The sequence below is a fragment of the Callithrix jacchus genome, chromosome 1, assembly GCF_049354715.1.
Source record: "Callithrix jacchus isolate 240 chromosome 1, calJac240_pri, whole genome shotgun sequence".
Classification (NCBI taxonomy): domain Eukaryota; kingdom Metazoa; phylum Chordata; class Mammalia; order Primates; family Cebidae; genus Callithrix; species Callithrix jacchus.
Genome location: NC_133502.1, coordinates 132116162 through 132260340, shown reverse-complemented (window position 1 = coordinate 132260340; position 144179 = coordinate 132116162). Strand labels below are relative to the sequence as shown.

General features: G+C 35.0%; 1 long non-coding RNA gene across 2 annotated transcripts; it reads left to right on the top strand.

The window, feature by feature from the left end:
- Nucleotides 1-42634: 42634 nt before the first annotated feature.
- On the top strand, nucleotides 42635-141966 carry LOC144579354 (uncharacterized). 2 transcript variants are annotated; one of them, XR_013526777.1, is made up of 3 exons: nucleotides 42635-42752; nucleotides 97486-97550; nucleotides 134667-141966. It is a non-coding gene; the product is annotated as an uncharacterized LOC144579354 (long non-coding RNA). The 2 variants fall into 2 exon arrangements; XR_013526778.1 differs by lacking the exon at nucleotides 134667-141966 and adding an exon at nucleotides 58987-59038 and having other exon boundaries at nucleotides 97486-105910.
- Nucleotides 141967-144179: the final 2213 nt, after the last annotated feature.

The following is a 144179-nucleotide window of genomic DNA, read 5'->3' as shown; positions in this document are numbered from 1 at the left end:
TAAAATCTTGGGTGGGATTCCAATGAGGAAGCCAGTCCTCTGCATCTGTTTCTTTATAACCATCTGTTGTTCTGGCTGGCTCTGTATCTTTGATCTTCTTTTCAGTTCTCTTTGCTTTTCAGAATCAACAGTAATGCACTTGAAACAGCCTTTCATGCCCCATGAACTCTTAAATGGCCAATGGTATGGATTTTCAAAAGTGGGTTTGAAAAAAATATGCATGCAGTAGTTATATTGACTCTATTATTTTCCCACAAATTCCAATGAACACATGGTCTCAACAGGAATCCAGACTCCAGACCATGTACTTGAACATGTAATTGTTTGAAAGTAACACATCTTATTATAAAGAAAAATAATCTATGTTCAAAATTTAGCAAGTATCCCCTGGCAAAAAACATATAAAAGTTGTTCACAAATTTTCCCATTCAAGAATGATGAAAATATTTAAGTATATTTTCTCCTTGACTTTTTTCCATATCTATTAATGCCATATTATTACATATTACATCATGTTATAATAACATATATTATAATCCCCATGCCTTTAAAAATGCCTTAGTTATTGTTCTGTCACTCAAACAGTTATTTTGGATTCTCAATTGCTGTTTTGACTTCTAACGTTGCAAAATCATCTTGAACTAATAACATTTACAATTAAAGGAGCAGAGTTCTGAAAATTGAAAATTAAACCTATTTGGATATGAAAAATCAGAGAATTACAACTTTGTCCTTTCATAGATGTGAACTGACTTTCATTAAAGGGGAAATAAAAGAACAAACATTTTAAGCAAATGTTCTAAACCAAGTTTACAGTATCTTACTAACTAAGGCATGTTGCTCAATTAGATCTTATTGAGATTTACTGATAGGTCATAAAAATCATGACATATTTGAAGAACTTCCTGACCTATAGATAATATGTATAATTTAATACTGAATGATATAAGAAAGATATTCCAAAATGTTACTAGCTTAACACAATAAAGTAAGCTTATTGTATTTAAAAAACAACATGGATTTCCACAATTAGACAAGTTGAAGCAAAAAGGAATAGATTTATTTTACCATCTTAAATAAACAGAAAACATATAAAACAGTGGTTGCTCAGACATGAGCCATTAGGTAGTACAGACTAATGACCTCTGAGTGGGGGAAACCAACAAACCTGACAATCCTCAAACTTGCCTTTCTATATGAAGATTCCAGGTGGCGGTGAAGTGAGATAAAGCTCAGACTCAGTGAGTTATCTATGTTAAGAAGATGGGGCCGGGCGCGGTGGCTCAAGCCTGTGATCCCAGCACGTTGGGAGGCCGAGGCGGGTGGATCACGAGGTCAAGAGATCGAGACCATCCTGGTCAACATGGTGAAACCCCGTCTCTACTTAAAATTACAAAAAATTAGCTGGGCACAATGGCGTGTACCTGTAATCCCAGCTACTCAGGAGGCTGAGGCAGGAGAATTGCCTAAACCCAGGGGGCGGAGGTTGCGGTGAGCCGAGATCGCGCCATTGCACTCCAGCCTGGGTAACAAGAGCGAAACTCCGTCTCAAAAAAAAAAAAAAAAAAAGAAGACGGAGCTGAGAATTTAGGAAGACAAAAGGGCTAGAATTCACAGAGCAGAGTATTGGAAAATAGCTTAGAGTGATAGCCCCAGAAATCTTTAGAGTATTTTCCTTGAGTCATCAGCTAAATACAGTTATGTGTGCATGTGAAACAATTATGTGAAGCTAGAAAAGAAATGACAGAAATGGATCAGGATGAACAATATATGCAGCTTACACAGGACTGAATATAGTTCACTTTTCTAACTACTAGAGTAAAGAAATATAATAATAAGCTATTCAAGCATAATCAGGATCTTACTTTCCCAATTTTGGGACCAAAAAGGCCCACAATTAAAGGTTGCCTTGATACCATGCAAAAATAATTTAAAACAAATTCTCAAGAAATAAAATTCCTTATAATTAAGTTAACTTAGACACAGGAGAAAGCTCGGCAACACTTATAGTAAAAAGAATAGTACAATGATATCTAGAGAGAAGCAAAGCAAATTCACAGTGTTAAGCATCCAATCAAAGAATATCAGAAATATATAGAAGAAAAAAATTACAATGAATGAGGAGGAAAAAGAATCAGTCAAAACTAATGAATAACTGACATAGGTGATAAAATTTGTAGATGAGGGTTTAAAAACAACTAGAATGAAGGCCTTCCATATTTTATTATGTTAGAGAAATCATAAGTCTGTTAGGAAAAGACATGACAAATGTTTTTTTATAGAAGGAAATTCAAGAGATAAAAATTGTAATGTCAGAGATAAAAAAAAATACAATGGATATGGTAAACAGCAAAAGAAATGCTCTAGAAAAAATAACTAAATTGAGAACATTGCACTATATATGATCAAAAATGAAAGAGAGAAAACCAAAAAAATCATAGCCTCACAAAACTATACAAATCTTAAATAACAATATATTTACATGTAATTTAAATTTGCAGAGAAGAATATGGACCAAAAAATTGAAATAAAAAGTAACCACAATTTTCCAAGTTTGTTGAAAATGATAAACATGTAGATTTGAGACACGCAACCAACCCAAGTCAAAGAAACATGAAGAAAACTATACCAAAGAACATTATAAATAGATTAAAAGCAGACATAAGAAGAAAAATGTTGATGCATTCAGAGGAAAAAGAAACATTTTATACAGAAAAACACAGATAAAAATGACAGCTCACTTTTTGTTGGAAACAATGAAAGCCAAAAAGGCAAAACAGAAACATCATTAAAGTACTTGAATTTTATATATAGATATAAAGTCTGTCAACTTAGAATTCTATTTCCAGTGAAAATGACTTTCAAAGACAAAGGCATGCTGAAAATATGGGCAAGTCCATATCAAAAATCACAATAACACACTACTACACACCTACTAGAAATAAAAAATTTGAAAGACCAACAAAGAGTAGTTGACAAGAATGTGGAACAACTGAACTCTCATTCACTGCCTGTTACAATCTAAAATGATAAAACCACTTTTGAACAGTTTGAACAATTCTTAAAATGTTGACTACGTATCTCTCATTGGGTCCATTTATTCCACTTCTAGATATTTACCCAAAAGAAATGAAAGCAAATAAAGCCTAAGAGTTGTAGATACATGTTTATATGCGCTTTATTTATAAAAGTCAAAACAGAAAATGGCTCACATCAACGTGGAAATGGATAAAGAAATTATGACATATACATACAATGAAATTGACTCATCAGTGTAAACAAATACCCAACAGTGTAAGAAAAGTGTCATTTTCATTATATCAAGGATGTATACTATAAATATGTACTAGTGTTTATGTCAACCTTAGTCACCTGGCAGATAGAGTTCTTCATTATAATATTACCCTTTCCCTCCCTTTCCTCTTTTTCTATACTAATTGGAAGAAAGTCAGGATGAAATAGCTCATATTTAAGGAATAGGGAGTTATGCTTCACTTCCTTAAAGGCAAAGTGTCTATTTAAGTTATGGAATTCTTCTGTGTGGAAGATTAATACACTCTCCTGAATTATGTTTTATTCAGCAATTCATATCAGTGTGTGGACTCATGCATATATATTTTATATCCAATACATTTTATTTATTTTTTTGCTAAAATTTTTCCAGTTTTGGCCTTTGGGGGCTTTCACTGCCTTTTGTATCTCTTTGGTATACCACCATCATTCTGGGTATACTGATTATTCATTTATTGGCTGAAATTTTTTGAGTACTTCTTTATTGTTTGGTTAATATTTTCAAAATATAAGTCATTATATGTGGGTTATTTGAGGAAAATAAATCACATATAATGATTGATATTTTGAAAAAATAATTTTCTAGACTCTAAATTATATGGGTAATGCAATTATAAAAGATTTCCTTCCATAGTTGGTATTGCATTGTATTACCATAATTTTATACTTTTAAAAATAATTTTGACTTTTATTTTCAATTCAGGGGGTACATTTGCAGGTTTGTTATATAGTATATTGTGTGATGCTGAGATTTAGAGTATAAGTATTCCCATCACAGATATCTGTAGATAGATAGAAACCCATAATTGGTGTTGCATTGTATTACCATAATTTTATGCTTTTAAAAATAAAGATATCTGTCTACCTACCTATCTATCATCTATCTCTCTCTCTCTCTCTCTCTCTCTCTCTCTCTCTATCTATCTATCTATCTATATCTATCTATCTATCATTTATCTATCAATCTATCTATCATTTATCTATCAATCTATCTACCTACATAAAGAGAGAGAGAGAGAGAGTGGATCCAAAGAGAAATTTCAAGTAAATATTCATGTTACTGCTTTTATTTATTTATTTATTGTTCAAGCTAGATCAAAAGTTTGAAACTTGTTATTTTGCACGAAACTGTTGTGCATCTAAAATTACAGCTCTTCTGAATTAGAGTTTTACTTTCCATTCCTTATTACAATGATTTTTCCCACAATGCAAACTGATTTAATTATCTCTTTTGTTTAAAAATTATCTATGCTTACTTAATACTGACAGGGGGAACATCCTTAGTACAGCAAAAAAAAAAAAAAAAGCTCTTTAGATCTTGGCTGAAGTCTATCTCTGAGGAATAAATTCCAGTCATTTTCAGTCGCAATCAAATATGCACTAGACCATGAATTCTTTACTTCTTTGAATATGTGGTACACTCTCAAAATCAAGGGCTCTTGGTAGCACATTTAAAGAAATAAAACATTTTTAAAACAACACTAATAACAGCAATAATTATAGTTCAATCTTTAATGGAGTGCAAAGATGTCTCAAACACTCTATGAAAGCTTTTGCTGTGATGACACAAGTTATTTTTTCACTTTTAGCAACAAGTTGACCCACTGTGCTAGTAAAACTTCCAGGGGTAGAGCTTGTCCTACTTAGTTATGCTACATTTTTAAAATCAGTGCTCAATAGCATACAGATTCACAACTCTTATTTCCAGAAAGCTTTATCTTACCCTATAGTAAAATAAAATCTGGAGGTATGCCACCCTGCCAGAACACACTTAGTGGGAACAACTATTCCAGACAGATAGAACTGCTTACTTTGGCTTAAACATATATTATGTTCTTTCTCTGCTGTGAGCTATTGCTTGAACTAATGTCCAGTCCTTTATATCCTCATCCAATTAACAGACACCTGTGGTTTGAATGAGTAAATGAATGACCAATGTTAGTATTTTGAGTCAAACTCATTGAAGCAGTGAGGTAAGAAAAAAAATTGGAAGACAAAAAGTTGACCAAGCAATATTGTCCTGAAAGCTAAGAAGTAATTTAACATAGTGGTTGAATAGTTAAATGACTTAGAAAATACTTACGGTTTTTCTAAAAAAATGATCACTGATTATGCTTAAAGAATAGTGTTAAATAGTGAGAGAGAATTTAGATTTCAACAGATCCTGAAGGAGTATCCTCAGCATAAAGAGTAAGAATAATTCTCCATAGCTAAGGTTCACATAAGAGAATTCTACTGGGAATGTTTAGAATTATTTTAATTAATTCTGCTACAGAGTCAGATACTCTTGCTGGTATCTTTCCTCAATTTGGGAATTCATAGACTTTTGATTTTGTATAAAATTTCCTTCTCAAATACAACACATTCTTTCCACAAACAATTCCCCCATGAAGCACTAAAGATTTTACATACCATCATTATTGAATGATAGTATTCTATAAAATTTTGGGGAATGATACGTTTTCTCTAGATTGCCTTTTCTCAACCTGTGCTTTGATCTTTTTATTATTATTATTATTACACTTTCAGATTCATTTTAGGCATTTCCTCAAGGCTCTCTGCTACTTTCTGTGGAAGCTTTGTTCCTTTTCAAATTACTTCCAAGACAAGAAGCAAGGAAGACCAAGCCAATGACCTACATTCTAGCATGCATTTTTAGGATAAAAAATAAGTTGGTAAAATAAAATCCTACTTGGGGTAATAGTCTAAGTCAACCAAAAAATGGGGGAAATAAACCTATTATCAAAATTACTTTTGAAAAATCCCTTATGTAGCACAAGAAATATATGAGACTTAGTTTTGTATAGACAGTCTTATAAAATAATATGTTAGTATGTTTTAAACATATCGAACACTCATTAAAAGTGTGTGACATTAAGGATATAGCTAAACACCACATTCCTCAATTTTTCCATTTGTAAAATAGGATTAATAATAATATATATCTCCTAAGACAATTGTGGAGATAAATTAATTAATGGGTATGAAAACACATGCAGCAATGCTTAGCACATAGTGCATCCTCAACCTATTATTTAAAAATATATATAATAAGCAGTATGTAATGTAAAATACAAAAATTACACAATATTTTTATCACATGTAAATGAGATAGTTAAGCCCATATGTTGGAATTTTTGTAGGCTAATACAAACCTAATGTGTTTCTAGTTTGTAGGTTAATAGAAACCTAATATGTTGCAATATAGTGTCTTCTTAAAAAATTATTTTTTACTGAGATGGATTTTCAAGGGAAAAAACAGAAATTTATCAGCTTAAAACTCTCTGCCTCTAGGCCTGTGACTTTCTCATTGTTAGGTTTATGCATACGGAACATGAAAGTCCAAATTACTTCTCAGATTAGTGAAGGAACTAGGAAGTCTATGATTTGATGCTCTTTCAAACTATATTGTAGTTGCATTTTTTTCTATCTGGTAGGTCCTCTTCTTTTGACTTTCATAACTTTGCATATGTCCAAGTTCCTATGTATAATAACATATAATTTCTTGGTGTTTTCAGTGCACAAAGGGCAGAAGAAACTTCTTGATGAAGTGCAAGGGGTTAATTGTCTCTGCTATGAATTATTTTCTTGATTGGAAGAAAAAGAACTCAATGATTTATTTAGCATTTAGGAATAATGAAAAACAAAGAGTTCTCCATGCCTCTTTCAGAACTCCCTCTAGAAGCAGATGAATGGCGAAGGGGAAAAAGAAGATTTTTGTCCTAGTACATGTATGTCAACTCTTGAGAAAATTTTTACCTTAGTGTACAAACTTCGAAAATTCTAAGAAAATCTTTGGTGTAATGCTCTTCTGTTTTACTCTTTGCTTATCTTTTGCAGAATTATATTTCATTATGCATACTGGAGATTAGCTGTTCTTACCATTTGTAGCATTAGGGTACTAGTTATAAATAGACATCATGCACAAATTAGGATAAGCTGAAGAAAATATTACGTTTAATAAAAGAAATTTTGCAAATTTTTAAAAGAGCAAAAATAGCAAAATAGAAGAAATGTGTGAGCAGAAATAGTAAAAGCATAGTAATAGTTCAGTTCCCAAAGACTACTAACAATGGGACTCTGTTGTCATCATTAGCCTGAAGGAGAAGAAGAATCATTACCACAACCTACTGACAGGGAAGTACACCCGGAGGAGGACACTGAACAGCAGTATCCTCTCTGGTAAAGGACCCAGTCAGCATAAGGCAGATCTGTAAGGAGGGAGCTAGGAGCTGTACTAACCACACAATTTGTAGGTGCAAAATGAAAATGAGGGGCTCCTTGCTAAAAACTATAAAGAATTTTAACATGGTAACAGCAAAGAATTAAACCAAGCAAGGAGCCCTTCTGACTTCTGAGTGTGAGGGGGCCCTGAGTGACTGCACAATTCTTTTTTTTTTTTTCCACTGCACAATTCTAACAAACCCATGAAGCCAGGCTTGGGCACGAGAAGAAAACACACAAACAAACCAAAAATAACCCAAAGCTTCACTTTCTTCTCTCACTCAGAATCCTTTCTCTTCTTCCCACTTGCTGAGTGGAGTGAAGAGCTAGAAGGTAAAGGAACCCATTTATATAGGCAGGCCAACATGCTGAGATAGACAGAATGAGAAGCAGCAATCCAGAGGGACAGAGTTGACATGCAATATACCCAGTCTTTTAAATCAGCTAAAGCTTTTTATCAAATACTAGTTTAAAAAATTCACATTCCCATTGCAAGTAGTGAAGAAATGACTTCTGTAAATCTGCTTGAAATAAATAGAAAAGAAATAACATGGCTGAAGCAAAATGCAAACTGAATGTTGACAAGAGAGATAGAAGTTCATCCTGCTAAGAATAAGCTGTACATGTCCACAAATTCATAGTGGCATCATAACTTCATGTTGTACAATCTCTTGTTTGCATACAATGGAATCTTTACTAAATTTGTTGCTTTTATTTTATTGTATGGGACACGAAATAGTCTTTTAATACAGACACATTTATTTTGTGATCCCTTCTAACAGAGTAAGGATTAGAGAATTAAATGGCGAGCTATATTTTCAGAACCATAAAATGAGGGGAAAATCAAATTTGCATAGGATAAAAAAAATCCATATGAATATTCATGACTATTGTACTGATTTGTCTTTGTACATTTCAACCTTAGCCTTACCCATTGACATAAACTCTATAGGAAATAATCCTTTTAATTTTATAGATTACATTTTTTTTCTAGAATCATGTGTTCCTGCACATGTACCTAAAAATCTATATACATGTGCCAATTCAGAAATACCTGTTGAAAATTTAGCTTAGTATGTAATGTTTATAGCCCTTCTATCATCCTGTTGTACATACAAACTCATTATAAAATAAATGTATTTTATATAGGGTTGAGAGATTATCAAATATACACTTGGGGATAAGGTAGGAATGGTATATATAAAATGTTGGGCAATGTCCATGATCCAGAAGCTGCCATTCATTCATTGATGCAGTTATTCAACAATTATCTATTGGATGCTTACTATGGGCAAGGCACTGTGAAAATAAATGAAGGAAAGAAGGAATCAAATTATCCCTACCCTGTATGAACAGTATTATTCTTCAGTGATTTTTAATAGAAATGTGAAAGCAAAACAAGACAAAACACTACAAAAATTGTAAAAAGTTAATAGAAATATATGTTGATTTGTTATTCGTTGACTACATCCACTATTAGAATATAAGTTTCAGAAGGGTTAAACTTTTTCATTTTATTCAGTGCTGAATCTCCTGTGGATCAAATGGTATCTGGTGCATACAAGTCCCTCAATAAATTGTTGAGTTTTAAAAAAAGTGAATGGATAAATGAAAGAAAGAGACTGTGAGATCACAGAAAGTAAGGGTTAACTACCAATGAAACAGAGTGTAAATAATAAAATCCTAAGAATGATAAAAACAATGGCAAGTGAAATTTATTGTTTACTATATGCCAGAGTATGTACAGTATTTTACATGCAGTTATTGATTAATCTATATTATATTTCCTAATAGAGTACTGTTTGCTTTTTTACTTTATCAGTTAAAAAAAATGGAACAAGAGAGAGAATAAGACACCTGCCAAAGGTCACAGATAAGGGACAGAGTCTTGTCCCAAGTAGACTATAAATTTATTGGTCTAACCCACAAAATCACTTTGTTACTGACAGAATTCTCAGAGCATCTGATAATTAATTATTAAAGGATGAGTGGTAGTAGACCTGGCAGACAGGGGCAAATTGTTGACTCTTTTAGAGAACCACAAATTTATTAGGATACTGGAGATAGCATGCTTAAAAGAAGATATAAGGGTAAGGGTGATAGTATAGGTTAGATAGATTACAAAACATGAGGATTATCCTAAAGAACCTGTATGTTATCCCAAATGGAGTCATCAAAATGTGTATTAAGGAAATAACATAAGGAATGTTGCATATTTACTGATTATTCATTCTTTCTAAGTTCCTCTAAATATTATACTTTGAATAATATGTCAAAAATCTGGAAAAACAGACCTTAACTTACTTAGATACAAATTTATTTAAGTTCAAATTTATTTGTTACTCTAAATACAAATTTACTGATCTCTCTTAATTTACTTCAACACTAATTTATTTAGTACTATATGTTATATCATCAGATATATTGCCACAAAATTTGCACATATTTCTAAGGGACAAAGATAACAGAAGTTAAATAATTACTCATATTAGAATGAGAAGAACAAAGTTTAGAGAAACATGGCTGAAAGTATGTTTACATTATATATTTCAGCTGGGAAATTCTTTGGTGACATTTGATAGCACGTTAAATTAAAACCTATCAAATTTCTAAAATTTACATTCAGAGAAACACACTACTTAGCCTCAGAGAAGCAGCAGATATTTTGTAATAATATTTCTTAAATCTATCAAGAAAGCTTTTGTGCTATTTGCTACATAGGAACTATCATCTGGTGAATAGAAAAAAATTGTACCAATATTAAATAACCCATGATTCTGTCTAACAACCAGGCCTTTTACATTCTGTAACATCCTGCTCGCTCTATAACAGAGTTTATATATATAATAATGAAATACAGCAGGAATTATCTATCAATCAATCTATCATCTATCCATCTATCATCAAAACTTCAATAGAGAAATACACCTTTCAATGAACTTTTTTATTTTGTAATGCTATTGTTGTTTTTGTTGAAAAGTGAGAAATGTTTAGAACTAATTTTAACTAAAAGTTACTTAGACATGATATTTTATTATCAGTTTTGCTAAGCTATAAAGATGTTTTCCAAAACCCCCTTCCCTGAATTTTTGCAGCTTAGCGTTGGAGACACAAGGAACATTTGTGAGATTTGGGGGGCAGGAATAAAGCAACAGTCCTTGATCTCTGGAGGAAACTGTGACTAGTTGTGATGACACACAGTACCAGAGGTGCAGGCAGATTTTGGTTCATGCTTATTTTCCTCTTTTTTGTCTCTAATTTTTTCTTAAGGAATACTGATCTTGCTGACCAATAACAGGCCCAGGCTCATTACAGGATGCTTTCCTGCATATCAACAGACTTCTGCCTTAAACTTCTCCACCACTTCCCCCTTCACATTCTCAAGTGGCCTCTCTGACTTACTGGCTGGTGGCTACTTTGATATTCCTACCATACCCAGTATACTTCGACTCCCCTAGCTTTTTTGTACATTTGTGAAAAACTCAATTTCTATAACAAGAAATTATATATGCTTCTCTGAATGGAAATAGACTGACACTACAAATTTTTCCAACTAAGAAGTTAGAAAAAAATGGGGCAGTAAACATAAGAATAACTGAAAGTAAATATATAAAGACAAAACATAGCTATTAATTATATAATTAATATATTAATTAAATAAATAAACATATAATTTAATAAATAATTATGAAAAAATATAAATTTATACTAAATATATAAAGATGAAATATGGCTTAAACATCAAATCAGTCCTGTTTAAGCCTCTTACACCTCAGCATGCACTTTGGAATTTTTATCAAATTGAATAGAATTGATTGGCAATTTTATTGTTTTCCTTCAATGTTGAATTTACAGTGTGTCTACGTCATCATTAGGAAATTGTTATGAAAATTCAACTAAGATTTTATTTGCACAGTTTTTATCTCATTAGCCTTTTTGACATCCTATTTGATCCACCTTTGTCTATTCACCTTTATTCTCAAATATTTGTATTCTTTTAATGCATTTCCTTTACAAATATCCAGTTGATTCGAAAAGTGGAAAGAATCAAATAATTAATTTTCCATATATAGCAATACAAATGCTGATTTCTATAAACCACAAATCCAATTCTGAAAAAAATTTTATCTTTTTGTAAATGGGTTAATTATTCAATTTCCATACCTTAACTATAAGTTTTAAAGCAGTAAAACCTGTATCATTTTTTGACATTGGCAATGACATTCTTTTAAACATCTCTTACAGGCTTATGGTTAAGTAGATGCTCTTTGAATAACTCTACATATGGTACCACAGATAGAACAGGCATGCTGGAATGCTGCTGTCTCTGAAGTGGTTGGGAAGATCTGCAAAGACAATTATCTTCCCTTTCCCCCTAACAAACTTTTCTGGTGGTGGAGGTTTGGTTGTCAGTAAGGGTAGGATTTCCTCAGAGGAAAATGCTAATAGATGAAGTGCATTCATATATAAATTATTGGATTAGCTACAAAATAGAAAATCTAACTCTGGAACCCAACACTGATTTCTACATTTTGAAGAAGCCTGAGAGCTTTCAGGTGAGTAAAGGCCCCTGTCTATTTGTAGAAGTAAAATCAAATGCTCTCTGAAATGCGGTTTTCTTCCTTTAATCCCACAGTATTGACAAAGACTGAGGTCAAGCAATGAGTTCATAATCAAAGCCAATGAGCACACCAGAAAGCAAGAACCTTGTGTGAGAGACAGTATAAAAACCCATAAAAACCCTGTAAGAAAATGTAGGCAATATCATTCAGGACATAGGCATGGGAAAAATTTATGATGGAATCACCAAAAGCAATTGCAACAAAAGCTAAAATTGACAAATGGATTCTAATTAAACTAAAGAGCTTCTGCACAGCAAGAGAAGCTATCATCAAAGCGAATATGTGAATGGATGAAAGTTTTTGCAGTCTGCCCATCTGACAAAGGTCTAATACCCAGAATTTGCAAGGAAGACATTTATACAGCTAAAAAAACTTGAAAAATAACCCAACATCACTGATCATTAGAGAAATGCAAATCAAAACCACAGTGAGATACCATCTCACACCAGTCAGAATAGTGATTACTAAAAAGTCGAAAAACAGTAGATGCTGAGAAGGCTGTGGAGAAATAAGAGAAATAGGAATGCTTTTTCACTGTTGGTAGGAATGTAAATTAGTTCAACCATTGTGGAAAATAGTGTGGCGATTCCTCAAGGATCTGAAACCAGAAATACCATTTGACCCAGCAATCCCATTAATGGATATATAACCAAAAGAGTATACATCATTCTGGTATAAAGATATACACATGTATGTTTATTGCAACGTTATTCACAATAGCAAAGATATGGAACCAACCCAAATGCCCATCAGTGATAGACTGGATAAATAAAATGTACATTTTCAGAGAAATAGCAACAGAAGCTCAACAGAATTATGTAAGAATATTTGAAAAATAAATTGTATGCTAACAAATATTTTCTAGATGAAAAGTAAAATCATTAGAAAAATCTCAATAGCTGTTTTAACTTGAAGATAAAAAACAACTGAAGAAACAATTAGAAAATTAGACAATTGCCTCTGAGGAAATAACCCAGATTTGAGCCTCTTTCTGATAAAGAGATGAAAATTAGGAAAGAATTTTGAGAGATATTGATGACAGAATGAAAAGGAATACTATTAATCTAGTAGCATGAACAAATAAAAAAATGAATTGAGGAAAAATAGCTGCAAATTTTCCAGTAGGGACAGCAATGGTAATACTAATAGAAATGTTTAAATTTGCCTTATAAGTAGGAAAAATGAAAAGTAATTCAGACCCAAATGCATTATATTAAAGCTTCAAAACACATAGTAAAGGAAGCTTATAAATGTACATAGAAAAATTCCAGATCAATCATAAGAGAACAAAGTAGAAAACATATTTTTTTTAGCATCAGCAGTTGATAATGAAAGAAACCAGAGAAACATTCCCACAATGTTGGAAAAATAAATGCCAAGTTGGAACTGTTTACTTGCTAAAAGTGTTTTACAAAAACATAGGTGAAATGAACAAGATACCATTTTAAATCTATTAAGCCGGCCACAATTAGGGAGTCTAACAATGCCAATATTGGGTAGAATGTACATGAATAAGAATTTACTAATTTGGGTGAATCATACAATTTCCTTGGAAGACCTTACTTAGTATTGCTGCATGATATTACATATTCACATATCCATTTGCCTAGAAAGTGTTCATGGACAAACAAAGATAGGTACAAAATATTTATAGTAGCATGGTTAATTTTTTTAAAATTTGAAAAGACTCTAAGAACAATTCATAAGAGAATAAATAAATAAATTGTGATGTGTCACAATACGCTAGCATACAAGAGTAGAAGCAACTGAACTACAGCTACAGGCAACAAGACAAATCTGTAAAATGTAATAGTGAGGGAAAAATGCAAGTACCAACAACTGCATAAAATTGATAGCATGTTTATAAAGCACTCAAACAGAAACATTTCTACCATAGATTGTTTACACTTACATGTATGAGTGCTAAAACTAAAGCAAAAGCAAGAACAGAAATGCAGAAAGCAAAATATAAAATAAGATATATTTGTTCCCTCTAAAGGGCAAACGTGGGGGCAGCATAGGAAAAGAGAACATGAGTAGGCCCGAGTTAGAGGTAGTTTTCTCATTCTTGAACTGAGTTAATATGTGTTTTTTCAATCATGGTTATATCTATATTCTGACTCAAGGGAGCTAAACTAAGACACATGTGTTTCTTAGGGATCTAGTTCAAACCTCCTCCCTTAATGTACAACTGGAGCTTTTTAGAATGATTGTTATATCTACTAAATAGATTAGTATACACAAGTACTATTATTGCATAATAAGCTAGGATGTGGCAAGAGAGCAACTAAAAGTTTGTCTGAATGATCATAGTTGGCAATATAAGTTGAAATCATTTTCTGTTCTTGCCTTAAAACTGAGACTGGATCTTGGCCTGAGATGCTATCTACTTGTTTCTGTCTTGAACTTCCGTTGGGTCTGAGAAACCTTCTAGAAAACAACACATTTACTGTGTTGAATATATAGACATTTCCTCCTAATATTCTGAGGATAAAGGGAATAGGAATGAATTAGCAACAAGATTTATAATTTATTCATTGATATAATTAAAGTCGAATACTCATGGTTCTGTAAAAAGACTCAAAGTTTTATTTGTTTTGTGGTAACTCTTTCTGTGTGTTCTTTTCATTATTTTCTGTGTTACAAGGTGAATAAAGGTACCTGCAGAACACAATGTATCTCTGTAATTGAGCATGGGTCAATTCAATAATAGCTTAAGTGACACTTGAAGCTTGGTAGAGAAGGGGTAAAACTTCCATAAGTCCTTACATGTATATGTGTGGGCATAAAGCTAGTCTAGTAACAGCAAACCTGGAGTGTGAGTAATGTCAAGAGTGGGTCAAATAAGGGGTGTAAAGAACACAGGGAGAGTGCAGCATACCAATTCACTTTGCAGTTTTAAATTGTCTATTCTGGTTGTTGTATTGTAGATACAGGTATCATCTGAGTCTACAGAGAATAACAGGAAAACTATAGCTAACCCATCTTCTCAGTGGGAAACAGCATTGCTGCCTTAGTCCTGTTACCAAATATACATTTATTAAAATCCATATAATTGATAACAGTTCTCAGCCCTAACTTTACCTTAATTAGACATCATTGGAGCATCAAGACGTTATTTTTTTTTCATCTACAAAATGGTAATAAAATATCTTCCCCGTCAATGTAATTGGAACGTGATGAGTTTTAAGTTAGCTACTCAAGAAAATATAAAGCATGGTATGGCATAATTTATGATTAGTAGTAAGTCTTTATCAGTTTGGGCTGGAAGATTTCCCTTCTTTGACAACCAGGTAGCACATATATTTAGAGATAATGGCCTTCTTCATATCTGAACTCAGAACATGCTCAACATGCTAGGTTAAGTTCCTTTATATCCAAAATTCAGGAAAAATATGAGGGATCATTATTTGAGAACTGGGATAGGAATCTAACAAAGTCAAAATTGTAAGAATACTTCAGGAATCTTAGTTAACTTATAAATAATCTGTCTTCCAGATATCTTTGATTTCTTTAAGCAAAAAAGAAACTTTGTGGCTGCAGTCTCATCCAGGTATATATCAGTGATTCTTTTAGATGAAAAATGACTTTAGTAGTGAGAAAGAAAGATTTAGCTAATGACTGTTGGACTGACTTATGCTCAACTATAGAATAATCTATCTAGATAGATTAGATAGGTAGATGATACATAGATAGGTAGATAGATAGACAGAAAGGTTAATAAACTATAGAAAAAGGCCAGGGCAGGGTTTCTCCTCAAATGTTAGATATTCCCATGAAACTCAGGAGAGCAATAGTTGTACAGTAGAAAGGCTTCAGAAGAAGGAATGATCTAAGTTCAGATTTGAGGTTCATCTCTTACAATTTTGAGAATTTGGGCCAGGTGTTAAAACTCTGTTTTTTATGGTCTTCTGTCAAACCATGCCACCTTTTAGGGTTGCCGGGAGAATAAATAAGAAAGTATAAGTAATATTGTTAACTCAGTGCTCAGAATGCTGGAGTTTGATGAGAACAAACACAGAGTTTGAAGCCAGATGGTCTTTGTTGGAATTCTGGCATTGGCACTTACCAGATGTGTGGCCCCTGGCAGTTTGCTTAACATCTCTTTGGTCCAATTACTTAAACTGTAAAAATGGCAAGGGTAATAACTGTACCTACTTCATGAGGATTAAACTAGTTAATATTTTAAACTGCTTAAAACAGTAGCTAGTACTATAGCACATAGTAAGTACTTGAATAAGTTATTTTTAAATAAAATATAAATTTATCACTATTAACAAAACTAGGAAAATAAATTTTGTATATTTTCTCTGATTCTTGGGACCAGTAGTTGAGAATGATTTGCTGATGGAATAGCTGCTACCCAGAAAATCAAATTGTTCAGTTAATATTCTCTGAGAAATTAAGGGAAGAATTTTTCACAAAGCTGAAACCAAAGGCTGTGGTCTAGCTGTGAATAATCACAGCTGGCTCGCCTTAGAAGGTTAGAGGATTAGAATGTTAATAATTTTGTGTTTCTTAAGCAAATATGTTCAAACATGCAATGAGCAGCTGTTCCCATGGAAAAATGAGCCAATGACAAGTTTTATCTTCTAAAAGCAAAGCTATTTTTGGTCAAATGAGAGTGCAAAAAAAAGTATTTTTAAAATGCTTTTTAATGACAGAAACATAAATATCTTTTGCAGCTCTTTAATTCAGAAAACAGCTTGCATAATTTTTTTGAACTTGAGAAGAATAGATAGAAAGCCGTTCTCAAATCCCGATGATCAATTCTTAGGGACTTTTTTGGTAAAGAACAAAAGCATAGTTTGTAGCATGATGGAGGCTGAGGTGAATACATGTAGGAGTAATCTTGGTTTGTTTACAGCAGAGTTTCTCAATCATTTTTTCTCTTCTTTATTACCATCCCCTCAAAGAAACCTACTTCAGGCTTTCTAGCCATAAGTATAAAAAGTCCATGTTTAACTGAGCTTGGAGAAATGTTTTTAATGTGTTTAAGGAAGTATTTCATTATACTTTAGATAATTTTTTGTTCAGGTGCCATACATAAAAGAGGCATAAGGTATGAGTAAGTTATATGACCTCTTTATGCCTATCCTCTCATCTATAAAACGGGGATAATAATAAATAACACTTACTTCATAGCAGTTGCAAAGTTTAAATGAGTTAATACATATGAAGCTCTTAGAAAAATACATGCTAACTAGTAAGCAGTACATCTTTTATTTATTTTTATTGAAACTAGCTGTGAGGCTTACAATATCTTATAAAGCTACATGTTTATCTCATGATAACAATTAGGAGTAGAATCAAGACACACAGGAGTGGAGATGAAAAAGTTATTAGATAATAAGGCAGGTCCTCTTTTGGGTGCTCACGTAGTCTCACATCTGATTCATATTTTTATAGACAGGTTATTTTCATTTCTTTATTCACACAACTGGCTTCTTAACATTAAAATGTGCAAGGTTTTATATCTACTGTTTCCAATTTAATTTCAGATTTCTTTCAGAGTATCTGACTGACCAAGCTAGTTAGACTATCCTTTCTTCATCAAAACTTTTGTGGTCAATGGAGTTGAAAAGAGTAGAGAAAACTTGTCAGAGAGATCCAGATTTTCACGACAAGTGACAATGAAATAGAGTTTCCTGGAGTGAAGAAATACCCAAAAGTTGGCTGCTACAATTGGGTAAGAGATAACAGTCATCAAATTAACATTGATGAGGTGTTAATTTCAAAATATTTTCTCAGTGAGTATTCTCAAGTATAGGGTAAATTAATAATAACAAAGGAAATTGAGATGTACTAACAAGCAGCTGGAATATTTATTAGGAAGCATTTCACACAGGTCAACACTGATAGTTTAACTACACAAGGATCCTGATATCACAAAAGAATAATGCCTCTTTTATACAAGGCAGCTGAACAATAAAAATATCAAATCCACAATAAACTGATACTTTAAACACATTGGAAAATGCTTTCCATGCTTAATTAAACAAAATAAAGTGAGCCCCCAGAAATATCATGGCTCTCTTTAAATACCAGGATCTTATTTTATTTTAGTGGCTGGCAAGTTGTGAGTTAGCTGTATGTATATCTCTGTCTTCTTTAATTTTTAAAATATCCTACATAGAATATCTACTATGGAAATAATTTTAGGAAAAATGTGACTGAATGCTACTTGATATTTTGCATCAATTAAACATGTTTACTCTTGTTGTGATGAAAAGATTTTACACTTGTGTTAGAATAACAACATACTGTGAAAGTTCAAAATGGTAATATCTCAGAAACATATTGCCAGATAATGTTTTAAAATAAGTCTTAAGAAATGGAAGATCTTGAAAATAAAATCTCAGTTGGGAATACAGCACTTCTCTTATTCACATAACTGGGCATTAAGCATCATGATATAGAGAATGTAGTTAACATTTCAACAAAATCAAGGGTTGTGTTCCTATTTTGTGAACTTGAGTGCTCAAACCCTGTTGGGATCCAGGTAGATTGTATAACTTCATGGGAAAAGTACTTGGCTTTTAATCACAATACTTAAATGAAACACAGATAGGTTTTTATCATTCTGTACACCCAATCAAGTTTATTTGTTTCCAATTGGGATTATGTCTAGTGTAGAATTCCATGAAAGACAGAAGGGCTTTCTGTTTATAAATAAGTTTGCCATTCTAGTGTATAGCAAGGTTATTCAATTGCCAATAAAATAATTATGAAGTATTTCACTGGTATTCTTAGATAAATGGATTTCAATAAATACAATCTAAATTCCATCAAATGTCAAAACATATGCCTAAAATATGATAAAAATATTCATCATGAAAATCAGATCAATACAGTCTACATGATTACAGAGATAGTTCATATAACAGAACTAATCACCGTGACAATAATTTTATTCATGTAGAAAATAGTCTTTTGTCAAAGTGGTGATATTGGTAGGTGCTTTTTTGCAATTAACATGTTAAAGTTTGTTTAGTCTGGCATTTCATGTTCTTAAATGTTTTGTTTAAAAAAAATAAATGGTAGTTTGCTGACAACTTATATCCTGATGTTCATTGATCCAAAACTAGCCGTTAAATGTTTAATGCATTGTTGATACAAATTCTAACAAAATAATTGAACAATTGAAAAACTGTGATCATTTAAAAAAGATTTATTAAAATGGATGATAAAACTACAATATTCATATTCTACATACTTTCAAGAAACATAGTGTTTTAGAAGTAAATGATATTTTTAGTCATTATCTTATAAAATTCATTTTTGTGGAATAAGAGGCAATTTAGAGATGTTAAGGGTTCTTTCTCAAGAACACTACCACTGACTGCTAATTACTTAGAACAATGTTGTCCACCACACATTTCATCTTTCTTTCATTCCATACCAAGTTTCAAACTACATGAAAATGATCTTTTTTAACTTTCTCAATGCAAATAAAAATATTTCCACATTATCTCCTCATCTCTCATTTAATATCAGGTCTTCCTTCAACTTTTATTTTTCAAAATGTGAAAAATTGCCAAGAAAGTAAGGCCAATTTTGCCTCTACTACTGCTGTGAAAACTTTTTTATATTTTCTAGGCTTTGAAGTAAGATATTTCTCAATTTTATCTGAGAAAGTTAATCTTAATGAGCATGTCCGTGCCTAAGTAAAAGAAATCCCTTAAGCATAAGTGTTCAGCAGCTAAAATATTGATTCATGACTAAAATGCAAATTGTATCTTACTTTTTGAAGTTGTTCCTCATACTGTGTGAAACTCTAGATGGACATTTTAGCAGCTTTACTGAGGTATAATTGACATATGGTAAACTACATTTATTTATTAATTTAGAGATGGGGTTTTGCTCTTGTCTCTCACTGCAACCTCCACCTCCTGGGTTCAAGCGATTCTCTTGCCTCAGCCTCCCAAGTAGCTGGGATTACAGGCTCCCACCACCACACCTGGCTAATTTTTTTGAATTTTTAGTAAAGATGGATTTTCGCCATGTTGATCAAGCAGGTCTTGAACTCTTGATCTCATGAGATCTGCCCACCTTGGCCTTTGAAAGGGTTGGGATTACAGGCGTGAGCTACCACACCCAGACAACAGCACATATTTAAAGTGTACTAATTAAGTTTTGATGTATGTCTGTATCTATGGAGCCATCACAACAACTGAGATAATAAATACATCAACTCCAAAGTTTCTCTGTAGCCCTTGTAATCCTTCCTCCTTTCCACATCCCCAACCCTCCCCTCTGATCCTCATGCAACCAGTGATATGTTTTCTGTCAATATAAATTAGTTTGAATTTTCTAGAATTTTATACCAATGGAGACATACAGTATGCTCTCTTTGTTTACTGGCTTTTTAAATTCAGCATAATTATTCTGAAATATATCCATATTATTACCTGTATCAATAATTCATTTCCTTTTATGACTAGTAGTATTACATTGTATGGATACACCATGAGCTGCTTATACATTCACATACCGATGCAAACCTGGGTTGTTTGCAATTCTAGTCTATGAAGAAGAAAGCTACTATGTACAAGTCTACATGGTTCATATGTTAACAAATATAAAGCTGTACACTTTTGTATGATCATAGGTTTATGTTCTCTTCCGTAAATACCTAGCAGTGAAATGCTGCATTCATATGGTATGCACATGTTTAAATTTTTTTAAAAATGCCAAACTATTTTCTAAAATAGTTGTAGCTTTTTATATTCTCACTGGAAATGCATGAAGTTTTCAATCTCTCCATTTTCTTTAGTGCTATCTGTCTTTTGAGTATAGCCATTCTAGCAAATATTTAGTAATCTTATTGGGGTTTTAATTTGTATTTTCCTAATGACTAATCATATTGAGTATCATTGTACGTGCTTATTACTCATTTTTATACCTTCTTTAGTGCAATAATGGTTCACATTATTTCCCCATTTTTCAATTGGGTTGTTTCCTTATTATTATATTGTAAAACTATATATTCTGCCTACAAATTCTTTATCAAATGTATGGTTATCAGTTATTTAGTCCCAAATTATAATTTTTAATTTTTCTTTATGGCTTTTTGAAGCACAAAAGTATGTGTGTGTTTGTGTATGCATTTGTTTATTATATATGTTAATATGCAATTGTCTTAGAAAGATCTGTTAAAAAGATTATTTTTTCCATTAAATTGTTTTGGCACTTTTATGAAATTCAATTGATCAAAAATGTAAATATGCTTCTATACTCTCAATTTTTTTCCATTGATCTATATGCCTATTTTTCACCGATACCACACTGTATTGATTATCGTGGCTTCACAGTAAATTTTGAAATCATATAGCATAAATTCCCCAACTTTATTTTTCTTTCTTAAATTTGTTTTAATGGTCTATTGTATTTCCATATGCACTTGGTCTGTTGCATTTCCAAATATATTTCAAAATCAGCTTGTCAGATTCTACAAAAGTCCTACTGGGGTGTGGCAGAGATTGTAATCAATTTGTAAGCCAATTTGTAATGAATTGCCTTCCTAACAATGTTGTTTCTTCTGATTCATGAACATGAAAAGTTTCTTCATTCATTTAGATATTCTTTAATTTCTCTTGGGAATGATTTGCATTTTTAATGTACAAATCTTACTGGTACTTTTTTGTTAAATTTAGTCTTACGTACTTTATTGTTTTCAGTGTTCCTGTGAATAGAATTGTTTTACTAATTTGTTTTTTAGATTCTTTATTGCTAGTACACAGAAATTCAAAGGATTTTTTGTGTCTTGATGTTGCAGCCTGTGAACTTGCTAAAGGTGTATGTGAGTTCTAGTGGTTTTGTTTTGTGTGGGGTTTTTAGAATTTTCTATATATAAGAGTATGTCATCCTCCAATGAAATAAATTTTATTTTTGCTTTACTAATCTGGTTATCTTTAATTTTCTCTAAATTTTTTTATTAAAGTATCTTGAATTTTCAGTACAATTCTGAATAAAACCAGTGGAAGTAGACATCCTTGCCTTGCTCTTGATATTAGAGAGAAGGAATTCAGTCCCTTACTCTAAAGTATTAGTTCAGATGTGGATATTTCCTAGAATATTTTTATGAGATATATGAAATTTCCTTTTACCTTTTTGAGAGGTTTTATTATAATGGATGTTGGGTTTCATTAAATGAATTTGCTGCATCCATTGACATTACCATATGGTTTTTATTCTTTATTCTATGGTATGTATTTTATTCTTTATTCCATGACATGTATTACATTTGGTTACAAGGTTAATTTACCTCAATTTCTAGCATAAATCTCACTTGGATATGTCATATGACCCTTTTTATATATTGCTAGATTTGGGTTGTAATATTTGGTTGAGAATTTTTGCATTTATTTTCACATATGGGACTGTAATGTTTTCTCTTATGATGTCTTTGGCTTTTATATCAGTCTCATACTGCTCTCCATAAACTGAGCTTGCTAAGGATTAGTTTTAGTATTATTTCTTTTTCATCATTAGTATCACTTCTTGTAAACATTTGACAGAATTCATCAGTAAATTCTCTGTGCTGAACTCTTATGTATGGGAACACATTTAATTAGTAATTGAATGTTGTTACTTATTTAAGGTCTACTCATTTTTATTATTTGGAACAAGTTTTGGTAATTGGTATCATTCTATGAATTTTCCTGTTTTATCAAATTGTCCAATATGATGTCTAAACTTATTCATAATAATTCCACATATCTTTTTCATTTGTAGGGTTTGTAGTAATGTAGACTTTTCATTCTTGATTTTGATAATCCACAACTTTCTGTTTCAATGTTGATTAGTTTAGCTTAATATTTGTCAATTTTGTTGATATTTTCAGATAATCATCTTTTGGTTTGATTTTCTCTGGCATTTTATTTTATGTCTCACTGATGTCTGCCATAATTTTTATTTTTTTTTCCACTTCCTTTGGGTTTAATTGAATCTTATTTTTCCAGTTTTTAAAGTGCAAGTATAGGTTATATATTAGAAATCTTTCCTTTCTCTTTTCTGGTACAAACATTCACTGTTACACATTTTTTTTCTAATCACTGCTTTAGCTGCATCTCATGGGTTTTTATATGTTGATTTTTTCTTATTTCAAACAGTTAAATTTTAAAAAATATTTCTTATTTGACCCATAGATTACTTAGAAGTATGTTTAATTTCTAAATATTTAAAGATTTTCAAAAAGTTTTCTATTATTTCTTTCTAATTGAATTCCATTATAGGCTGATGACATATTTGCCTGATTTATGTCTTTTAAATTTATTTAAACTTGTTTTATGGCCTAGTCTGTGTTTCATGCAAGCTTGAAAATATTTTTGTTTTATGATTGAGTGGAGTGTGCTACATATCATTCACATGGAATTGCTTAATACTGTCTTTCAAGTTTTCTATTATCTTGCAATTTTCTTCCAACTATAATCGTTGGATTGTCTTTTTCTCCTTTCATTTTTTCCAGTTCTTTTCTTGGTCATGTATTTTGGGGCTCTGATTTTAGGTACATATGAATTTATAATTTATTTAATTTTCTGTTAAGTTGCCCCTTTTATCATTACAAATGCTTATTTTTGTCTCTAATAAAATTATCACCTTAATTTTTAGAATATGAATTAAATTAATTTGTTGATTTGATTTTTAGTACATTTTTGAGTTATTTATATTGATGTGTATCTTATCACAAATTAATGTTGACTAACAATTGTTACAGTTGGTAAAATGTGGAAAATTTGTTTAAGTGTAGCTCAATTTCTTTTCACACACTTTGTGCTATCATCATCATATGTATTAAATTTATATATGTTAGAATTCTGAAACACGGTATTCAAATTATTGTTTGGTATAATCTTGTGTTCATTAAATAAGTAAAGATAATGAATTTTTCAAATTTATATAGCTATTGAGTCCTCTATATTAAATCAAAAAATTATTTTATACACACAATTTAATTAAAGACTTATGATGCTCTTTATTTTTTGATCCTTCTGGGTCTTAGTTTCAATGCTTGTTATAATATGCTTCTGAGTAATATACCTGATTCATATGAATCAAGTGAGTTTCCAGACTGGTGAGAATATATAGGCATTATTTCTAGCCCAATGCAAGTGCCAGGCACTATTACTTTATCATTTCAGATTCTGGGTTATGTTTTGTTTTTTCCAGGTCTCAGGTAGTTTCCTCATATAGCTTTGCTGATGATCACCACTCTGCTGAATACTTGAGGCTATCCTCTGCAGGTATATAGAGGTATTTCTGTGTACTCTCTGTCCTTTCCAGGACTACTTCCTGTTATCTCTACCCTCTTTGTTTTCTCAGCCTCTCAGGTTTGTCTCCTTAACTTAGAAAGTTGGCTGAACTCCATCTAAGCTTCTCCTCCTTGTACCTTGGCCTGGAAACTCTAGGCAGTAATGCTGGCAGCCAGGTGGCAGGGCGGGGGGTGGGGGGGTGGCAACTTTAGATTTCATATCACTTACTTTTCATTAGGGAACTGTCTTTTGTTGCCTAATGCCCAGTTGTGGAAAAGTTTTGCTCATGTATTTGTATAGTGTTTTGTGTATTTCAGACAAAAAGATAAATTTGGTTCCTCTTACCCCATCATGAATGAAAGAATGAAAATCCCTAACAAGTTTTCTTTTTTTTTTTTTGTAAAGGAAAAACAAAATCTCTTATTAGTTTGAACAAGTTTACATTGAAGAAGAAAACAACCCCCACCATTGTGGCCAGGGTGTGAAATTAGAATGTAAAGTGTGATCCCCATTAAATTTGATACCAATGAGCAAAAATGAAATCAGCAGAGTAGCAGATGGTATTGTTTGCAGCTCTGGGAGAGACTTGAGGCTCATACTCACCATCTGCCTGCACAGCATTTTCTCAAACTTAGTATTTAGCAAAGTTTATTGCTGCTAAGCTTATAAGCATTATGAGACAGATTACCAAAGTCCTTCATTCTACCATGTTTTAATTAAAAGAAATATATATCTTGTGTTAGATGGTTATAGAAACTATGTGAAATATAACTACCACTGCCTATTACTCTTCTTAATAGTCTCTGCTTTTTTTCAGCTCAATACTTTTTTTCTTTCTCAAAAAGAGACATAAGTTATACAATATTCTTTTAAGAGGTCTCTGGGATCCATTGTCTGGCTTCATGCAAATTCTTACATAAATCCTATACCTGAACACCTTTGTTAAACCTGACACTTCATGGTTAGGGAAGTTCTCATGAATGCAGTTTGTGTTTTCTTTTATAGATCATAAAATGCTGGTGGTTATATATTTTATATTCCCAGAAACACATGTTAATTTCGGAGCATTCATAACTACAAATATAGAAGTTGAATCAATTGTTAGAGAAATTTTGTGAAATATACTAAGGGATAATTAATCTCAGCTTTAGATACAGTTGCAAATAGCACATCTAAATCTATGGATCTCTTGCATAATTTGCATAATTCCTGTTCAGTGTATCAGGTTGAAACATAAGAAGGTGCCATTTTGTGGGTTAAAAATGGTCAAATAGCAGCCTTATACAGTTCAAATTAAGACTCAAGATGACTGTGATTACCATCTTTGCCAACACTGGGATGATGCTCTGCTAATGATCTCCAGAAAAAGAAAACATAGGTATATATCATTATTGCTTTTAAAATAAAAATGCACAGTGACTACCTTAGTAACTAATACTTTGTTTCCATAATATTTCTGATTATAAAATCTTAATGTGAACTGAATAAAATATGTCATGAATTCCAACTAAATTTGTAGGCTCAAAAATGTATTTCAAGGATTTGTAAATTTATACATAGGAATAAAAATGTTAGAATAACTAAGATACTTTGGAAATTATTAAGGGTAGGGACTTTGCCCTAATTCAAAGCTACAATTAAAATTGTTCCTGTAACACAATGAGGAGAAGATTGCCTATGTTTTTTAATAGCTTTGCTATTTCATAGATGTGTTGTGCTAGGCATAAATAATTCTTCATATTACTGTGTTTTGGACATTTTAAAAATCAGTAAATTGAAATTAGTGTTTATTTATAAGAGATGTTGTAATGGTTAAATGAGTCAATGCATGTAAAATATTTCAAAGTCCGTTAGACTTACTGAAAGCTAAATAAATGTTGGTGGTGGTTGTCACTATTGTTATTTTAGTGGAATATTTAGTGTTTAGGAGTCCAACTGTATGAACTTATATGCTGGCTTTGGTAATCTTTTCTCTGTGACTCATTAGAAAAATGTAGATAGATATATTACTTATTTCACAGAGCTCCTGTATCAGTCTGTTTGCATTGCTATAAAGGAATTCCCAAGGCTAGGTAATTTATAAAAAGGTTAGATTGACTCACAGTTCTGCAGGCTGTGTAAGGATGGCTGTAGCATCTGCTCTAGTGATGGTCTCAGGAAGCTTCTAATCATCCAGAGGTGAAGGGGAAGCAAGCATGTCTCATGGCAATACAGGAGCAAGACAGAGAGAAGGGGGAGGTCCCAGAATCTTAAACAACAAGATCGCATGAACTAACTGAGCAAGAAGTCACTTATCACCAAGGGCATGGTGCTAAACCATGAGGGATCCGACTCCATAATCCAATCACCTCCCACCAGATCCAACTTCCAACACTGGGAATCACATTTCAATGTGAGATTTGATGGGGATAAGCATCCAAAAAAAGTTGCTATGGGGATTAAATGAATTATGAATGTAAATTACTGATAGGAGTGACTTAGTAAAAACTGACTAATTGTTAGGCCTAATTGTTACCATTTTCATTATTATTGTTATCCATTAACATGGTGTAGGTAAATATTAATGAAACAGAATAGAAAGAGATGAAGCAAACACATTTATTCATAATATTATTATAGGATGACATTATAATTTGAAATCAATGGAAAAAAGATAACGACCAGAAGAGTGAACAACAATGACAGGAAAATAATTAACATCATTACTAATCAAAGAAATGTTTAAAAGCTAGCACTATATGTTTTACAATAAAGCTGGCAAAAAAGAAAAAATATATTATACCCAGTGTATTAGTTTGCTAGAATTTCCATAACAATATGCCACAGACTGTATGAGCTAAACAACAGAAACAGTTTCTCACAATTCTGGAGGCTAAAAGTTTGAGATCAAGGCATTGGAAGGGCTGGTTCCTTCTGTGGGCCATGAGGGAAGGCTGTGTTCAAGATGTTTCCCCTTGGCATATAGATTGCTATCTTCTTCCTGTGTCTTCATATTATTTTCCCTCTATACATGTGTGGATCCAAATTTTCTAATCTTATAAAGACACTTGTCATATTGAATTAGGGTCCATCCTAATGGCCTCATTTTAACTTAAATACCTCTTTAAGATTCCATCTCTAAATACGGTCACATTATGAATACTGGGGGTTAGTGCTTTAACATTAATTTTGTGGGTGGACATGATCCAACTCATAACTTTTGACAAGGTGAGAAATGAATATTTTCATACTCTGAAAGTCTAAATTACTACAACCTTTAAAAATAATAATTTGAAAATTTGCATTAAAAATACTAAAATGCACTAACTTTGGCCATACAATTTTATTGCTAATAATTTGTACTAGAATAATTTAGTCACAAGATGTTCATTGATGTATGATTCATATTGGCAAAAATGGAAATAAGATCAGTGTTTAAAATGTAGATTTTTTCAAAATTATGACCTGTGCACACAATAGGACAATTTATGAGCATGAAATTGAAAATGAGTGTTCAGTGATATAGACTTATGTCAGTAGTATCTAGGTAAATGGGAAAATACATTAATACTGCTATTAACTTTAGATAATATAAATATAATTCAACTAACGTGTACATAAATGCAAACTCATGAAATGTCATAGAATGATTTATAGAAAATATAACATGAGAAGATATACTTTTAAGGAATTAATTGTCTTGCTTATATAGAAAAAGTGGAAGTTTTGAATGCCTTTGAATCTGAAGACTGCAACAAGAATTTCTGACAATTGGGTGGGGAACATCATACCTAGTCTGCAAATAAGACTGGCCACATAGGTATCTCTGAGAATCTGGAAATAAGGACTGTGTGTGGCCTTTGAGACTTCTTCACAATGGTGGATATAAAATGATATCCTATTGTGGCTTTATTTGTGACTTTTCTGATAACCAGTGAGAGAAGTACTTCTTCATATAACTACTGGCATTTTGTTGCCGAGCTGTGTTAATTGCTTCTTTATATCCATAGCCAAATTCTTTTTGATTCCCTATTGTTTCTCACAAACTAAATACTAATCTCTTGTATTTATTAATTCTTTCTTAATCTCTCAACAGTCAGTTATTACTATTTTTCATCTGGGATCTTTGAGCAGAGTTTCCTAATTCTTAATGAATCGAGTATTCATTTGATAGATTTCTAAATATGCACTTATGTGCAATATAGAAAAGCATTTCTTGAGAAGAGCACGTTTTATTGTTTATTGTTTATTTCAAAATTGTATTTGAAATATAATTTTTATCATTGCATATAACAGCCCAAGCCAGATAGAAGGCATGGTAGCCAGGCCATTCTATTCTACATAAAATGGGCACTTATAAAATGAATAAAATGACTTTTGTACATGCTGTGAGAGTGTGGAAAAACCTAGAGTTGGGCAACTCAGCTTGTTATAGCTAAAGTCATAGAAGATTTGTAATCCTCATATCCTGATTTGTTCTTTCTTATTTTCATCTTTTGAATTCTTTGCTCTTTTGGGCATGTTATAGAACTCCTCAGGGAAGGATATAACAAGATTATGAAATTTGTATTAGTTGATAACTAGAGAGATAATAATGTATATAATTCATGCTCTTTCATATTACTGTCGGTGTTCCTTACTCTACACAGAGAGACTTACTATCTTCAGATTACCCACTCCTTTGTCAGAGCCATTTGTCCTAGAACCTCACCAAAGCCTATTAATAGATAAATGCAAAATTATACTTTTTATCTCTATCTCCTAATCAAATCCCTTGAATTACCAGAAATCTCTAATGAAAAAGTAACATCATAAAATAATTGTATGGTGTTATTTTAGACTAACAGAAGGCTAATATTTTAGTACTCTTAAGGCAATTTATCTGTTAGTTGAACTTACAACTGACAGATTAGTATGAGTAAAATACATATCTTTTAAAGAAAACTAAAGCATTTTGTGAAATCACGAAATCTAAGTTGTTTTTATTTAAATGCCTCTTAAATATGCACAAACCTGACCAGGACATAAACTTTTCTTGCTGAGCTTCAAATTTTATTTATACATTAAATATAAGCCAAACTACAAACCAATGGAAATTTATATTTAAAATATTATTAAATTACTTAATAAATAATGTAATTGTCTAGGAATTAAGTCAATGTCCACAATATGGGCAACTGTGCTTCTGTATCTTAAGCTCTTGGGTTTTGTTATTACAATAGTGTTCAATAGTATTATGTGTGATTGTGGATTCACATCTCCTATTACTTTTCTGAATGTGAACTTCTACAATATCTGCTTGTACTATTTGCTATATGTTCATTAATTCATTCTCTCTTCTTTTGATTAGCCAATGGAAACATAATTATATAACTTGGTATCAATGTAATTACAGATAAAGACAGAGTTACTAAAATTTCTTACCAGTACTTGATGGTTATTGAGATAATCTAGGTGGCATCTGTATTACTTTTTAAATTGTCAATAAAAAAAATAAAAAATTCTCTTAAAGAGCTGGAAAACCTCTAGAAATAAGTTTGCTTGTTGCTAGAATCAGTGACTAAGTCAATCATAAGGCCTATTTTTCTTATATACTCTGGAGGTATAGATTAATGGTGGGTCAGATTTTAGACAAAACTCTCCCCTCCCTGAAATTGCTTGGGATTCATACAAGATGAATAAACATATTGAGATACTGATATAAAATGTCAATTTCTTATTCAGCTGAGAAACAGACAATCATTCAAACTGGCTTCTATTGCCAAATACAATTTATGAGCAAGAGACATTTCTACATTAGAAGATTAAAATTTTTAAAATTTGCATAATCCTTCTAGAGAAGACACTTGGCATTTTTTTCTCTCTCTGTGTCTTACTTTCTCTGTTTTCATATTTCCATGTGGATTTATATATTTTTCAATGTTTGTATTTTCTTAAATCACCAAAGCACAGTGAAAAGTTTGTCACAGATTAGCATCAGTCTTTGAGACCTATTAACAGACATATTCTTCTTCTACCTGTATTTAACTTACATGTGCTTTAAGGAAATTATTTTAATTCAAGACCATGGAAGATTATATAACTTAATCAACCCATCACGAGTCATAAGAAGATTTGGACACAAATATTCCCCATAATCGGTATATTCTTCATTTCTCAAATCTCTAGGACAAATGTAAACCCAAACTACCGTATTTATTCATTGAACATAGGAGTTGTTTTGGAGGTTGTGGGGCTAAATGTGTAGGAAACACACAGTAGCAAAAAAAGATTGCTTAAAGAAAAAATATTTAAGTATTTTTTATTTCCATGTTGTATCTGACTACTTTCAGAGACCACCCAGGTGAATTGACTACTGAGTCTGGACCCACTTTGGGTGCAGAAGCAAATCCTTGACCATCTCATTCTTTCTTAATGTTCTCTGCAAAACCTTCCTGATTCCACTAGAAATATTCTGTAGGCTGTACCCTGTTTTTATATCATGGTAACATTCCCCAAGTAAAGAATAAGGCTACAATTGTAGTAAAGGAGAGAGATAATAAATGGCAGTGAGGCCAGAAAGGGGCAGCATCACCATTTTTTGGGTAATCAAAAGTGAAATTCACCTCAATCTTTAGTACAAGCCATTATTTTTGTGAAAACAAATGATGATCATTTTTAATATTTTATTGGTCACATTTTCTACATTGAAGGTAGTTAGATTAACTGATGTTTTATTTTCAGTGAATAAACATTATACACATTTACCTATAAGTATATGAGCTAAGACAGCCTGCTTAAGAAAAAAATTGCTTGTTTTAGAGTAAGCAATTTTATTATCTAATTTTAGAGAATACATTAACAGCAGCATCTATTTTCTAGATGAAGCAATCAGGGTCCTAGCCACTATACTAAATAAATAATACAATAGCTTATTTTAAAATAAAATTAAGAAATTTTATTTTCTTCCTGTGCAAAATCAGCATGATTCTTGCCTTAAAGATGTACTTAAAATATTTTAGAGAAAAAGCTATAAATCTCAGAACAAATACTTTAAAGGAAACATAAGGCTATTTCAGTTGAATCAAGCTAAAAATATTCATTCTTTGTAAAGTAATATTTATGATTTATTTTGTTTCCTCTTCCATGTAATAACCTTTAGGAAGCCATGATAATCCATTTCTCCGGTAATTTTAATTCCTATAGTAGATCTGCTCCCATTATTTTAGACATAATGTAAGTATTTGCATATTGCTATTACTCTTCTCACATACACAAAGAAATTAATGTAAAATAATAATATACATTTCCGATTTCTATGCCACTAAAGTTCTATATGTTTGGATAAATACTTTTTAGGCCATCTACAGATATGCAAAGATTTTCTAGCATATTTTTGTGTGAATTCTGATGTATGGATTTCTGAGTTCATAATGAGAGTGAGAAGTTTTCCCAGTATTTTTGGTGTCCTAGGTATTGCTCTTTTGACATTTTTTTAGTATTCAAAGAGAAAATAGAAGAGTGGTGGTAATTCCAAAAACTGCAAGTAAGAAAATAAATAACACTTTAATCTAATATTTCTACTCTAGGAATTTATCTTACCAAGGCAGTCAGAGATATGAACAAAGAAGTCTTTGGCAGATATTCCAGTTTTACTTACACTTGCAAATAATTAGAACAATATATAATACATGTGCATAGCCATGGGGAATTTAAAAAATAAATTATAACATACTTCCATGTTAGAATATTAAAGATAATGGTGTGTAAGTGTATAGCTAGGCATTTATAACTGAAAAAAAAAAAAGCAGAGACAAAGTGGTTTGGGTAATGGATGCTAAGAGAGATGGAGAGGAACACAGAAACATAGAGAATATTAAACTTATTCAGAAAGACATGTTAACAGTAGTTATTCCTCTATGTGGTGAAATTATGTATGACCTTTCTTTTTCCCTTTTGTACTCCATATTATGTTAAGGAATGTATATAATCTTTTGAAAATTCTCTTATTGAAAAAGCTGGGTAACTACCTGAATTATCCACATAGATTAACTGCAATAAACTTGATGTATTGCTATCATCAAACATTTGCTGAGAGATCTTAATATGTAAGACATTAACTAGATGGTCATAATTGCTCAGTCTTTGTGTTTCCTTACTTGAATAGCTAATGAAAGAGAAATCAGACATAACATGGAATGGCATATTACTTCTACTTCTGTCTCTTCCTCTCTCTCTCTCACACACACACACACACACACACACACGCACACGCACACAGGGCTAAATGATAATTCCAATAAATAACAATATCTTATAATAAACTACCATTTTAATCCTAAACCCATGACAATAGTGATAAAACTCCACCAAGAAGCTGCTGTCAGTGTCCAGTCAATTGATCTCTGACAAAGAGATATGGCTAAGGTAACTTATAGAGGAGATTCGGAAATTGAACCCAGTTTGAGCACACTGACTGAAATCATTAGCTTACCACTCTACAGTTTTAGTTGCCTGAATGTTGAAATCCTTTAAATTGAATCAAGCAAGTTTATTCTGAATAATCCACACATAAATCATCTATTTTTACAAATGCTAAAAGTAGTTGATCTCAGAAGTTTTGTTAAAAGACACTGAATTAATCTTGAGTGTCCTGCATTTATATTCTAAATCATACCTCATTGCAAATTGTCTTCTTCTATTGAATAAAGCCATTCTTCATTGTAGTATGGCTTTGTTTTCCCAAATTATGTAAATTTCTGAATTGCAATGGCTCAGCAAGTATTTTCTGTAAAAGGATAGGTAGTAAATGTTTTAGGCTTTGTAGGCCAGATGGTCTCTATTGCAATTATTCCACTTGCCACAGCAGCACAGAAGCAGCCACAAATAATATATGAGTATCTGTCTATGCAGTCATTCTCAGTACTACATACAGACTATATGTCTACAGTCATACTCGGTTCGTATGAGTGTGGACTGTATTCCAATAAAATTTTGTTTACAAAATGGACAGCAAGCTAGACTTGGCTTGTGGGCTAAAGATCGCAAACCCAATCTAGATACTTGATTTAATTGTCTACCTTGTGACATTTGCTTGTATTTAGTTCTGTACTAAAGAGCAAAAGATTTTTGACACTCCATTAATTAATATAATGTGTCATGTATTCAAACTTGCTATTATTTGTCCAACTGTATAAAATCATAAATTACATGTACTGAAGTCAGAGAGCTCACAGGTTTAATCTGAGAACTGACTCTCCTGTACAACCCCAATAAAAAGCATTTATTTATAGTGTAGATCCATCGTTTTCTCTTCTGTTTTATGAATTACTTAACTATATATGGGAATTTATTAACTTTCATGATCACAAGGTCCCACAATAGGCTGTCTGAAAGCTAAGGAGCAAGACGAGCCAGTGCAAGTCCCCAAACTGAAGACGTTGGCATCCGACATTTGAAGGCAGCAAACATCCAGCAAGGAAGAAAGATGTAGACTGAGAGTCTGGGCCTGTCTCTTTTTATCATATTTTTCTGCCTGCTTTATATTCGCTGGAAGCTGATTAGATGGTGCCCACCAAATTATGGTTGGATCTGCCTTTGCCAGCTCACTGGCTCAAATGATAATCTCTTTTGGCAACACCCACACAAACACACCCAGGATAATACTTTGTATCCCTCAATCCAATCAAGTTGACACTCAGCATTAACCATCCAAACCCTGTGCATTATTAAATAATAAAAACTGGAACTTGTGTGGCCAACTCATTCATTAGCTGAATGTCTGCAGGTAACTTTGTGAACAATTTGCATTGCAACTTTATTCTTCTTTTTAAAGCATTCATATATTTCATATATATGTAAGAATGTTGTTTGAGCTAAGAATAACAGGTTTTTCCTCAACTCTTCTTAGATAAACTATTAAGTTGAATTTCATAAAATGAATTAGTAGTATCTATGTTGTGTTTCTAAACTGTTTGTATTGGGGTTGTTTGCCATTCTAAAGCCTTTATGCAGCTCTCTTCCCAAGCAAACTAGCTAGAAAATGCAAGTGGCATGAAACCTAAATGTTAGAATGAGTATGAGCTCATTCTGCTTCATTAACAGCATAGCAGAACTGTTTTTCAGTGAAATTTTGTTTTAATTAAGTTTTAGTAAACAACTCCTGGAAAAGCTAAATGCCATTTAAAACATTTCTGTTTTTAGGAAATGCAGTATACTTAGCTCTTATATCAGCCTTGACTCTTATTTATTTATTCAATGTGATTACCAAGTCCCTTATCTCAGCTAGGCACTATGTATTAATCTATTTTCACATAATAACATGGTAAGTTCAATAACAGAAATTTTGAAAGGATGAAACAGAAGGCAGAAAGAAGACTTTAATTTAGACTGGGGTTTCAGGGACAGATTTCTAGATGAAGTGCTGCCAGAGTGCTCTGAATCAATGAGTATATTGGCTGGGTGAAATAAGAAGTGATAAATTCGGAAAGGCAATGGCAAAGGGAGCAGAATGAGCCAGAGTTTGGCAAGAATTTCCACTTACTCCCTGAGAGAAAAAATGTGGGCCCTGATGAAGGGTCTCTAGGAAATGGTACATTTATAGGGCTAGAGGTGTTGGGGTGATAATTCTGTAAGAGCCACAAAGAGAGACTGAGGTTCTGGTGGCAAAAATGGACAGGGTGTTAAAAAAAACTTCTTTTCTTTTGTCAGGAGTGTAGGAAATTCTAGAAAAATATGAACTGCATGGTTGAGGCTATTTCTTCGTATGTAGATTACCAAAGCCCGATCTCAACTTGCTTCCATTGAAGAGTGAAGTAATTATGTCCTGAAAGCAGGAAAAGCTGCATAATGTAGCCTTCTCAATTTTTCTTTATTATAAATACTTAAAATTTACCTATTTTATTTAAAGGTACACTTTATCACTAAGGCCATCTTCATAAAGAATTTCTGTTCAGTATTGAGATATAATACAAATTTACTGACACTAAATCTTCCTATATGACTAAATTGACAGGGGAGGTGAAGCAGCAAAAGATATTTAAGTTACTAATATAATTGCATCTCACAACATTTGGGTATGAATTTTGTATGTGAAATACTACTAGAACATAATACATTAATTAATGTAATCCATACAGGAACCATATGAGGCACAAAAAATTATACCTACTTTACCTATAAGGAAACTGAGACTTAGATTAAGTGAATTCTCTAGCCTTATACAGCGAATAGATGATTAAGCAATGTTTAAACTCTTTTATCTCTGTTGTACTATAATTTGTTAGTAGAGATAAATTTGAGAGCAATAATGAGTCACACAAGATAAAAGGTACCTCTCTTACAGCCACAATATAATTTATCTACATTAATATTTGAAGGTAGAATCCTTACAAACACTGTTTCAAGAGTCCCTGAACTGTTCCATATATATTAATGAGAAAAATCCCACCATGCAACAGATTGGATAATTCAGAAAATAAAAAAATAATAATCAGTGTTCCCATTGATGATTTTAGAGTAAGTTTAAAATCCCAAAGAAAGTAGCAGGAAAAAAGACACACTGATGCAAACAAAGCAAAACTGAAAAGAGGGGTATGGTTTTATTTCAGTAAAGTAGTCATTATGCAAATTGTTTATAAGATGACTTGGTTATTGTGAATTTAGTTTGTTTCTGCTAAACTGGAATCCACCAGTACTCAGGATAGGACTTCAGTGGATGAGCAGCTAGAGAAGGAAAAGAAGATAGGAAAAAGAAGAAAGGGAATGTAGAGGACCAACAAGCATTAGCGACCTCCTCCCGACACTATCTGGTTTGTGTTCAATGGGGCAGTGTTAATTTTCAGTGGCTGCTGTAGCAAGTAACCACCAATGTGGTGGCTGAAACAACAGAAATTTATTCTCTCACAGTTCTGGAGACTAGAACCTCAAAATCAGTATCATTGGGCTTAAATCAAAGCGTCAGCGGGGGCCTCATTCCTTCCAGAGACTCTAGGGGGTTATTTGTTCTTGTATCTTCCTGTTTCCTCTCCTGCTGATATTCCTCAGTTTGTGGCCACATCACTTCAACATCTGCGTCTGTGGCCTTCTCCTCTTCTATGTGGTTAAATCACTTCACACCTTCCTCTTTAAAATTATTATTGTGCTTTAAGTTATAGGGTACATGCACACTTCCCTCTTAAAAGGATAAATTTGATTTTGTTCAGGATCCATCCAAATAACAGAGGATATATTTTGTCAGATGGGCAACAGATTCCAGGTATTAGGTTGCAGATATCTTTTGGGGGCTGTTATTCAGCATATCACAAGGACATCGTGTAGGATACTACTTATATCCATATTTTAGTTGTCTAGATCTGAATATCAAACACTAATTTCTTAATTAGGAAAAAGAGTAGGCAGTGAAAGAATACTAATGTGGCTTATTGATTGGAAAAAAAAGAAGAATTAACCAATTTTTGGAAATAACCCAGGATTCTTGGGTAATTCAGGACTACTAAGCTTCTCAGCTCTCAATGCTACTGCTACTTCCCTTTGAGTGATGGGTTTATTCCCCAAAACATTTTCTAGATGTCTTAGACTGGGTTCCCCCGGAAGCTGACATACTTACATAGTAGTTTATTTGTATTGCAGATGGATTCTTTGGAATATTTTTCCAGGAGGCTCTTATAGGAGACTGAAGGGGAAATAACAAAATAAAACAAACAAAAACAATCAAAATAACAGGGAAGAAAGTAAATTTTAAAAATGGTATGTAAGTAAGTTCCACAAGAGATCTAGGAGGTGATACAGAATCTATAGCTTTATGTTATCTCAAACAAACAGTGAGGAAGTTAGGACTAGCTCCTGTTGGTTCTTAGTGAGGGCTGCTCTCATAGATAGTTAACTATTTATCATTTTTAACCTGCCATGGATGGGCACAGGGAGGGCTCTAGTGGACAAAAAATCTACAGGCAAAGAAGCCCAGTACTATCAAATGGAAGATGAGCCAGTGTGCAGGGAAATAGTTATGGCTAAGCAGAGGTCATTGCAGCATTGACATTATCCACAATACTATATCCACAGCTATTGCCAGGTTTGGGTGTCACATTATTCATACTTTCATCTTCTAAGTGAAAGTGGCTCTTACTCCAATTCAAATTTTAAAAATTGAAGAAAAGAGTCTATTAGGGTTGACATTTGTCAATACTTGAATAATTTCCCATGAGTTAGGGAAATGGGTTCTTGAGAAGAAGAGACAACTCCATCAGGCTACATGTTCTGAACTTGGGAGAAGCAGTTTATAACTAAAGATATATGATGTTATCAGAAGAGAACCATTTAGTTTTTGTCTGTTTTGTTTACAGGCAATAAAAAGAAGGTCAATATAGTGAATGGGGCACAAAATTCAGGTAAGTTAGTCTTCATGGGTAAGCCTCACAACTCACTGTGATTTCTGCTTAATACTAGCTTGCAGGTAGCATTTGAGCACACATAAAATGGGCTGTAAGAGAAGAGGAAGATGAGGACTACTATAGTGTGAGGATTCTAGGAAAATAACTGGCATCAACTGAGTTCCAGTGAAACTGAAGTACAAGTGTAATTTTAGCCACAGGTCTAGTTATAATGAGTAAGCAAACATGGCACTCCTCTATACCCTTCTACAATTGGGAAAATGTGATAATGAGAAATATGCTTACCACATACACACCATATAGTGGAGTAAGAACAGAATTGATAATTTCAAGTACTACCACTCATGATGAGAGAGCTTATGTTGTCCTTCTCAGGGGAAAGTTAAAGTACTTGCCCATAATTTAGAAACCTCAGTTTCTCCAGCTATAAACACTTATAAGAAACAAGAATTAATACTCTCTATAATAATGAGGCTAAAGTATCATCTTTCTACTATATTTGTAATAGAGAATTATTTCTAATAAGTTCAAGTTAAAAACTATTGTGATCTTAACATTCATTTTAAATAGCCTAATATGCATTCCAGAATCTGAGAAGATAGTTGTAGAGACTGCAACAACTCTAATCTAGTTTTAATTATTTTTGACAGAAGGAAGAAAATGAGGACTGAATGAGCTTTCATTCCTCCTTTTGTAACTGCACATATGCAGTCTGCGTAAGGGCAATTTTATAGGGTTTTGCTTTTCTGTAAAAATATTAAGATCTGCTACTTTTATGTTTTATTTTCATGCTTCCAGGGTTTGCTATAGAACTTTAATGTTCACGCTTTAGTTTCACAGGATTAAATATTAAACAATATCACTAAGTAGATATGGAACATTTACTTTCCAAGTAATTGGATTGTGGATGAACCTGCTGCTCCTGTTCATTAGTCTGTAACTTCATAAGACTCTAACTCTATTCTCCTTTTACAACACTGCAATTTGGAAAGTTTCCATAGAGCTGAGAGCAGCTGAAAATAGTTGGATATGGCCTTACATTGCCTTTGGGATGCAGGTATCATGTTCATCAACAAAGGTGTCCTACCATCAGTGTGAAAATGTTACATATAGATGCAAAACCATTCAAAATTTCCCATTGAAACAATCATGTTACCATTAGTAATACTAGTTTTATTTTAAAAAGTAGTTTCTACCTTATTGTTAAAGAGTTATATGCTTATTGTAGTAGATGTGGAAAATTAAAGAAAATAAAATTATCTTTACTTAGACATAATCATTGCTAATACTGTCTTGTAATTGTATAAACATATAATACATTCCTTATTCCTTTTAACAATATATTATGAGCATTTTCTGAATCTTTAAAATTCTTCATAAGTGTATTTTATAATAGTGCCTACTCTATTTTCATAGATGCACCATGATATAATCATTCATTGCAGGATGTTTGGATTGCTTCCAGTTGTTTGCTGCCATAAATAATGGCATGATAAAATCTCTGTACATTAATCTTTGTCCTCATTTCTGATAATTTCTTTAGGAGAGATTCCCAGAAATGGAATTTCTGGATCAAAGAGAATGAGTATGTTTAAGGTCTTTGATATATTTCCACATTTGCTTCCAGAAGCCTTTGCGAATTTATATACCCACCATGAGTTTGTAACCAGGACTGTCTGATTCACTGCATTCTATCAAATTTGTGTGTTAAAAAGTGTTTTAACTGTCCCATACTATTGTAATATTTGATTAAGCTATGATAACATCACTAGATGAAATAATATGCATTACATTATGATTAAAATTATGCATATTATGTTGCAACATTAAACTTATTGATGATACACTATTAAATAAATCACATGAGATGAAATGAAATGTATTCCATCATTGCAAATATTCAAATAGGTATGCATATGGAAATTACTGGACAATGATGACCAATAAAAATAAAATTTAATAATAATAGATCACCTTAATAACTGACAGCTTACTGTATAGTTAATGTACTACAGTGTAATGCTAAGTGCTTAAAATTCATTATTATATTCTATTTAATATTAGCCACATGAAGGGAGTCCTGATGCTTGAAGATTCTATACAGAGGTCTCATAATCATACAGGATTTCAGTATGGTTCTGGAATACATACCCAGGTTGCTGGCTTCCAGACCTCAATTAGGGTAGTAAGCTTTCATTTAAATCTTTTAAACATTTTTCTGTTTTCTAAACCTTGTAAAATGCTGATGAATTTTCTTTACAGTGGAGTAATGTAAAATGGTACATTTAAGAGAAACCACAGTGAATAAGCTTCTTATAGTATCTTAGAAAAGAAATAAGTCAGAACCAAATAAAGGTTCTACACCTACATTGAACTAAATAGAAAATAAAATATTTGGAAAAACATGAAATAATCATATTTGACTTAACCATTACTCAGTGAAATGCAAGCAAAGCAATAAAATAACATTCATTAAAGCTAATTTGACGATGAAGAATCACTAAACTTTGCCCAGGATTCCCTCTTTATGTTTTATTATTAAGACTCTAGTATAAATAATTATTTTAACGTAACAAATTCTCTATCTTTATTGCTTTAAGTAAAGATGCATTATAGTAAATAACTAGGCCAACTCTTAATATAATTTAGGAATTTGTTTTCTTAAACATTCAGTAAATTTAACATTTCTATTGAAACAATAAACATTATTTTTGAATTCATTCGAAAGGTCTTTATCAGTTGTTTATCAGGTGGTAGGCATTATTGCAGAAGCTATGGATCTATGACCATATTCAATGAACGAAATTACCTGCCCTCAGCTATCTTATATTCTAATATGAAATACAGACAATAAGCACAATAAATTATGCAAATTATATATATATATATATGTATATATAGCACACAAAGTTTCAGATGAGGGAAATAGAGGGCTTAGCTTCTCTTCTCTTCTTTACTCTGAAACTCAAAGAGAGGATCTTCCTGCAACTCACCAATTGGCTTCCTGCAAATCACCGAAGCCAATCTTGCCACCCAGGTCTGCAAAAAGCCAATCCAGCACTATCCAGCTCCTCTATGTTTTCCGGTCTCTTGTATTCTATTTTGCTAAATGCTAACAACCAGGCATAGAACAGCAGTATAATAAATTGGAGAGGAAATATTGAACTTTGAGATAAAATGGTTAAAGAAAGCATAATTGAGAAAGTGATCTGAAAGCATATATCTCAAGGAAGTAAGTTAAGAGTGTTCTATAAGAAAATATGTGGGTAGAGCATTTTGGACAGGGACAAGTAATCCCTGAAAAGACCCTATGGTGGAGGATTATTGGATTGCTCAAAGAACAGCAGAAAGGCTGCTGTAAGTGCAACAGCATAATTTAGGGGAGGGGAATAGGAAAGCAGAGAAGTAGTGAGGTCCACAAGTGATTTTGTAATAAAGGTGACCATATACCCCAGGTTTATGCCTATTGTTTTGGTGTGATTATCAATAACAATGTTTTCACTCTCAAGTGTTCCAGTTTGGATGATACTTCTCCATGACTGTATTAACAAAGTTTGACTTTTACCTTAATAGGGTTTGCTGTTGGATTGTTTGACCAGATGGATAACATGATCTGTCATATGCTTTACCTGAATAATTCTGATGTCTTTGTTGAAAGCAGACTGAAACAGGGCAAGAGCTGAAATAGAAAGACTGTTTAGGAGACTACTGAAATAGCCCAAGGAAGATGGCTTGAACCAAAAGGAAACAGGTGGGGGTGGTGGCAAGTTGTTAAATTCTAGATTTACTCAGAAAGAGGAGTAGAACAAATATGCTAACAAGTTAGTTATGAAAGGAGAATCCAGGATTATATTAAGGTATGTTTTAGTAAACATTTTTGAAATAATTTTAGATTTACAGAAACCTTTACAGATTTATAGAAAGCTTTCAAAAATAGAAAAAAGAATTCTAATATACTCTTAATCTGGATTCACCAAATATTAAACTTCTTTCATATTTGCTTTATCAGTCTCTCTTCCTCTATGTTGATAAATATATAGATGGGTATGTGTATGTGATTAATATCACTGTTTGTATTGATAACTATCTGAGAGGAAGGTGTCGACAGTTATTCCTATACATGTTGAATTTAAATAGTATGTATTTTCTGAACAAAAGGAAATTATCTTACCAAACTAAAATATAATTATATAATCAACACAGGACATTAAACTTGGCATAATGCTATTATCTTACCTACAGCGATTATTATTTAAATATATCCAAAGGTAACACTATTGTTTTGAAGCGATTTTTTTAAAAGAGTCTGCCCAGATTATATCACATTTAGTTGTCATGCATTTTTCATCACTTAAACTTTGGAATAATTCCTTTCTAGTCCTTTGTCCTTCATGAACTTGTTGTTTTATGAGTATAGGGAAGTTATTTTGTGGAATGTAACCCAAGTTGGATTTGTATAATATTTTCTCATTTAAATTCTAAGTGATATTGATAGCAGCAACAAATCTATATGGGCCTTTTGCAACCTCAATTCTTGTCTTCTCAGAAGAAAGAATTTGACTTAGGGGCCCAAGGCGAAGGAGAAACCAAGGCAACATTTAGAGCAGGAGTGAAAGTATATTAAGAAAGTTTTAGAGCAGGATCCTGAAGTACACTTTGAAGAGGGCCAAGTGGGTGACTTGACAGGTTGAATTGCAAGTTTTGACCTTTGACATAGGGTTTTATATTTTGGCGTACTTCCGGGGTCTTGCGTTCCTTCTCCTGATTCTGCCCTTGGGGTGGGCTGTCCACACGCCCAGTGGCCTGCTACCCTTTGGGAGGTGGCACATGCGCAGTGTGTTTCCTGGCGTTGTACGCATGCTCACTTGAGGCATTTTTTTCGCTTACAAAGCCAGTGTTCCTAGAGGAAGGTCATCCGCCCTTCTTCCTCTTCTGCCTCTTAGTGCACGTTTCTGAGCCCACTTGCTCAACTCCTGAGATCTTACCGGGAAGCTGCTGATCACCCATTTCAGGTGCTTTTATCTATTGAGAGACTTCCTTTCCCTGGTGCTGGCTGTGGCCAATTATTATTATTATAAACAGACAGTGTAGCAACTGCCTAACCATCACCTGATGGTTGCCTGACATTCCTGGTGGGGGCGGGGGGCTCTCCTGCACTGCTTATGTCTGCCCAGCTACCTTCAACAATATTGTGTTATTTTCAGTACTTCCTGTCAGGATGTCATGATGTCAAGTTGTCCCACTGCTGATGATCTTAACCTTGGTCACTGGATTAAGATGGTATCTGCCAAGTTTTCAACTGTAAAGTCAAAGCTTTATTTGTTTTCCTTAAGTATCTTATTTCCCAATAATTTTATTATACATTTATTAGCTTTGTCTTAATTGATTATTATTATTATGGCTTTCAAATTATTTTATAATTCTGTCAATCTTTTACATCTCTTTTTAAGGAAAAGCTTTTTAGTCTTTTCCATGTTTTTAGTCATTCGTAGCACTATGAATACATAGTTTTACATTCTAAGAAAAAAGGTATACAGCTCTATATTCTTTTTGTTGTTGTTGTTCAAATGATTTCTGATTTGGACAGTGAAAATGCTTTCAAATGTGTCCTATTGGCTGGTCCCCATCATTCTTTAACCCTTCTTTATACTTTGAGAATACAAGATGTTACAAATTTCATAATGTAATTTCCCAGGCAGTGACCATGGGTAGACACACACACACACACACACACACACACACACACACACAGTCACACTGTCAACAAATATTGGAAGCCATTGGATTTTAGAATCAAAATAGAGAGGAGTATGGTTACCTTGGGGATTGAAACAAGATGCACATGAATAGGCGGCTTTATATACATAGAGACTGAAATGGCATCCCCCAGTACATGTGAAAAGAGAAAAATGCAGTCATTCATTTGAATGTTTGGGGTCTCATTCTGCCAAACGTCTGGCTCTTTGGAGGCACACTTTGAGACTTGTGCCAAACAAAAAGTGCTGCTTGCTTCATTCATCTCTGATTCTATGCCAAGAAAGACAGATTTGAGTCTCAAAATCATAATCAGGAGCTGTGTTTTATGTTTTTTTTTCTTTCTTTGGCATGAAGATTTTCTCATCACTCTCTGCTCTTCTTTAAGTCCTTTCTCTGCTCCACCAAACGCTTCCCTTTAAGATTCTCAAAACTCTTGAGGCCCAACTCTGATACGTGGCTTCCTGTTTTACATAAGTAACTTTTGAACAGATGCTATTTCTAAGTGGGGAAGGAAACATACAGGCATATTATTTTTGAGAAAAGAGTTATAGATAATTAATATTGCTAACTATATTTAGCAAAAACTATTACTTTTCTCTATAGGTTTGCTAAATAGTTTTCACTATCCTAGGACCAGTAAATATGAACACATTGTCCTACTTTCTACGAACAACAGGAAAAAAACCAAACACAGTTTTGACTTGTAAATCATTGCAAAGAAACAGACCATATGTTTCACATTGTGCCAAAGCTTCATGATGAAACATTTTAAGACAGAATGAAAATGAAGATGAAAAAGAAAGAGATGAAGAAGTGGAAGGAGAGAGGGAGGGAGGTGAGAAGAAAGGAGGGAAGGAAGAGTTCATTCATTTTTTCTTCCTAAATAATAACTAATAACAAATAGGCTTTTCAGGTCATATCTCTATCTTTACTTTTTTTCCTTTTAATGTGATGTATTTCTCCCCTGCTCTCCTTACTTCTTGAAGTAAATCCATGAATATAAAGCCATGTTGATCTGTCTTAACTCCCAATATGACATTATAATGAGACAGAAATTGGGATGACAATAGTGAAATGATATCAATGCAGATGACGCAAACTAAAGGTTTTTTTTTCTCGCTATCCCACATTTGATAAATGAATAAAAAGCTCTTCATGTTTATCTCCAAATTATCCTTAATCTTAAAATACATAATTCTTACCTGTGTTTAAGCAATAAACTCTGATTTATTTACACTACTTTATGTTAAAAAGATTTTTGCTCTCCTCAAAATTAAGAATTATTTTGTCTCAACAGGTCACTTTAAGATTTTGTCAGAAGGTTGCAATTCAAGTCATAACTTAAAATCTGTAATTTTCAGGCATTCAGTAAGGTTCAAACCATTTAGAAAGTTGTTATATTTCTTTCCCTACATCACACATGTGATTGCCACATTTGCCATAAAGGGCAATTACCAGTGTTTTAAACAGGTTGAAATAACAATGTGCTTAGATTAAAAAATTAAGATAAAAATAAATTGAAGCATAAAATAATTTATACTTTTTAACCAAATGTTTCTTTCTTAGCAATAGTAAAAATTGCTTTTTCCCATGTTAGTTTCCTCAGAATTTTAGACTGAGTGATTTTTCTGCCCATCAAATCTAAATTTCAGTGACTCATCACATTGTTTTTAGATTTGTGGAAGCTTACTTAATTTGTGAATTCCCATGTCATAAGAAGTTACCTTATAGGTCCCATTACTTCTGTTCGTCTGAAAAATAAATATTTGTATTCAGACAGAAAACAGTTCATACTGAAACCAAGAAAAAGGCATTTAGAAGCACAGACTAAAAAAAAAAGGAATTAAGTAAAGCTCCTAGTAGCTTTAATGAAAAATTAATTTAAATGGAAGCCATATTCAATTAAGAAATATCAAGAGTGATTCTTTCACTGTTCATACACCAAATCCATCCCCAGAGCAATAAACTGTACATTAAAAATGGTAACGCAAGTTTTTGTTACTTAAAAGAGGATTTTTGTATTATGATGAAACCCTGGCTAGATACAAAGTATATATATCTAAATATATACAGATGTGTGTGCATATATAGATGTAGATGTATATATATAGATTATATGGGTACTTTTGTATGCTTGTATATTATGTTCATATGCATTTTAATATATGTACTTATTTGATTATGAATATCTATATGCATAGATATGTGTGTTTATATGTGTATATATATTTATATATACATGGAAGCATATGAATATATACCTGCATATACACATAGATATAAATTTATATGAAAATTATAAAATCATATAAAAATAACCTAACAGTCTGTTTTTAAAACAGAAAATCATCTCTGCTTTACAACTTAAAATCATGTCAGCATCCTAAAATCACACTGTGTGATTTTAGTGATTACAATGAATGACTGTATTAATTTTTCAATCTACAAAAAATTGTGTTTTGTCACAACTAGGAAATTAAGAAAGAATGTGCAGGACAGGTCAAATAAAAATGATCAATTTTCTCCACTGTTTGCTGATCTGTTAATCAGTTTGTCATGAAACTGCCTGTGATATTTATGTCTGCCGGGAGGCAATAAAAGTTCACTTTTTGTTTTTCCAAAAAGTTATTTTGCTATGTTGACATTTTCACCCTGGAGGAAAGCCACATTGCACTGAACATATGCTGCAAACTGCTTCATCCATGTTGAATCTGCTTAAATATGCTACCTGCAGTGTTCAAAAATGGAATCACAATATATTTTGAGCATATATATAACCACCCAAAAGAGTTCAAATCCAAATATAATTTAAAGAATAAAATAAATTTCATTTAATTTATTGGTATAATTAAAAACAGTTATCTAAATTTCATTCTTGACATTTTAATTTAGAAATATTTTTAAGAAAAAACTGAGCTAAGTTGTCTCTTTAGCCTTGTATATTTGTGAACCTGTGAGTCTGGACCATGTTGGGCTTTCAACAAATATTTGTTGTACTGAACAGTTGAAAATTTTAAAGCCTCAAATATAAAACCGTTTTAAATACTATTTAAGGTGTGTACTCTTTTAAGCAACATATAGATAATGTTTTTCTCTATAATTGAGTCTTCTTGTTGTTGCTTTAATTGGGGTAATTACTAATAAATCTCTATTTAAATTTGCCATTTACAATAAGTTTTCTCTTTATACAACCTGTTCTATATTTCTTTCACTGTTCTTTTCTTCTTTTTGTTGCTTTTAAATTAATTGGTTTAATTATTTACTTACCCTTCTAGTAGCTATTAAGTACTCATTCTTTTTCCATTTATTTAAGGTTAGCCCTATATATTACAATTTGGAATTTTAACCTATTTCAACTTAATATAAATAAGTATTTTTATCACTCAGTAGTTAACAGGAAGATCTTACAAATGCTGAACACATTTAATCCCCTCTCAGCTGTAATAATATTGGCTTATTTTTAGTTGTGTTTGTCTTTAGTGCAATATAATAAAATACAATGTAAAGATCTAAAACTACAAATGAATCATAGCTTCTGTTTTAGACAGATAATTATATCTATATTTCATCACATAATTGCTATTTTCACAACTCTTTATTTCTCCTTCACTTTTGACCTGGAATCTATAGTCAGTTTATTTATTTTATTTATTTATTTTATTATACTTTAGGTTCTGGGGTACCTGTGCAGATCATGCAGGATCGTTGCATAGGTACATACATGGCAATGTGGTTTGCTGCCTCCATTCCCCTGTCACCTACATCTGGCATTTCTCCCCATGTTATCCCTCCTCAACCTCCCTACCCCCTACTCTAATGATTGTTTCCTTTGCTGTACAGAAGCTCTGGAGTTTAATTAGACCCCATTTGTCTATTTTGGCTTTTGCTGCCATTGCTTTTGGTGTTTTAGTCATGAAGCCCTTGCCTATGCCTATGTCCTGAAAGGTTTTGCCTAGGTTTTCTTCTATGGTTTTTATGGTGTTACATCTTATGTTTAGATTTCGAATCCATCTAGAGTTAATTTTAGTGTAAGGTGTCAGGAAGGGGTCCAGTCTCTACTTTCTGCATATTGCTAGGCAGTTTTCCCAACACCATTTATTAAACAGGGAATCCTTTCCCCATTGCTTGTTTATGTCAGATTTGTCAAAGATCAGATGAATGTAGATGTGTGGTGTTGATTCTGAGGACTCTGTTCTGTTTCATTGGTCTATGTCTCTGTTTTGGTACAAGTACCATGCTGTTTTGATTACTGTAGCCTTGTAGTATAGTTTGAGGTCAGGCAACATGATGCCTCCAGCTTTGTTCTTTTTGCTTAGGATTGTTTTGGCTATATGGGCTCTCTTTTGGTTCCATATGAAGTTCAAAGTGTGTTTTTCCAGTTCTGTGAAAAAGGTCATTGGTAGTTTGATGGGGGTAGCATTGAATCTATAAATTATGTTGGGCAGTATGGCCATTTTCACGATGTTGATTCTTCCTAACCATGAGCATGGAATATTTTTTCATCTGTTTATATCCTCTCTTATTTCCTTGAGCAGTGGTTTGTAGTTCTCTTTGAAGAGGTCCTTTACATCCTTTGTTAGTTGTATTCCTAGGTATTTTAATCACTTTGTAGCAATTGTGAATGGAAGTTCACTTTTGATTTGGCTCTCTGTTTGTCTTATATTGGTGTATAGAAATGCTTGTGATTTCTGCACATTGATTTTGTATCCTGAGACTTTGCTGAAGTTGATTATCAGTTTCAGGAGATTTTGGGCTGAGACGATGGGGTCTTCTAAATAAACACTCATGTGTCATCTGCAAATCGAGACAATTTGACTTCCTCCTTTCCTAATTGAATACCCTTTGTTTCTTTTTCTTGCCTGATTGTTCTGGCTAGATTTTCCAATACTATGTTAAATAGGAGAGGTGAGAGAGGGCATGCATCCTTGTCTAGTGTCATATTTCAAGGGGAATGCTTCCAGTCTTTGCCCATTCAGTATGATATTGGCTGTGGGTTTGTGGTAAATAGCTTTTATTATTTTGTGATATGTTCCAGCAATACCTAGTTTATTGAGGGTTTTTAGCAGAAGGGCTGCTGAATTTTGTAGAAGGTCCTCTCTGCATCAATTGAGATAATCATGTGGTTTTTGTCTTTGGTTCTGCTTATGTGATGGATTATGTTTACAGACTTGCATATGTTGAACCAGCTTTGCATCCCTGGGATGAAGCCCACTTGATCATGATGAATAAGCTTTTTGATGGGCTGTTCCATTTGGTTTGCCAGTATTTTATTGAAGATTTTTGTGTCAATGTTTATCATGGATATTGGCCTGAAGTTTTCTTTTTTATTTGCATCTCTGCCTGGCTTTGGTATCAGGATGATGTTGGTCTCAAAATGAGTTAGAGAGGATTCCCTTTTTTTGTATTGTTTGAAATCATTTCAGAAGGAATTGTACCCGCTCCTCTCTGTACATCTGGTAGAATTCAGCTGTAAACCCATCGGGACCTGGACTTTTTTTAGTTGGTAGGCTATTAATTGCTGCCTCAACTTTAGCCCTTGTTATTGGTCTATTCAGGGTTTCAGCTTCTTCCTGGTTTAGTCTTTGGAGAGTGCAAGTGTCCAGGATTTTATTCATTTCTTCCAGATTTACTTTTTTGTGTTCATAGAGTTGTTTGGAGTAATCTCTTATGGTCGTATGTATTTCTGTGGAATTGGTGGTGACGTCCCCTTTATTGTTTTTTATTGTGTCTATTTGATTCTTCTGTCTTTTCTTTTTTATTAGTCTGTCTAGCAGTCTGTCTATTTTGTTGATCTTTTCAAAACACCAGCTCCTGGATTTGTTGATTTTTGAAGGGTTTTTTTTTTTTGTCTCTATTTCCTTCAGTTCTGCTCTAATCTTAGTTATTTCTTGTCTTCTAATAGTTCTTGAATTTTTTTGATCTTGCTCCTTTAACTCTTTCAATGTTGATGATAGGGTGCTGATTTTAGATATTTCCTTGCTCCTCATGTGGACATTGGTTGCTATTAATTTCCTTCTAGACACGGCCTTAATTGTGTCCCAGACATTCTAGTATGTTTTGTCTTTGTTATGGTTGGTTTTGAATAACTTCTTTATTTATGTCTTCATTTCATTGTTTCCAGTCAACATTCAGAAGCTAGTTGTTCATTTTCCATCAAGTTGTGCACTTTTGAAGTAGTTTCTTAATCCTGAGTTCCAATTTGATTGCACTGTAAGTCTGAGAGATTGTTATGATCTCCATTCTTTTGCATCTGCTGAGGAGTGATTTACTTCCAATTATGTGATCAGTTTTAGAGTAAGTGTGATGTGGTGCTGAGAAGAATGTATATTCTGTGGATTTAGGGTTGAGAGTTCTGTAAATATCTATTAAGTTCACTTTGTCCAGATCTGCATTCAAATCCTGGATTTCCTTGTTGATTTTCTGTCTGGTTGATCTGTCTAATATTGACAGTGGAGTGCTAGAGTCTCCCACTATTATTGTGCATGAGTCTAAGCCTCTTTGTGGTTGTTAAGGACTTGCTTCATGGATCTGGGTGCTCCTGTATTGGGTGCATGTATATTTAGAATAGTCATCTCTTCTTATTGCATTGATCCTTTACCAATATGTAATGCCCTTCTTTGACTCTTTTGATTTTTGTTGGTTTAAAGTTTGTTTTATCAGAGACTAGGATTGCCACCCCTTCTTTTTTTGTTCTCCACTTACTTGGTAATTCTTCTTCCATCCCTTTATTTTGAGTCTATATGTGTCTTTGCACATGAGATGGATCTCCTGAATACACCACACAGATGGTTCTTGGTTTTTTAATCCAATATCCAGTCTGTGTCTTTTGCTTTGGGCATTTAGTCCATTTACATTTAATGTTAATATTGTTATGTGTGAATCTGATCCTGCCATTTTGTTACTGATTGGTGGTTTTGGCCCTTTGGTTGGCATAATTTTTTCATTGCATCATTGGTCTTTACTACTGGGTTCTTTTTTGCAGTGGCTGGTACTGGTTTTTCCTTTCTGTGTTTAGTGCTTCTTTCAGGAGCTCTTGTAAATGTAAATGGATTAAATTTTCCAATCTGTTTTATAAGACAAAAAGAGTTCTGGAGATGGTTAATGGTGATGGTCACACAACACTATGAATGCATTAATACTGCTGAAGTTTATACTTCAAAATAGTTACTAAGGTAAACTTTATGTTATGTGCATTTTACCAGGACAAAAAATATGTTATTCAAAAATGGAGGCAAATGAAAACATTTTCAAAGAGCCACAATCTGAGAAAAAAATTTCTTTAGCATATTTATACTTGCAGAATTATTATTATTATTTTTTTTTTTAATTTTTTATTGGATTATAGGTTTTGGGGTACATGAGCAGAGCATGCAAGACAGTTGCGTAGGTACACACATGGCAGTGTGCTTTGCTTTTCTTCTCCCCTTCACCCACATTTGGCATTTCTCCCCAGGCTATCCCTCCCCGCCTCCCCCTCCCACTGGCCCTCCCCTTTTCCCCCCAATAGACCCCAGTGTTTAGTACTCCCCTCCCTGTGTCCATGTGTTCTCATTTTTCATCACCCACCTATGAGTGAGAATATGCGGTGTTTCATTTTCTGTTCTTGTGTCAGTTTACTGAGGATGATGTTTTCCAGATTCATCCATGTCCCTACAAACGACACGAACTCATCATTTCTGATTGCTGCATAATATTCCATGGTGTATATGTGCCACATTTTTCCAATCCAGTCTATTATCAATGGGCATTTGGGTTGATTCCAGGTCTTTGCTATTGTAAACAGTGCTGCAATGAACATTCGTGTACATGTGTCCTTATAGTAGAACGATGTATAGTCTTTTGGATATATACCCAGTAATGGGATTGCTGGGTCAAATGGAATTTCTATTTCTAAGGCCTTGAGGAATCGCCACACTGTCTTCCACAATGGTTGAACTAATTTACACTCCCACCAACAGTGTAAAAGTGTTCCTTTTTCTCCACATCCTCTCCAGCATCTGTTGTCTCCAGATTTTTTAATGATCGCCATTCTAACTGGCGTGAGATGGTATCTCAATGTGGTTTTGATTTGCATCTGTCTGATCACCAGTGACGATGAGCATTTTTTCATATGATTGTTGGCCTCATATATGTCTTCTTTCGTAAAGTATCTGTTCATATCCTTTGCCCACTTTTGAATGGGCTTGTTTGTTTTTTTTCCTGTAAATCTGCTTGAGTTGTTTGTAAATTCTGGATATCAGCCCTTTGTCAGATGGGTAGACTGCGAAAATTTTTTCCCATTCTGTTGGTTGCCGATCCACTCTAGTGACTGTTTCTTTTGCCGTGCAGAAGCTGTGGAGTTTCATTAGGTCCCATTTGTCTATTTTGGCTTTTTTTGCCAATGCTCTTGGTGTTTTGTTCATGAAGTCCTTGCCTACTCCTATGTCCTGGATAGTTTTGCCTAGATTTCCTTCTAGGGTTTTTATGGTGCCAGGTCTTATGTTTAAGTCTTTAATCCATCTGGAGTTAATTTTAGTGTAAGGTGTCAGGAAGGGGTCCAGTTTCTGCTTTCTGCACATGGCTAGCCAGTTTTCCGAACACCATTTGTTAAACATGGAATCCTTGCCCCATTGCTTGTTTTTGTCAGGTTTATCAAAGATTGTATAGTTGTATGTATGTTGTGTTGCCTCCGGTGCCTCTGTTTTGTTCCATTGGTCTATATCTCTGTTTTGGTACCAGTACCATGCTGTTTTGATTACTGTAGCCTTGTAGTATAGTTTGAAATCCGGTAGTGTGATGCCCCCCGCTGTGTTCTTTTTGCTTAGAATTGACTTGGCTATGCGGGCTCTCTTTTGGTTCCATATGAAGTTCATGGTGGTTTTTTCCAGTTCTGTGAAGAAAGTCAATGGTAGCTTGATGGGGATAGCGTTGATTCTGTAAATTACTTTGGGCAGTATAGCCATTTTCACGATATTAATTCTTCCTAACCATGAACATGGAATGTTTCTCCATCTGTTTGTGTCCTCTCTGATTTCATTGAGCAGTGGTTTGTAGTTCTCCTTGAAGAGGTCCCTTACGTTCCTTGTGAGTTGTATTCCAAGGTATTTTATTCTTTTTGTAGCAATTGCGAATGGCAGTTCGCTCTTGATTTGGCTTTCTTTAAGTCTGTTATTGGTGTAGATGAATGCTTGTGATTTTTGCACATTGATTTTATATCCTGAGACTTTGCTGAAGTTGTTTATCAGTTTCAGGAGTTTTTGGGCTGAGGCGATGGGGTCTTCTAGGTATACTATCATGTCGTCTGCAAATAGAGACAATTTGGCTTCCACCTTTCCTATTTGAATACCCTTTATTTCTTTTTCTTGCCTGATTGCTCTGGCTAGAACTTCCAGTACTATATTGAATAGGAGTGGTGAGAGAGGGCATCCTTGTCTAGTACCAGATTTCAAAGGGAATGCTTCCAGTTTTTGCCCATTCAGTATGATATTGGCTGTTGGTTTGTCATAAATAGCTTTTATTACTTTGAGATACGTTCCATCGATACCGAGTTTATTGAGGGTTTTTAGCATAAAGGGCTGTTGAATTTTGTCAAACGCCTTCTCTGCATCAATTGAGATAATCATGTGGTTTTTGTTTTTGGTTCTGTTTATGTGGTGAATTACGTTGATAGACTTGCGTATGTTGAACCAGCCTTGCATCCCTGGGATGAATCCTACTTGATCATGATGAATAAGTTTTTTGATTTGCTGTTGCAATCGGCTTGCCAATATTTTATTGAAGATTTTTGCATCTATGTTCATCATGGATATTGGCCTGAAGTTTTCTTTTCTCGTTGGGTCTCTGCCGGGTTTTGGTATCAGGATGATGTTGGTCTCATAAAATGATTTGGGAAGGATTCCCTCTTTTTGGATTGTTTGAAATAGTTTTAGAAGGAATGGTACCAGCTCCTCCTTGTGTGTCTGGTAGAATTCGGCTGTGAACCCATCTGGACCTGGGCTTTTTTTGTGAGGTAGGCTCTTAATTGCTGCCTCAACTTCAGACCTTGTTATTGGTCTATTCATAGTTTCAGCTTCCTCCTGGTTTAGGCTTGGGAGGACACAGGAGTCCAGGAATTTATCCATTTCTTCCAGGTTTACTAGTTTATGTGCATAGAGTTGTTTGTAATATTCTCTGATGATGGTTTGAATTTCTGTGGAATCTGTGGTGATTTCCCCTTTATCATTTTTTATTGCATCTATTTGGTTGTTCTCTCTTTTATTTTTAATCAATCTGGCTAGTGGTCTGTCTATTTTGTTGATCTTTTCAAAAAACCAGCTCTTGGATTTATTGATTTTTTGAAGGGTTTTTCGTGTCTCAATCTCCTTCAGCTCAGCTCTGATCTTAGTAATTTCTTGTCTTCTGCTGGGTTTTGAGTTTTTTTGATCTTGCTCCTCTAACTCTTTCAATTTTGACGATAGGGTGTCAATTTTGGATCTCTCCATTCTCCTCATATGGGCACTTATTGCTATATACTTTCCTCTAGAGACTGCTTTAAATGTGTCCCAGAGGTTCTGGCATGTTGTGTCTTCATTCTCATTGGTTTCGAAGAACTTCTTTATTTCTGCCTTCATTTCGTTGTTTACCCAGTCAACATTCAAGAGCCAGTTGTTCAGTTTCCATGAAGCTGTGCGGTTCTGGGTCGGTTTCTGAATTCTGAGTTCTAACTTGATTGCACTATGGTCTGAGAGGCTGTTTGTTATGATTTCAGTTGTTTTGCATTTGTTGAGCAGTGCTTTACTTCCAATTATATGGTCAATTTTAGAGTAGGTGTGATGTGGTGCTGAGAAGAATGTGTATTCTGTGGATTTGGGGTGGAGAGTTCTGTAAATGTCCATCAGGTTTGCTTGCTCCAGGTCTGAGTTCAAGCCCTGGGTATCCTTGTTGATTTTCTGTCTGGTTGATCTGTCTAGTATTGACAGTGGAGTGTTAAAGTCTCCCACTATTATTGTGTGGGAGTCTAAGTCCTTCTGTAAGTCATTAAGAACTTGCCTTATGTATCTGGGTGCTCCTGTGTTGGGTCCATATATGTTTAGGATCGTTAGCTCTTCTTGTTGTATCGATCCTTTTACCATTATGTAATGGCCTTCTTTGTCTCTTTTGATCTTTGTTGCTTTAAAGTCTATTTTATCAGAGATGAGTATTGCAACTCCTGCTTTTTTTTGCTTTCCATTAGCTTGGTAAATCTTCCTCCATCCCTTTATTTTGAGCCTTTGTGTATCCTTGCATGTGAGATGGGATTCCTGGATACAGCACACTGATGGGTTTTGGATTTTTATCCAATTTGCCAGTCTGTGTCTTTTGATTGGTGCATTTAGTCCATTTACATTTAGGGTTAATATTGTTATGTGTGAATTTGATACTGCCATTTTGATTCTAAGTGGCTGTTTTGCCTGTTAGTTGTTGTAGATTCTTCATTATGTTGAAGCTCTTTAGCATTCAGTATGATTTTGGAATGGCTGGTACTGATTGATCCTTTCTATGTGTAGTGCCTCTTTTAGGAGCTCTTGTAAAGCAGGCCTGGTGGTGACAAAATCTCTGAGTACTTGCTTGTTCGCAAAGGATTTTATTCTTCCTTCACTTCTGAATCTCAGTTTGGCTGGATATGAAATTCTGGGTTGAAAGTTCTTTTCTTTAAGAATGTTGAATATTGGCCCCCACTCTCTTCTGGCTTGTAGTGTTTCTGCCGAGAGATCTGCTGTGAGTCTGATGGGCTTCCCTTTGTGGGTGACCCGACCTTTCTCTCTGGCTGCCCTTAGTATTCTCTCCTTTATTTCAACCCTGTTGAATCTGACGATTATGTGCCTTGGGGTTGCTCTTCTTGCAGAATATCTTTGTGGTGTTCTCTGTATTTCCTGCAATTGAGTGTTGGCTTGTCTTGCTAGGTGGGGGAAATTTTCCTGGATGATGTCCTGAAGAGTATTTTCCAGCTGGGATTCATTCTCTTCGTCACATTCTGGTACACCTATCAAACGTAGGTTAGGTCTTTTCACATAGTCCCACATTTCTTGGAGACTTTGTTCATTCCTTTTTGCGCTTTTTTCTCTGATCTTGGTTTCTCGTTTTATTTCATTGAGTTGGTCTTCGACTTCAGATATTCTTTCTTCTGCTTGGTCAATTCGGCTATTGAAACTTGCGTTTGCTTCGCCAAGTTCTCGTATTATGTTTTTCAGCTCCTTTAATTCATTCATATTCCTCTCTAAGGTATCCATTCTTGTTATCATTTCCTCGAATCTTTTTTCAAATCTTTTTTCAAGGTTCTTAGTTTCTTTGCATTGATTTAATACATGATCTTTTAGCTCACAAAAGTTTCTCATTATCCATCTTCTGAAGTCTAATTCCGTCATTTCGTCACAGTCATTCTCCGTCCAGCTTTGTTCCCTTGCTGGTGAGGAGTTTTGGTCCTTTCTAGGAGGCGATGTGTTCTGGTTTCGGGTGTTTTCCTCCTTTTTGCGCTGGTTTCTTCCCATCTTTGTGGATTTGTCCGCTGGTCGTCTGCGTAGTTGCTGACTTTTCGTTTGGGTCTCTGAGTGGACACCCAGAATGTTGATGATGAAGTATTTCTGTTGCTTGGTTTTCCTTCTACCAGTCTAGCCCCTTCGCTGTACGACTGTTGAGGTCCGCTCCAGACCCTGCTTGTCTGGGGTGGACCTCTAGTAGCCGTGGCACAGCAAGGGATGCTACCAGTTTCTTTTTCTGCTCTCTTTGTCCCAGGATGATGCCTGCCTAATGACAGTCTTTTGGATATAGAGGGGTCAGGGAGCTGCTTGAGGAGACAGTTTGTACTTTATAGGGGTTTAATTGCTGAGCTGTGCACTCTGTTGTTCATTCAGGGCTGTTAGGCTGCTATGTTTGATTCTGCTGCAACACAGCTCATTAAACAACCCTTTTTTTTTTCTCAAATGCTCTGTGTTGAGGGGTTTGGGCTTTATTTTTGGATGTCCGATCAGGTGTCCTGCCCAGCTCAAAGGCAGACTAGCCACTGTTTGGCTGCCGAGGCTCCGCCCTGCTGTTGTGTGATTCGCGCTGTTCCTGCCGGCTCTGCTGTGGTCTCTGCCACGCCCTGCGGCGGAGTCTCTTCGTTGTAGCGTGTTGCCTCAGCAACGGCAGGCTGCGTCAGCAGTGGGCGTGTATCTCAGTAGGGACGGGTTGCCTCGGCAACGGCTGGCTGCATCAGCAGTGGGCGTGTATCTCAGTTGGGGCGGGTTGCCTCCGTAGTGGTGGACGCCCCTCCCCCACAGAGCGTCTCGGACCGTCTGCCCGGGATAGTTTGAAATCGCGGTTTTGTTCGTCCCACTGGGTATCCCAAACGATCTGTCCCTGCAATCCCCTGGGCTGGGCTACTGTGCAAGTCTCGTTCAGTCTCAAGTCCAGCCCTCTCAAGTCTCAGGTTGCCGGTTCAACAAGGCACCCGGACAAGCGCGCCCTGTGGGGATTGCTGGGTAGGGCCGGCCGCCGCCGCCCCGGCTGCCGGCTTCGCCAGGCAGACCTACTGCCTGGCGTCCCGTGTCTTTTTATACTTGGGAGTTTCCCCGTTCTGTGGGCAACAAAGATCAGTCTGGAAATGCAGCACTGACTCACCGTTTGCGAATTCAACGCGGGCTCCAATCCTGGGTTGTTCTCACAGCGCCATCTTGAGTCCCCTCCCTTGCAGAATTATTAAAAGGAGTACTTCAGGCAGGAGAAAGCTGACTCTTTCAATACGGGCAAAGGACATGAACAGACACTTTACAAAAAGAAGACATCTATGAGGCCAACAAACATATGAAAAAATGCTCATCATCAGTGATTATTAGAGAAATGCAAATCAAAAACCACAATGAGATACCATCTCATGCCAGTTAGAATGGCAGTCATTAAAAAATCTGGAGACAACAGATGCTGGAGAGGATGTGGAGAAATAGGAACACTTTTACACTGTTGGTGGGAGTGCAAATTAGTGCAACCATTGTGGAAGACAGTGTGGTGATTTCTCAAGGACCTAGAAATAGAAATACCATTTGATCCAGCAATCCCATTACTGGGTATATACCCAAAGAGTTATAAATTATTCTATTATAAAGACACATGCACACATATGTCCATTGTGGCACTGTTTACAATAGCAAAGGCCTGGAACCAACCCAAATGTCTATCGATGATAGACTGGATAAAGAAAATGTGGCACATATACACCATGGAATACTAGGCAGCCATTAAAAAATGATAAGTTCCCATCCTTCATAGGGACATGGAGGAATCTGGAAACCATCCTTCTCAGCTAACTGACAGAAGAACAGAAAACCTGCATGTTCTCTCTCATAGGCGGGTTTGAACAATTAGAACATGTGGACACAGGGATGGGAGCATCACACACTGCAGTCAGTTGGTGGGGCTAGAGGAGGGACAGCAGGGGTTGGGGAGGGTGGAGAGCAATAATGTGGGGAGAAATACCAGATACAGGTGATGAACCATTTTGCCATGTATGTACTTATGCAACAATCCTGCATGATCTGCACATGTACCCCAGAACCTAAGATACAATTAAAGAAAAAAAAGAAAAACAGTTTTCCCAGAGGTAAGATTATTGGTGGATATTTTAATTTATTTTTTTCTTTCAGCATTCTGAATATATTATCCCATTGACTTCTGGCCTGCAAAGTTTCTGATGAGATATCTGCTGACAATCTTATTGATGATCCCTTGTTATGTGATGAGCCACTGTTGACAGGCTGCTTCAAATATTTTTTGTTTGTTTTTGACAGTTTTACTATAATGTCTTGGTATTGGTGTCTATGAAGTCATCATCTTGGAGTTCACTGAGTCTCTTGGATGACTATATTCATCTTTCATCAACTTTGGGAAGTTTTTGGCTATTATTTCTTCAAGTCATTCTTCTGTCCTTTTTTTCTGTTAGTTTTTCCTTTTGGGAATCCTAGTATATGTATATTGGTCACCTTGATGGTGTCCTACAGGCATCTTAGATTCTGTTCACTTTTATTCAATTATTTTTGTTCTTTATGCTCCTTTATTTCAATTGTCTTATATTCAAGTTCACTAATTCTTCTGTCTGCCTAAATATGCCTTTGAATTTCTCTATGGACTATTTCATTTTCATTATTGCACTTTTCAGCTCTAGAAATTTTTGGGTGCTTTTTAAGTTATTGATTTATTTATTTATATTTACATTTTGTTCATACAATGTTTCCTTGATTTTCTCCACAAAGTCCTTCAGTTCTTCAAGCAATTTGAAGACAGTAGTTTTATATAATGGCATTTATCTGAAAGTTCACCACATGGTCTTTCTTCAGAGAAGTTTCTGATTTATTTTTTTTTCCTTTAAATGAGCCACACTTCCTGTTTCTTCATGCACCTTGTAATTTTTTGTTGTTGTTGAAACTGAAAAGTTGAATCTAATAATGGATTAATTGTGGAAATCATATTCTCCTTCTTGCCCAGGGTTTGCTGATTTTTCTTTTTTTTTCATTGTTATAGACTATGCCTGTGCTGGTGAACTGTTTGAGGTATAAATATAAGGTCTTCTCAGGTACTTTTTAAAGTTATTATTATACTTTTTTTATTATTATACTCTGGGCTTTGGTGTATTACAGTAAAAGAACAGAAAGCAAAATAGATCATGAGAAAAGAAACACAGGTTAAAGTTTAGATAAAAATAGGAAAAATATTATGAAATATCCTCCCACCATGGTCATGTAGGACATGCTTAAATTGTCTAGCAACTAGGTATAACAAAGCATGTTGAATTTTGCATATAAGGGAAGGTCATTAGAGGATCTTCTCAGGAGTGTCATTGGAGTGTGGTTACATAGGCCCCCTCTACTTGACACATATCAAAATTCTATATTCTCAGAAGAAAAGTAAATATTTAGCACAAAACATATTATTATTACTAAGTGTTTATGAATACTGAGCATTTTTTATGAGAGAATGTTTGGGGCTATCCTGAAATCTAAGTTCCCAGAAACCAGCCAATGATCAATCTTGTAAACAGGCTTTGAAAGAATATTAGTCTGGGGCCTGCTGTAAGTCTTTTCTACATGGTATGTATGTTTCCATATTTCTGCACTTTCTTAGGTTTTATTACTTAAGTGGGTTTTTTTTTTTCTATATCAGATTTAAGCAAACTTTTAAAAATTAAAGAGACCAAGAGGAAAGTTCACATATAGATTCTAAAATATCTTCTATAGCTTTCAAACACTTAAAATTGAGCTTCTGGACTATAAAAACCAGACCACGGTGTATGGTTTTATAAACCCTGTTCTAGATAGTGTATGGTTATGTGCTTTTTCATTCAATCTGGCAATCTCTTCCACTGAATTCACATATTTAGACCACTTACATTTAATGAGAGTATTAATATAATTGGGTTTAAATTTACTACATTGCTAGTTTGTCATAACTTCTTGTATTTTCCTTGTTTTCTCTTTTCATGCTTTTCTTTTTGGTATTTTGCATAATTTATTTTTTCTACTTTTTACCTATAATTATACTTCCTGTTTGGTTTGGTTTGTATTCCAGGGTATAAAACATTACGTTTGTCAATTTCCAAGTACTATTATATCACTTTACCTTCCCATAGAAATCTTTCAGTATTATAGTTTCATTTCCTGTCTCCCAGCCTTTTTGCCATCTGTATATACTATCAAAACCATGATGAATTATTACTTTTAAACAATTAACTAACTTAATAAAAGTTAAAAATATGAAAAAATGTGTCTATAGTTTTACCATTTTCTGAATTCTTTATTCTTTTATTGATTCACATTTTTGTTTGTTGTATTTCTTTTGCATGATGATTTCTCTTTAACATTGCTTTTACATGGACCTATTAGTAATGAATTTACCCAACTTTTATAGTCAGAAAAAGTTTTCTTTTTGCATCCATTTAAAAAATTAATTTTCATTGGACATAAATTGAAGTTTTAAGGTTGTCCTATAATCTTTTTTACATTATTTCATTATTTTTAATATGAAATCAATTGTAATTTATATTATTATTTCTCTGAGTATAATTTATTGGTTTTTCTCCTACTTAAGATTTTTTGTTAGTTACAAATAACTTTAACAAAATATGTTTTGATGTGGTTTTTTTTTTCTCTCTATTTCTTCTGTTGGAGTTTTATTGAATTTCTTGGACATCTGGCTTATATAATTTCACGGAACTTGAAAAAGTTTGACAATTACCTTTTCAAGTATATTTCTTTTGTCCCATTTCTGTAGACTCTGATAATCATATTTTAGACCACTTGACATTATCTATGTGCCAGTGACATTATCTATGTGCCAGTTTATTTTCAGTCATTTTATCTGTTTTATTTTATTTAAATTCTAATGCTATGGCTTTGAGTTCAGTAATTTTTTTCTCCACAATATCAGATTTGGTGGCCACATAATCCAGTGTGTTTAATTTTTTATCTGAAATTATAAACTTTCAGTTTCAGAGGTACATTTTGGAACTTTTTTACATTTTGTTTTTCTCTCTTTCTAATGTTCATTTTGTTCTGCTACCTTCTTGAACACGTATGTTATATTTATAAGAGCTGTTTTTAAAATCTATATCTCTCAAGTATATGATGTGTACCATTTCAAGGTATGTCTCTGATGATTGATATTTCTTCTTATTACAGGTCACATCTTCCTCTGTTGCATGTCTCATATATATTTTTAAGTTATTGTGTAGCAGACATTATTTTACACTACTTGTGGTAGATTATTTTAATTTCTTTAACTATTTTTGGCCTTTGTTCTGAGATATAGTTAAATTACTAGTAAACAGTTCTGTCTTTTTGTGGTTTGTTTTTAACCTTTTTAGGCAAGTTCAAAACAACCTTTATTCAAGAGCTAATTTGGCCCTACTACAGAAGAATCCCCTTCTGAACACTCAACTGTTTGTCCCATACATTAGTACGTATTTCCTATATATCTGTCAGGAACATAAGCAATTTATGTTTCTGTGTAAACTTTGGGTGTTGTTTTATCTCCTTTTTAATGATTTTTTTTTTAGTCTGAGAAGAAAGTTTTGTTTTTGGCATTTTCCTCACATGTACATATTCTGTAACTTTCCAGAGTTCCCTCTATATGTAGTTGTCTTCTATTTGACATTTTCAAAACCGAAACTCTTACACCTCAACCTAGGAAGACTGTTGGCCTCTGTTAGGGTTCCTTCTCTACACTGTGTTCTAAAAGTTCTATACAGGACAGCTTAGTACTCACAGGGCTCACATTGTTCTGCTTCTCTCAGAAATCACTGTTTTGCATAACTTATAGTCCAATGCCTGAAAATAATTGTTTTAAACTATTTTCAGTTGTTTTAAATTTTTCTTCTGTTTTTAAAGTTCATATAACATGTGGGAATAATCAAGTTCCTATTACTTGGTAATAGCAAGAAGTATCATATTAGTTTTTTTCTGTCACTATATTTATTCAATTTTAGAAAATATGTTATTATTTTAAATATTTGATATGCTCCATTTATTTCTCTTATTATACACTTTCTCCAATTTATTTCTCTAATTATACACTTTCAGATTTTTTTAAATTGTCATTTTTGAAGTTGTATCCACTACAGAGTCCCAGTATTTATATCAACACATTCATTACAGTGAAAATAAAACAGAAAGGATTCAAATATGAGAACAGAGATTCATACATAAGCATTATCAGGAATTAATTTATAGTAGAATTTGACAAAGATATTTCATATAATGCTTAATGAAGAGGAAAAAAGAGTATTTTTAACCAAGAACACAATTCATCTGTGTTTAAAAGATTTTGGTTTCGTATGCTATAGATGTAAATAAGTCTTTTTTCCTTATACTTTATCATCTAGCAGAAGTAGTGTCATTTATTAAAATGTTCATTTATGCTAAATTCATAAGTAAAATAAGTAAGAATGGCTGACCATTTCTCTTGCAAATTGAAAGAAATAGCTATTTTAGTTGTTTTTTCTATATATTTGTGTATTCACACCTTTTTTAAACATCCTTAAATGAAGAGTGTAAGTTTCTTCACTGTTTAAAAAAAATTTCTTCTTCCAACTTTTATGGACTAGATTAGAGAATCCAAAAATAAATAGGCATACCTACAACCATGTGATCTTTGATAAAGTTGGCAATAACAAGCAATGGAGAAAAGACTCCCTATTTGCTAAATGGTGCTGGGATAACTGGCTAGCCATAGGTGGAAGATTGAAACCGAGCTCCTTCCTTTCATCATATAAAAAAATCAACTGAAGGTAACTTAAAGATAAAATGTAAAATTGAAAGTTATAGAAACCCTAGAAAGAAACCTAGGAATTGCCATTCTGGATATAGGACCTTGCAGATTTCATGATGAAGACTTCAAAGGTCATTGCACCAAAACCAAAAATTTACAAGGGGAATGTAATTAAACTAAAGAGTTTGCACAGCAAAAGAAACTGGAAACAGAATGGACAACCTACAGAATGGTAGAAAATATTTGCAAACTATGCATCTGACAAAGTTCTGATATCCAAAATCTGTAGGTACTTAAACAAATCGACAAACAAACAAACAAAAAATTAAAAAACAGGCAAAGATATTAAAAAATACTTCTTAAAAGAAGATATATAAGCAGCTGAAAGGCACATAAAAGTGTTCAACATCAGTAGTCATTAGAGACTACTAATGAGGTTTCACATCAGTCAAAATGGCTATTATCAAAACATCAAAAAAGAATGATGTTGGTGAGGTCGTGAAAACAAGGGAACACTTATACACCCCTGTGGGAATGTAAATTTTTTCAACCACTGTGAGAAACTGTTTGGAGATTTCTCAAAGATCTTAGAACTTCCATTAGACCCAGCAATCTCATTACCTGATCTATACCCAAAGGAATACAAATGGTTCTACCATAAAGAAACATGAACCCATATGTTCATCAAAGCACTACTCACAATAGCAAAGACATACAATCAACCTACTTGCCCATCATTGGTGGACTGGATAAAGAAAATGTACATACACACTGTGGAATACTATGCAATCATAAAAAAACAAAATCGTATTCTTTGCAACAACATGGATGTAGCTGGAGGCCGTTATCTTAAATGAGTTAACACAGAAATAGAAAATCAAATACAGCATGTTTTCACTTCTAAGTGGGTGCTAATCATTGGGTATTTGTGGACACAAAATTGGCAACCATAGAAACTGGGGACTTCTAGAGCAGGGAGAGAGAGAAGGGCAAGGGTTGAAAAACTAACTATTGGGTACTATGTTCACTACTGGGTAATGAAATCATTTGTACACCAAACTCCAGTGACACACAATTTATCCAGGTAACAAACCTGGATACATTTAGACGTTTAAACTATATTCTATATATGTCAAATTCATTTCTTGTTTTTTCCTTTTTTACTCTGATTATTTCCATTTGGATGCTTTTTCTGATCTGTATTTCATTTAACTAACTTTCTCTTTAGGTTTATAAAATCTGCCATGAAACTAACCCATTAATTCTCAATTTTGGGTCTTACGTTTTATTTTGTATAATACACATTTGTTATCTTTCTACAGTTTCCAGTTCTCAGAGAAAATTATTTGTCTTGACATGTAATTATTTATTTTTTTTTAAATCGCATTTTAGGTTTTGGGGTACATGTGAAGAACATACAAGATTGTTGCATGGATACACACATGACAGTGTGATTTGCTGCCTTCCTCCCCATTACCTATATCTGGTGTTTCTCCCCATGCTATCTCTCCCCAACTCCCCACCCCCTGCTGCCCCTCCCCTATTTTCCCCAGACAGACCCCAATGTGTGATACTCCCCTCCCCGTGTCCATGTATTCTCATTGTTCAACACCTGCCTGTGAGTGAGAACATGTGGTGTTTTATTTTCTGTTCTTGTGTCAGTTTGCTGAGAATGATGATTTCCAGGTTCATCTATGTCCCTGGAAAGGAGACGAACTCATCTTTTTTATGGCTGCATAGTATTCCATGGTGTATATGTGCCACATTTTCCCTGTCCAGTCTATCATCGATGGGCATTTGGGTTGGTTCCAAGTCTTTACTATTGTAAACAGTGCTGCAATGAACATTCGTGTGCATGTGTCCATATAGTAGAGAGATTTATAGTCCTTTGGATATATACCCAGTAATGGGATTGCTGGGTCAAATGGAATTTCTATTTCTAGATCCTTGAGGAATCACCACACTGTCTTCCACAATGGTTGAACTAATTTATACTCCCACCAACAGTGTAAAAGTGTTCCTATCCTCTCCAGATATGTTGTCTCCAGATTTTTTAATGATCGCCATTCTAACTGGCATGAGATGGTATCTCAATGTGGTTTTGATTTGCATCTCTCTAATGACCAGTGATGATGAGCATTTTCCATGTTTGTTGGCCTCATATATGTCTTCTTTTGTAAAGTGTCTGTTCATATCCTTCACCCACTTTTGCATGGGCTTGTATTTTTCTTGTAAATCTGTTTTAGTTCTTTGTAGATTCTTGATATTACCCCTTTATCAGATGGGCAGATTGCAAAAATTGTTTCCCATTCTGCTGGCTGCCAATTCACTCTAATGAGATTCTTTTGCTGTACAGAAGCTGTGGAGTTTGATTAGGTCCCATTTGTCCTTTTTGGCTTTTGTTGCCAATGCTTTTAGTATTTTGGTCATGAAGTCCTTGCCTATGCCTATATCGTGAATGGTTTTGCCTAGATTTTCTTCTAGGGTTTTTATAGTGTTAGGTCTTATGTTGAAGACTTTAATCCATCTGGAGTTAATTTTAGTGTAAGGTGTCAGGAAGGGGTCCAGTTTCTGCTTTCTGCACATGGCTAGCCAGTTTTCCCAACACCATTTATTAAACAGGGAATTCTTTCACCATTGCTTGTTAACAAATCAATCATAATTATTTAAATTTTTTCTTTTGATAATGCCATTATCTGAATTGCTTGTGAGTTTGCTCTCCTATTGTGTTTTTTTTTTCTCTTGGTAAGGTTTTCTTTTCTTTTATGCCTGGATATTTATGGATTTATTGAGTGCTAGGTAATAGGCATTATATGTAAAACCTACATATAATGCCGTCTAGTGTCTAAATTTTGTTTTAGTGCTCAAAAAGCATTTGCTTTTGATTCTAACAAGAAGTTAGTCTTCTAGAGTACCCTTAAAAATGTGGAGTTGAGCTGATTGATAGAAGCATTTCAAACTTTGAGAAACCTTTTCTCCTTTTATCCTAGTGTATAGGGTTCAGAGGTTCCAATAAGAGTTTAGGGTGCTTTTAAAGAGCCCTTCTGTCTAATCACCTTCACTGCATTCATTCTTTTTCTTTCTTTTTTTTTTTTTTTTTGAGGCAGAGTCTTGCTCTGTCGCCAGGTGCCTGACTGGAGTGCAGTGGTGCGATCTCAACTCACTGCAACCTCCGCCTCCTGGGTTCAAGCAATTCTCCTGCCTCAGCCTCCCGAGTAGCTGGGACTACAGGCAGGTACCACCATGCCCAGCTAATTTTTGTGTTTTTTAGTAGAAATGTGGTTTCACCATTTTGGCCAGAATGGTCTCGATCTCTTAACCTCATGATCTGCCCACCTCGGCCTCCCAAAGTGCTGGGGTTACAGGTTCATTCTTTTTCTTTCTAGACCTGGGACACTGGTGAAAGCTGTACTTAATCTCTTAACCTTCACTTAATAACTATGGAGAAATGTGGCATTGAATGTGAAGCTCTTAGCGTGGATCATCCAAGAATCAGACAAAAAGACAAGATTAGGCATTGAACAAATATACTGGCTAGAATGTTTGTGAAGCAAGGGGATGAGTACTGAAGAAGGTGGAGGGGATCCTTTGGATCTAAGTCCTGTGAAGGAGAAAGGGAAGGATGGAGGGCTGTGCAGGAAGGAACTCAGGCTATACCACCGTTATAAGAATATTTCATATAGGCAAATGGAAAGTCCTCAAGACTAACAGTAATTGGCCTGAATTAGTATCCCTGCCATGCTCAGTAATTGGCTGAAAGTGGCCTATTGTAAGAGAGTGTCTTCAGCATTAATGCCATGATAAATTGATAAAAGCAGAAGCTAGAACCATTAGTTATTCTCCCTTTAGCAAAACATCTCAGAGGGACATTCGCATAATCACTAACAGGCTCCTACGCTAGCTGTTTCTTTTCTCTATACATGGCCATCTTGTCCTTTAAATCCTCTTTGCTTTTACATAGATTTGTGTGTGTGTGAATGTGTGTATGCACACACATCTGTATATACACACACAGAGAGACAGAGAGATATATTCTGAAGTTTTACTTTTTCTTAGAATAAAATTGATTTAATAAAACTAGTTCATAACAGCTGAAAGGAAGGGTATAATACCATTTTGAATTTGTTGTTATAATTTCATCTTCAGTTTATACAAATGATGCATGTAATTTAAAATGTGATATTCTGTGTATATGGCAAGTCAATATGTTATCTGAGCTGAATTCACAAATAAGCCACTGGAAAACTATAGAAAATAATCAAAGATATTCAGTTTGGAAAGGACAAACACATTTTAAAATATTTCAAGGATGTCATGTGAGGGCAATTAGATTTTTTTAGCTCAAAATAAAACAAGGATGAAAAGTAACATGAAAATACCTTTTTAGTCGAAATAAGGCCTAACTTGCTAAAATGTCAGTAACTAAAATGTTCCAATCTTGTCATATATAGCTGAATGAGTAATTAGTTTAAACAGAAACTAAATGATAATCTAAAGATTATGGCAAGGATTCCTGCTTTGCTGAGAAGCTGAATGTGAAATTGGAGGTCATTTAGGAAGCAAGGAACCCTCCAATTGTGTTTCTTAAATCTAATCACCTCTAATAATTTATTATAAGACATTCTGTGGCTGGGCCTGGTGGTTCATGCCTGTAGCACCAGTGCTTTGAGAGCATGAGACAGGAAGATTGGTAACAGTCAAGAGTTCTGGACAGCCTGGGAAACTTTTTTAAAGACCTTGTCTCTGCAAAAAACTAAAAATAAAAAAATTAGCCAGGTGTGGTGGCACATCTGTAACCCTAGCTACTTGGGGACCACAGCAGGAAAGTCTCTTAAATCCAGGAATTCAAGACTGCAGTGAGTGATGATCATGCTACTGTACACCAGCCTGGATGACAGAGCAAGACCCTATCTCAAAACAAAACAAAACAAAAGCCAAATAAACAAAAGATATTTAGTGGTTCTCCTTTAATAAACAACTATATGGCCCCTGACATTGTGATGGTTACTCTACAGTTTACTAAAAATATGTAGTTATAGTTGACTTAAAATCTCTGCAAACGTTCCTCGCTACAGATATTTTAAAATTCCCAATCTTGGTTAACTTTCTTCTATGTTTTCTTTGCCTTCTTTTCTGTACTCCTTCATTTCTTCGATTTTTTACCTGTCATATATAATATAAACATAACTACAGTATGGTTTGTAGGTTCTGTTTGTGGAAATAGCATTTCATATTCTGTCTGTACCATTAAGAGGTTCTTGAGAAAATGGATATATGAAAAAAAAAGGGCAAACCTTCTGAATTGTTCTGACACTACAGAATGATCTATCAGATTCATCAAAGTATGTGTATTCTAAGCCCCTTTCTGATATATGGTTTTCAAATGAATATAGTCAATGTTTTGTTAATGACAGCAGTGTAGAGAGATTTCAATCTGCTTGCTATCCTCCACATTTCAGTAATTGACATATTGTGATTTGAGCTTCGATTCTTAACTTTTTTGTTTTATATTCTTTCTTAATCTTAATAAAATTTAGCTGGAAGTTTCTATAGTTTTTATTGAGTGCTTGAAGTAATTTTCAGACTTTTATTTTTTAAACAAGTGGCTGTTTATAATCTTGTGTTGAAACACACTAATTTAGCTCTTAGTATAGCTTTTAATTTTATAATAAAACACTTCTTGGTACATTGTTTCATCTCTTTTTTAATAATTCTCAATTTTAATTTTAATAATATTTCTCTTGGCAGTAATGAATTATTTATTGGTTTTATTTTTAATAATTAACTGCAGACTAATAATTCAGTTAGTAAAAATCTATGATTTCTATTTGTCAATTATCTTCTTAGAGTAAAATATTTCTAATCTTAATAATTTTAGATGTGATGAATATTTAATGTATTTCAGTATTTTAAACAAATGATTATCATAGAAGTAACTCTTCTCACTCCTAGCATGTAGTTGACACATGGTAGTCACTTGATATTACTAAAGAACAGTTACCTGGTCTGTTGAATGCTGGAATATTCCTCCAATATTACTATTAACTTACGATTAAGAACTCTGACCATTTACTTTCAAACAATGACTTGTGGGATGGACATGGTGGCTCACACCAATAATCCCAGCATTTTGGGAACCCAAGGCAGGAGGATCTCTTGAAGTAGGTGTTCAAGAACAGCCTAGGCAACATAGCAAGAACTGGTCTTTATTACTACTACTGCTGCTGCTAAGTTGGAAATGGTGGTACATGCCTGTGGTCCTTGCTATTCAGGAGGCTTACTGTAGTTGGAAGGTCAACATTGCAGTGAGCTGTGTTGGTGCCACTGCACTCCTGCATGAGCAACAGAGAGAGACCCTATCTCAAAAAAAGAAAGAAGGAAAGAAATAAATAGAGAAAGAGAGAGAGAGAGAGAGAGAGAGAGAGAGAGAGAGAGAGAGAGAGAGAGAGAGAGAGAAACAAAGAAATGGCCTGTAAAACTTTATTTGAGACATCCTACATCTTTTTGTTTTAATTTTAACTTTTTAGGAGTTCCTCAAGAGTACTAAAAATATCCTTATGTGTTTTTCTTTCTTTCTTTTTTTTTTTTTGAGACAGAGTCTCACTCTGTCACCAGGCGCCAGGCTGGAGTGCAGTGGTACAATCTCGGCTCACTGCAACCTCCACCTCCTGGGTTAAGCAGTTCTCCTGCCTCAGCCTCCCGAGTAGCTGGGACTACAGGTGCACGACACCACGCCCAGCTAATTTTTGTATTTTTAGTAGAGACGGGGTTTTACCATGTTGGAGAGGATGGTCTCGATCTCTTGACCTGGTGATCCGCCCACCTCAGCCTCCCAAAGTGCTGGGATTGCAGGCTTGAGCCACCGCGCCTGGCATCCTTATATGTTTTTAACTAACAACCTTAACTTCTGTGGAAATATTTCTACTGAAAAGGAAGAAGACCTTACTAATCTACATGTTGGTGAAATGGAAATCATATATCTCTTCCCGCTCCTCTAATTATATGCTAGGTGAGGCACCTTCAAAGCTTTCAGAGAGGATTTCCTATTAAATTTATCAAGATTGAGGAATTATATTTATCCAAGATTAATTAGGTGAGAGGTAATTTTGAGGTTAAACCTTCTTTCTTTACCCTTACTACATCTCTCAACTTTTGTGTGAGACAAGTATCGTTATTTTTGATGTCTGTATTTGTTAAATTGGTGCAAAGGTAATTGCCGTTTTTGTCATGGAAAGTAATGGCAATACTTCCTATTCTCCAACTAGTCAAGGTGCCATCTACAGTAGGAACTGTTCTTGTGTATTTGTAGGCTGGGCTTTAGAGGAATAAGATTTATTCTCTGTAGTGATCCGAGGGCTTTCTGATGATTTATTGTTCTTTTTTGAGGCTTTTCTCACATAGTGTTGTACCAGCCTTCGTAATACAGCCTGCATTTGGAGTCACTGAAGCTATGTGCAACTTTCCTAGCAATACCATCACAAGGATATCAGGATTCTCCTTCTGTTTCCCTGTTTTTAATCATATAAGAGTTCTCTGGATCACAAAAATGTCCTTTCACAGTTTGCTTGGGAGAGCTAATAATAACAAATCCAACTCTAGAGTTATAAATAATTGTTTCTCCATGTATATTTGCATCTTTTTCCCTTTGTCACTTTTACTGTGGAAGAATAGATTCTTAAAAGGCAAAAACCAAAACTTTCAACCATGTGCCTGATTTTCAATATCCATTTGGTACTAGACTGTAACTTACAGAAACACTTTGGACTAGTCTGCTTTTTCTTAGTATTACGTTTGTGATGTTTTGTTATCAACAGTAGAGATGTGGTGTCAACACAAAGACTGATTATATGGCCTTTCGCACGCAGTCACTTTAAATCTTCATTGAGAATAGAATACAAAACAGACAACCTTTGTGAATGTGGAAGAAAGGCCACTCACAATGTGACAGGTAGGTAGCTCATGGAAACAGACTGACAGAGTCCAGTGCACTCACCAAGTGTAAACTGCCAACAAGCTGTCAACTGCCAAAATGAATCAGGCTCTCATACTAAGGAGACTACAATCTTAACTGTTTAAACATTCAGAAACTTCACTAAGTCATCTAGTTGTGCTATGTTTCCATGAATGTCCTTGCCAAAAATTTAGTGCTGTCTAAAAGTAAGAAAAATAAAGACATATTCTTTATGTTACATGAATATTTTGTCAATACGCCTCTGATATCAAGAGCAATTCCTTGGAAGATGGTCATGTGCTAAACATCTACAGATAATTTTCTATATTTTCCAACATTTTAATTTTTTCAGTTGTATGCATCTTTTGTTTTCAATACTGTTAGCATAACACATACACTGCATACACCGAAATGCAATTATCTCTTTGGGTTATTTATGAACCTGATAATTAAAGACATGGAATTGACTCTTAGAATATTTTACCTTTCCTCCCTCTGGTCCTTAAAAATAATAATAATGCCTTAGATTCTCCAAATGCTTGATATTTTCTTATTATATCTTTCTATTCTTCTTCTTTTATTTTTTTCTCTCTTATTTCTGTACATGTTTGAGGGCATCTGTGTGTCAGTTGTTAAATGAGAAAGTTTAGGGAACACTGATTTCTGGCCTGACCAAATGGTCTATCTCTGCTTCCTTCATCGAAAATCACCTAATTACACTAATTGGTAAAATAGCCTCATAGTTTTTTTCTTTTTTCTTTCTTTTTTTTTTTACTAGTAAGAAACATCAGTTGTGGTCTCTTGCCAAACATCTGGTGAAAAAAAGATATTTGTAAGCCTTAAATGGTTGTTTTGTGAGGGCTGAAATTAATATAAATGATATATACTCTTGTACTTGTGACTTATATTTTATGGCACTCAGTGATTCCCATTTCCACTGGTGTTACAGGGATATTCTATTACCTAAAGTACTAGAAAAGTTTAGGTCTTTTGCTCTGCCACACATTTGGGTTATTCATGGAGCAATTTTATTTCTCCTTAGTGCTTTCTTTTGTCATAAAGAATATGTTGTACTATTGTTTAGTACTTGAACTTGCTATAATATTTTGAATTCCACCAGCCTTATAACTACTCAAAGGAATTATATTATAAAGAAGTTATGAAACAAAATGTGAAATTTCTAAGGACAGAATTAGTTTAACCAAGGACATCCCCAGATATTAACGTATTGTGGTGTTTCTTTTTTCTTTTTGAGACGGAGTATCGCTCGTTACCCAGGCTGGAGTGCAATGGCGTGATCTCGGCTCACCGTAACCTCCGCCTCCTGGGTTCAGGCAATTCTCCTGCCTCAGCCTCCTGAGTAGCTGGGATTACAGGCACGTGCCACCATGCCCAGCTAATTTTTTGGATTTTAGTAGAGACGGGGTTTCACCATGTTGACCAGGATGGTCTGGATCTCTTGACCTAGTGATCCACCCGCCTCGGCCTCCCAAAGTGCTGGGATTACAGGCTTGAGCCACCGTGCCCAGCCTGTGGTGTTTCTTTTCATTATTTCTGCTGGTAGACTTCTTAATTTATAGCTAATTTTCATAATTGAATCCTTCCCTTTGGTTGTTACTAGAGGTCTGTGAAGCTTGTCCTTCTTCCCTTTAATCAACATGACTATAGTGACCTTTTTCCATCTAGAACAATTTCTTTCAATATTATTCAAAACAACTAGATGCTCATACTTTCTCCAGAGTTATATAACTTATACCCTTATTTGTAAGCTTATGTTTCACTGTCCCTCCTAGACTATAGGCTTTTCTGAAGATAGAAACAATGTCTATTTATTCTTCAGTATATGTAAATTCTATGAGTGCTACTTAGAGGTGCTCAATAAATATTTGATTATTGCATGAATGGATGGTTGAATGAATATTTTTTTAGCTTATATTTGGCTTAACTGCATTGTCTATTGACATCTATAGAACTTTAGGCTATTGAGAAAGGCTCAATCAATCCTGCATCTTCAATCAACACTAACAACGTATTATAAAGTTCTCTTCATAAGCAAATGGTAAAATGAGGTCAGGTGCTGTGGCTTACACCTGTAATCTCAGCACTTTGGGAAGCTGAGACAGGTGGGTCACTTGAACTCAGGAGTTCAAGACCAGTCAGGCAAACATGGTGAAACCCCATTTATACTAAAAATACAAAAATTAGCTGGGCATCGTGGCACATACCTGTAATTCCAGCTACTCCCAAAGCTGATTCCAGAGAATTGCCTGAACCCGGGAGGTGGAGGTTGCAGTGAGCCGAGATTGTGCCACTGCACGCCAGCCTGAGGGGCAGAGCAAGACTCCATCTTTCTCTCTCTCTCTCTCTCTGAGAAAAAAAATGTAAAAAGTGATTGGTGTTATTCATGGCTCAAAATAAGTGCTCTATAAATATTTTCCTTTTAAAAACAAAGCTGAGCCACTTACAAGGCAATCCTTCTACAAATTTTGGAAGTCTTCAGTTTTTCTCTCACATTTCCGCTTTCCTACTTCTCTCTTTTTATTTACACCTTCATTGGACCCTGAAGATCCCTGAGTCCCCAGTCACAGCCATGTTGATTTCTTCATCTATTCCATTCCCATTGTAACAAGGCTCTTGTTAGAAATGTGCCAGAGAAAAGAAAAATATTTAGAGAAAAGAAGCATAATTTCCAAAGAAGTGCTCTGTAACGTAAAGAAAAAAATCAGAAAAAAGTAAGAGGTATCTAGTGATATAAGAAAAGGAGTAAAAATGCCACTATCCTTTAAGAAAAATAGTAAACATTTTGTACCACTTAAGATTTGTATTAAATAGTTTTGTTGTTTTTAGAAAAGAAAATATCATCTTCCTCTGGAGAGAACCATCCATCTCTGAGAGGTCTGTAGATTTCAGGACAGAGGGAAATGGCAATGAACACACAGTCTCACATAATTAAATTAGATGATTACTATCAGTGATCCTATACAATATCAGGTTTACCAATTAATTTCCATGATATACAGAGGTTCAATTGACAAGTACCTAAGTATATTGAGTTAGGCCATCTACCTTCTTTTCTTACCCCAGTGGTGGTACGTTCATCTTCTTGATTTCTTTTTTGCTTGTTTTCTGGTGCAACCAGCTGTCTAAATAAGTCCCTTCAGTACTTGTCAAAGAAGATAGGAGAGAGGTAGAAATACACATTCAACCCAGTTTTTCAGAGATAACTATCAGAGTTAGATAGACAATAAACAACAAAAGATATCTCTGTAATATGTGTTCACTTCCACCCTCAACATTTGATTTCCCACTAAGAAACTATCAGATGCTAAGGGGAGACATGGGCAAACGATATGTCCTATTTTATGGCAAAGTGTCCCAACAGACAGCATACTCACATCAAGACTTTTGGTTGCTCCAGCTTATTGATTCACACTCCTTGCTGTCCAAGCAAAGACATATTGAACAGACGCTAAACAGTCAAAAGCCAGCCTTTCAACTAATTCTAATAGAAACATCCATAGCTAGACAGAGAACAGAGCAAGAGTGAATACACACAGAATTCTAAAGTAAAGAGAAAAAAAATTGACTTCTGAAAAAATGAGAATGAGAGCTCTATACACAAACTGCTGATGATTACTACGCTTTGGTATTTTTCAAAAACTTGAGAAAATACTTTAGATATGAACCTCTCTGCATATGCCAAATAAGAGATCATCACTATAGAAGTAAGAAATGAAAGAATAGGTGTCTCAATATGTAGCAGTGAAAAGAACAGGAGGTGTCACTTCAAAGACTGTAAAACAATATCAATTTTGGGAAATCTATTAATGGAATACATCAACCTGATAGGCCAAAGAGAATAACACATGATTGTAGGTTTGATGTTGACATGACATTTGATAAATTCAAACATCTATGCCTTATTACTTATGTAATAGCATACAATTAAATATATTTTACTACATAACAAAGGAATAAATAGAAGGTAGAATATAATAGCAAGTAGACTAATGGACTGTATGTATATTTGGAAACTTTAAGAATGGTAGTGAGAAAACCATAAGAAAATGTAAAAAATAGTATGGGGGCTAGTTGAAAATTATATAAAAATCAATACCGACCATTGAGCCAAAGACAACTAGAAGCCAGAAAACCTGTTTGCCAATTCCGGATAGAACTCATGACCGAGAGTGAGAACTTACTTGATGCCTTACAGCCGACAGCTGATCAAATGGTGCTTTTTCCAGGCCTGCCCATGCACCAGTCAGCACACAGTTCTCCCATCCATAGACCCATATAAACATAATTTTTCTATTCTTAGCCCATAAAAGCCCCAACTCAGCCACATGTTGGGACTACCTGCCTGTAGGTAGGAGCTACCAACTTTGGGTCTCATCTCTGCTGAGACATGTTCTGCCACTCAATAAAACTCTTCTTTTCCAGTTGTCCACATAAGCTCATTCTTCCTGGATGTGGGACAAACACTTGGGTGAACAGTGAGTGTGAAAAGGGCTATAACACATTACTGGCTGGCTGCAGAAGTGAGGAGCTGCTATTTTTCTGGTGGCTGAGATGTTAGATTCTCCCAGCAAGGGTGGTAACACTATAGCCCTCCTGCCCACTGCCAGTTTAGGAATGCCACTGTATGTGACAGAAAGCAGTGACAGGGCCAGGCCACCCCAGTACCTGCAGGCTGGAGCCAGGTGATAGGACTGATCAAGCTGAAACACATCCTCTGCTCCATTTTCTAAGCTGCAGGCAGCAACAAGAGAGCTGTAGCATGCTCGCTCCACACTTTGGGGCTCCACAGTTGCTGGCATCTCTGAGTTTTTGGACGCCGCTGCATTTCCCTCATCCAGATGCTGGAGGCTGCAGTGGAAGCCACTTGTGGTACACCTGGTCCAGCCACAGCCTTGCATGAAGCAGTTGCCTATCCAAGCACCAGAAGCTGCCCACCCTACCACAGCAGCCAGTGTGGCTGTGTGCAGTGGCCAGACCCTGTGCTTGCTTGCTTACGCACCCCTCGCCACTCCGCACCTGGCTAACTCTCAGTGGGCCTGAAACGTAGGCCAGTAGCATGCGCCGAGCACAGCCTGTGGGCCTCGTTCTTGTGAGGAGCCCAGAGGGCACAAGTGAAACTCAAGCAGAGGTGCCACCAGCCAGAGGTTTCCAGCTGGTGAAGCAACACCTGAAGGGTCCTATAACATAATGAAATCCTAAAACCTGTTATTTTAATAACTTAAAAGTTTGTATTTCTTGTCGGATAAATGAAGGTTCACTTTCAATACAGAAGCATTACTCCTCCCAGCCTCTTACCTAGTACTCTAAATACAATTTCAGCTTCCCTTGAAGATATGAAAAATAAATCAAAATTAGAAAGTATCACATAAAGGTAACTTTAAACAAGATACAGAATGGATTTTTAAGAGTAAATCTTATTTCTAATAAGGTGGCCATTATTTGTAATAAAATCATTATCATTCACCTCAGGAATGATAGTGTTGCATCAATGTGTTTTGGATCTTGCAGTTTACAACCATGGCTTATTTCATTTCATCATCTCACCTTCATAAGCCTTAATCACATCTATGTTTTTCCCTTTCAATATGCAATAAAGTCAACAGTGTCACAGGAAATGATTTATGGCCATATAACAGTATGTGCCTATTGAACCTTGTTGTCACTAGCTTTCCTTATCTAACTCTATCACTTTTAAATTTTAGGAAACAAGGTGATGAAAGTGAAAGATTGTAGACTGAATAGAAATCAGGTAAATAACAATGGTTTTTCAGTTTAAATCAACTAATTTCCAATCACTTTTGGAAATTAAAATTGAAACTGTGTGTCTTGCACCATTTTTGGCATCCAGTGCTCATGGTCAATCCAACACAGTCAGTTGTATGCCACTTACATGGTATTACTTATTTCAGAGCTTTGATAATCACGTTTTCATATTTTATGGACACATATTTCTAACTGTGGATCAGACATAAACATGCAGCTGCTATGCACAGCTAGTTGGCTGCATTGCCTCAGCAAATCATAAGCCTTCAAATTAGGCATTCTGGAACATAAGCAGAAATAACAGAGGAAATTTGTTTTTCAAATAGAGATTTTCAAACAGCCTCTTATTTTTTATTTTAATTTTTGCAGAGTCCTATTCTGTCATCCAGGCTGGAGTGCAGTGTCAGGATATCTGCTCGCTGCAAACTCTGCCTCTTAGAGTCAAGCGATTCTCCTGCCTCAGCCTCTGGAGCAGCTGGGATTACATGCATGTACCACCATGTCTGGCAAATTTTTGTATTTTTATAGGGATGGGGTTCAGGCTGGTCTCAAACTCCTGGCCTCAAGTGATCCGCCTGCCTCAGCTTCTCAAAGCACTGTAATTACAGGCCTGGGCCACTGTGCCTAGCCCCCAACAGCCTCGTTATATGGCCATATTTTGTTCCTTGATTCCAGGAAGCTAAAAAGAAAGTTGCTCACTCTTAGGATAACAAAGGAACTTTTAAAATTGACGTTTTTGAAGTTATGGGAATAAACCAGTTCTTGGGAGAAGAAAATAATCAAATGTCTCCACCTCATTCTTGTTAAGGGTTTACCTTAATTCATCCCCATATTCACAAGTCCACCTCCTATATTCTTTCCCTGTAATACCCATTGTCACCATCAGGCATTATAGAGAACTCTCATGCTGTCCACATTCAGACAGACTCTCTGCATGTCAGTTCATTTGTTTACCAAGTGAACATTTATTGGAGACTTTCTTTTATGTCAGTTACTACTAAATGCTGGTGTGAAAAGATCCAGTAGAATATTTCCTTGCCTTCAAGAAACTCGCCGTCTAATAACCAAATGTGAGAAAGGCAAGAAATTATGGTGCTACTTTTTCTAAGTTCAGAAGAAAAACACCAAGAAAATAAAATTTTTAAAATGTATTTTCTTGCTTTCAAGAAACTCGCCGTCTAATAACCAAATGTGAGAAAGGAAAGAAATTATGGTGCTACTTTATCTAAGTTCAGAAGAAAAACACCAAGAAAATATAATTTTTAAAATATAAAATTTTAAATTATATATTTAAAATATATAATTTTATAAAGATACGGGGTTTGCTAGGGTTTGCAAGTAACATAGGCATGGAGAAGCTGCATTAAATATTAATAATGAATCTAATGACAATAAAAGTGTAGTTGAGCCTCACATGGACCTACAAGAAAAAGTAAGTTATACAGGAAGTTACTTTTTTGTAGTTCTTAAGGTAACATGGTCTTTTATCTTTGTTTCTCTCTGTGTTATTCTTATGTTTGCTTACTACTGGTTATTCTGTTGCACTATATACTTGGTAGAAAATATTTGTCTTAGATCAGGAAATATATTATTTTCCATTTTCAGCCAAAACAAACAAACATTTATATTCTTAAATCCCATTCAGAAATTCCCAACATAGATAAAACGACTGGTTTAGGGGCCATGCTTTCCCAAATCTTGACAATGGTAGAAATGGGGTAGGGTTTGAAGGCAGAGTCATGGAGTGCAGACTTGCCTACAGGTGTGTGTGTGTGCTGGTGAAAACCACTCAGCACCATTAGAATAGATCTTAGTAGAAAGATTCTAGTATGAATCACAGGAAACACTGGCTTTGTATCTATGCTAATCCATTCTAAGAACACGGCACAGAACTCTAACAATATTATATGTCTGTAATACTTCCTTCCTTTCCTGAGAGAAATTCTTAGGCTAAGAAGTAGTGACAGAGACAGGAACATATCAATACACTGCAGTGGAATAAATGCTATAAGAGAAGTAGATATGAAGGACAACCATCAGATTAAGAAACCACATCACACAGCAAAGGTGCACACACTTCTAACACCTTATTCTTTTATTCTTTCTTTTGACCTTCCTGGCATCAATTTATTTTTGCTTCATTAATATCTTATTGTGAGTGATTTAACATAGAAAAATCTCCTTTTTCCCAGTGTGTTAGAACCTTTACTGGATTACAGAAAAATTCTCAAAGAATATCTGTACAGCTTGATGAGGTTTAGTAGTAAGTATAAACGAAGCAAAACCAGCACCTTGAAAACCTTTCTTATATCTCCTTCTAGTCATTACTAGAAGTCCCTGCCTAAAGGGAACCACTATTCTGTTTTTTATCTTCAGCGATTAGTGATGCCTGTTTTTAAACCTCATATAAATCAATTAATGCAGAACACTATTTTTTATGTCTGACTTTGTTTTGCATAAAATTATAATGGTGAGTATCACCCATGTTATTTTGTGTAGCAGTAGTTTGTGAATTTTTATTACTATATAGAATTTTATTGAATGAATGTGCCTCAATATATGTTTATCCATTATACTGTTGAGGGACATTTGGATTGTTTCTAATTTGAAGCTAGTATGCTAAGTGCAGCTATCAGTATTCTTGCACATGTTTCTTTTAATAAATGCATGCAGGCTTTTTAGCTAATTTTCGTCATTCTGATGGGCATTCAGTTGTATATGGTGGTTGTCTTAATTTGTGTTTCCTGATGATGGATGATATTGAGTACATGTTGACAGGTTTATGGATTATTTGGTTATCATTTTTGATGAGGTAAAACCTTTTTTTTCCAATAGAATTGTTTTTTCTCCTTCTACCATTAAATGGACTTCATTAAATTAAAAAAAATTCTGTTTACCAAACAACACAATTTAGACATCATAAAGAAAAACATTTTACTTCTAAAAATACAGAATTTCTTTTACCAAAATTTGATTCTTACTTAAATCTCTAGAAATGTGCCGGTTAGATGAATTAAGAATGCCTATGCTAATAAACGTGCGGCTTCACAGTATGCTAATAACATTCTATGAAGGAAGATTTGACTCAAAGGCTTTTGACTTCCTTTTAATTTGCATAAAAGACCCATATTAGAAAAAGCAACAACACATTAGTAGTTATATATTTTACATGGAATCTCGGTGGCCAGAATCTATAAAGAAATTATTCTGTGTCTTCTCCTTATCACTTATCTTTTTGATAACTCACAGGAGAAGATTTTCTCTATCTCAGAATCAGAAAAATCTAGGCTGGGCAACTGACTTTGTTTTCTCTTAGGCCCACTGTGGCTTTGTGCCAGACTGTTGCCTTACCCTCATCTTTCTCTCCCATCAAATGGTTATTCCATATTCATAAATTAGAAAGGTCTTTGTGTACATTTCTCCACTCTAATCTTATCTGTGCTTTTGTTTTGCCATTTTCCTGAAATACTTCTTTTTATATAAAATATGTAATCAATCTACAAGTACAAAATAAATATGACAGCATACTTGTATCTAAATATATTATATATGATATATATCCTCTAATTTTTAATTTATATGTATTAAATACATAGACATTAAATACATATAATAAACCTAATATATAAATAGAAGTGTGTTTGTGTCTATATTATATATATGATACACATGCACACACACACACACAAATACATATACAGGACAAATATGTTTATTTTTCTGCTCTGTCTTAAATGCTTTTATATTGTGAGGATAAAATAAAAATCTTATAATTAATGGCCTTATTAAATGTTTTTACTCCTATGTCTCATGGCATAATATTATTTTTGCTCCTGTTTTTGGTCACATGCTTCTTTAACTTTAGTTTCATGCTACACAGTACAGATTAGCACTGGGATTGAAGCTGCCTAAAGTATTCTGTACAGCATCTTATTTGTTTGCAAAGTCCTTGAACTGTGAATGAGGATAAAATTTCAAAGCCAAAGTATGGAAGAAAAAAAGACTGGGGAAAAGCATTTTTATGCTAATGGCCATAGCAATGATTATAAAGCAGAGTGCACACAGAATGCACCATGGAGATGCTAAATAATATTTATGGAGCATATGGGCCTTGAAAAGCAGAAGTGAAAATGTTCTTTTCTTCAAATTCTATTTGCCAAATTACTTTGGACATTAAGGAAAGTATTGAAGTTTCATTTGAATTGTGGACCAAAAACCCTGACCAAAAACAGTGCTGGGATTTGTGTGTTGTCATTTTATTCACCATAATGTTAAATAGAACCGTGACATGCTAGACTGATTCTGGATAAATTGTCTTCTACTGGCTTGATATAAGGATGCTCTGAAGGAAAAAAAGTGAGACAAGAAGTAACTTTCAGAAAATCTGAATAGAGAAGTTTCTATAATTCTTAATAGAGTCACTATAATTCCAAGGGCTAAACAAATGCTAGTTTTTATGTGAACTTATTGCTTCAAATTTTGTTGTAATAATCTGATACATCAGTGGATATTTTGGGGATCTGGCAATATTTTTAAATTTGAAAAATGTATACCTATATCCTTGGTCATCCTTTGTGCTTCAAAACAGTAAAGCCTCATGGGTTCTCTGGTAAGTCTCCAGTGGTCTGCATTTCATTTACTCTGATAAACAGAACAAAGGACTTGCTAAGCGTCAAGTGCTATCCAAAGCTTTTTCCCTCTAGTATTGCAAGACACGTTTTATTTTCTTGGTTTTATGGTGAGAAATTGGAGATTCAGGAAGTCTAGGGAGCTTGTCCAAAGTCACAGTTAGTAGCAAACTGGGCTTCATTTGTGTGTGACCAAAAGTATTCTGTCCTTTTTAACATACTACTGTCTTATTAAAACAACAACAACAACCAAAACAACTATGAAAAAACAAACCAAAAAAAACAGAATGATCTCACCAAAAACCTCCAAATGCTATAGCAGAGACATAAAGAACTACCTTTGAAATAGCATCAGGGAGAAATAAAATCTCCAATTCAAGGACCTGTAACTGGTAATTTAGACACATTTTAAAATTTAATCCTAATCTGTTGAAGTTGATATAATTTTCCCCACTTTGGAGAGGAGTAAACTGAGGTTCTAAGAATAAGCTACTAAACCTCACTATGTTATTCAGGAACATACCTTATTTTTCCCATCGTAAAAGGAAAGGCATTTTAATTTCTTATAATTTATATTTGGGAGAGATCATTTCTGGGAATTGCCATTAGTATATACAATTCCCAGACTATCTGCTTTACAAAAACATATAAAGAGATACATCTTCAGCATGTTTAACCACTGTGCCAAACTAATTCAGTGGGGGGAGGGTCAGAAGAATATAAATATTGTTTAATTGCAACTTCCGTAATAAATTTTTGGGAATGCTCAACGAGTCTTTCAGTCATTCAATAGGTAGAGATCAAGGACATGTTTTTAACACCTTAAGCCAACAAGACAAATGTTTATCCTTTGCTGCTATGATTATGTGGTCTCAAACCTCAGTTTTTTTTTAACAAACCAGTAACATGGCTATTTATGATCATTATGAAATAAAGTATTATATACCACACATAATTGTATGTGCTGTATTTTTATGTGTCTGGCTCCGTAGTAGGTTTGTTTACATTAGTCTCACAACAAACGTGAGTAAAATATTGTGCTAAGATGTTTACAATGGCTACAACATCACTAGGAGTCCATGTGCGTTTTTTTTAAAGTAATTTGTTTAATTTTTTCTTCTCAATTAGTTTTATTCCTGTGTCTGAAAGTAGGCAGATTAGTCCTATATGTGTCTATAAAAGTAACAGCAATATCCAATTGTATGATAAATGCTAACATTCTGTGTGGAAGATCAGAATAAAATGACCTGGAATTCAGGCTGTAACATCAGCTTTCTTGAGTTTGAATCCCTGTTTCAATAATTTCTGATTAGGTTTACTAACCTTCCTCTGTCCATGTGTTCTCCTCTTTAAACTTGGGTTACTAATTACCCCAACATCATCAAGTGTCAGAAGTAATGAAACTTATCAGGAGTCGTACTATGATATAAATTAAACGAGAATGTTTATTGACTTACAATAAACATTCAACAAATATTGACTATGATTACTTTTAGTAGTATCATTACTTGATCACTTTTTGTTCTTTTTTTTTTGAGACGGAGACCCACTCTGTGGCCCAGGCTGGAGTGCAGTGCCATGATCTCGGCTCACTGCAACTTCCACCTCCTGGGTTCAAGCAATTCACCTGTCTCAGCCTCCCAAGTACCGTGGACTACAGGTGCAAGCCCCGAGGCCCAGCTAATTTTGTATTTTTAGTAAAGGTGGGTTTCACAGTCTCAAACTCCTGACCTCAGGTGATCCATACACCTGGGCCTCCCAAAGTGCTTGGATTACAGGAATGAGCCACCACCCCCAGCCCACATTTTTGAATAAAATGTGTTGACATTCTGAGACACACAGCAGCCCAGAAACCCATGTAGCTGTATTCTTTTTTTTTTTTTTTAATTGTATTTGGGCTCTGGGGTACGTGTGCATATCCTGCATCCTGCAGGATTGTTGCATAGGTACATACATGCCATGGTGGTTTGCTGTCTCCATCCCCACCCCCCCCATCGCCTTTCTCCCGGTGTTATCACTCCCCCTCATCCCTGCCCCCTCCCCTTCACCCCCCTACCTAGCCCTGTAAGTGTTGTTCCCATCCCTGTGCCCAAGTGTTCTCATTGTTCATCACCTGCCTATGAGTGAAAACACTTGGTGTTTGGTTTTCTGTTCTTATGTCAGTTTGCTGAGAATTATGATTTCTAGGTTCATCTATGTCTCTACAGAGGACACAAACTCATTGGTTTTTATGGCTGCATAGTATTCCATGGCGTTTATGTGCCATCTTTTCCCTATCCAGTCTATCATCGATGGGCCTTTGGGTTGGCTCCAGGTCTTTGCTATTGTAAACAGCGCCACAGTGAACATACATGTGCATGTGTCTTCATGATAGAATGATTTATAATCTTTTGGGTAATGGGATTGCTGGATCAAATGGAATTTCTATTTCTAGGTTTTTGAGGAATCGCCACACTGTCTTCCACAATGGTTGAACTAATTTACACTCCCACCAACAGTGTGAAAGTGTTCCTTTTTCTCCACCTCCTCTTCAGCATCTGTTGTCTTGAGATTTTTTAATGATCATCATTCTAACTGGTGTGAGATGGTATCTCAATGTGGTTTTGTTTGCATTTCTCTAATGACCAGTGATGATGAGCATTTTTTCATATGTTTGTTGGCTGCATATTTGTCTTCTTCTGAAAAGTGTCTGTTTGTTTATATCCTTTGTCCACTTTTGAATGGGTTTTTTTTTTTTTTTTTTTTTTTTTTCCTGTAAATCTGCTTTAGTTCTTTGTAGATTCTGGATATTAGCCCTTTGTCTGATGGTTAGATTGCAAAAATTTTTTCCCATTCTGTTGGTTGCCGGTTTACTCTAATGATTGTTTCTTTTGCTTTGCAGAAGTTCTTAAGTTTAATTAGGTGCCATTTGTCTATTTTGGCTTTTGCTGCCATTGCTTTTGGTGTTTTGGTCACGTAGCTGTATTCTAACTAACATCCTAATTCAGCATTTGGATCTTACCAACTCACCCTTGAGCTTTCCTTAAGCACTTCCACTAACATGAGCCTTAGCATCTACAAGACTGGTCCAGCATATTTTCAATGTTTAAGGTTTTTATTTATTTATTTATTTATTTTTTAGGTAAATTGGTCATTAACAGCAGGACTATTAAGTAAATAAGCTTGAGACAAAAGTCAATTTGTCTAAAGCTTATTTACTTAATTGTTTTTTTTTTCCTTCCTTTTTTTAATTGCATTTTAGGTTTTGGGGTACATGTGCAGAGCATGCAATACAGTTGCATAGGTACACACATGGCAGTGTGTTTTGTTTGCTTTCTCCCCTTTACCCACATTTGGCATTTCTCCCCAGGCAATCCCTCCCCGCCTCCCCCTCCCACTGACCCTCCCCTTTCCCCCCTATAGACCCCAGTGTTTAGTACTCCCCTCTCTGTGTCCATGTGTTCTCATTTTTCATCACCCGCCTATGAGTGAGAATATGCGGTGTTTCATTTTCTGTTCTTGTGTCAGTTTGCTGAGAATGATGTTCTCCAGATTCATCTATTTATTTATTTATTTGAGAGAGTCTTGCTTTGTCACCCAGGCTAGAGTGAATTGGCACCGTATCAGCTCACTACACAACTTTTACCTCCTGGGGTGAAGCGATTTTCCTACTTCAGCCTCCAAATAGCTAGGATTACAGGCATGTGCCACCACTCTTGGCTAATATTTGTGTTTTTAGTAGAGTCAGGATTTTGCCATTTTGGGCAGGTGGTCTTGAACTCCTGACCTCAGATGATCCACTTAGCCACCCTATGTGCTGGGATTGCACGTGTGAGCTGGTGAATGATTAAGTTCTAAGAGGCTTGTCACTCATCTTCAGCCCAAACTATTCTCTTATAATTTGGCTGAGTTCTGCCCCCAAGAATACATAGAAGGAGTCTACTTCCACTTATGAAACAAAATAATTCAGCTACTTAAAAGCAGAGAGCAAGTTATTCTGTAGATTCCATTACTTTAGTCTGAATATCTTTTGTTCTTTTGTTTTCCTACCAATTGACAAGTTTATTTTGACTCCGTCAATTGCTCTTCTTCTTCATTATACTGGAAGATTTTGTATCATTATATTAGAAGAGTGAGCAAAGTATAGAGTGGCTCTCAACCCTATCTGCACATTAGAATATTTGAAGAGCTTTAACAATACCAATGCAAGAGTTCCATATCCAGAGATTCTGATATAATTAATTGGTTTGGGATGCAGCCCAGTTGAAAAAAAAAAAAATTGATGTAGAAGAAAAAGCATGGAGTTTATAGTTAGAAACATTTCTTGCTTATGTGATTTTGAACAATTACCTACTTTCCTTAAGTCTCATATTCATTTGTTCATTTAATCAGCAAATATTATTAAATGCTTACCAGGGGTCAGAAGTTTTGCTTAGCAGAGGCAATACACAGAAATAAGACTTATTTGCTGCTTTAATGTCAAGATAGTAATGATCAAATAATGACAAGAATGGAAGTGTATTATACATTTAGATGAGGCTAGCAAAAGGATCACGGTTCTTTGAAATTCAACAAAAACAAAGCTAGCATAATTTGTATTATAGAGGGGAAAGCATTTAAGCCCAGAAACAAAATGGAATTTTGACAAAAAACAAACAAACAGATTGGATCACAGATTTTTACAAGAGGTAAAAGACCCTTTCTTATCTCTTCATAGAAAATAACTAAGTTTTATTACTTTAAAGATTTGAAATGTGTGGCAGTGGAAGGTCTTAGGGACAAAGATTTGACATAAAAGCACTTGAGGTAAAGAGTGACGGAGTTGGCAGTTTTGTTCCTCTCCCCAAGGAAACTTCCAAATGCAGACTCAAGAGCAGGAAACTTGCGAGGCATGGAGGTAGAACAACAGCTGGGACATTACCTCGTTTGATGGCCTCTGACTTTCAGGGACGATGAGATGGAGATAATAAATACCTCTTGTGGGAAAAAAAGTTATCCAGGCTAAGGATGTTTTTCATGAAATCCAATAATATGGTACATTAATTAATAGCTATTTTGGCCTAACTTTGGGAGAATAAGATTTTAAAGTCACAGAGGGTCCAAACAAATGTCTCACAAACTTCAAAGTGTATACATATCTGTATCCATCTTGTTAAGAAGATTGTAATTTAGTAGTCCAAGGGTGGGGCTGGAGATTGTATACGTCTAACACATTATCAGGTGATGCCAATATTTGCTCATCAGTGGACCACAGTTGGAAGAGCAAGGATCTAGTCACTGAATACTCAACCTCATTTTGGCCATCACAAGTATGTGCTTGATACAATTATCCTTAAGTGTCGACTTCAAGAATAAGCTAGTTTCTGCCTGGATTTAATTTGAATGTCTTTCCTGCAAATCATTGAAGTATTAACATATGAATCTGTCTTTTCTCAGCTAGAAATGCCTGCACATTCCTCCTATGTGCTCTTTTCACCTCAATTATTTATTTTGTTTACTGGTTCAAAGGTAGTACAATATCCTAGGGATACCAAACTGCTTTCAGATTTTTTGACACTCTTTCTGTCCACCATCTCACTGCATGTCTTGACCATTGACTGAATATACTTACCATACCAGTGATCACCAGTTATGCGCTCTGAAAACTGCATTGATTAATGTGTCTAAACAATCTAATTACTTAGCCAAAAATCAATATGACATTTTTAATATTCTACAGAAAGACTGCTTCCTCCTCACCTCTGAAAGGAAAGGCAACTAAAGGAATTATATTTCTGTCTCTTAAATTTGTGCCATATGCAGAGCAATGCATACATTCGAATAATATTTTAAATCTGACAGCTCATATAGTTGCTATTCTTACTTTGAAATATAGTAGCCTACTCTAATTGCAAAAGTAGTCCGTCTGGGCTAGGAATGTTCTTTACTCTAATTGGCATGAATGCAATCACATAATATTAGGACCAGAACTACTATAGAAAGTATCTAGCTGGATCCACGGTTTCTAATTCAGATATGAAGGCAATAGAAAATGAAAGAATTTCCATGACCACACCAGTGTATTAATAATAGAACAGGTGTAACCATCAATTCCTAGATGTATTCTTCTGGTGACTAGAAATCCTGGAACCGGGGTTCTGGTTATAAGTTTGCACAAAGCCATTGGATTTTGGGGGTCTTGTTTTTCCTTACCTGCAATTTAAACTACAAATTCTCTAGCACACAACTTAGGTTAATATGCCCTGAATCCAAGAAAAATTAATATTAAAATATGCATATGGCATTTTGTGCTAATTCAGTTTTACTTTTGAACACATACCATACAACCCAAATAAATAATATTCATGAGTAACAAAATGCTAACATGAGTTACTAGGATGAATAAATTGTTATTTGCATGTTACTGAATTTGTTTTCAATTTCATAATTAGTGGTTCAATTGAAAATGATACTCAATTTTAATATTAACATAAATAATATCGGCTCTTACCAGAAGCAATGAGTAGTAAATTTCACATAAGCTAAAAATAGAATGAAAAATTTCAATTCAGATTAATAAAGTGCAGAAGCTGTGTTTCTACATACTTTAAATAACTAAAATATGTTCTATAAAAATCATGAGCTGTGTGATAGCTGTAATAATCATTATGTTACAATGACTCTAGATTTCTCTTGCCTTTATAGTGCACTGTTGTTAGGTCTACATTTATACAGAATTGTGCGTGTGTGTGTGTGTGTGTGTGTGAAGCATAGTTTAGGAAGGCACCTACATTTGTTGGTTGCAAATTCTGTTTTGTATTAAATAAAAACAATGAAAAATTTCCCCAGATAGCAGTAATATATTTTGTCCTAAATAAAACATTTAAGCAACACAGACACAGGGAACATATTTTCCCCTGGATTCTCTGGGCAGGTAACGCATGTTCAAAGTGTTTTTTGTGAGGTGTAGAAGCCTAAGTTAAGCCCCTAGGCCAGTAAACTGCACAAATGAGAAAAATAGGTATTTCTTTTTCTCCCTTGGATTGCTTCTTCAGCCTTCACTAGGGAAGAATTGGTCTTCTTGGAGCCATAAAAACTGTAAGGTGCCTGGTTATCATCCCAGAAGGGAGTCAGGGACTGTTAACCAAGGAGCATGTCTAAACAATTTTTAACATCCCCATGTTTGTAATTCCTTATATATCTGTCTGTTTCCCTAGAAAAGCAATGTCCTGAGTGTTTGATTCCATGGGCATCAAGGGAGGGACTAGCAACACTGTCACTATATACAGCTAAACATGAAGAATAACTCACCAGGGATATGAGAGTGGTGAGAACAGTGAAGTGAGTAGGAAAGGCAGCTGGAATTTTAGGGCTCGCAGGAAAAGAGCTGACTGTGTGGCTCCATAAAAATTACAAACCATATTTTACCCAAAACTGAGTAACTGGGATTGATTCATGCTTGTTTCATGAAGAATAGGCTTTGAGTCTGGGGTTACTGCTTACTTGTCCAGATTCACTAGAGAATTTCCATACACAACTTAACCTGGCAGTAACAGAGTATGCTTAAAAAGTAGCTACGTCCTATCTAATCCCTCTGGCATAAACAGTTCAAACTTGATCAGTTGTAGATGATGATACAAGTATTTTACTAGGAAAGGGGTGAAGGAAAGCCTACCACTGTCTGATAGCATCATGTGTTAGATAAAAGCCCTAGTTTGTAAAGAAACCTAGTAGTCTGCCTTTGCACATTTACAAAGTGGAGACAATTTATAAAACCTTACAACTTGCCAAGATGAAAGGTATGTCACTGCTCAGAACAATTTGTTGTTATCATTGCTTTATTGTTGTTTCTATGTTGTTGTGACACTAAGAATTATGATCATCAAGGGAGCTGACCTAATCAGGGGTAGAGACCTCAGCTTGCTAGAGTGAAGTAGATACCAGCTGTCAAAGCCTGAGTGGTGGAGAAACACACATCATTTGTATGGAAGCTGCCTGCTGTTTGATAATTGTACCCTTCTTTCCAGTTTAGTCACCATTCTGCTCTCATTCCCGTTAGTCCCCCTTTTCAAAACACATTCAATCAAAGGACGTTATTTATCAAAACACTTGAAGATTCTGGATGAAGCCTGTGTTGTGTGTTTTGCATATTGATTCAAAAGAGTTTGCCATTTTAATCAACAAAGAATCTTCAGTAAGTGTGATCCCCATGGGATTCCAAGTGAAAAAGAATTCATGTCATACTCCATAGATTATATTTTCTTCCCTGAATTTCCTGCTTTGACAATTAGATTGCTGTCCATAGTCTTTGTGGGTGTAGGTCTGTTTGTGTCTGTAAATTGACCCAGTTTCTTACTTTCTTATTATTACTTATACCACACTTGGCAAAGTGGTTATATTAGAATTATTATGAAAGCAAGTAACAAAGGATGAAACATTGCCTAAAACAACATTGTGCAGTAGAAACCCCTGCTAATCTTTATGACTTTGTACTTTTTGTTTAGATTTTTACTATAATTTTTTATGCCTATTTTGAAGTAACAACATGACATATGCATAATTTTGATTTTGTATTATTTTAGTTCAGCATGAGATAAACATTTATTAGACAAAATAACAGGAATCTAAATTATAAAGAAACTAATAATTATGATTATATTAACATGTAAAAGCTGTGTGCATCATGTCAATAAAAATGAACACAAACTGTTGTCTAAGATATTTAAAACATGTGTAAGCAACAAATGATTATCATATAGAATATTCTACAAAATCATGATTAAGACAACACAATGGAAAGACAAGCAAGTGACATTCAGACAAGGGTAAATATGAATAGTCAGTAAACATAATTAAAAATGCTAAAAGTAGACTAGAATAAAAATATTTAAAAGCATACATAATGAAAAATCATTTCATACAATAATATTCAAAAAATATTGAACTCTGAGAATGCCAGGTACTGGGTTCTGGTGAAGATGTGGTGCAGTATGAAGTCTTAAATATAGCTGTCAGAAATACAAATTATACTGCTACGTTAAAGAATAATTTGTTAATACATAGGAAAGTAAAATAAGTAGATATTCTAAGACTCAGCATTTTCATTCCTATTATCTATACGCTATAGAAAATTTGAGGCATGAGAAGAGAGAAAATATCACATGCACCCCATAAATATATAACTATTATGTATCAATGAATACAAATTTTAAAAATGATAGAGAATATTTGTAACAGCAGTGTCTTGCTAGCAACAAATTAACATACATGTTTCTTAACGAGAAAAACAATAATAAAATGATAACATTGAGACAAAAAGTGAGTTACCAAAGAATAAATACAGTATGATGATATTTAAAGATTTAAAATATACCCAGCAATATATGAACTTCTGGAATCTATCTTTCTATTTAACTATATCTATACATCTACATTTATAGATACATATCTACAATGTGTAGATACATATCTACCTTATAGATATATATGTAATCTACACATTGTAGATATGTATCTATAGATATGCCATTAATATATGTATTTATATATAGACATACATATATATATCATGTATCATTCTTATGAATATATATGTTAATATCTACATATAGTATATAAAGTATATAGTATAATTATATATGTAGTATATATAGATATTTGGATATATAAATCTATATATAGGAGATATAGATATATGGATATATAAACCCATATATAGGAGATATAGATATATAAATGTAGAATTTTTTTTTTTAATTTTACTTTAGGTTCTCGGGTACATATGTAGATCTTGCAGGATTGTTACATAGGTATACTCATGCCATGGTGGTTTGCTGCCTCCATCCCCCCATCACCTACATTAGATATTTCTCCTAATGCTATCCCTCCCCAACCTCCCCGTCACCTGCTATCCCTCTCCCTTCCACTCCCCAACAGACTCCTGTGTGTGATGTTCTCCTCCCTGTGGCTATGTATTCTCATTGTTCAACACCCACTTATGAGAACATGCGGTGTTTGGTTTTCTGTTCCTGTGTCAGTTTGCTAAGAATGATGGTTTCCAGCTTCATCCATGTCCCTGCAAAGGACATGAACTCATCCTTTTTTATGGCTTCATAGTATTCTATGGTGTATGTGTGCTACATTTTCATTATCTAGTCTATCTTTGATGGGCATCTGGATTAGTTCCACATCTTTGCTATTGTGAATAGTGCTGTAATGAACATACGAGTGCATGTGTCTTTATAATAGATCAATTTATAATCCTTTGGTATATGTCCAGTAATGGGATGGCTGGGTCAAATGGATTTCTGTTTCTAGATCCTTGAGGAATCACCACACTGTCTTCCACAATGGTTGGACTAATTTACCCTCCCACCAACAGTGTTAAAGCGTTCCTATTTCTCCATATTCTTTCCAGAATCTGTTGTCTCCTGATTTTTTAATGATTGCCATTCTAACTGGCATGAGATGGTATCTCAATGTGGTTTTGATTTGCATCTCTCTAATGACCAGTGATGATGAGCATTTTTTCATACTTTTGTTGGCCACATATATGACTTCTTTGGAATAGTGTCTCTTCATATCTTTTGACCAGTTTTTGATGGGGTTGTTTGCTTTTTCTTATATATTTGTTTTAGTTCTTTGCAGATTCTGTATATTAGCCCTTTGTCAGTTGGGTAGCTTGCAAAAATTTTTTCCCATTCTGTTGGCTGCCGATTCACTCTAATGATTGTTTCTTTTGCTGTGCAGAAGCTCTTAAGTTTAATTAGATCCCATTTGTCTATTTTGGCTTTTGTTGCCATTGCTTTTGATGTTTTAGCCATGAGGTCCTTGCCTATGCTTATGTCCTGAATGGTATTGCCTAGGGTTTCTTCTAGGGTTTTTATGATGTGTTAGGTCTTATGTTTAAATCTTTAATCCATCTGGAGTTAATTTGTGCATAAGATATAAGGAAGGGGTCCAATTTCAGCTTTCTGCACATGGCTAACCAGTTTTCCCAACATCATTTATTAAACAGGGAATCCTTTAAATGCAGAATTCTGTTGAAGGCCTGGAGTCTCTGCACACCAGCCCTTCCCATTTATTGTTCACTGAAGTTTGTAGGTATCTGCAGAGCGTTCTATGAGGAGGTATCAGAAGCAGAAGCATCAAAAGAGATGACCATTTTATTCTCTTCCTTTGGGCATATATTGAAAAAGAGATGATGAGGAAAACATTCCCTTCTCTTTTGTGAATGTTATGGGACCGTGAGAAAAATAAATTCAGTGTCACAGGTAACAAGACCATTTTTCCTTGTCTTTTGTTTCAACTTCATATACTAAAAATCCTCTAGTTATACCACCACTGTGGTGGCACACAATTTACTTAAATGTTTACTAAGTTGCTTACTATAATCTCTTTATTTGGCTTTCATGTGAATACTGCTAGTCAGAGGTCTTTACTTTCATATAAACGTGATTCTGTATGAATCTTTGGCTGCAATGTATAATGTCAATTAAGTGTTAAGGAAAATTAAATCATTTTGCATAAGAAGAGAACGCATGGGCTTGCATACAAATGCTCTTTTTTTCTTTTAGAAAACATTTTCTAAATAGCAAAAATGTATTTTGCTGATTTATTCCATAAATTGGAATTAGTTCTTTACAACTACTGGCATGATCTTTCATTTAAACCATTATTAAACATTTTTAATGCTGGAAATGATTTCATTTTTTCCAATTAAAGAATGGAGTTAAATAAAAAAGCTACATATCATATTTAATGTTTATGGCTATTCAAGCAAATGAATTATTAGCAATGTTTTAATTGCATGCATAATATATACAAAAAAAATTCTAGACATCACATTAATGCTTTCCATCTTTTTGTGGTTCTGCCAAAATGACCATTGTCTGATTGAAGATCTTATTGTTGAATATGGAACTATAGTATTTACGTGAACATATTTGCTAGATTTAGGGACAGGCTTGAATTGTATCATCAGAATCTGATATTACCAAAAGTCATTGAAAGAAGCTAGTCATTTTCAAGGAGATCCTTTCCTAAGGTATTGTTTGGCTGCTTTCCTAATAAGACCAAAGTGATTTCCAGAACTCATGACATAAGGCAGGACTAAAACTCTTTTACACTTGCAACCATTCTCTTAGGTTGCTATTGGCCATCTGATATGCTTCAATGAAGGATTTCGCATGCCTGGGCCACAATCCTGTGATGGATATGAAACACTTGTCATGACACTGCAATAAGAATGGAGACATTGGTGATACATATTTATTATGTCTCAATAAAGCAGCCACCGACTCAAAGAGTCAGTTTTTTAACTGATGATCCGTTTCACAACATGAAGGCACAGGCTTACCCACTAGAATCTAGTCATAGGATAAAAGTCAGAATCTGTCCGTGCCTAGAGGAATTAGCAGCTCACTCAAATATTCATTCTGCTTATCAGTTGTAACCCTAAGTAGTGAATGAGGATAATGAGCACTACCATAATTGTGACACTTGAGTTAGGGTTTTTCTTTGCTCTTTTTAAAGGAATCTATCAAGTAAAGTATAATTTCCATTTGGCATATGAATGTCCTTAAATGCCAATTCAACTATTCTGCTTTGCAGGAGTAGGTATACATCCTGATTAATGATTGACATTGATTTAGGAATTTGTGATTTTGGTTAGTAAGTAACAGCCTACCAAAGTGGACCACCTCAGAAGTTTCAGTAGATACTGGGCATAAATCTTTTTCTGTAATACTTTCATTAAGGCCATATATTAAATGTTAGTATTCTGTTTCCTCCTTTTACCTTCTCCTAAGTACAACATATTAATTCATTTTTCAAGGGAACAGATTACTTCGTCAAGGTAGTCAATGTAATCACACACAAAATAAACTGGGCTGAATACTGCATATTGATCAAATTCAGTTAGTGAGCCATAAGTGTTTATACAAATTTAAATCGATTAGAAAACTTTTGAGGTGTTATGATACCAAATAAACAAAATTAATGGATTGTGATAAATTATTTCACAATTTGATGTAACAGTGGACTCCTGAATGTGCTACCCATCTTTAGCTCATTATATATTTTTCATGAGTGTTTGTTCATGCATGCATGTGTTTATCTGAACTTTTGTTCATTTGGTATGGAATCTTGATATTGACAAGTATCAATATTTACCCTTGGATATTTATAATAATTCTGTTAAGGACTCCTCTCCTAGTCTAACCTTCTGGAGGCATGTGAGAAGGAAAATTCTGTGACTAGAAGTTGCTATGCTTTAATTTGTACCAACACATGGTATCAAATATCATGAAAGCAATGTTTTCATTCAATTAAAGTTGCTAGAAGCTAATGAAAACTACTTGGAGAATTTCTGTCAGTAAATTAAAGATACACAACAAAGATTGTCACCTGACCTGTTTTCGGTTGGCTTTCTATGGCACTAATAGTTTTGGTTAGCAATAGCTGTGAGGAGTTTGTATCTGTGAAGGTCAAACCACAGAGGAAATAGAGATTAGCCAGAATTTGGCTAAGCTGCTATCAAAGTTTTAATGTTTATTTCAATAATCTTCAAACTCATTAGGTCTGCAAAATTGAGTTGCAAATCTCTGGAGCACATGTTTTATTAAGAGATGGCTGGAACTTCCCTTTTCCAGTTGGGTAGAATCTCTGAGAGGACTCCATTTTCTTCCCCAGGAGGATGTTAGCACATCTGCCAATAGCCTAAGCCAGAACCAAGAAGTACATCTGAGTGTGAAAGAATGTATTGTTAAAAATATTATTTTTGGTCTGATGGCCTTGGACATTTTAATCTGCCTATCTACTAACTTCAACCATCTCTCATTTAGAAGAACTACTTAGGAAAAATATAGAATCCACCTGGCTGAGGCTCCCTTTGTACACAAATGCCAAAGGTTTTCTAGTATCTAAAATTTTCCATTTATCACATTGTTACCCATCAATGAACACATCTTTCAGCACTGGTACGTTTATTGGGACAAATAGCCACTAGAAAGGTGTGTACTTTTTGTCCTTCACATATTTTGGACTTCAGAGGGTTAAGACTAACAAAGAGGTTCAAAGAAATACTAGCTTCTTATATCTTGGCTTCAGAGGGTTAACAGACAGAGAGGTGCAGCAAATACTAGATTGGGAGAACAGAGTCCCTGAAACAGCCAGGCTTAGAGCCATGGAGCCCAAGCCCAAGACAGGTCAGATGCCAGGATTTCAAAGGTCATGTAAAGATCAGCCAAAAACAAATTCCAATAGAAGCCAGTTCAGGTGTCAGCAGGTTTTTCACAGAGAGAACTGGGAATGCTTTGTTCAGTACTTGTCTGTGTCAGACTTATTCACATGAAAGGCCAAAAAACACACTATAGCTCACGTCCACGAAGAATATAAATGGATTTTTTAAAGCCTTATTTTATAAGAGTGGGGAAAAAGATAAGGCTCTATATGATTTCCTCAAAAGAAAAAAATATAACATTTACCTTGAAGATAAAAATACTTTATGATAAAGTAGTTATACCCTGTACCATCTACATAGTATTTTATCTATGAGCATATGGTCTGGCTGATGATATTAATCAATATAATTTTGGACTTTTCCTTATTTGGGAATTTGGATTATTTAAATTAATATTAATTTTAAAGAAGTTCTACTTCAATGCAGAAAAGTTTATAGCCTATAAATTTTTTGTAACTGTTTTAATCTACATTTTCCAAACCTCCATATCCTGGAGACATGGATACCTTAACCTATAATAGCTACCAGTGGGACTAAACAATGGCATACACAAACTGTAGGGAGCAAATACACTAAAATAAGAAAGAAAAAAATACAAATAATAAAACAAAACAGTGAAATAAACTGAGATGAGAATAGCATAGAGAGAACCCAATTAGTATGTGACCTTGTGCAAAGATGGCAGAAACTTTCTGTTTCTCCAGTTATTTCGAGGAAAATCCCCATAGTTTTAAATTGTTTAGATTTATTTGTCAACATTGCTGTTTTCATAGGTAGGAACTGGGAAAAAAGTCTGCTTGTTTGCCACTATTTTATTTTCCTAGAATTTCCTATATCAAAAATCGGCCACTGGCATAATGTCAATACAATGAATACTATAGGGCTAATATTGTCTGTGTTTCAATGGATATTAACTCAAATGGAAATTTTTTAGACCTGATTATGCTTGCCCTTTAGTGAAACAGGTTACATATCTTATACCTTGGAATCTTTACATTTTCTTTATATTCAGTGATCTCAGACCTTATTTAGTACATCCCTGTCACAACACTTTGATAATATTTTTTATAGTGAAGACCAATAGCAACTTAATTATGTAATTAAAAATCTGACAAGTACAAATAAAAAATAATGGCAAAAAATAAACTCATTTGCCAAAGGCATAAACAGACAGAGACATGTGCCTTAGGACAAGAAAACAAAAGCCATTTATGAATATTCCATACAAAACAAATTATGATTTGCAGAAGGTATGCAGAGAACTCTTATTCTTTATCTCCTGACAGCAGAGTGGAGCAGAAAGAGTTCTGCTAGGCTGAAGTGCTGCCACTGCCTGGCTTAACCCTGGTCTTGTTGCATCAGTTCCCAATAAACAGTTTTTTTTATCACAATCATGGGAATTGTGAATCTAATTCATATTTTTGGGCTGTCCTCCTTGGAAAGAGGTAAATGTTAGGAGGCTCTGATCAAACTTTGAAAATATTTTTAAAAACAAACTTAGTCTCTGCAAGAGGTTCATGATTAACTTGATATTTTACTTAAAATCTTGTGTTTAACATATATGATCCTTTTTTAATATATAGAAGGCAGATTGCTTTCAAATTAGTTCATACCCTCAAAATACAAAGAGCCATCACCATACAGAAAATAAAAAAGAGGAGTGTTGGAGGGAAGTGGAATTTGCATTCAGAATAATTCTGTGGTGGACATTTTATGTGTATCATTTCTATGAACCATGACAATCATTATATAAAGCAGGTATTTATTATCACACTACAAGTGATAAAATCAAAGCTCCTGAGACATTTTAATAAATAGCAAAATGTCCCATGCCTAGGAAGCTGCAGATAGTTTCAGTCCAAGTCAAAGCCAAATTACATTGTTTTTCTAGGAGCATTATATACTGAGAAGCCAAAAACAATTCCCAGACATGTGTACATGAATGAAAACATGGAACATCCTTTTTGGCAACCTTAGTTAAAGATCTTTAAACAAACGTTGAATTACCAACAGCAGGTTTTTAGGATCTGGCCTTTATTATTCAAACACAATTAACTCTTAAGTCCTAATTACCAGAACAAAGCCAGCTGCAGGAGAGAAAAGATTTAACTTATTCAAATTCAATAAATATGTAAGAGTAAGAAATTCACTCCTGGTTGATATTTTACTCTCTCTCTCTCTCAATTTTTTCAAAGTTACATAAATGAATATGTAAGAAGTTCACCATAGAAGCATTTTTGTAAACAGCGGCAATAGTAAGGTAAGTGGTCATATTTCCAATTCTGAAAGCAGTTAAAACAAACAAACTAGATAAAAACACAACACGAATAGATTTTAAAAGCGTAATGTGCAGTAAATTATGTAAAACAAAATTGTGTATATAAATTAAGCTATACATACCTAAAGCCTCACTATATATATTTACAAGAATGCATCCTAACTCAAGGACTCATATCCACATACCCTAGCCATTGAAGGAGCAAAAGATGTAGATAAAGAAAAATAAATAAATAAAACATGAAAGGGACCTCACACAGACCAATATTGTTGGTATGCTATGTGTTAAAAATGTTCAGCCAAATTAAACTGAAAGGAGTTAAATTGAACAACAAATAATTTGCAAAACAGGCAGTCCCCAGAATCACAGCAGATTCACAGAGACTCCAGCATAGCCACATGGTAGAAGAAAATTTGTGGACAGTAAGAGAAAAATGATGTACAGAAAATGGAAGTGAGGTACAAAACAAATGGATTAGTTACTACTCAGCATTTGCCTTATTTGAAAAGGGTTCAAACAGTTGGCTACATTTGATTGGGCAAAACTCGGTGATTGGCACTGGCATGGGCTACGGTTGGTTTAGACCTCCACTTGTTATAGTTCACAATGTACAGAAAAATCCTTTAGGCCAACCTTAAATATGTCAGGAGGCAGCTTTAGGCTAAACTGGATTTAACAATTCCCCACTTTTAGTCATTTTCTCAATTTTGAGAGGTTGTCTAAAACTTTAGTTATTGACGTCATTTTCACTATTGGTCTTGAAACCCACCGACAAACAGTAGAATAGTGGGTTTTGCAAAGGTAAGAAGAAGGACTTAGTAGAGGGTACCTCCTTATACTGGAATATCCTATTTGCAGGACAAAAACAAAACCTGGTTTGTTCTAGGATTTATGTGTTTCCTTAAACTCTTACTTTCATTATGTCACATTTAGCACAAGTGATTCCATTTTTGTGTGGTTTGGTCTGTTGGGGCCCAGTGCATGAGCAGAGTCTAAAACAATAGCCTACCATAATTTTGTTTAAACATTTCTCCTTTTTAAACTTAGGTGAAAGTGTGAAGGAAATTTGGGGCCTTAGCTCCAAGTTACCATCATTTCAGGTTTCCTATCTTAGCATGTAATTCATAGGTTATGATGTCTCATATTTTTCAGCTCTTGTCATTCCAGTTGAAGAATGACCATTTGACATTCTAGAGAAGCCTGTATTCAAACATTTAAAACATTTGAGAGAAGACAGCACACCTGGGAGATGATTATTATGGCTATTGGGAGCATAATAACACGAGTTTGGAGTATGTTCCTTACCCAGATATGGTTTGGCTCTGTCCTCAACAAATCTCATCTTTAATTGTAGCTCCCATAATTCCCAGGTGTTGTGGAAGGAAACTGGTGAGAGATAACTGAATCACAGGGGTAGTTTCCCCATACCATTCTCACAGCAATAAGTAAGTCTCACTGGATCTGATGGTTTTATAAGGGGTTTCTCTTTTCTCTTGGCTCTCATTCTGTTTTGCTTGCCACCATGTAAGATGTGCATTTTGCCTTCTAATATGATTGTGAGGCTTCCTCAGCCATGCAGAACTGTGAGTCATTAAACCTCTTTTCTTTATAAATTGCACTGTTTGGTTATGTCATTATCAGCAGCATGAAAACAGACTAATACAGTAAATTGGTACCAAAAGTTGGGTGCTGTTGAAAAGATACCAAGAATGTAGAAGTGATTTTGGAACTGGGGAACAGACAGAGGTTGAACCAGTTGGGGGGACTCAGAATAAGACAGAAAAATGTAGGAAAATTTGGAACTTTCTAGAAACTTGTTGAATGATTTTGACCAAAATGCTGATAATGATATGGGCAGTGAAATCCAGGTTGAGATGGTCTCAGATGGACATGAAGAACTTGTTGGGAATTGGAATAAAGGTGACTCTTGCTATGTTTCAACAAAGAGACCAAGAGCATTTTGCCCCTACCCTAGGGATTTGTGAAACTTTTAATCTGAGGGAGATAATTTAGGGTATCTGGTGGAAGAAATTTCTAAGGAGCAAAGCATTCAAGCAGTGACTCAGGTGCTGTTAAAGGCATTCAGTTTTAAAAAAGAAACAGACCATAAAAGTTTAGAAAATTTGCAGCCTGACAATGCAATAGAAAAGAAAAACTCATTTCCTGACAAAAATTTCAAGCTGGCTGCAGACATTTGCATTAATAATGAGGAGTCAAATGTTAATCACCAAGACAATGGGGAAAATGTCTTCAGGACATATCAGAGACCTCTGCAGCAGCCCCTCCAATCACAGGCCTGGAGACCTAAGAGGAAAATACAGTTTTGTGTGCCAGGCCCAGGCTCCATCTGCTGTATACAGCCTGGGGATGTGGTGTCCCGTGTCCCAGCTGCTCTAGTGATAGCTAAGAGAGGCCAAGGTACAACTCAGGCCACGGCTTTGGAGAATAGAAGCCCCAAGCCTTGACAGCTTCCATGTGCTACTGAGCGTGCAGGTACACAGAAGTCAAGAACTGAGGTTTGGGGACCTTTGCCTAGATTTCAGAAGATGTATGGAAATGCCTAGATGTCCAGGCAGAAGTTTCTTCCAGGAGTGGAGCACTCATAGAGAACCTCTGCTAGTGCAGTACAGAAGCGTAATGTGAGGTTGAAGCTCCCACACAGAGTCCTCACTTGGGCACTGCCTAGCAAAGCTGTGAGAAGAGGGCTACCACCCTCTAAACCCCAGAATGGTAGATCCACTGACAGCTTGTACCATGTGCCTGGAAAAGCCACAGACACTTAATACCAGCACATGAAAGCAGTGAGGAGAGAGGCTGTATTCTGCAGAGCAACAGGGGCAGAGCTTCCCAAGATCATGAGAACCCACCTTGTGCATTAGTGTGACCTGGATATGACACATCGAGTCAAAGGAGAGCAATTTGTAGCTTTATAATCCTGCTGGATTATAAACTTGCCTGGGGCCTTTAGCCCCTTAGTTTGGTCAATTTCTCCCATTTGAAATGAGTGTATTTATCCAATGCCTGTATCCATTGTATCTAGGACATAACTAACTTGCTTTTGGATTTTACAGACTTATAGGCAGAAGAGACTTGTCTTGTCTTAGATGAGACTTTGGACTGTGGAGTTTTAAGTTAATGCTGAAAAGAGTTAAGACTTTGGTGGACTGGAAGGCATGATTGGTTTTTAAATGTGAGTACATGAGATTTTGAAGTGGTCAGGGGTGGTACAATATGGTTTGGCTGTTTCCCCACCCTAATCTTATTTTTTAAATTGTGGCTCTTGTAATTCCCACATGTTGTGGGAGGAACCCAGTGTGAGATAGTTGAATCATGGGGGCAGTTTTTTCCATATAGTAATCATGGCAGTAAATAAGTCATATGAGATCTGATGGTTTAATAAGGGGTTTTTCCTTTTGCTTGGTGCTCATTCTCTCTTGCCTGCCACCATATAAGATGTGTCTTTCACTTTATGCCATAATTGTGAGGCCTTAGCAACCATGTGAAACTGTGAGTCCATTATACCTCTTTTTCTTTATAAATTACCCTGTCTGGGGTATGTCTTTATCGGTAACATGAAAATGGACTAATACAGTCTCTGTAAAACAAACCAGCTAATATTAAATAAATTAATAAATTAGCTCAATAGAGTCTACTCACTTAACTAAGCAGTTTCTTCATTAATCCACTACAACTGAATATCTATAATCTACATATAACATATTTATCCATAGGCACAAGTGCCAGCAGCTGCACAGGTACTTTTCTGTTTAGTCAATTCCATTATTTAGCATAACTTTCACAACATAATTTAAAGCCTATTGTGTAAATATAGCCATTACAGTAGAATCTGCTATATAGCACCTATCAAGAGGAATACATTTCAGATCATTGCCTCTTGTACTCTAAACCATGGAAAAAAGATCTTAAAAATGATGGCTTTCTAAAAGAGTGAAAGCCTTCTGGAAATGTTTTTTTTAACCCATCATGTAGGTTAAGAGGAATGAACCAGTGTTCTGTTTCTTACTGATTATGAGGCAGCATATGTACCATTAATGTTTCTCATCTAATACGTTTGTATCTTCATATTTTATCTAGCAAAGTATAAGTTTATCCATCTATAAGGCTGGCTGCAAAATCTTGCACAAATAAAATTATACACCATAAGTGCATATAATAAACCCTTTCTTTACTTCTCTTGCTCATAGAGGCATAAGAAAGGAAAAATATTTAAAGATAAGAGTCTCATGATAGCAGAGCAGTCTTGACCTGTGAACTTGAGAAGCTGTTCACATCAAAGATGCCATCTTTTTCTAAGAAGAGACTTCTCTGGTTAGCTTTATCTTAAGGATTCCAATGGGTGTACAGTTCCAAGAGTGTGGAAAGACCCTACTCAGTTGTGAGGTTGTGAACTCAAAGTTTAAGATCTTGAAGTTTTGTTGCAGTGTGGATGGCAAGGACAGTTTTTTTATGATGTTTTCAGAAGATCCAATATTCAGGTTCTAGATTGGGAAGGGACTGATTGTCCTTAGTGATCCATATAAAGCTTTCATTAGCTGGTGACAATATACTGTAGCATAATAAGCTAATGTTATAACATCAGCCCTCTTGCATGAGAGAGCTTATATACAACCAGGAAACATGCATAGAAAATGACAACTGAATAAAATCTCTCTAGAAATATTTAAATGGGCCACGAGGAAGCCAAATGTACCTGAAATTTTGATTGCCTTCCCAGGAATAGGGGTTTGACAAATTAAACATTAGTTATACACCATTTTAGCAAATTAGAAATCACTACATCAAGTTATATTTAATGTGGACCATCTTATCTTTTTCATGATGACCCATGAAATTCTGAACTATTAATAAAAACAGTTTTAAGTACTTGGGAAGGATAAGGCAACTTTCCTGATTCACTAGACTCCATGCTTAATATTAGGCTTATGTTCTCTTGAATATCAGTTGTTTTTCCAATAGGTGCATAACATTGATAATGGATTGGTTGTCATAAGTAATTTGACTTAGATATTGGAGTTTATTTAACTTGTATATCTAAACAATTTCAGTATTGGTTTATTTAGCATGAAAATATGGCTAAGTATTTCCTTGGTATTCAATTAATTTTTATTTGACTTGGGTTAGTTGTTTTATAAACCAGTTAGTCTTTTCATTCAAGTTTCAGGAATTCTTACCAAAACCAATTCTTGGGGAGTTGGGAGAATTGATGGAGAATTCTTACCTATGATATTATTTTAAACTTATTAGAAACCTGAATTCAAGAGTGTTTTTCAGGGTCCTTACCATCCTTTCAAGGACCTCCTAAAATATAACCGTATTCTAGGATTTTGCATGCTTGTGAAGTTTTCAGAAACCTGCATCAGCATTAAGCAAGTAATTGTAGAAATGACTTTAAATAGTTATAGTTAAAAAGACATTTGACTAGGAAATTCTGTCATTTCTGTGGTCTACAATAACTTAATAATCACAAATGTGATTGATAAGATACACTCAGACATATTAGAATTTTAGTAATCCCATAAAATTTTAGAACATATATTAATATCATTCACTAAAATATAACCTGAAGAAGATTAAACATTTTTTCTATTTTGACAATGCTTCCCATGTAACATGACTTAACATGTCAAAGAATCTGGTTTACCTCTCATTTGAATGCTTCAGGGTCCCTCTGTAGCATCCCAAATTTAGAAGTCAGAAAAGACAATTTTGAAGCTGAAATTTGATTTTGGGAGACCTATCAACTATGTTAAAGATTTAAAACACTTGATGTGACGAAATGGAATTCCAGTCACCATAGGTCACTCATTTAGCTAAAATGATGAGTCAAAATTTTTAAAAAGGCAAAAACCTTTGTTCATTGACAGAGGAAAAACTTAGCTTCCACAAAAATCTGTCTTCTTTTTCTCTTTTTTTATCTGTAGTTTGTTCAAAGGGCAAACAAAGATTTTTTATTATTCTTTAGTATTACATGAAAATCATGAAATCTTGTTCAAGAGAGCCAAATTTCATTCCTACATTTGTGTACTATTAATGTCAACCCAAATTTTTAATAAAAGCTTATAGACAAATCTATTCAATTTTTAATCATTTGACTATAAGATGAGATTCTCATAAACTTTTGTATCTGTTTACAAATTGTTGTTAAAGAATAGATCAGTGCTTTAAGAAAATTGTGTTTGATATAGTTTCAGAAGGAATGGAACCAGCTCCTCTTTGTACATCTGGTAGAATTTGGCTGTGAACCTGTCTGGACCTGGACGTTTTTTGGTTGGTAGGCTATTGATGGCTGCCTCCACTTCAGCCCTTGTTATTGGTCTATTCAGGGTTTCATCTTCCTCCTGGTTTAGTACAAATGTCTAGGAATTTATCCATTTCTACCTGGTTTACTGGTTTATGTGAGTAGAACTGTTTGTAGTAATATCTGATGGTAGTTTGTACTTCCAAGGGGTCAGTGATGATATCCCCTTTATCATTTTTTATTGCATTTATTTGATTCTTCTCCATTTTTTTTATTAATCTGGCTAGTGGTCTGTCTATTTTATTGATCTTTTTGAAAAATAAGCTCCAAGATTTATTGATTTTTTTGAAGGGTTTTTTTTGTGTCTCTGTCTCCTTCAGTTCTGCTCTGATTTTAGTTATCTCTTGTCTTCTGCTAGCTTTTGAGTTTTGTTGATCTTGCTCCTCTAGTTCTTTCAATTTTGATGATAGGGTGCCAATTTTAGATTTTTTCCTCTCTTCTCTGGTGGGCATTTATTGCTATAAATTTCCCTCTTGATACTGCTTTAAAGGTGTCCCAGAGATTCTGGTAAGTTGTGTCTTCATTCTGGTTGGTTTTAAAGAACATCTTTATTTCTGCCTTCATTTCATTGTTTATCCAGTCAACATTCAGAAGTAAGTTGTTCAGTTTCCAGGTGGTTGTGCGGGTTTGAATGTGTTTCTTGATCCTGAGTTCTAGTTTGATTGCACTGTGATCTGATAGACTATTTGTTATGATTTCTGTTCTTTTGTATTTGCTGAGGAGTGATTTGCTTCCAATGATGTCGTCAATTTTAGAGTAAGTGCAATGTGGTTCTGAGAAAAATGTATATTCTGTGGATTTAGGGTAGAGCATTCTGTGTATGCCTATTTGATCTGCTTGGTCCAGCTCTGCATTCAAGTCTTGGATATGCTTGTTAATTTTCTGTCTCATTGATCTGTCTAATATTGGCAAAAATGAGCAATGGGCCAAGGACTCCATGTTTAATAAATGGTGTTCGGAAAACTGGCTAGCAGTGTGCAGAAAGCAGAAACAGGACCCCTACCTTACATTAAAATTAACTCCAGATGGATCAAAGATTTAAACATAAAGCCTAACACCATAAAAACACTAGAGGAAAACGTAGGCAAAACCATCCAGGACGTAGGCATAGGCAAGGACTTAATGACTGAAACACCAAAAGCAATGGCAATAAAAGCCAGGATAGACAAATGGGATCTAATTAAACTCCAGAGCTTCTGTACTGCAAAAGAAATCATTATTAGAGTGAATCAGCAACCAACAGAATGGGAAAAAATTTTTGCAATCTACCCATCTGACAAAAGGCTAATATCCAGAATCTACAAAGAACTAAAACAGATATACAAAAAAAAAAAAAAAAAATCAAACAACCCCATTCAAAAGTGGGCAAAGGATATGAACAGACACTTTACATTACAAAAGAAGACATGCACGAGGCCAACACACATGTGAAAAAATGCTCATCCTCACTGGGCATCAGAGAAATGCAAATCAAAACCACACTGAGATATCATCTTATGCCAGTTAGAATGGAGATCATTAAAAAAGCGGGAGACAACAGATGCTGGAGAGGATGTGGAGAAACAGGAACACTCTTACACAGTTTGTGGGAGTGTAAATTAGTTCAACCGTTGTGGAAGACACTGTGACGATTTCTCAAGGATCTAGAAATAGAAATTCCATTGGACCCAGCAATCCCACTATTGCATATATACCCCAAGAACTGCAAATCATTCTAGTGTAAAGATGCAGGCACATGTATGTTCACTCCAGCCCTGTGTACAATACCAAAGACCTGGAACCAACCCAAATGCCCATTGATGATAGACTGGACAAAGAAAATGTGTTATATATACACCATGGAGTACTATGCAGCCATAAAAAATGATGAGTTTGTGTCCTTTGTAGGGACTTGGATTAATCTGTAAACCATCATTCTCAGCCAACTGACCCAAGAACAGAAAGCCAAGCACTGTATGTTCTCACTCATAGGTGGGTGTTGAACAACAAGAACACGTTGACTCAGGGAGAAGAGCATCGCACACAGGGGACAGTTGGGAGGGTAGGGGAGAGACAATGGGGGTTGGAGAGTGAGGGGACGGTGGTAAGGGTGGTGAGGGTGGGGAGGAATAACATGGGGAGAAATGCCAGATATAGTATGCTACAGTAAAATAAATAAATAAATAAATAAAAAGAGATTGCAAAAGCTAAAAAAAAAAAAAAAAAGAAAATTGTTTTGGCTTTTATTTCAATATTCAATTTTCAGATAACCAAATAATAGCTTTTTAAATTTAGTTAGTATGTTGACAGACAAAATTTCTTTTACAAGATTAATTTGTGCAAACCTTTCCATAACTTGTTCAAACCCTTAGGTTTATCTTACCTAATTTAAAATAATCCTTTAACCCTCTTAACGAGGCAAAAATTTAATTTCCATGCCTTCTTAATAATATTTTCAAAAAACAATTTGCTTTTCTTACATACTTGCATGTAAAGCTGCTTTTCAGTGATCTCAGTTACATGTTATAATGATAATCTTAGCCATTTTTACTTTTGTTGCATAAGTTTCCTTCCACAAATCCTTTTATTGCTTACACAGACCATCTGTAACTTGCCTAGACTTTCTAACCTATTCTAAACATTCCTCTTCTTAAACAACCATTTATTTTACTTTAGGACAGGGATATGCAAGATCCTTTCTTATATAAACTTTCTTTTTTTAAAACCTTCTTTACATGGCTAATTGCATATGTCCCTAGGCCTTATCCAGAATCTAATATTTCCAGGGTAGGTACATTGAACAAATTTCAAAAGTCAAAGAAGTTTATGACCTCAAAGCAATTAGCAAACCTAATATATTTGTTTAATATAATTTAAACAAAATATCATTATTTTACCAATAATCTTTTAAATATTTTTATTTCCCAAAGATTATTAAAGTTGCATGAACTAAAAGGCATTATGGTTTTTATTTTTTCAAAATATTTGATTTAAGCACCTATTTTAAGCTAACTAATTACAGTTCTTTTATATAAACATTGCACACACTATATATGTATGTGTGTGTGTCTGTGTATATACACAGACACACACACATACATATATATATATATTTATGTACAGATAGAAGAAGATTCAGAAGTTGTAAGATTTTTCATTAGCCAATTTTAAATTTTTTTAATGCAAAAGAGATCTCCAGAAATTAAGGGTATTATTTCCATGTTTACACCAGATCCTGGATCCCAAAAAGAGGGAATCAGCTTACCTCCCATGGGAGTCTTATCTCTCAGTTGGAAGTTGGGGACATTTCCATAAATTCAAGATGGCTAAGAGCATTATTCTCAGATACAAATGTGCAGAGCTGAGTCTATCCCACCATAACTACCATTAGACATCCCCAAAAGTATATTTCCTACCTAATTATTATATACAAATGCTATCTCATAATACAAAATATTTTCTGGTACTCCTAAAAGTCAAAAACATCAGATAATTCAGTGCAAAATGGAACAGAGCCTTAGATTTTGAGAGGGTTCTATCTGCTTTTAATTCCTGACATTTCATGAGGAAAACAGATGTTTTCCCCAAAATAAGATCTGAGGTGCTTCCTCTGTTTTTCCCAAAGAGTCCCAGGCTGACCTTGAATATCTGCCTTTAATTGAGTTGACTTTTAATCACAGAACTTCAAAAGTCCTTTTAAATCTCTTATTACCTGACTTTAGGAAAGCCAAATGGCTAATATTTCTGTGCTCAGAAAGGAAAACTGAAGATGGTTCATGGAGTGGATGAGAATCAACAAATGGCAAAATTCATGCTGTTATCAAACCAGAAAGGACTCACTCTCTATGTCTGGAATTGAATGAGGTCTGCCACTGTAAAACAGCAGAGATAAAAAGAAAGTACTGCCACATGGTTACAGGGTCAAGCTCCCAAGGACATAAGGCAAGATGGAGCCCTCATCCAGTTTCTTTCTTTCTTTTTGTTCCCCTTCAAAGACCTGCAACAAAGTTTCTAACTGACCAGCTTGCTGGGCCATCTTGAACAGTGAATTTATGGGGTCTTAGAACAGCATTCTATCCTAAGGCACCTCTCTTTAAACAGAACAATACAGAAAGACACACAAAGCACAGCAGGTTTGCTACAGCTTAAGATTAGCCCCATGAATCCTTTTTCCCATTTATCAAAACTACAGAGGAGATAAACAGTGATTTTTACCATTCGTTCAACTGGATTGCACAGTGATAGAGAGAGAGAAAGAAAGAGGAAAGAGGGAGGTCAAAACTGACTGGTTCAAAATTCTTACCCTTTTGCTGGCATGCCAGGCTTTTGGGTCTCCTTTTCCTGAGAGGCTCTAGTGACCCAGCTAGCTGCACCACAACCCTGGGGTCCAAGCAGCAACACGAAGGAGAATTATCTTTTTCCATTTTGTCCAGAGAAAAATACATGTGACAAAACATAGACATTAGCCACTCTGCTTAGTACTCAAATAGAATTGGCAAGGCTCAAACTTGCTTCTTATTGGGTCCTGTCATCTTTAATCCATTTTTAACCAAGAAGGACTTTATTGAGGAGTGGGCCTCTAACCCAATCCCATCCTTTACTCAGGTAAAATGTACCCCATTACTTACCCAAAGTCAGCCACTTGGTGCTGCAGTCTATTTCCTTTGAATTGGGACAGAAACTAAATTAAAAAGGTCAGCAAATTTAATATTTGAGAGCTTTCATTTTTAAATGCACTTCAATGTGTTGTTTCTTCAGAAAGTTCCACGATAAGTTCTCTTTAGTGATATTTTGCCATTTTCACGACTTTGCTGTTTTCTATGTCTAATGTATAAACTGGAAGGAACTCAGTTTTTCAGAAATTAAGGATTCCATTTTAACCTAAAATATTGGGTTTACTCTTAGATTTCCTTGATTAACTTAATCGGTGATTTTTCCCCCTACCTAACTGCACAGGAAAAATGAAGCAGAGAGATAGAACACAAAACTCCCTGTGAATTTTCAAAATCCAAATTTTATAACCCCTACAATATTATTACTGTTTACTACCAGATTTTTTCTTAGTTAGATGTAAGAGGCCTCTAACTGGATCCAAGCCAGTTAATTACCATATCAAATATCATCATGAAACCAGTCCATTTCTATCATGGCTTCCAAACCCAATTTGGATCAGAAATTTGCTCACTGAAACTCAAAGAGCTTAAAACACAAATCTCTGGAGCCCTAAAATCTGCAAGAAAGTACCCATAATCCCCAGCCACTCTGAGAGATCAATGGACACAAATGGGTCTTTGTAAGTATCTTGCTGTTTCATTCAGTGCTCCTGGGGGTTGCTAAAAGCTCTACTTTGGATTACACTGCTTCCACCATTTGTTAAAAAACCAACTTCAGTTGAATTAAATGTAATGGAGTTTACTGGGAGGTAGAGATTGCAGTGAGTGGATATCTTGCCATCCACTCCAGCCTGGGTGACTCAAAAAAGTAAATAAATAAATGTTATGAAGTTTAGTTGAACAATGAACAATTTGCAGATTGGGCAGCCCCAAATCACAGCAGACTCAGAGACTCCAGCATAGTCACGTGGTGGAAGAAAAGTTACGGACAACAAAAAGAAAGTGATGTACATAAAATGGGAAAAAAGTAGAGAAACAACTGGATTGTTTACAGCTCCACATTTTCCTTATTTGTTCTGAACATGGTTTGAACAGTTGGCTACATTTGATTGGCCAAAACTCAGTGATTGGCACAGGTGTGGGCTACCGTTGGTTTACATCTCCAATTGCAAGAGTTCAAAATGTACAGAAAAAACAATTAGGCCGAACTTAAATATGTAAAGAGGGAGCCTTAGACTATACTTGATTAAATATATGAAAGTCAGCCTTGACTAATTCAACTTTCCTCACTATAAGTTCATATTTTCTAAAGAAATAAATAATGCCATACTTTTCAGCTGGTATCTGAGGAGTCTGAAGATTGAATGTGCTTTCGTAAAAGTCTAGAAATGAACACAGTTTACACAATTAGAAAATATAATAGTATTATTTGCTAGAAATGTTACTTTCTAAATGTATGGCTTTCTGTTTTAAATAAGACTAATATTAAAAGAAAAAAATCACTCAGTTTTAATGCTATAGTGTGAAAGAAAGTTCATAGCAGATTTACAAATTCAGATGTCACTTCCATTGAGAACAAAGTCAAGAATACATTTGCTAATTCTTTCATTAATTTGATTAATAGTCACAGATCTTTGAAATTTGAACATGATTTATCTCATACAGACAGTTTGGGTTATTAAATTGAGTAGAAAACCACAAATTTTTACTTTCATTATATCACAAAGTCATCATGAAAAGGAACTATACTCAGACTCTTTAAATGTACATTAATAACAGCTCTAAAGAGGTTATTAATTAAAACATCTGGTTAAGCAGACCACACGTGTGCATTTCTATAGCTTATTTAGTGCCAACAAAGGGTAGAAATGTTTATGATGCTAAATATTTCCAGGAGGATATGGAGTTCAACTAATAGTAAATAAAACATGATTAAAATCAGAACTCCTTCCCATGGAAACCAAAACTGTCTGTTGAGTGTAATGGTTTCCGGTTGTCTTACAAAAGGTAATTTAACATATTTTTCAGGATAGTTATAAACAAATTAAGATTTTATCCAAACAGTTATTTATTTTCAACATATGTTGAAGTAAATATATTTGTGAATGTCTTAATTAAGTTCATGTACCTAAAGTCAGCTTGGGCAAAGTAGATGTACAGAGCATATTGAAATTGGGAATGAGAAGAAAAACTAACAGTTGGGGAGTTGGAACACTAAGCAGTACACAGACAAAAACAAAAATGAAACCCATATCAGAATAAGTATTGCTTCCTAGGCAAAACTGGTTAAACATTTTCATGATTTTTGAAGGGAGGGAGCAGAAAAAAAGTTTAGAATAATATCACAAAGCTATATTTATTTCATACAAACATTTCCAGCATAAAAGACCAATAAAGTACACAATTTCCATTTGATAGCATGAGCTTACTAATTCCCAACTATTTTAAGAAGTTTCACTAAAAGTCCTGTATTAAAGAAAAGTTTCTGTTTCTAAATTTAGAAATTCTTATAAACTCATGATTTTGAATTAATTAAATACTCTGCAAATGAGCATCCAAAGTTTTGGTGGCTTCAGTTGTCACACCAGAAAAGAAGTGAGCCCAGTAGAATGCTAATTTTATGTCTGAAAAAAGCAAGAGTAAAATTTTAGCTTTATATGTGTCAAGAAATTAGACTTAAGTAGATCAAAGAGGTAATTATATGATAAAAATGATATAGCTTCATGAATTATGTAATGAAAGATTGCTCATTCAATTTATGGCATATTGTATATGCTATTAAATTATTACTCCAAAAACCACCTTATATAAAATTATATGTGATATATGTGTATCTTACACAAATATGTGCATGCATACATAAATATAAATAATATAAATATATATATAAATGCATAGAGAAAGGGAATATAATTTCCAATGTTGAAATATAGCATACATTATTTAAATCTAGTATAAAAGTTTAAAATATTCCTCTTTCTGATATTCAACAATATAATTTTGCAACTTCATGATTCAGCATTATTATAATACATTCCATACACATAGATGTTTACCATAACATAAAGAGAACCATAGTTCAATAATATATTTAATTTTATCAAATATAGAATAATTTGAAAGGTCAATTTTAAGCATTTCAAAAATGGTGAATTGTGGGTGTATATTTTTCTCTGCTCTTTGAAATGACTTTTATGCTTTCTTATTTGTATGAATTTCTGTCTTTCTGCGAATGTGCATGTATGTTTTCATGTGTGTGTCTAAATATTTGAATATATGTTTATGGGAGTAAAATACTGGATTACTAAATGGGTTTGATTAATTTGTGAATTGCAAGAATAACCTAATATTTTTACCCATTGATTAAATATGCATATTAAAGAATATTTGTATCACCATAAAGAATTAAAAAGTAACTTCATACTATAAAATTATATATAGCAATAAATGCCCACATGAGAAGCAAGGAAAGAGCTAAAATTGACACCCTATCTTCAAAATTGAAAGAGCCAGAGTAGCAAGATTAAAAAAACTCAAAACGTAGCAGAAGACAAGAAATAACTAAGATCAGAGCAGAACTGAAGGAGATAGAGACACAAAAAACCCTTCAAAAAAATCAAGAAATCCAGGATCTGATTTTTGAAAAAGATCAACAAAATAGACAGACCACTAGCCAGATTAATAAAAAAGAAAAGACAGAATAATCAAATAGATGCCATAAAAAATGATACAGGGGATATCACCACAGATTCCACAGAAATACAAACCATCATCAGAGATTATTACAAGCAACTTTATGCACATAAACTAGTAAACCTGGAAGAAATGGATAAATTCCTGGAAACTTGCATCCTCTCAAATCTAAACCAGGAAGAAGTTGAAACCCTGAATAGACCAATAACAAGGGCTGAAGTTGAGGCAGCATTAAGAGCCTACCACCCAAAAAAAGCCCAGGTCCAGATGGGTTCACAGCCGAATTCTACCAGACATACAAAGAGGAGCTGGTACCATTCCTTCTCAAACTATTCCAAACAATCCAAAAAGAGGGAATCTTTCCCAAATCATTTTATGAGACCAAAATCATCCTGATACCAAAACCTGGCAGAAACTCAGCAAGAAAAGAAAACTTCAGGCCAATATCCATGATGAACATAGATGCAAAAATCTTCAATAAAATATTGGCAAACTGATTGCAACAGCACATCAAAAAGCTTATCCACCATGTTCAAGTAGGCTTCATCCCAGGGATGCAAGGCTGATTCAACATACACAAGTCTATAAATGTAATCCACCACATAAACAGAACCAAAGACAAAAACCACATGATTATCTCAATACATGCAGAGAAAGCCTTTGACAAAATTCAACAACCTTTTATGCTAAAATCCCTCAATAAACTAGGTATCGATGGAACATATCTCAAAATAATAAAAGCTATTTATGACAAACCAACAGCTAATATCATACTGAATGGGCAAAAACTGGAAGCATTCCCTTTGAAATCTGGCACTAGACAAGGTTGCCCTCTCTCACCATTCTTATTCAATATAGTATTGGAAGTTCTAGCCAGAGCAATCAGGCAAGAAAAAGAAAGGGTATTCAAATAGGAAAGGAGGAAGTCAAATTGTCTCTGTTTGCAGATGACATGATTGTATATTTATAAGACCCCATTGTCTCAGCCCAAAGTCTCCTGAAACTGATAAGCAACTTCAGCAGTCTCAGGATGCAAAATCAATGTGCAAAAATCACAAGCATTCCTATACATCAATAACAGACTTAAAGAGACCCAAATCAAGAATGAACTGCCATTCACAATTGCTACAAAGAGAATAAAATACCTAAGAATACAACTAACAAAGAACATAAAGGACCTCTTCAAGGAAAACTACAAACCACTGCTCAAGGAAATAAGAGAAGACACAAGAGATGGAGAAACATTCCATGTTCATGGTTAGGAAGAATCAATATTGTGAAAATGGCTATACTGCCAATGTAATTTACAGATTCAATGCTATCCCCATCAAGCTACCAATGACCTTCACTGATCTGGAAAAAAACACCTTAAACTTCATATGGAACCAAAAGAGAGCCTGCATAGCCAAGTCAATTCTAAGCAAAAAGAATAAAGTGGGAGGCATCAGACTACCTATACTACAAGGCTACAATAATCAAAACGGCATGGTACTTGTACCAAAACAGAGATATAGACCAGTGGAACAGAACAGAGGCCTCAGAGGCAACACAACACATCTACAACCATCTGATCTTTGACAAACCTGACAAAAAAAAGCAATAGGGAAAGCAGTCCCTATTTAATGAATGGTGTTGGGAAAAGTGGCTAGCCAGAAAGCAGAACCTGGGCCCCTTCCCGACATCTTACACTAAAATTAATTCCAGATGGATTAAAGACTTAAACATACCATCCTGGTCAACATAGTGAAACCCCATCTCTACTAAAAATACAAAAAATTAGCTGGGCATGGTGGCATGTGCCTGTAATCCCAGCTATTCAGGAGGCTGAAGCAGGAGAATTGCCTGAACCCAGGAGGCAGAGGTTGCGGTGAGCCGAGATCATGCCATTGCACTCCAGCCTGGGTAACAAGAATGAAACTCCATCTCAAAAAAAAAAAAAAAAAAAAGACTTAAACATAAGGCCTAACACCATAAAAACCCTAGAAGGATACCTAGACAAAACCATTCACAACATAGGCGTAGGCAAGGACTTCATGACCAAAACACCAAAAGCATTGGCAACAAAAGCCAAAATAGACAAATGGGACCTAATCAAACCCCACAGCTTCTGCATAGCAAAAGAAACAGTCATTAGAGTGAATCAGCAAGCAACAGAATGGGAAAAAATTTTTGCAATCTACCCATCTGACAAAGGGCTAATATCCAGAATCTACAAAGAACTAAAACAGATTTACAAGAAAAAAACAAATAAGCCCATTCAAAAGTAGGCGAAGGATATGAACAGACACTTTACAAAAGAAGACATACACGAGGCCAACAAACATGAAAAAATGCTCATCCTCACTGGGCCTTAGAGAAATGCAAATCAAAACTGCATTGAGATACCAACTCATGCCAGTTAGAATGGCGATCATTAAAAAATCTGGAGACAACAGATGCTGGAGAGGATGTGGAGAAATAGGAGCACAATTACACTGTTGGTGGGAGTGTAAATTAGTTCAACCATGTGGAAGACAGTGTGGCGATTCCTCAAGGACCTAGAAGTAGAAATTCCATTTGACCCAGCAATCTCATTACTGGGTATATATCCAAAGGATTATAAATTGTTCTACCATAAGGACACATGCACATGAATGTTCATTGCAGCACTGTTTACAATAGCAAAGACCTGGAACCAACCCAAATGCCCATCAATGATAGACTGGACAGGGAAAATATAGCACATATACAGCATGGAATACTATGCAGCCATAAAAAACAATGAGTTCGTGTCCTTTGTAGGGACATGGATGAACCTGGAAACCATAATTCTCAGCAAACTGACACAAGAACAGAAAATCAAACAGCGCATGTTCTCACTCATAGGTGGGTGTTGAACAATGAGAACACATGGACACAGGGAGGGAAGCATCACACACTGGGGTCTGTTGGGGGTAAATAGGGGAGGGACAGCAGGAGATGGGGAGTTGGGGAGAGATAACATGGGGAGAAATGCCAGATATAGGTGATGGGGAGGAAGGCAGCAAATCACACTGCCATGTGTGTACCCATGCAACAACCTTGCATGTTCTTCACATGTACCCCAAAACCTAAAATGCAATTAAAAAAAAAAGAAAAAAAAACTAACAAAAATAAATGGCCACCTAGTAGAACTGGGGTTAAAACAACACACATACAAAAAAACAAAAAACAGAAAACTAAAACAAAATAAATAAATAATAAAATTATAAACAGTCAACATTGTAAAATTATCAATAGGGTCACATACATTAAAATAGAAAATATCAAAAAGTGAAATTTAATATTTGGTAGAATCAAATACTTATTATTCACTTAAAGTATCATTAATGTAAAACACATAAAGAAAACTATTCTATATATAGCCATTTTATATCTATATTTTCTCCTGCTAACATAAAATCAGATTACTAAGCAGAAAAAAGCCAATATTTTAATATGACTGACTTGTTTATTCATCCTACATTTATTGAAACCTAGTAGCAAAACTGAAATCATGCCACTTCTCCACTTTAAATATTTAAATTTCTGTTGTGTTTTAAGTAAATCCTAAATCTTTTACTTTGAACTGTAAAATCCAGCAATATTTAGCCACTGCCAATGTCTCCATACTCTCTTCCCTTTGATCAATAACTTCAGATACATTGGAGTTTTCTCAGTTTCTCAAAAGAGACAGGTTCTTTTCCTCCTTAGGACTTTTTCATAAGTTGTACCTTTGCTTTTTCCAGCTCCACCTATGGCTACCAATAGACCAATCAGCATTCACTTACTCCCTTCTGAGCTTATACAAATCCTGGACTCAGACTCACACAGATGTTGGGACTATCACCTGCAGAGAGGAACAGCTCACTGGGGGTCTCCTCTCCTCTGTGACCTGGACACTTGTCAGTTCCTCTGAGAGCTAAACAATCTTCATTTCACCTTCACCATATTAGATTCTTCTCATAATTAAGGTTTTGACTTAACTAATCCCTCTTTAAAGTAGGGATTTCCCATCAACCTTATATAAATAAGTTGCTCCCTATAGTAAATGCTATAGTGTATCACTGAGACTGCCCTTAAAATTGAAGCACTTGTTTATGCATTTCAAAAAGATAGTGGTTGACAGCTTCATTTCTGCTTTGAAAATTATTCCTAGCTGAAGAGAGATGCTCTACCCAAGGCTGTTATTGATTGAAGGAAGCTGTCATTCAATGACTGGTTGATGCAGAGGTATAAAAATCCAAGCTTATTCTAGGATCACTCTGGAGGGCTGCCCCAGCTTTGCAGCTCACTGTCTGATTTACTGAGGTCTTCATTATGAGTGTAGCAGAGTACAGTATTTCCTACTGCCCAGTTGTCTGCTTAACGTCACCAGCAATTATTTCAAGAATATTCCCCAAAAGCTTTCCATGCTTTCATATCAGAGGCTGTTTCCTGAAGAATCTGAGTACAGGAAGAGCACCAGAGAACATGGGGTGGTTCTATCTAGGCCAACATTGAAAGTAGAAGATACAGTCTTGGAATTGGGTTCATTCATAGAAATACAATGATAGAATTTCAAAGTATTTGAGGCCAGGATAGCATTTAACTGTCAAAAGACAAGGGGCACAAGTATTTTTAAATAATATGTTGCAGTGGTAGTCAATGAAGACTTACTCACAGAAATAGTTAGTGAAAACTGTACCTTTATGACTGTACTACTTAAGAAGGGATAACCAAGAAACTAAGGTAAATTGCCAAAAATAAAAACTAGACCAGTTGCTAACACCTGAACCCACTACTCAAATAAGAGTCTGAGTTCTGGAAGAAAGAATGCTGTTACCCATTGGCAAGTATATGTAGTAATGATTTATTCAGTGTTTTTCCAAAGTCATTTACATAAACATTCACTGGAGAAAGAATAATACTCAAATATTTTAAGAATTTAAACACATTTCTTGTACTTTCCTTAGAAAACTAATAATTTACCAACAAATAATCACAATGCAGATTCAATATGAAACATTATATTTTGTGGCGTCTATATATGTGTTAACCAGAAGAAACATAGTCAATCCAGCTTGAGAGTACTGCTCAGAAATGGAGAAGATTCTTTGATAATGGCATTGACAATGACTTTAAAACTATCAGAGACATTCACAGCAGCCTCTCCCAACATAGGCCTCAAGGCCTGTGAGGGAAGAATGGTTCCATGGGCTGGGCCCAAGGCCCCACTATTGTGTGCAGCCTTGAGACATTGTTCCTGGCATCCTGGGTGCTTTAGCTCCCAGTTCTGTATGGAGTATGTGGCCTGGAATAAGAACCTGTGGTGCTTTTTCCAGTTCCACCTATGGCCACCCATAGACCAATCAGCATGCACTTCCTCCCCTCTGAGCTTATACAAATCCTGGACACAGTCAGACTCACACAGATGTTGGGACTGTCACCTGCAGAGAGGAACAATCCACTGTGGGTCTCCTCTCTGCTGAGAGCTAGACTACCGGCCTGCAGAAAGGAGCTACTCACTACAAGTCTCCTCTCTGTTGAGAGCTGGACACTCATCAGGATGACCTTCCTGCAGAAAAGAGCTACCCACTTTGGGTATCCTAAGTGCTGTTTTGTCACTCAACACCCTCCAGTTTTCTGTGAACTTCATTCTTTCCAGATGTGAGACAAGAACTCGGGACCCAATGAATGGTGGGAAGCTGTGACACAAGCAGGTGTGAAACATGCCCCCCTGCTTGGCAAGTTCTGAGTGACGAGAAAGAGAGAAGAGCTGTGGCCCTTTTTGGAGCTCAGATCTAGGGGTTCCATGAACCAGGGCTGTGACACCCTCTTTATGGCTCTGTGGTTGCTGGCATCTCCAAGTTTCTACGTCCCGCAACGTTCCCCTTATCCAGATGCAGGTGGCCACAGTGAAAGTCATGTGCAGTATATCTAGTCTTGTTAAAGCCTCACATGGAGCTGCAACTTGGGCCAGTGCCTGGAGCTTCCCACCTCACCGCAACAGCCAGAAAGCCTGACTATGCACAGTGGCCAGAACCTACACTTACTCACACAGCCCTTACTGCTCCATGCCTGGCTCACCCTTTACAGGTGTGGGATCCAAACACAGCCTGCCATGCCGAGTGGGTGGAACAATCCCACTGGGCACGAGCAATACTCAAGCAGAAGGTGCCATCAGCACAGAGGTTTCCAGCTGTTGAAGTGACACTCCATAAATCCCATGGCAGAGTGAGATGTTATTTGAAGAAGAAGATGTGAAAGGACATTCCAGGTAGAAGGCTCAAAGGCATGGGGTAATATGGTATTTTGGCAAGACTACAAGTGGTTTGGTAACTGAGAATGAAGAAACATCTCACTAGTGCTTTCCTTCTGCTTCAGATAGTACTAGCAAACAGCAGTGCAAAACCTGCTTTTTGTTTCATGAGCCCCCTTTAGATTGAAACCTATTTCACATGGTGTCACATGTGGCTAACACAAATATTTCACAGTCTAAAATAAATCCACTGTAGACACTAATTTTTGTGGTATAAACTGAAGGGTTCTGGGACCAGTCCCAGTTTCTTTTCCCAATGTATTTTCTTTAAAGCATGATAGAACAGAATCTCCAGCTTAAAATATAAATCTTTGGAGTCTTACTCAAAATGTCATTGCACTAGTCAATTGTTGCACATTTATGGAGACTGCTTTGTGAGGCTTCTTTCTGTCCATTACAATGAGAGGAAGATGAATTAAAAAATTAGAGTGTGGGGTAACAAAAGATGTCAGGTAGTTTTGGTTATAACCACCATGTGTTCTCATTGTTCAACACCCACTTATGAGTGAGAACATGCCATGTTTGATTTTCTGTTTCTGTGTTAATTTGCTGAAGATGATGTCTTCCAGCTTCATCCATGTCCCTGCAAAGGACATAATCTCATTATTTTTTATGGATGCATAGTACCATAGTATTCCATAGTGTATATGTATCACATTTTGTTTATCCAGTCTATCACTGATGGTCATTCGGGTTGGCTCCATGTCTTTGCTATTGTAAATAGTGCTGAAATAAATATACATGTGCATGTGCCTTTATAGTAGAATGACTTACATTCTTTTGGGTATATATCATGTAATAGGATGGCTGGGTTGAATGGTATTTCTTGTTCTAGATCCCTGAGGAATTGTTACACTGTCTTCCAACAATGGTTACACTAATTTACATTCCAACCAATAGTGTAAAGACATTCCTATTTCTCCACAGCCTCACCAACATCTATTGTTTCTTAGCTTTTTAATAATTGCCATTCTGACTGGCATGAGATGGTATTTCACTGTAGTTTTGATTTGCATTTATCAAATGATTAGTGATGCTGAGCTTTTTTCATATGTTTGTTGGTTGGATCTTAATTGTCAATGTTGGCGTTTGCTGCAATTACTTTTGGTATTTTCACCATGAAGTCTTTGCTCCTGCCTATGACCTGAATGGTATTGCCTAGGTTTTTCTCTAGTGTTGTTATGGTTTAGAATTTTACATTTAAGTCTTTAATCCATCTTAATTTTTTGTATAAGGTGTAAGGTAGGGGTCCAGTTTCAGTTTTCTGCATATTACTAGCCACTTTTCCCAGCACCATTTATTAAAAAGGGAATCCTTTCCTCATTGCTTGACTTTGTCCAGTTTGTTGAAGATTAGATGATTGTAAGTGTGTGGTGTTATTTCTGAGGTCTCTGTTCTGTTTCACTGGTCTCTATGTCTGTTTTGGTAACAGTACCATGCTTTTTTGGTTATTGTATCTTTGTAGTATAGTTTGATGTCATGTAGTATTGTGACATCAAACTATTGATGTCATGTAGTATTGTGTCATGTTGTGTCCTGCATTGCTCTTTTTGCTTAGGATTGCCTTGATTATAAAGGCTCTTCTTCAGTTCCATATGAAATATAAAGCAATTTCTTTTTCTAATTTTGAGGAGAATGTCAATGGTAGTTTGATGGGATTAACACTGAATCTACAGATTAATTTGGACAGTATGGCCATTTTCATGATATTTGCAGAACTTATAGCTTGCACTGAATGCCAAGAAGGAACTACTGACAATTCTAGCTGAATGGGGCTGAGGGTAGCTCTTCCAGGAGAGTCCAACTGAAAATTCGTCCACCAAGTATTTATTAAAAGGGCTTTTATTAACTACAAACATCCACTTCATGGTAATTCGAGGTGGGTTGCTGAGGCACCTGTGACCTTGTAAACACTCAAACTGCATTCTCAGGAGGCTGTTTTCAGCGTTCCTTATCACACCACACACTCCACTCCCTGTCCTGTTTTTAGGGTCAAGGAGCTTCATTTCCATGCACAAATAATATACACAGTGCCTCAGTAATTTTCCATGCTCCTTCCTCAAATGCCATGAACATAAAATTGAATACGCCGCTGTAACCTTACATCTCCCCCTTCTTTAATTGTTAGAGCATGCTGGGCATCCAATGCAAGGTAAGCTTGTATCGTTCTTCTCTGGTCATAGATGCATTGGGTGGCAGCATAGAGCCATCTGCAAATGCCTAGCAAACAAATAGAAAAAAGAATAAGTATACCGGTCATTACCCAAATGTGTATGTTTAACCCAGACGACAAAGTGTTTCGGTTTAACCATTAAAAGTTGCTTGTAATTGCTGAAGGGTACTTGTTAGTAATTGCTGCCTTAGTAATTGTTGTGACCATTCTTCAAGTTGTTTCTTTAATTCACACTCAATAGTGGAAATTTGAGAAGGCCAATTGTTGTGATAAGCTTCTTGCAGGTGTGCTTTTCTAAATAACTGCAAAGTGGAATCTCCTTCCCAGTTTCAGGTTAAATTTAGAGGGAGCCACAATTCTGCTCACTGTATTGATGACTTCAGTTACATTTAGCTGCATAACATTTTGATGAGACAATCAGGTAGCATACTAGCTACTGGAAGAGACTTTAGTACTATAAAAGAATTGATTCTGCTCTATGTTAGAAACACCTTGCCCAAACCGAAGTATATAAGGGTGTGTAGTACAAATCAGAACTACATAAGTAACATTATTGTACAAAGAAAAGGTATAGTTGCCATCACTAGTAATGTACTCACCATGTGAAGGAACCCTTTCAAGAAAGGAAAGTCTTAATTTTGAAATTTGTGTATAAGCAGGACTTAGAGCCTCTTTCCTTTTAGTTGTAATATTGGTTTTGAAAGCGCACACTCTGACCAGGTGATAAAACTATTTGGGACGTCCAAATCCAACAGTCTGATTTGCAGACATACGACAATCATAGGGACCCCAATTAGGTAAGGTGTCATAGTTAAACAGAGGCCCTTGTCACAGTGCAGGTTGTCTGCATGGAAGCCACTGGGTGGCCTCAAGCTTATGTTGCCAGTCCCTACTTGGATGACATATAGGAAACTCAGGCATTTGTTTAGCTTTAGAGACCTCAGTAAGATTAGTACTAACAGCAGAAATAAAGGTGAAATGTCCAAGCTTAACATCCCTTTTGGGCTGATAGTAAAGATACTCCTGAATAATGAAAGTAACACATTTATCATGTGCTATTGTGGAAAAACAAAGAGAGGGATCACTGGACAAAAAAGTCAAGGAGTCATTATGTTCGATTCATCTTAAATTTTATTTTATTATGCTTTAAGTTCTGGGATACATGTGCAGATTGTGCAGGATTGATACATAGGTGTACACCTGTCTCTGTTGTTTGCTGCACCATCCCCCACCCACCCACATCCACCCTAGGTATTTCTCCTAATGTTATCAATTAAAGTGTAAGACAGGGGCATCCATCAACCTCCTGTCCAAGAAGTATTACTAGATGATAAAGGCAGGTCAGCATCCCATCATGCAATAACATGAAAAACAGGTGGATTTAGAATGTGACTCCAATAAACATATTCTTGAGCTGATCCATCTTGGCAAAGGACCAGTATTGCCAGCCACCCTAACATCCATCTTTGTCTTACTTTCTTAGAAGTTTCCCTTGTTACCACCAGATACATAAGAAACTGATTTTCTGCAGTTGCAGGAGCTTCTACATCATCATAAGCCTGATAGTTGCTTGTTGATCCAATTTCTTTAGCTGTTCTCAAGTAATGTCAGACACCTTCTGAGTCATTACCATCATTGCTGGTAGATTCTCCAATGGCAGGTTCTGTTCTCAAGAAGACAGCCTCATTCCCTCTATATTGTTTTTTAAGATAAACTTTAATAGTTTGATTAGTTTGTTTAATGGGCTAAATGGTTGAATTATAGGGGATGCCAGTCTTATGTTATATGTGTTAAAGTTGCAATGCATATGCAAATTGAGTGCCAAAATAGCAAGGTCCATTATCAGTTTTCATAGTTTGTGGAAGGCCTAAAGTTATAATAGATTTAAGCAAATGAGCAATAGAATTTTTAGTTTTCTCTCCAGTCTGGTGGGTAGCATGTATTAAACCTGTATAAGTGTCCACAGTAATATGGAGAAATTTAAAGCATCCAAAGGGTGACTACTGAGTAACAACAGTTTGCCAGATAGCGTTAGGCACCAAACCTATTGGGCTGGAATCTCCGAAGGAAGATGGAGAGAGAGAGAATGCTGTTGGCAATCAGGACAAGTTTTAAAAATCATGTGAGCTTGAGCAAGTGTTAAATGAAACTGTTGTTTAAGACTGTGAGCAATCTCATGAAAAAAAGCATGATCAACTTAAACTTGAAAAAATTGCAGGAAAGTCTGCAAACCACATTTGTGGCTGTACTAGAGCATTAGCATGAGCATTCCCTTCTGATAAGGGACCAGGTAACCTAGAATGAGAGCGAATATATGTGCTATAAAGATGGTGACAGCGAGGCACGGTGGCTCAAGCCTGTAATCCCAGCACTTTGGGATGCCAAGGCGGGCGGATTACAAGTCAAGAGATTGAGACCATCCTGGCCAACATGGTGAAACCTCATCTCTCCTAAAAAAAAAAAATTAACTGGGCATGGTGGCGTGCACCTGTAGTCCCAGCTACTTGGGAGGCTGAGGCAGGAGACTTGCTTGAACCCAGGAGGTGGAGGTTGCAGTGAGCTGAAATGTGCCACTGCACTTTAGCCTGGCACCTGGTGACAGAGCGAGACTCTGTCTCAAAAAAAAAAAAAAGATGGTGACGATGGGCACAGAGGAGCTTTTGCTCTGCAAGAAACAAAGCTAGTAAAGATTCGTTCGTAATGCCCTTCACATGCACAAGATCAAAATAAGCAATACTATACACTGTATCAGCAGAATCCTAACTATATTTAAGTCTTGGTGAGGAAAAGTTTGTAAAGCCAATATTAGGGCACCTTGCTCTGTTTGTTGCATAGTTTTAAAATGTTCCTGGATTTTGTGCTGCCAGTTTGCATGGTATCCTGTCACACTATAGCTGTCTTACTTGTTCTTCCTGAATCATCTGAAAAGACAGTAGTGGTGTCAGAGACAACAATAGATAATAGATACAAATTTAACAGGCATAGTTTGTAAAAAGTTCAAGAGCTAAGGCTGGTAAATGGAAGCTGATATTACTAATAAAGTCAGCCATTGCCACTTGCCAATCAAGATCACAAGCTAAGAGAGTATTAACTCGTTCCTTTCTTAACTGTAGGAAAAGAGTAGCAGGGTTACATCCTAATAATTGGACACAACGTCGGTGCCCCTTTATGAGAAGAGAAGCTATTAAATCTGTGGTCTTTTGTATGTGTTTAGAGGGATTAGGAGACAGATGCATAACATCTAAAATATAGAAATGGCAAAAAAATAAAGCCTATCTCTTAAACTAAGGCATGGAAGGGATATTTTAAGTAATTTTTACCATATTTTGGCCCTTGAAAGTCATTAGACTGTGACTGCAAGCCACCAGGATAATAAACCTGCATTGAGTTAGCTTAAGTGTGTAAAACAAAAAAAAAAAAAAGAAAAAAAAAACAGAACACTTTAAAAATGTTCTTTGGTGTTGGCCATTTTCCTGCATTAGTCTTTAGCTGGAATGTTTTAGAAGTGAGCTTGGGAAAGCAAGGCTGTGGCCAGTTTTATCCCATTTGCCTCAGGCTCCTTAGGCAGCCTCTTTTTAATAGCCTGCCACCTGTTGCTGCCCTTACCCTGATAGGAAGGAAAGAAAACTACAAGCGGCAGTAAGAGGCCAGAGAATGAACAGGTGGTAAAGTGCGTGTCTAAGCACAAAGGTAGGAGGCAAGAAGGTAAAAGTCTGGAAGAAAACCACTCCTCTCATCTTCCAGACCACCTTTGCTTTGAGCCAACCCTTTAAGGTAAGATACTGAAAATATACTGGGCTTTTTATTATTTTTACTACCCCCAAGCAGAGAGGCTCAGGGGAGGAGCAGACGCAGCACAGAGTCTGCTTTGAAGTTTCCTAGCCAGAGTGTTTTTAAACATTTTGTAAAAAAGCAAAATAAACATTCCTTACTGCTGTATTTTCTAAAGATGATAGCAGCTGGCAGAGGTCGCCTACCTCAGCCTAGTTAACATTTAACATATGGCTACCGGAAAGCGCCCCTTATTAGTGGGCTTCTTCCCCAGAGCTCTATACTCTAGGCTGGTCCACACTCCTCTGTCCACTTTAGGCTAGCAAGGTTGGGGTGCCCATGGACTGTTTCTTAGCCCTTTCCTAGCCCTTAGGGGTCAGGGAAACAAGGAATTGTTTATTGGCTGAGACTTGCAATGGGTGGCAGGGAAGGGCAGAAGTAATAAAAGCAGCAGCACAAATAGCAGGCCACTTTCTGGGCACAGATACTAAGGTACGTGAATATGGTGAGGAGATTGTTAGGACCAGTCTGGAGCTGCCTGCAGCCATCTGAGGACTCGGTCTGTGCCTCTTGGCTGCCCCTTCTTCACCACAAACCCAGAAAGGGCAACTTTCCCAGACTGCCAGTGACCAAATGGGCACTCCATGGCATCTTAGGAACTCTCCGACCCCATGCCTCTGTAGGCAGCTAGAAAGCCAGAGCTTTCTGGGATAAAACCCAGCAGGCAGCATGCAACTTTTTCTTATACTTCAGGGAAACAGAAAAAAGAAGGCCTGAAAGGCCGATGATGGAAGTAGGAAGTGAGAACTTGCATATTAGGAAGACAATCATAATCAGCCACTTTCCTTCCATCCTGGAGGCATCCCTCCTGCAGGGAAGTTTGTCAAGGAGACATGGCTACCCAATCACAGAGATGTTCACTGACTGGGGCTCTTATTCAATAACCGTTCTTTGGTGACCTCCAATCTCCTTAAGGGGGATGGGAAGTGCTGTTGTCTGAATGGGGCCAAGGAATGCAGGTCCCTTTAAGGATGAAGAAAAGGAGGACAATGGCTTTTCAATAGGGAGAGGAAGAGGCTTTGGTCTGTCCTTATCCTCCCTAGAAAAAATTTCTTTCCTACTCCCTATAGAAGGAATGAAGTGGTAAGAGAAGTCTCCCCTGTTGTTCTGGTTTGTTTTTCCTTCTCCTTTAAATTTCCTGAATTCCTTTCAGGTGGAGAAGATGGGCAGTTTGACCAACCACATTCTAGTGATAGAGGATACAATGCAGAATGTAGTAGTGCCCAGGTGGCCAAAATAGTAACGTTAGTAAAATGACCTTGCTCATATCCTCTTTTCAGACAGCCACCTACCTGCCCCTATAATTCTAAGGTTTTTTGTCAACAACCAAAGACATTCCTGCTGAATTAAGAGCATAAGCTTGTGTAGAGCTCCAGGCTCTGCAGTGCACTGGATAGTCTTAAGTGGCTGTTGCACTGTTTTAAAAAATACTTTCTGCTTTTTGGTCATTTTTTGACCCATGATAATCTAGGACCTGATATTTTATGCATGCGTTCTGTCCTCCTGATGGGGATCAGGACTATTTCTTACTGGGATTCCCCAAAAATTGATAAGCTCTTCTCCATCATGTGCAAATTCAAGGCAATCACTTTGGGGGCATCAATTGCAGAGCTTATAGCTAGCAGTGAATGCCAAGAATGAAGTACTTGGACCATTTCAGTTGAGTGGGGCTAGGGGTTAGCTCTTCCTTTAAAGTCTGCTCCAGCATGCATCCAGCAAGTATTTATTGACAGGGCTTGTATTAACTACAAACATGTACTAGATGGTCATTTGAGGTGGATTGCTGAGGCACCTGTGACCTTGTACACACTCAAACTGTATTCTCAGGAGGCTGTTATCAGCGTTCCTTATCACACCACACACTCCACTCCCTGTCCTGTTTTCAGGGTTAAGGAGTTTCATTCTCATTCACAAATAATATACACAGTGCCTCAGTAATTTTCCATGCCCTGACCTCAAATTCCATCTACATAAGCTTGAAGATGTTGTTGTGTGCCACCTACAATATTGATTCTTAAAGCATGAGGATGGAATATTTTTCCATTTGTATTTTCTCTTATTTCCTTCAGCAGTGGTTTGTAGTTCTTCTTGAAGAGGTCCTTCACATCCCTTGTTAGCTGTCTTCCTGTACTTAATTTTCTTTGTAGCAAGGGTGAATGATAGTTCATTGACGATTTGGCTGCCTGCTTCTCTATTGTTGGTGTACAGAAATGCTTGTGATTTTGCACATTGATTTTGTATCATGAAATTTTGCTAAAGTTGCTTAGGAGGTTAAGTTTTTGGGCCAAGATGATGGGGTATTTTAAATACAGTGTCATGTTATCTGCAGAGATAGTGTGACTTTCTCTCTTATCATTCAAATATGCTTTATTTCTTTCTCTTGCCTGATTGCCCTGGCTGGAACTTTCAATACTGTTTTGAATAAAAGTGGTGAAAGAGGGCATTCTTGTCTTGTTCTAGTTATCAAAGGCAAGTCTTCCAGCTATTGCTCATTCAGTATATTGACTGTGAGTTTGTCATAAATAGTTCTTATTATTTTGAAGTATGCTGTGTCAGTACCTAGTTTATTGAGATTTTTTAGCATAAAAAGATGTTGAATTTTATTGAAAGCTTTTTCTGCATCTGTTGTGATAATCGTGTGGTTTTGTCCTTGGTTCTGTTTATGTGATAGATTACATTTATTGATTTGTGTATGTTAAACCAGCCTTGAATCCCAGGGATGAAACTGACTTGATTGTGGTGGATAAGCTTTTTTAATGTGCTGCTGGTTACAGTTTGCCAGTATTTTATTGAGGATTTTTGCATTGGTGTTCATCAGGAACATTGGCCTGAAGTTTACTTTTTTTGTTGTGTCTCTGCCAGTTTTTGGTATCAGGATGATGCTACCTCCTAAAATGAGTTCGGGAAGAGTCTTTCCTTTTCTATTGTTTGGAATGGCTTCAGAAGGAATTGGATCTCTTGTAGAATTTGGCTGTTAATGTCTCCGTTCTGGGCTTTTTTTTTTTCTTTTGGTAGGCTATTACTGTCCTAATTACAGAACATATTATTCATCTATTCAGAGATTCAGCTTCTTCCTGGTTTAGTCTTGGGAGGGTGTATGTCTCCAGAAATTTATCCATTTCTTCCACATTTTCTAGTTTATTTGCATAGAAGTGTTTATAATATTCTCTGATCATAGTCTGTATTTCTTTGTGGTCAGTGGTGATATCCCCTTTATTATTTTTTACTGCGTCTATTTGATTTCTTTCTCTTTTTTTATTAGTCTAGATTGCTTTCTATGTATTTTGTTAATTTTTTCAAAAATCAGATCCTGGATTCATTTATTTTTTTAAGGGGTTTTGGTGTCTCTATCTCCTTCAGTTCTACTCTGATCTTAGTTATTTCTTGACTTCTTTTAGCTTTTTGATTTGCTTGCTCTTGCTTCTCTAGCTTTTCTTAATTGTGATATTCTGGTGTCAATGTGAGATCTTTCCAGCTTTCTGATATAGGCATTTAGTGCTACAAATTTCCCTCTTAACACTGCTTTAGCTGTGTTTCAGAGATTCTGGCAGATTGTCTCTTTGTTCTCATTGGTTTCAAAGAACTTCTTGATTTCTGCCTTAATTTCATTATTTACCCAGGAGTCATTCAGGAGTAGGTTGTTAAATTTCCATATAGTTGTGTGGTTTTGAGAGAATTTCTTAATCCTGAGATCTAATTTAATTGTACTGTGTTCTGACAGACTGTTACTACTTCAGTTCTTTTGCATTGCTGAAAAGCGTTTTACTTCCAACTATGTGGTCAATTTTAGAATAAGTGCCATATGGCACTGAGAAGAATGTATATCCTCTTAATTTGAGGTAGAGAGTTCTGTAGATGTCTATTAGGTCCACTGGATGCAGAGCTGACTTCTAGCCTTGAAAACCCTTATTAATTTTCTGTCTTGTTAATCTGTCTAACATTGACAGTTGGGTGTTAAGTTCTCCCACTATTACTGTGTGGGAGTCTAAGTCTCTTCGTAGGTCTCTAAGAACTTGTTTTATGAATCAGAGTGCTCCCTTATTGGGTGCATATGTACTTAGGATAGTTAGCTCTTGTTGAATTGATCCCTTTATTGATATCCTTTCCTTTGCTTGGTCGATTTGACTATTGATACTTGCATATGCTTCACGAAGTTTTTCTGCTGTATTTTTCAGCTCCATTACATTATTTATATTTCTTTTTATACTGGTTGTTCTAATTAACAGCTCCTGTAACATTTTGGCAAGGTTCTCGGCTTGTTTGCATTGCCCTGGAACATGCCCCTTTAGCTCGGTGGTTTCTTAATACCCACCTTTTGAAGCCTACTTCTTTAGCTGTGTTTCACAAAGGATGTGTTCATCCATCTCATCCTCCATCCAGTTATGCACCCTTCCTGGAGAGGCACTGCGATCATTTGGAGGGAAAGAGGCACTCTGGCCTTTTGGATTTTCAGTGTTTTCTCATTGATTTTTTTTCCCTCATCCTCATGAGTTTGACTAGTATTGATCTTTGAAACTGCTGACTCTTAGGTGGGCTTTTTGTAAAATATGTTTTTGTTTTTTGATGCTGTTGTTGCTTTCTGTTTTTCTTTCAATGGTCAGGACCCTCTTTTGTATGGCTGCTGTGGTTTGCTGGGGGTTCACTTCAGGCCCTATTCATCTGGTTGGCTCTAGCACCTGTAGATGTCACTCCAGGAGGCTGGAGAACAGCAAAGATGGGTACCTGCCCATCCTCTGGGATCTCTGACCTGGAGGGGCATTGACTTGATGCTGATAGGAACACTCCTGTGCAGGGTATCTGACAACCCGTGTTGGGGGGGTCTCATCCAGTTGGGTGGCATGGGGAGTGGGACCCCTTTAATGAAGTGCTTTGTCCTTTGGTGGAGGGGGTTTGATGTGCTGAGGGGAAACTCACTCATCTGGGCTTCCTGGATTCTTCAGAAATAGGAGGAAATTGTAAGTCTGCTGGTCCACAAAGAATGTGGTCACCTCACCCCCTCAGAACTCCCAGGCCCAGGAAGATATGAGTTCTATCCCCAATCCCTTGGCTGGAGTTGTTGGAGTTCCTATAGGGAGACCCTGCCCAATGAGGAGGGATGGGTTAAAGTCAGGTATTAAGAGGCACTCTTTCCACTGTCTGCCACAGTTAGTGTGTTGGGCTGCTGGGGGATACCTCTTGGGACCAAGCTGTCCCATCTTCCTAGCTCCAGCAAGGGAAGAGTACGGCCTGAAGCCACTAAGATGGCTGCTGCCTTTCCCCCTCCCTTAGAATTTAGTGTGTTAGGTGTCGGTTAGTCCCAGCATTGGCTGTTACTCCTCCCCCATGGAGCTCAAAGGGCTTAGACAGCTGGCAGCCACAGCTGGGAAAGCATGTTTTCTCAGGCTGGGTAGCATGCTCACTCACTGCCTTCCTTGGCTGCTGGCTGGGGCTACCCTGCCTTATGTGACTCCCAGGTGGACCATCACACCACACTGCATTTTCTTTCTCTCCATGGGTCACACCAGCCACCTCGTCAGTTCTGATGACAGAACCTGGATACTTTGGTTGCAGTGCAAGGTTCTTATGCTGTTATGGTTCTTTTGGATGGGAACCTCTGATTGCTGCTGCTTATAGTGGGTCATCTTAGCCCCATCACTGTTTTGTGCTTTTTCTGTCTTGCTTCAAAACACCTTCCTTAACTTGAGATCCTAAGTCTATCCTCCAGCGTTTCCTATAAATTGTAAAAACACCATTTCTGTATTTAAGTTCTTGATTCATCTGGCAATGATTTTTATTTATGTGGGTTACAGAGATCAATCGTATTTTTTTTTCTCTAAGTGGAAAAATTATTCTCTCTACTATGTTTTCTTTGATTCCTTTTTTAATTCATTTCTTTTCACATTTAGTGTTTCTATTTTTCTGTCTTATGTTGTGCTAATTGAATTTTTCTTTCGTTGTTTTCTTCTTGAAGTTTATTTTTTTCTACTCATTGTGCCTGTAAAATATGGAAAATAGTCTTTTAACTCAACAGTCTAAAATTGATCATTATTTTTTTCTCCTATGTCTTCAATGCTTTAGCTCCAGGTATCCATTCTGTGATTCTTAATCTTATTATCAGTGATTTTAGATATCAGTGATTTAGATAGTTGGTTTACACCATAAATTAGACATTATTTCCACTATCTTTCAGATTATCTCTTTTCTCTTCAAAACTCTTGCATTTCTAATCATTAATCTGTGTTTTTCTTCTTGATGAAGTAAATCTAATGTTCACCTATTGATTGATGTCTTGATATTAGATTCTTTCTTTAATGTTTCTTTTTGTCTCAATCTTGACTGTGATGTTGCTAAATATAAAATTTGGATGGCCATTCTTTTCTGTTGAATCTTTCAAGATGAAATTTAACTGTCTTGTGGCTTGTTATTATAGTAAATAAGTCTTTAGTTTACTTGACGTTTCTTTTTACACTTAGCTGGCCGCTTTTAATGTGTTTTTTATTTTTAACATTTTCTAGTTTTAATCTTATGAAAACATATTCTACTAAATACTTACTGGATTTCTGACCTTGTGAATGCTTTTCTTGATAAATATTGTAATTTTTCAGCCATTATCTTCTCAATATTTTCTTTATCTCTATTCTTCCTATCATCACCTCTGGAATTCCAGGCTTCTTCATTTTACTCTCAAGATTTTGGATGTCTTAATACCTCAAACTTTTTATCTCTCTAAACCATGTTCTATGTAATTTTTTCAGATGTATTGTCCATGTTAGTTTGTTCTTGAAAGGCAAATGCTTTGTTATTTAATGATTGCTGTGTTTCAAAGTTTAATATATATATATTTTTCAGAATTTCTGTTTTATATTTTTAAATCTTTTGAATTTTATATGAATTGTCCATACTTTGTTATGTTTTAAAATGCTGTCTTTATTTTGTTTAAATATCTTAAAAATAACTTTTTATATACTGGTTCTGTTCCTGATATCCCAACCTTTTTGAATTTGGAAGTTCTAATTTTTAAGGTGCATTTCTCTATTGACTTATGGTGGCTCATTTTTCTTTTGATTTTAGTGAGTTTTGAATGTGAGCAATGTTTTTTGAAACTCCCTCTGCGGAGATCATTTGAGAACTGAGTTTAAAGAAAACTTCTTCATAGTGGGTTTGTGGTTTCTTTGCCATACTCCTAGAAATACTGGCAATCTGAGACCAGCTTTTTACTGACCTTTACTCTAATTTGTTTAACATTCTAATTAGAATTTTCATGACAAGCCTTGACTAAGAAGACTATCTGCAGGGTCTCCCTTCCTAGATTTCACAAGATCAAGGTATATGTGCATGAGCTAAATTAAAAAAAGAAAACAACTGATTTCATGAGAGAGAGAGAGAGAGCGAGTGTGTGTTTGTGTGTGTGTGTGTGGTGTGTGTATTCATATACTGATAATGGTGTCATGCGTATTCTTTTACTGAGAGTGGTGTCTCTTGGGTGTACTTGGTCCTGGCCTCATGAGTCTAGTGTTTTCACATAGATCATTATGATAGTTAAAGGTTCTGTTTTGTCCCTATTTCCTAGAAGCAGCTTTAACGATACTCAAGTTCTAATCTACTAAAGCTACCCAAAACCTTTAGGGCAAATACAAAACACAAGATTCATGTTTTTTCTTGCCACCTAAAACTTCTTTAGTAGTTGGCATATCAGCCACATATTACGATAATGTTTTTACCGTTTTTTATCCAGCATTTTAGGTGGTTCACTCAAATGGGTGAAAACAGAATTATAGCTGCAGTGAATATCATTCTGTAACTATTTATTATAAAAATAGCTATCTAGCAACTATTAATATGTTTTATACTTTAAAATTCATTAAGGAAGGGTCATTTTTTCAGAACGAATTGATATGGGAAACTATTTTTTCTAAATAGATTCAATATTTATAACGTATTTTACTAGGGATTGTACAATATTAAATACTCCGGGGTTATCTCCTAAATGAATGGTTTGCCTCTGATAGAGGCAATTTATGTTTAATGTGAGCATTAGCATTTTAGAATATCAAATGACCAACCACCTATTACTGATGAATACATATTTAGAGTTATTTATATTAGTCCTGAAAATAAATTATAAGATTTGATTTTACTCTTAAATATTTTTAGAAGTGAGAATGAACTTTTGTAAATTCTTGTTAAAAGATTACAGCTTTTAATTTTTTTGTATTAATAATATACTTTATATATAAAATAATCACAAAATATAATTATTTTAATTGTCATATTAGGAGAAAAAAGTGATCAAACCCACTCAAATTTTAATACTAGAATCTGAGCACATTCAAGATGACGTTGTTATTAACCAAAAATTAATAGTAGTAACTACCATGTGTTTAGTGTTAAAAATATGCCATTGTGCTAGACTCTTTATAGACACGTCATAATCACAGCATCTTTTGCAATAGAAACATTCCTATTTTATATTATATGGGAACACTTATGGTCAGCAAATTAAGCAGCTTATCCCTGTCATGCAATACTCACAAATTATATAATTACAAGGCAAAAGTGATTTGCTGAAAGAATTGATTGATAACTATATGAAAATATATTGAAAGATATATCTTTGTTTATATGTTGAAAGTTTGTTCCTTTCATCATTGGTGTTTAAATATTTATTCCTTTGTTTTGTCTCAATTTTTAGGCTACAGATTATTTCTTTTTTATTGACAGAAAAGTGATGTAATGTCATGGTTTCAAGTATTAGTTTTATACTAAGATAGCTTGAGATTAAATCCTGACAACATCACTTACAGCTGTGTGACTTGAGGTAAATTATAACACCTTTCTGTGCCTCAGGTTTATAAGCTCTAAAATGGAAATAAATAATTATGTCATGCTGCTGATGTGAAAAATTAATGCGTGTAAAACACTTCAGACAATATATACTAAGTAGTAGTCACTAAGTGTTTATATATTGGTGTTATAAAAGCATCTGCCTCCAGCAGTCATTTCTATACTATAACTTTTCATACTGTCTAAATCAGAAATCCACATTTTGTCTGTTAGACTGGATATTAATGTATAGCTTTTGCAAGATTGGTTTATGTGGCTAGAGGGATAGAGTACCTATTTCTGTTCTTTTTGTTCTATTTTTCCATTGTGTCTGAATAACTGAAAATGACAGTTGTGTGGGTTCTAGGTGAGTAAAGTAATTGTATATTGTAATTTTTGTCTTTAAAAATACCATTGTATTTCCATAGAGTGAAGAATTTATAAAAGTGTAATGAAGGTTGTTTTGCCAACATTTTTTGGTGCATAACTGCATGTGCTTGTGAGCTGTAGAAAGTACAGCTTTCCCACTAAGACCATGAAAAGAGAGGAAGACTATTTTGCCAATCTGTTGTCACACTGATAATTGAAGTCAATGACTCAACGTGTTTGTTGTGTAATTTGAAAGATACGAATATTCACAGATTTTGTGACTTTGTTTCATACAAAAGGCCAAACTTTCTCACTCTTGTAAAAAACTCCAATCAACTTCCTTTTCAGCACGTGTGAAAGTAACACACTTGAATGACAGGCAATGAGAATCCACAGTCATGTGCCATATAACATTTTAGTGAATGGCAGACTGAAAATATAATCACCGTGTTTCCATAAGATTGAAATGCCATATATTTACTGTATCTTTTCTATGTTTAGACAAATACCATTATGTTACACTTGCCTATAAAATTTAGTACAGTAACATGCTGTACAGTTTTATAGCCTAGGAACAATGGGTTATACCACACAGCCTACATGTGTAGTAGCTTGTATCATCTACATTTGTGTAAGTACATTCTATGATATATATACAATGATGAAATCACCTAAGAATTCATTGCTTAGAACATATTCTCATCATTGACACATGACTATATGTATCTTTAATAACTTGTTTTTTCAGTATATCTAAATTTGTATTCATTGTACTCAAGACTAAATGTACTAAACTCTGTGATTATAGTATAAAATATAGTGTTATTCTGGGAAAAAATCCCCAAAATAAATTGCATTTCCCTTTCTACTTCAAAATATTCATGAGACATTAACACTGACTTGTTCAATTTTGATTAAGACTTTAAAAAATTAGTTTTCCTTTTGCTTTTCTCCTACCACAGAATACTTTAAATTAAATGGATATCAGGAGAAATGAAATCCAATGCCCTTTATTTTACAGATGGAGAAGTTGAAGCTCAGAGATACTAATATTTATACAGCTCAGTACAAAGGCTACAAGAACAGTTCCACTCATTGCATTGCACAACTGATACGTCTTTTGTGAAGTCATTTTCAATTGTTTTATCCTTTTTTCTCTAATACGTTTTAAAATCTTATTATGTGAAGAGCTAATAATTTAGTTAATCCTGTGGACAATATAACTAAAAATTATCTAGTATGTATTTGGCAATATTGAATAAAGTAGGAAAAAAAACAAAACACTTTTATGTAATAATTGTACTTACTTTTCAAGTCCTTATGTTGGAATATAATCAGTTCAGGTCATTATGATGGAATATTATCAGTTCAATTCCTTATGTTGGAATATTATCATGTAGGCACACTGATTAAAACATAATGTGAAATTTATGCTGGTAATGTTTTGTCCTCAGTTTTGCAATTACAAAATGATTTGTTGTAGTGAAGGATAGAGGTTAGGGAATCACTGGAGACAAAGGAGAGGTCCTATGTTTTTCTTATTTTCAAGAACTAAATGCAAGAGTACATAGCTTATGTCCCATGGCTCGCTCTGTGATCTTCAGTGAGATAATGCATAACAAGTGCTTAGAATGATGCCCCAGATAAAGTAAGCACTTAATAAATGTTATGAATTCACAGCTTTATTTTGGTTATTGATGATGTTAGAAAACTTGGCTGAATAATCTGCATGTTCCCAAAACTCATTTCCTTTTGGATTCCATCGTACTGGGTTTCTGCTTTTTCATAAGTAGGTGTGACATTATATATCTCAAAGCACATAAAGTATAACCATTTTGGGATAAAGCTATTCAGAGAGGGAAGTCCTACTAGCAGGCTCTTGCCCTTTAAATTAGGAGACTTGAAAACCCTCAATGTGTAGAAAAAATTAAACTAAGTACTACTAGTGATACAAAAACAATCAGTGCATATGGAATTATAGAATATTTATATACAGCAAAGTTAATACCAGCAGATACTTACTAAAAAGTGGTGGTATTTTGCATTCGAATCTTTTCAGTGTCAACGCTCATTTTTATGAAATTAAATTATTTCCTGATATTTCTGAATTACATTTAAATTCATTCATGGAGCTGTGAACAATTATTTATTTATTTATTTTTCCTGATATGAAGTTTCACTCCTGTTACCCAGGCTGGAGTGCAATGGCACGATCTCGGTTCACCGCAACCGCTGCCTCCTGGGTTCAGGCAATTCTCCTGCCTCAGCCTCCTGAGTAGCTAGGATTACAGGTACGCATCACCATGTCCAGCTAATTTTTTGTATTTTTAGTAGAGATGGGGTTTCACCATATTGACCAGGATGGTCTTGATCTCTTGACCTTGTGATCTACCTGCCTCGGCCTCCCAAAGTGCTGGGATTACAGGCTTGAGCCACCGTGCCTGGCCCTGCGAGCAATTCTTATGTGAGATTCTAGCATGTTACTCTTGCAAACTGATCCAGAGTGCCTAAAGATCTATGCTGGGTAAAGAGAATATTAATTTCATTTATTTTTCTATCTGTTTCCTCCTGCAGGGTAAGTGAATAGTTTTTAGAAAGTTAATTTTTGCACCTTATTTTTATGGCTGATAGTATTTTCAGTACTGGATTGTTGCAGCAAGCAAATGCTAAACATTAATTCTATCCAAACGAGTAGCTGCTCTCAGAGACACCTGCAATATAAATATTTTCAGGTAAGGAGTTGAGGAAAGACAGTGCCTTAGAGAAATTTGTTTATCTTAAAATCAGTCTTCTAAAACCATTTATTCAATAAATACTTATCAGACAACTACCATGTACCAGGAATGGTTGATATAATGATGAATAAAAATCTTTCCCTCTTCAAGTATTTCTCTGTACACATGATGCAATATTTGACCTGAAATAATTTAAATTCTGAAAAAGTACAATTTAAAGCAAAATATAAAATTTGGCATAAGAAAAATACAAAAATAAATGGTCTGAAACATCAGAGTGAGACATTAACCACCACCTGCAGAGGTTTGTCCTGCAGACCCTGACTTAATGAGGGATGACTGAAGGCACTCTCACACCTGGTTCAGTGATTCAAGTGGGCTAGGGATAGTCATTGGCTGCCTTTAGAGGGCAAAATGCAGCCAATAGACTAACACTCCCTCTCCATCATTACATTTATTCAGTTAGATTTTACGGCAGAGGTTCTAAGTTAACACACTTGTGAATAATTAACATAGTTAAGGGAGTGGTTTTGTGACTGATTAAAGCTTAAAGTTCCATGCCCAGAGTAAGCACTATTAACTGGCAATTCCTTTGTTCTCCTTCTGAGAGGACCATCCAGTACAATGTTTACATGAGTAAACAGTATAGAGACAAAGGGATGGTGGGATAAACAGACTTAAATTGGGAAAGTCTTTTATCATTTCTATCTCTTCCCTAACTTAATGAACCTACAGCCTAAGGCCTGTCCCAATAAAACCTTTCGGCCTTCCAAAAGGTTTCAGACTAATCTATAATTTTTCTTAATATTTCTTTAATATTTTGCCAGCCACCCTGAGTGAATCTCAACAATTCCCCCTACTTTTTCAACAGTATCAGGCTTCTTGTCTGCCAGCCACTGATTCGTTCAGTTATAGGATTGTCAAGTGAGGTGATCCTTGCTTTTATTCCAGCTTTGCATTCTAGGATTAATAAATATCATAAGACAATTATGAGTACAATTAGCAATATTCTTTCCCAGTTAAAGAGCAACTCCCAGGAATGGGGTTCTAACCAGGAGAGGTGATCTTGCAGACCTTTTCATCATTTTTGTCCAGATTATCTACAACAGCTGCTGTTTGTATTGACTTAGTAGTAGGTGCCACAGCTAGGCTGGCAGTTGCCAGAATAAAGCCATAAGTGTAACTATGATTTTTTTATGTTTGACATGTTGTGTTACTTGGGATTTCAGTTTACTGTATGCTGTTACTGAGGAACTTCACTGGAGGAATGCTAATCTATTTAAGCAGTTACATTGTTAGAAGCTGTGAAGGGGGTGTTAAAAATACAGGGCAGAAACACGTGGATTAGAAGATTAGCTTGATAGAGTGTAGCAAGTACAGGTGTCAGGCAAAATGAAAGAATAAAAAATAAATCCTAAGCAGGATTTGCTTAGCCTTCTGTATAGTCCTCTTCAGCATTCTTCAGGTGAGGTCTGGGGCTTGTGTGGTTTGAGAAAGCTGCCCTGTTGTGCAGGGTGGCTGCATCTCTCGGTCTGGCTCGAGTTTATTCTTGCCATTCTTTGATGAGGTTGCAGTCTCTTGGCTGTTAATAGGATACTGGAAATTCCAGTGGTTGTTCCTGTGCTGAGAGACTTTCTATAATCTTTGTAAAAGAGGAGGTTAGTACTTAAAAAAAACTGTAGTGCTTTATTTTAATGTCTAGTTCACAGAAAAACTGGATGATACTTCATGAACTTTTAACTAATAAGTTTACACACAGAATTTCTTTTACAATCAATGTTTTAAAACTTGCTTAGACCTTCAAAACAAAATTTATACATTTCCCTTCTGTAACAATTTTTATGATTTTAACATGCCTTAACTCTCTTCTAACTTAGTTTTACAACCTTCCTTACCTCTCTCTCCCTCTCTCTGATTTATTTCTTTCTGTTGCTGTCTCTAAATCCTTTTACTTTTGTCTGTCTTGGTTAAGTAGTAATGCCATCACCTGTAAGTTTTCCTGTTCACTGCCACAAGCCAATGGCCCAGGCAGAGAGCTGTGGGCTCATGACCAGACCCAATCACCAGTGCTTCTAGATTTTGTGGTAGATAAACTAAGCAAGCAAAGTTACCCACTCTATCTATGGGCTGAGCAGAAAAAAGTCCTTCATGCCAGCATTACAGCTCTAATTTTAGCTCTTGGACTGCTAGCAAACTTCGGTGATTGAATTATGTTGTATCTACCAGACTGCAGCTTTTCTTTGTTTACCGGATCCATCAGTAACCAGTGATAAAGCACTAGGTATGGAGCAATGTAATACTGCTTTGAATTGCTCTTTCCTTAAAGGAATTTTGATGATATTAGAATTGCAGCTTAGTAACTGACTGTATTAAAATGGCAAGCTGAAATTGGTAATATTAAGTTTTAAGAGGAAATCTGAAAATATCTCTGGAAGCAGAGACTCAAAGAATATACTTTAATGATATGCCGAAAACTACAGGTAGAATAGCTTAAAACTTGCAGTTGAGTTTTCAGGCTGACCAAGTTTATGGACTTTAAATTGCCAAACTGTTCTGAAAACAGTGACTTACTAACTGAGCAAAGACTATCTCCAATCATTCTTTAATGCATATGTTTCCACCACATTTACATACAATTTTTTTTTCACTTTCTGAGAAGTAGGCACAACATTTTTACTTTTGAATTTTACAAATATTATTTAACTTGGTTTAAAATTCTCCTTTAAAAGGTAATGTGTGGTTTTACATGCATAGCTTTTAATTGCTTTTCAACTAATTCGTAGGCCTTCTATTACAGCTGATTAAGTTTGTACATTTAGATGATAAATTTTAAGGGTAAATAAGATTGCACTAGTAGTGTTGCCTTTTAAGATAGAAAACAGGCTTTGCAACTTATCAGTCAACTAGGAAATTCTCTTCTACTGAGCAGCAAAGCTGTATGGCTGGCTTTTAATTGCTGCTTAATTAATTAATTCATGGGCTCTCAGTAATTTTTCTCCCTTCAGAGGTTACTGTTTCACTTAAGTTATATTTTGAAAGAGCCCGGTTAAGAGTAGGATTGGAATAACAACAGTGGCTAATGTCAGAAAAAGGTCTTACAAATCCTTAAATTTTACTTAAATCTTAGCAGACAATTACAATTTGGGATATTGCTTGTATACAAAGAACATAGAAAATTTCACTAATATTTCTTTAATATTTTGCTAGCCATTCCAAGTGAATCTCAACATCAGGGAAAGGAAAAGCAGTTTTATTGGGTAAGGTAAGGGCATTCTTATTACAGAGAGAAAATTCAATATTAAAACTGAACAAAAGTAACATTTTCACAGGTAGAGGTAACAGGTCTGAGGTAGAGAAATTCAGGTGTTTGAGGAAGGCATGAGCAAAGGCATAAGACACACATTTAGAAATAAATGTGGAAACAAACAGTAGTCAAGAGAACTTGAAAGAGGTAAATATCCAGAGTTAGAGGGTTGAGATAAACAGAGCCCCACTGAAGTACAAAATGGCAATTTTAACTAGTTTTTTCCCTTAATACTGAATTGAGCTGAAATTGACAGCCTCATTTTGTCATACTCTTTTCAATTTTTTATGAATTAACAAATACAAATATTAGGATGATAATAGCCCTAGGTTTGCTTCTAAGAATTAGTATTCTTTAGATTCAAAGTCACTTTAAGTTACTGAAAGTGGATTATGGAATATAGACACATTATCTTACTTAGCATACCCAGTGATATACTTTTTCTAAGGTGACTGACTTCATAACTCAACTGAACTTTCATGAGTGTTACTTTTTTCCAAATTGTCATTCTGACATCTCTACCATGTTGGTTTTTTCCACCCATGGGACCCCTGACTGTAAGTTGTACTCCAGAAATCTACTATTTCTGGAGTACAACTTAAATTGGATTTCTGTTCTCCAGAAATCTAATTTTATAACAAAACTACTCAAAAAAAAATGGTTAGAATAGCATCTTGTCTTCATATATCCTTTTGAAAAGAGAGAAACTTAAATCCACAAAGGTTTTCCATTATATCTCCTTTGAATTTTTCTGTGATGGCATGAACTAGGGGAAATCTAGTTCATTATCTTGCAAACAATTATTGACTAGAAGTGATAATTTTTTACTTTCTAGTCAAAATAAACATTATACAGTCTCCTTTGACCAAAACTTTCATGCATATTCTTCTAAAAATATTTTTAATACATACAGAAGAAAGTAGCCTGTAAAGATGAAGAGATTAAGAATGAGGGGAAGTACCTGGATCCAGAAATTGTATACCAGGAGCCAACTGGACTGATTGGATAAAATGGTTGCAGGAGTATAGTAAAAGGGGATATTACAGTAAGTTATAAATGCCTGGCCTAAAAAGTGGAAAGTCAGGTATAACCTTTCCTGAAGTCTTAGGTTTGACATTGAACAAAGTATGAGAATTTTATTTTTGGTTGAGAGAGAAGTCTTAGGAATAGTTCATATTGCCACATAAGTTTCCCATATCTAAAACTCTTATTGAAAGCACAGACAATCTCTACATTGTAAAAGTGTAATCAAAATTCTATTTTGCATTTGAACAAATACTAATAAAAGAATACTTTTGGTGGATCTTCTGTGAAAGAAACCTGCATTGTACCACAAGGTATGTCAGATCTATGGCTGCTATGAGTATCTTGAAAAGAAGAAAATAGTCAAAAAATAAAATGGGGAAACAGGTGAGGCTGAGCCATAGAGTGATGAAAATAAATATTGTGACTACAAACATTCATTTAATTGCTTCTTAAACTAACTTTGCACTTAATATTACAGTCACATTAACCAGAAATTGCCTCTCGAAGCTACTTTTGGTCTGAAATTTATGCCACTTTCCAGTTAGGACCAAAGTCCTAACTGATATGTCAACAGACTTTATTAATACCAAAAGTGCACCATTAACATTTAATTCTCATGGAGAATTATTGACCTCTTCCTGCTCTTCTTTTTCGAAGTAGTAATTTTAATGTAAAGTCACTAACATAGCAACTTCAATGAAATTATAGATGGCTATTCATGAGAACTGGAGGATCTGCTGCATCATAAAAATAGTGGGGGCTTGAGATGAATAATAGTGCTGTATCATTTATTGTGCTGCTACAGGAAGAAAAGTTAGGGAAATAAATGTTTTTTTTTCTGGTGGGTTAGGGATAAGGAGGACGTTTGGTTTTCTGAAGAAATATTTGAGGTTTTATTTATTTCCCTGGTTATGTATGCTCAAACTTATTTAAATAATATGCAAGTTATGTAAGTTGATGAACACATTTGAATTAATAAATATAATTTATTCTCTGAAAAGTTATCAAAATATTTACTTTATAAAATATCACTGAACTAGTTATCTTGACATTTAATTCACGCATTACACCAATCAGTGCAGAAATTTGTGAATTCATGTTCTTTATGAATTTTCTTCTAATGTCGTCAGCTTCAGCCAGACTTATAGCCCACGGTTTCCTGGACAGACAATAGATATTTCCACCATTATAACTTTACTCTAATGGAATATGTCTAGTTCTTCATTTTACAATCCCCATATTTTCCAAATATTGTGAATATTTCAAGAACAAGGTAAAATTTTAGTTATATTACAAACTTTTCCTTATTTTATTTAGAAATAATTTATTTAGATCTATGAACATCTATTTTCACTTACATTTTTTTTGCATTAGTCTCTATTTATTTGTAACATTAATGGTTTTATTTGCATAAATTTTACCCTTTTAGAATTGACAAGTTTCTATGCACCTTTAATCTCCAAATATGATTCAGCATCCAGAAGAGTGGGATTTACATAATGAATGAAAAAAAAATAATATGACATATTTATTGAGATAATCAATAACATTACTCCCTTTGCTAGATAGTTGAGATGACTTTTGTCTGAGGTATTTAGTGTTCAAATCTTCATTACTTATATAACCACAGAAAATACTAGGAGAGCCTTCTGGGTTAGTTTCACATTAAAAACTGTTGTAAGATGATTATTACTATGCATATATTCTTGAAAAACATGAAAAAGTTAGATGTGTGACACCTGTGCAGTCAAAAATCCACATAAAACTTTCAACTCTCCCGAAACTTAAGAACTAAAAGCAACAGTTGAAAAGAAGACTTACTAATAAAGTTAATTTACATATATTTTGCATCTATATTATATAATGCATTCTTCCAATAAAATAAGCTAAAAAAGTTAATAAAAATCATAAACAGAGAATATATTCATCAAGTGGAAATGGATCATCACAAAGGTCTTTACCTTTCCTGTTTTCACATTGAGTAGGCTGAGGATGAGGAGGAGGAAGGGTTGGTCTTGCTGTCTCTGGTGTGACAGAGGTAGAAGAGGTGAAGGAGATACTAAATGAAGGGAAAGCAGGAGTTACACACTCAGTGTAACTCTTGTTGAAAAAAAATCTGTGTTTAAAAGGACCTATGCCGTTAAAACCAGTATTGTTCAAGGGTCAACTATATAATAATTTATTAAATCTGTGATAAAAACTATAACATTTTATGCTCTATGAAAATTGATTTTATGTAAATATCATTTAGTGTTTCTAATTCAGGTTCAGCCATTTTTATTAAGAATTTACTATGCATAACCTCTATACATTCTGATAATTAGTCCATGTTTAACTGTGAAGTACAGAAATGAACAAATGTTTTCTACCTTGAGGATCTTACATTATAGTTTTAATAAAATTTAAATTTTACTCATTGAAGACAGAATAATATAAGAGTTATATAGATGTATCCAACATATATTAATCAAAGCAAACAACTTGCCTAGCTAATTTAGACTTTAAAATTTACCTTTGGCTAAAATTATTCAGATAACATTTTGATTCTTTATTTCACTTAATCTGTATGGTCATAGCCTAAATGGTTTGCCCTAAGCATACTTAACTAGGCATTAAATTGGAGTTTAATAAGATCATTATGGAGGTTAAATAGATACTTGAATGATTTCTTAAAAGACATTTATGAGTATATAGAGAAATATATCCATGATATTCTTGTAAATCCTCAAAAGTACCTTATTCTTGTAAATCCTCAAAAGTACCTTATGTTAATAATATACTATTTAATCAATATAATTAAATTTCATAAATGTCTAGTTATAATGACATGATCTAACATTAAATGATCATTGCTAAAACACATGTTAGGGGACTGAGCTGTGTAGCAATGAAATGTCAACATATTGATGACTTGTCCATCATGAATGTTACTGGAACTTAAAAATTATATAAACTTTAATTCTATTAAAAATAAATATTATGTAAATTTGATCAAACTTTTTTGTGTTTTCTTCTTACATTTATATCATCTATTAAATACAATTTACAGGAAATTCATACTGGTTTTGAATTATTTCACTATATCATTGTATATAAGTTAGGACATATCTTCAGGATAAACTGTTTTGAAAATGATACTACAAATAAAAGAACAACACTGATAAATGTGTGAATAAATATTTGAGACATAAAATACCAATACCAGAAAGATCTCTGGAATATGTCCAATATTTAGAAACTAAATTACACACTTATTAAATAATGAGTATCTCAAGGAAGGAATCAAAAAGAAAGTATATTACACTAAATGAAAATACAAATGCAACATATAATTTACGTAGCTTCAATTTTTAGTGATAAGAATTTTGTTAATATTTGAGGAACGTTTTCAAAATGTATCAGTAAGTGGATATGTTAAAGAAAGTCTCATATTTCATCTTACATTATAGAACAAATTAAATTTAAATAG